Below are 144179 nucleotides of genomic sequence, written 5' to 3' on the forward strand. Positions count from 1 at the left end.
AACAAATGATTATTAATATGCTACCGCATGTAAACAGGAGACAAAGTAAATGCTTTGGATCTAAATAATTGTGAAATTGGTAAATACAAATTTTCTTTGCCTCATAAGGATGTGTATTTGAGCAAACATTGAGTAAGGGAAGATGGGCTAAGGAAGGTTAGCATATATTTGGGGGGAAAGATTGCTAAAACTTGAACATTAGGCCATCTGGGAATTTAGATTTATCTGTATCAGAGACCAGAAGATCTAAAACTTAAATTCCAGAAGATTGGGCATCATTCTCTGTGCACATCAGCATGTATGTGCAGACAATCACTCCAGGGAGAGGGAGCTTGAGCAGCTGGCTGGATTTACTGAGACATCTTGAACTATTTCTTGAATGTTTGGAGATTTGGCAAATAAATGCATTGTGCCTCAAGCACCTTTTCCCCTTCATTTAAAACCCATGTGTATTGGAGAGGAAATTTAATCCTTATGTTCCTGTTTCACTTACACTTAACCCATCAAAATCCAACTTGGTGGGAATTGTTAAATGCCCATGAACCTCTGAAACTTGTGTAATAAATAACTTGAATTCATCTTTTCTTTGAATCTCAGAAACCACAATGAGAAACTGTTCTCACTGGCTTTAATCAGGGGAGCAAGACAGGATTTCAATTTTGCCCCCAGATTTTGCCACAGGCAAGACATTCTAACTTTGATCAAACATATTGCCACGCCATGTATTTAGTTCTTGTCAATAACCACCATTTTGTGAAAAGTCAAGAAATATGGACTGAGATCCAACTCCAGTTATGTGTTGAGCACTGTGTGGGTCTCTGGTCCCAGTGTCCTCCCCAGTGGCCTCTCTCTCCTCTGGATCTCTGAGAGGCTCTCTTCCCCTCTGCTACAATCTAAATGTATAGGCGATACTGTTCATTTATAAAGACTATTGGAATAGGGTGAAAAAGAAAAAAATGTCAGGAAATAGAATCCTATATAGGCAAACAGAGCCTCATAACATGTACACTGATGGCATGGATCATGGGGATATTTGCAGAATATGACCAAAGTTCACACAGTCCATATGCTCACCCATAGTTGTGTCTTTATTCTACTTCAACCCTAATGTGGAAATTAAGATTGCTTTTGGCCAACTCAATTATTTACTTCAATAATCAGTAGATGAAAGAAGAGTCGCAACTAATATGAAAGCAATTATTATTCGAATAAATTTGACTTTTGATTTTTCTGTAACAATCATAGGCAAATTCAAACATCTAATCCCTTCTTTGCCTGGGCCTGAACCTCATCAACATATTGAAGACAGAGACGGAGAACATTGATTTATAGTCCACCTGCTCCTGGTTTCTTGCCCAAATGGATAAATGCTAAGAGAAAATGCTGTTGCCGAAACTGGTTTGGCTCAGTGGATACAGCGTCGGCCTGCGGACTGAAGGGTCCCAGGTTCGATTCCGGTCAAGGGCATGTACCTGGGTTGCGGGCACATCCCCAGTGGGAGGTGTGCAGGAGGCAGCTGATCGATGTTTCTCTCTCATCGATGTTTCTAACTCTCTATCTCTCTCCCTTCCTCTCTGTAAAAAATCAATAAAATATATTTAAAAAAAAAAAAAGAGAGAGAAGATGCTGGGTGATCCTGACCTGTTCACAGATACCCCATCCACAGGTAATCAGGCTGTAGCTGTTCCCTCTGCAGCTCCAGCCAGGCCTTAGAATTTCCTGACTCGTGCCGACCACCTTCCCAGCCTGGTGTTTCATTAAGATCAGAGTGCTCGTAAACATCATTCCTGGAGCTCATGTTTCCCCCACACTCCTCAAGGCACACTGTATCTTCCCCTTGAGTCCCACAACTCACAACATATGGAGGGGAAAAGAAGGGCATAAGGGTGTTCTTCCGCCTTTCCATTGAGATCACTGTGTAATTTGTGTCGCTTCATTTCATCCAGAACTCTACTCTGAGCTACTTAGCTATTAAACATTCACTAATTTCAAGACTCATGAAAGTATAATTTCTAGTAGAACAGTGGTTTTTATTGTTTCTCCCTGGTCTCTGAGCAACATATACCGTCAAAAGAAAAAGGCCTGAGGTTTCGCTTGTCAGTTCAGTCCCAAAATGGGGAAAATTAATAATAATTTGAAATCCAGAAAGAGAAATAAAAATTGATTAAAGAAGGGAATTCCTGGATTTGGAAGAGACCAAGTATCTGACTAGAATGAAAATGGGATGCAATGCGGCCAACGACGTGAAATCCCACCACATTGTCCTTGACATGAGTTGTTCCATCTGAATGGCCTCCAGCAGGGAAGCTGTCATACGCGGGGTACTTAAGGTTTTCAAATCAGACTGACCTGGGTTCAAACTGTAGCCCTGTGTTTTCACTACCTGTATCACTCATCTTTAAGAGCAACAAGGTTTTACCACCTACAAAATAGGAATAGCACCTTCTTTGTAGGGTTACCAGGAAGATTGAATGGACACTGTACTTACCGTATCTAGCGTAGAGTTGGTACAGAGTGGAAGGCAATAAAATGGTAGCTACAAAATATCTAGTCCACACACCTTGCTGGTTTTCCAGGAATCTCCACTAGTTGCTCTTTCAAGTTAAAGATTGAAAGTTACAGTTACGTCAAATGTTACCTAGAGGACATGACAGTAATCTCTTTCAGTGACTGTCTTCTTGATGTATATTTGTATGTCAGCCTTTCTTTCTAATATGATAGGGACTGAGATAGAGAGATTTTAATGTCTAGAAGGAAAGGGGGGGAGATGGGAACATGAAATGCTGCTGCTAAAAGACAAACTAAAGCATATTAAATTTTTTAGTGTATATTTGAAAAAAAATTTATTTGGTTTGGGTGATCATAGGTAGTTAAGAGTGCTGCGCCAACCGGAGCTAAAGGGAAAGACTTTATAGAGAAGAACCCAGCTTAGTTATAGCCTTGAAAATTAGCATCATGCATTCTGGAACCTGGCAGAGAAGAATAAAGCTAGAGCTCTTTCAAACACTCATTCCAAAAGAATAATAATTATTTGACTTGTCTCATAGTTCTCTAGTAGACCGCACTCAAAAAAAACACCAAAAAACCACCAACTTCATTTCACTCAGAAGTCTTTATTTTTCTCTGAGTGCCTGACCTTCTTTCTTTCCTTAGCCCTTCGGACGCTACTGAAGCAGTCCCTTCACTAGTCCCAGACCATCTCGGTGACTTGTTTCCTGGTAGGACCTGACTGGTATTGATAGTGAAGCCATATTTTTGAAGCTCCAATAAGATGGAATGAGCTCCTATAGAGGATGGATAGGACAAAAGGATTTTCAAGCATTGCTGATGTTTTCCAGTATCCTATTCTCATTCCATGGTATATCCTCTACTTTCTGGGGAAATTTCATCTCCCACGCTGGCTTCAGCTATCACCTCTGTACCTATAATTGCTCAGCTTGAAATTTCTGTCTCTAATTCAATTCCTGACTTTTAGAAAAACCTTTCTAATGGAATAATTAAAGTTCCCTTATGAATGTCTTACAGATATCGCAACACAGTATGCACACTTAGATATTTTAATGAATGGCACCAAAATGCATCCATTAATCCATACTTTAGAGAGAGATGTTTGGGAGGAGTGAACCTTCCATTTCTGTTTGTTTGTTTTAATATATTTTATTGATTTTTTTACAGAGAGGAAGAGAGAGGGATAGAGAGTTAGAAACATCGATGAGAGAGAAACATCGATCAGCTTCCCCTTGCACACCTCCCACTGGGGATGTGTCTGAAACTAAGGTGCATGCCCTTGGCCAGAATCAAACCTGGGACCCTTCAGTCTGCAGGCTGATGCTCTATCTACTGAGCCTAACCGGTTAGGGCTCCATTTCTGTTTTTATCATTGTATGTTCCTCCTTCTTTCTAAGTAACCTCCTATTACCAGTTTCTTCTTTGTAAGACTTTTTCTTATATATCCATAATATCATGATCACTCTCAAGAAATTTAACATTAATGCCATAAAATTATTTAATATACAATAAATATTCAAATTTTTCCAGTTAATTAATAAGGTCTTTAATGGTTAATTATTTTTAATGAAAGTTCAAATCTAATATCATAGATTACAGTTAGTTGTTGTGTCCCTTTATTCTTCATTAGCAATTCTGTCACTTTTTTTTTCTTTCACAAGAGTGAGATTCTACAATACCCTGGAAAGTTCTTCTGTAGCCAGTCACATAAATTTAGATTTTTCTGATTGTTTTTTCATGTTTAAATTGGTTTGATATATTGGTTTCCATATCAGGAAACATATAATTTCAGATTATCCCATTATGGGTAATGTGGTTTGATTATTGGTCAAGATGATGTCCAACTGATATCTTCCAAAGTACCTTTCTTTTGCAATTAGGAAATAATTAGTGAGGCTAAACTTTAAGACTGCACTTATACCTTGTTACTCAATAACCTTTCACCAAATGACTTTAGTATTCATTGTTGATACTTCCCTGAATCAATCATTATATCAATGGTGATAAAACGGTTATTTTCTAATTCTATCATTCCTTCTACATTCCATTAGCATTTTTCTGTAAAGAAGAGCTCATTTTGTTTTATTTCACTGTTTGTTTTTAAATATCATTATTTTTAATTAAATGCAATAAAAGACATTATAATTACTAGAGGCCCAGTGCATGAATTCATGCACAGGTAAGATCCGGCTAGCTGGCCTGCCCCGATTGGGGCCGATTGGGGGCTGGCCGATTGGCTGGCTGCAGGGAGGGGCCGTGGGAGGTTGGCCGGCCAGCCCTGCCTTCATCAGGCCCGTTGGCCAGCCACAGTGCACATCATAGCGACTAGTCGTTCCAGTTGTTCTGGTCATTCTGGTCATTCCAGTCACTTGCCATATATATAGTTTTGATGCTCAATTTTTTCCTAATCCAGCCAGTGGTAAGCTCTTCAAGCTGGTTCCTTCATTCATTTGGTATGTCTCCATTGAGTTTTGAACATATCTTTTTTGCTTTGGAGAACAATATACTAGTCATATACCAGATGCAACTTGTATTTTCTCATAGCTAATTGAACAGAGCTAAGAAGTATAAGTTTAAATCATGAGGTCATTCTGATACCTTAAAATCCAATGCAGAGTTCTTCATCTCCTCCCATTCCATGTCTGTAGGTCCCTTCTCTAATAATTTTTTTAAAAAAAAGCAACTGAGTCCTAACATCAGCCAATGTTGACTCATCTTCTCCTACAATTTGCACAAAGTAGTGTGGGAATTGCTACACCAATACCACAACCTATAACAAACCTACCAAGTAATGTCTACATTTTTGCAATTCTTTTTTGCCATTAGATTATATGCCACTAAGCATATGCAGCCAGAGTTCTGTGTTCACTTAGTTGGGTTAATTATTTTTTCTGTTATCAATTGCTTATACAATAAGATTCATTTGTTTCTCCTTTTGTTAAAATTAGAGGTTTTATTGCCGTTGTTTATTTAATCTTATTTTGAATATTCATAACTTTATCATAACTTAAAAGTCAAAACTATTTAAAAAGGTATTCTTACAAAAGTGTCACTGTTGCCGTAGGCTGTTTTGCTCAGTGGATAGAGTGTCAGCCTGTGAACCAAAGGATCCCGGGTTCGATTCCAGTCAAGGGCACATACCTTGGTTGCAGGCTCCTCCCCAGCCCAGGCCCTGGTCAGGGCGCATGCAGGAGGTAACAAATTGATGTGTTTCTCTATGGCTTTCCCTCTCTCTTCCACTCTCTCTAAAAATCAATGGGAAAATATCCTCAGGTAAGGATTTTTTTTAAAGTGTCACTGTTTCCTCATATCTATCCTTTTCTCACTCCCACACCACACCTGTTATGCAGGCAAACTTTTTATTAGCTTTTGGTTTATTCTTCCCTTGTTTCTTTTTCTCAAAAATAAATGTGTGCATGTGTCCTTCTTTCTTATTTCCGTTCTTTTATTACATAACAAGTAGCCTACTACATATATACTCTTTTTCGTTTTTTATTTTTATTTGAAACATCCTGAAAATAACTCTAAACAAGTAATAGAGATCTTCCTCAATTCTTTTTGAAATGTGCAGGTATACCATACCTTATTTAAGCAATATTTTATGTATTGGTATTTATGTTGTTTTCATTATTTTATTTTTACAAATTATAGTTTGATGAATAACCTTGTGCATATGTTTTTTATTTGTTTTTGAAGGCTAGCTTCAGGGTAAAGTTCTGGGGGTCAGATTGCTGGGTCAAAGGGTAAAAGCTGCACAGGTACTTTTGTTTATATTTCCATATTTCCCTTTAAATAAATTAGATCATTTAACTTTTATTAGCAATGTATGTGCCAATGCTATGGGCTGAATTTTATCCCCCAAAATTCCTATGTTGAAGTCCTGATTCCTGGTACCTCAGAATATGACTGTAGTTGGAGATAAGGCTTTTAAAGGGGTGGTAAAATTAAAATGAGGCTGTGAAGGTAAACTCTAATCCACTCTGACTGGTGTCTTAGAAAAAATGTGGATACTCGAATAGACATTAGGGATGTGTACGCATTGAGGAAAGACTCTACTGTGAGGAGGCAGCTATCTGCCAGTGAAGAATCAAACCTGCCAACAGCTTGATCTTGGACTCCCAGCTTACAGAATCATGAGAAAATAAATATCTGTTGCTAAGGCACCCAGTGTGTGGTGTTTTGTTATGGCAGCCCTAACAAGCTAACATGGCCTGTTTCTCCACAGCCTCACTAACAGTGTTGTTAAACTTGTGAATTTTTTCCAGTTCAAGCTATGAGAAAAGTACAGTTTTAATCTGCATTACTTTTATTATGAGTGCAGTTGAGCATCTTTTCATGTGTTTAAAGATTAATTTCCCATTATTTTGTGAGATTGGTGATTTGAAGTTTATTTCTTAATTTTTAAAAATACTTTACATAATATGGAGATAACCATTTACCTCTGAAACTTCATGTTGCATTTTGAAATTTTACTCACTTAGAGTTTGCATTTTTTTAAATTGTACCTTTTGTTGCAATTACAAATGAGTTTTTCCTCTTAGGTTGTCTTCCTCTTAATAAGGTGAATTACATTAATGGATTTCCTCAAGTTGAAACTCTCTGCATTCTTGAAATTTATTATCTAAGTTTTATTTTATTAATGTGGTTTTTGATTCTTTTCACTAGAATTTTACTTAAGATTTGCATCAATAGTTATAAAAGAAACTAGAGGCCCAGTACATGAAATTCATGCACGGGTAGGGTCCATAGGCCTGGCTGGTGATCAGGGCCAATCTGTGGGGTGACCAGCAGGGCAATTGAGGGCAGTCCTGGCCTGCTTGCTGGCCAGCCCTGTCCCCTGCCACTGCCACTGGTCGCCCCTCTGCAGGGACACCAGCAGGGAAATAAGGGGGCTCCCCAACTGGCACCCACCTTGGCTGGCCTGGGGCCTGCAGGCTTGGGTCAGCTCCTGCATTGAGCATCTGCCCCCTGGTGGTCAGTGCGCATCAGAGACTGGTCATTCCACCTGTCATTCTGTCATTCAGTCAATTTGCATATTAGTCTTTTATTATATAGGATTAGTCTGTAGTTTCTTATTCACTACAATATTATTATCATTGTTATTAGTAATTTATTAGATTTAGGCATCAACCTTACATTTATTCCTTAAAATTCTGGAAGATCACCTTCATTATTTTCTGGAACAATTTATGAAACATTGAGATTATTTGATTTTTAAAGGTTTGCAGAATTCCCCTGTGCTATCACCTGGGGCTAGTCATGTTTCTATATGGAATAATTTGTTGAAAAGTTTCTCCATCTTTTTCCACCCTGGAGAGTAATCTGTTTAAACTTTCTATATTAAATGCTATCTGTTTTGATAATTACATTTCATAGAGAATAAAATTTTTCAGAGTTTTTCAATGTTTTTACATAGACTTTTGCAAAGTAGTCCACTTATGATTTATTTTAAACTTTGCAATGGTAATTTCCATCCAGGCTTTCTTTATTTTGTATGTTTGTACTTTGCCTTTTTTTTAAACTAGGTAAGCTATTGGTATGTCTATTCTACTTTTTCTCTAGAACAAGCACATTTTGATTCATTTATTAGTTCTACTCCTTTTATTGTTTTCTACCACATTAATTTATTTTTTATATCTCTATTATTTCCTTTCCTGTGTTTCTTTTGGTTTATTTTATGAGTTTTTTTAAATATTTTTAAATGAGGAATTAAACATTTATTTTAATTATTTTTCATTAATTTGAGTATTTAAGACCATGAGTTATCCTCAAATTATTGCTTTAGTTATAACTCATAAAATCTGATGCTCATATTTTTCATTATAATTTATTTTTTGCCAACTCTGTAATTTCAGTTAATATATCTGCTTTTATCTAATAGTATTTCAACAGAAATTTGTTGTTGTTATTATTGTTTAATTTTTAGGTAGAAAGACTTTTTTAAATTTTTTTATTAATTTCTGTTTTACAGCACTTGCTAAGATTTTCTTTGTAACCCAGAACATTCTATTTGTGCTTTAAAAATAGGTTATATTCTTTATATGATCAAGGTTTCATAATTGATATACAGCCATAATACCTTCTTTATTGATTGTTGATTAGATCTTTATACCCTTATTTATTGTATTGTTTCAATTTTTCTGGAATATCTTTGTCAATCTCTTTATTTTTAGCCTTTCTGAACTGCTTTATTGCAAGTGTATCTCTTATGTATCTCATAGAATTTATCTTTTGCTGTGAGTCAATTTGAAAATATTTTTAATGAGAGAGTTATGCAATGTATCAATAAACTTATTAATACATTATAATAATATGAAAAATATATTTTATTAATGTGACTGATGTGTTTGCTCTCAACTCATATTTTGTGTGAAATTGTATGTACTGTTTTCTGTCCTCATTTTATATTTCTTTTGGTATTTAGAAAGGTTTGTATTTTCATTGTAGTACTTACCTTTGTACTAATACCTTTCCTAATGCCATTACTTTCTTTTTTCTTATTTTCCCTCTACTTATTGGTTTTTCTGCTTTAAATGATGTTGTTTACTCTCTCTACCTATGCAACAATGTTTTATTCCAGTATCCAGTATTGCCATGGCATACCACAGTTATGCTGTTCCTCCACTCTTGTCCCCATCCTTGTTTGAGGTATAGGTTTACACTGAAATATATTCAAAAGTCCATTTGCCAAAGTTTCCAGTCCTGGTCCTATCTAGTTGAATAATATTCACCCTCAAGTAGATCCCTCACAGAGGAATAGTGAATGTTCTTTGAATTTTTGCACACAGAAAACTGCTTCTTATAGTCTTGATCCATACAAATGAGCTATTCTACAATAAAAAATATTCAAATCACACTTCCTTTAGTTTCTCAAAAATGCAACTCCATTGTTTCCTTATTTTGTATAAGTCTGATGCTTACTTGATTTTCTTTCTTATGTAAGTGATTTTGTCTTTTTGTCTGGAGACCTAGAGAATTGTTTTCTTATTTATAAAGTTTAATATTTTCCTAACACATGTCTTGTACTTCATCATTGCAGGTTTATTTTGAAAACTGTGGGCCCTTTAAAGATTCAGATGCAAGTCTTCATTTTAGAATTTTTTTTAAATTATAGTTTGAAGTACTAATGTTTTTTATTTTAAAACTAGTCTTTTTCAGACTCCTCTGAACCTATCTTCTATCAATTATTTTCTCTCTGATCCTTTTTGCATTGTTCCTTACTTAAATTTCACCCTCTTGTCTCTTTTTCTGACTGTTCTCAATGTCTCTTATATTTTCAGTCAAATATATTATTCTATGAGTATCTTGTAATTTAGCTTTTATTTTTAAGATGATTTTGTCTTTTTCTTTCATTTTTTTCTTAAGTTCACTCAACTCTCATTTCACTCTTTTTTTTTCTATTTCTGTTCTAAACTTTGGAACTCCTGATGTAAATTTTTGTTTCATATTTTCAAATGCTTGTCTTGGGATTTTTGATTCAGTTTACGTGTTAAGATTCTCTTCTGTTTCATGTTTGATGTTGATAGGAGCATTTGCATCTGCTAAGATGTGTGGATTCTCATATTTTGTTTTTCTAGTGGCCTTGTACAAATATTGTCTGCCATTTTCTCTTCATTTTAAAGTGTTTATATATATACAGTTATATGTAGGCACAATTATGGCTGACAAAGGGTGGCTGACAATGTTTCTTAGTTCAAGAGCACCCTCTTCTGTTGGTATAAAAAAGTGTAGTTTCTTTCCTTGATGGCACTTTGGGGGGGAAAGATTGATATATCTTCTGATTTGAGGGATTCACTTTTGTTTTGCAGAACACTCTCACTTCCTTGTTTCCCTTCACTAACCAGCTTTCCAAAGCACCCTGCCCTGTGGTGTCCTCTCCTCCAGAGATGGAGCCGTTCCCACACTGCCAATCCCTGTTCCACACACTGTCAAGTGTCTAAGTGTTTCCCTCCACATCCCGCGTGGTTCAGGGTTCAGTATCTGGAAGCGGAGCCGCACACAAATGAAAGAGAAAAGACACGAGATAATTTGGGAATATTGGGGGACCAGGCGGGCAAGTCCAACTCAAGGAGAAGGACTTCCACTGTGCTCAGGCCTCACCAAGCTTTTTATAGTGAGAGGTAAACAAGGTAGTGGTTACCATAGTTACACAGTTCTTATGAGTTTCACTTGTTTTGACCATGGTTACACTTCCTGCACTTCCTCAGCCCTTTAGCTTCCCAGATAAGATCTAGGGAGTGTTATAAGGTCAAGCCTAGTTATGCTAAGAGGACTGTGCCCTCTAAGCTGGAACTTGTTTGTGGCTTTGCCAACAGGTCAGTCCGAGGCTTAACCCTATATCAGTTTCCCACAGTCAAGCCCTTCCATTCAATTGCCCAGAAACCAGTCTTTTCAGCTACCTCCTCTCAGAGTTGTTCTCATTATTTTTCACTCAAGTCTTAACTTCTCTTTCTAGGGTTATTTTCTCTGTGGTTCTGCCGTAGCAAGGCCCCCAGACCCCTCTCCTCTCTTCCATGTCTTCTACCTGATTCTTTGCTCCAGCATCATGTGATCTGGAGTTGACCCTGTTGGACCTGGCAGTTTACTCTTCTATTGTAATGTAATTTGAAGTTTGGAGTATTAGCTGTGTTATATATACGGTATATGTGAGCGTGTGTGTGTGTGTGTGTGTGTGTGTGTGTGTGTGTGTGTTTGTGTGTACGAGAAATAGACAAAGAGAGAGAAAGAAACTGGAAGTCTTTATTGACTAAAGGAATTCTTAAAACTGTTTTGACATAAAAAAAAAACACACTAACTTTTAGGATTAGTAAAGAAACTTTAGTAGAGTCAGTCCCTTGGCTTCCAGGCCAATTTTACCACTAACACCCTATGTGGCTTTAGACAAGTCATTTAACTTGTCTGGATGCCAGTTTTCTCTTATTGGAAAGATAAGAATGTCTTTAAGTAGCTTCCCATTGGCATTCAATAAGCTTTAGACTCCTCCATTTCTCTTACCATCTTTGACTCCCCTCTTCATTTTATGCACACAAATGACATTAACTTGCATCTTATAACTCAGGCCTCAGTATCACAAAGAAAACTAGTCCTATGTTAACTGAATCTTCCAAAAATGTCAATATAAATTTTCTAGTTTAAAGAGAATTGAGGTCTCTGTTATTCAATTTCCAGCCCTTTCAGGGTTGAGGGCTCAGTTGGGAGGTGCCACATGTATGTGTTGGGTTTCTTTATAAGGTCTGGATGTTCCCTTTCAAACACACACAGTCCAGGAAGAAGCCACTGCCATGACCTCCTTTCATCTTCTCCATTCTTTTCTGGGCTCAAGGTCCTATCTTGAACCCAACTCCCACTCTATGAAATATCTCCATTCCTATAGGAGGCCATAATTTTAAATAAACCAAAGTAGGGAAGGAACAAGGGAATTGCAAGAGTAAATATAAAAACATACAAGGTCACCATAATGATTTTTGCTCAATAATGTGAATTTATATAGTGTTCTCCGTTTTCATGTGGCTAAAATAATGATCTATACCCCACATTCATTGTGACTAAAGAGACAGTATCACAGATTATCCCAGAGGGACCATCCAGAGGTCACATTGGGTATGCCCTTAACCTCGCATTGAAATAGCCCTCACCCATTGTAAAGAGATGCAAACATTGAGTGGGTAGAGAGATCTTCCTATCCTTCAAGCTGTTGAGGTCAGGAAATGAATCAGCCCCCTCATCACCTGCTCATGGGTTCCAACCAGTCCGACATTCAGGAAGCCAAGTGGAGATAGACTTCCTTTATCTGTGTCTAATCTCCAGTCTTACCTATTCTAACTATATCCAACTGTCACTTGTCAGCTTTTTACCTCTCTGCATCTGTCTCCAGAACACTGGCTGCAGTGCTGACAACAATAGCAGGTCAACACAAACACATGTACAGGCACACATGCATGTACATCCATGCACACAAACCTATGTGTGCACACAATATACAGAAATGCACACACACAAAAACACACATACCACATGAGCACCAACATACTAGTACTTAGGCAGAATGTCAGAGAAAAGAGGAAGACATGTTGAACTGGAACAAATCCTTTGAGAAAGAATTGGGAATCCAGAGGCCAGAAAGAACAAACACATATAGCCCCCTGAGGACCCCAAAATATTGCTTCCTTATCTCCACTTATTGTCTCTACCTCTACCAATCCAGTTTCATTCCAGAGGTCAAGAAGGCTCTTTTAATCTCACTGTCCAACTCACACTGGCCAATCATTTTTCATAGAAAAACAGGATAAAATTTAAATACAAATCTAACCCTTTTGTCCTGCTTAGAATCATTCATTGGTTTCTCATTTCTAAGTTCAGCTAAACATAGCAATGTCAGTAAATAGCTACTTTGCCAAGTGGAATGGGCCAAGTGTGATAAGAAGTTAGAGAAGGAACTCATTGAAAGGGGAAATTTCTTCCAGTGAGAGATCCAGAAAACTTTCACAGAAAAGGTGATATTTAACAAAGCCTTAAAGGAGACATAGTGATATAAAGGCCTTTGAGAACAACTTTCTAGGAAACTTATCCAGCAAACAATGAGCGATTAAATTATTCTGTAACAAATCATGTATGTAGGGAATCAGCAGAAGATATTTGGCCTTTAGAGAGATGGGAGGGGCCCAGTCTGGGAGCATTTGAAATGTCAAGCTTCTGGTGACCATGAACCACCTTTTTGGCCTCAGCTCTTCATTAATGACTCTAGGTTTGGTATCCAGAGTAGTCATGGTATACCACAAACCTCGTAGTGTTTAACTCATCAAGATTCATAGCTTTTAGAACATGATTTTTTAATTAGAAGAAGATAAAAATAATAAAAATTATTCCATCTTTGGCAGTAGTATGGTTAATGTGCTTCATCTAACCTCAGGATCAGCAATTCTGATAGCTTCGTGTGGCCCGACAGTAATTCCTGCCCTAAAGAAATACTAATTGACTCAGTTGCAGATGGGTATGCTAACTTCCATGCAACATAGGAACAGTAGAAAAGTCCCTATGAAAATAATAATATAGGCAATGTAAAGTATTGAAAGCCAGTCTGAAAATGCCCACCTGGCAAAAGCACTTAAATCCATTCATTACTTTGACGCTAATTTGAACTAGAGCTACAGCTAGTTTAAATAGAGTATGCCACCTAGTATAACATAATGGTCAATATCATCAATTCAAGTACTAGGGAGAAATGCAGAGTTAAGACTCAAATCCAAATCTTCCTGTGCAAATATGACAGTTAAGTCACTTCTCCAAGTCTCTGTGCCCTTGTCTGTTAAATGGACATACAAAGAGTAGCTCTTCAAATTTACTTTGAGGATTACAAGTAAGAGCTCTTAGCATCATCCCTGGCACATAGATGGAGTTCAATAAATATTCAGTGATTTTTTTTAGCAATTGAATATTTAATAAATGTTGGTAAAGGAAAAGGAACTCCCATAAACAATAGTCAACTGATATTTGACATTAGAGCAAAGTCAGTAAAATGGAGCAACAATAGCCTCTTCAATAAATGGGTATCCATGCCCAAAAATCAAAAATCAAAAAACAGATTTTACACCCTTTACAAAAATTAACTCAAAATGGATCATAGACCTAAATGTAAAATACAAAACTATAAAACTAAAAGATAATATAATATACAGCCAAGATGACCTTGCGTATGGTGATAACACAACACCAAAGGCACAAACCATAAAAAATACCTGATAATATGGACTTCATTAAAATTAAAAACTCCTGCTCTGTGAAAGACAATATCAAGATAATTAGAAGACAAGCCACAGACTTGAAGGAAATATTTACAACAGACCCATCTGATAAAAGATTGTTAACCAAAATACACAAAGAACTCTTAAAACTAAAAATATGAAATCAATCAACTTGATTCTTAAAAATGGGCCAAAGACCTTAACAAATACCTCATCAGAGAACATACACATATGGCAAATAAGCATATGAAAAGATGTTCAACATCATATGTCACCAGGGAAATGCAAATCAAAACAACAGTGAGATACACATGTATAAGAAGGGCCAAAATCCAAAACACTGACAACACCAAATGTTGATGAGGATGTGGGACAACAAGGACTCTCACACATTACTGGTGGGAATGCAAAATGGTACTGCCACTTTGGAAGACAGTTTGGCAATATATACAAAAATAAACAGACTCTTGCCAGACATTTCAGCAATCACTCTCCTTGGTATTCAAGTTGAAAATATGTCCACACAAAAACCTGTAATATGTTATAGTTTGCTAGAAACAGGTGTTTATAACAGCTTTATTTATAATTGCCAAAGCTTTAAAGTAACCAAGAGGTCCTTCAGTAGGCAAGTGAGTAAATGAACTGTAATATATCCCAACAATGAAATATTATTCAGCACTAAAAAGAAATGTGCTATGGAGCCATGAAAAGACATGGAGGAAACTTAAATGCCTATTACTAAATGAAAAAACATAATCTGAAAAGGCTACATACTGTATGTATGTATGTCCAACATATATGGCATTCTAGAAAAAGCAAAACTATGGAAACAATAAAAATAACAGTCATTGCCAAGCATGGGAGTGGAGAGATGAATAGGCAGAACACAGAGAATTTTTTAAAGCAGTAAAAATACTCTTTATATTATGATAATAAACATATGCAAAAATACTTTTGTCCAAACCCACAGAACATACAACACCAAAAGTGAACCCTTAGGTAAACTATGGACTTTTGGTGATTATTGCAGGTTTAAAAAAAAAAAAGTGCCATTCCAGCGAGTAATGTTGATAATGGGAGAGGCTGTGCTTGAGACGGGGCAGGGAGTATGGAAAATCTCTACACCTATTAATTTTGTTGTAAATATAAAACTGCTCTGAAAAATTGTCTTAATGTTTTTAAAATGCTGGAAAGAAAGGAAAGGAATGGAAAGGAGAGAAGAATGGAGAGGTGAGGAAAGGGAAGGAAGGGAAGGGGAAGGGGAAGGGGAAGGGGAAGGGGAAGGGAAGGGGAAGGGGAAGGGGAAGGGGAAGGGGAAGGGAAGGGGAAGGGGAAGGGGAAGTGGAAGTGGAAGGGAAGGAAAGGGAAGGAAAGGAAGGAAAGGGAAGGAAAGGGAAGGGAAGGGAAGGAAGGAAAGGAAAGGAAAGGAAAGGAAAGGAAAGGAAAGGAAAGGAAAGGAAAGGAAAGGAAAGGAAAGGAAAGGAAAGGAAAGGAAAGGGAAGGAGGGCATATGAAGGATACTATTCTGCATGGCTCATTATCCCCTTCAGGGGTAAGAATAGCTGTTTAGAAGGGAAACCCACAAAAACTATTGAAAATCCCTCAGCAAACACAGGTTTGGTGGAACTGGAGAGCATGGTGGGATCCCACTAAAAATGGCTTGGAGCTAGGAGGGAAGACTTCTGTATCATGGTCCAGACTCGAAACTACAGTTTTAGGCAAATCACATCATTTCTCCAATACTCAGGCTATTTAACTTTAGAATTGCCACATGGAACTGATTGGCCTCTGAGCTCCTTTAGCCCTCTTTCTCTGAGGTTATGGAAGTTGACTATGACTAAAGACCCTTGAAACTCAATGTTGTGGCTCTTGAGAAAGTTTGGTTAAAGTTCTATAGCTGAAGCAGGAGACTGAGCTCAAGGACCTGATGGACATTCTTTCAGCCAAAGACTCCTAAAAATGGCTTTTTCTTCTTCCTTACATTTCCAAAGCTTCCCAGAGATGCCCAGAAAGCAGCTCAATGTTTTTTCATGGACTTAGAAAATACAGTCCTGCTCTTTTTTCCTGGGTCCCAGAAAGCTTCCCATTTGGAACTCTTATCTTTAAAACCTTGCAAGGGAGGGGAACTGGTGATTCACAATAGCGCTCAGTGTGATTTAGACTCATAAATCAAGAGATTGTCTGGAGTAAATTGCACAGCGCCTTAGGCCAGACGCAGCAGCCCCATGTTTAAACAATCTGCTCTAATCCCCTTGGCTAACAGGCTCTCCGGCTCCAGGGAATGGCAGGCGGGACTGCCTCATCTGCAAGTCCCAACACTATCCATGATTTCAGCCTGTTTTTAGTGGGGCTTTGGGAGACCATTCTCTCAACTAACTCTATTTCAAACCAATTTCCCTTCCCCAGTCTAAGAAGAAACAAAGCCAGCTCTGGCAAGTAAGACAATGTTCTCAAATATATAAAAATCAACTAAAGCAAATCTCCTGGGTCCCCTGCTCCCACCTAGGGCCTGCCATTCACAACTGAAGGATCCCTGTGGCCCCAACTAGATGGATCCCCAGTACTTTGACTCAGAATTACTCCTCAGACACAAGGCAGCAATTGGGGGCCTGTTTCTCAGGCATGAAGTTGACAAGACCTATTGAGCTGTATTAAGTCCGGTTTACCTATGGGAGCATAGGTGGTGAACCCAGCCCAACCTTCCTCAAGGAGAGTTTAGCATGCCCCTAGGAGAGCTATCTTATGGCGCCCGGACACTAACTGCTTAGCAAATGCTGGCTATTCGAGGAGTCATGTGGCTTCTCAGATCTCCAGGATCAAGCGTCCGTGTCTCATTTATACTTCCTGGAAAGTGTCAGGAGCTAATTTCAAACGGGCAGCTGGTGGGGAAAGAGAGATGCCAAGGGAGGACAATATGACCTCATTCTCCTAGCCTGGGCCCTTATGGGGTACCCAGAATGAGGGTGTCATTGCAGAAAAGCATGCTTGTGGGGTTTGGTTTCTTTCTAATTGGGTAGTTCATCTGCTATTTCTTCTGGACACAGGCCTCTCTGCGATGACTGTTGCAAAACCCCTGGAGGAGCAAACTTGGTAAGCAAGGCCTTTTAGGAGCCCCCTCTCCCCACCGTGCCAGCCCTAAACCTCTTTCTGCCCAGTTTCACACTGACTTAATGATGAACTTCCCCTTAAAATGAAATGCTATCATCACCAAACTGTCTGAGAAGAAAGGAAGGTTTATGTAGCTTGGTCTGCTAAGAAGGAATAAGCAGCCTTCAAAGGCTGAATTCAGAGCTGTCACAAGGTCCAAAAATCTGATCATGTGCTTGGCACTGGGGTATAGGAGCATGGCCAAGGAAGGTGTCTTAGTATATCTGGCTACTATAACAAAATACCACAGACTGGATGGCTTATAAACAACAGAAATCTATTTTTCACAGTTCTGGAGGCTGGAAGTCCTAGATCAGGGCACCAGCATGGTCAGATTTTGGTGAAGGTCTTTTTCTGGGTTGCAGACTGTCGACTTCTCATTGTTGCCTCACATGGTAGTTGGGGCAAGGGAGTTCTCTGGGGCCTCTTTTATAAGGTGCATTAATCTCATTTATGAGGACTCCATCCTCATGACATAATCACCTACCAAAGCCAGACCTCCTCATATTATCACATTGGGCATGAAGATTTCAACATAAGAAAATTAGTGGGACACAAACATTCATCATCGATTGGGGGAAATGGAAGATAGGGGATTTGGGTCCAATATAGGAAATACAGTTATCAAGCACACCAAAAGGCCAGACATTTGTACACAGATAAATTTAGTCCTTGTGATAAATCCGTGAAGCGGGGATTAGGACATATCAGGAAACGGGCTAAAATGAGTTAAGAGAGTTGCCCAAAGTCACACCTAATGAGTAACAGACACAAGCCCTAGGTCCAAGGCAGTTTGTCCCAAAAGGCATGTTCTTCTCATGACACCAATGAAGCTCCCTCCCAGGAAAACCGGAGTGAGAAGCTTAGTTCTCAGGCCTCTGCAGCATTCAGAGGGTATATGGTATAAAATGTAAAAGAACGTTCTAGATTGCATAGCAGAGTAAATCAGAGGGTCTCAACCAGGGGTCATTTTATTCCCTTCCATGGTTAAATATTTAGCAATGTTTGGGGCTACTTTCAATTGTCACAACTGGAGGATGCAACTGGCAGGTAGTAGAAATAAGCCAGAGATTCTGTTAAATATCCTACAATGCCCAGGAAAGCCCCTGCAATAAAGAATCATCTGGACCAAAATGTCAATACTGCTGAGGTTGAGAAACTCCAGACTAGGTGATCTTAAGGTCTCTTCCAACTCCAGAACTAAATGAGGAGCCTTAATCTTTCCCTCTAGTTGCATAGATGGGATTCAGTTCTATAATCCAATGTTTCTCAAGGTGGAGCCAGAAAGGGGACAAGGAGACCCACACCGATATCATTAGACCTTTTAAAATCCTGGGTTTCCAGCATACCAAAGGCCCCAAAGAAATTACCTGAATACTGCTCTACCTCCCAAAGACTTGCCATTAAGTGCTCTCATGATGAATCTGCACTCCTGAGAAACCCAGCTAGTTGGAAATTCATATGGGCCCCGGGGACCAGGTTGGATAGGGGATTCCAGAAAACTAAAGAAGAAAGGGTGGAAATTCATCAGTTCAGTGAAAATCATTTCAATGAATGCTCAATCAGTAAAAACTCATCCCCTGAAAGGCCAATTTGCTAAGAGTGAATTCCCAGGAAGCCAGTTCTTAGAAAGATCAATTTTCAAATGACCAATTTGGAAAATTTACCAAATTCACATGTTATGATATTTAATGGGAACATTTATCCACTGAAATTTCTGTTTGTCATAGGAAATTTTCAACATATTCTAACTTTTAACTGGGAATTTTTTTTCAGCTAATTGTTATTTCTTTTGGATGGCTTTGAAACTGGAATCAATTTTAAATTATGAATTAATGTCATCTAAAATTCTGTTTATTTTGAATACGGCTTTAAGTTCATTTATTTTCATTTAAAGTTAATTAAAATTGTATGTTGACTTGCCAGCTATTTGTAAAAGGTTCAAGGGGAAAAGGTACAGCCAGTGCGATGGAAAAGATGTGAGGGTGGCCAGAGAGACTTCCCACACTAGTCATGTATCAAGGACCAGACAAATAGTCAAGGAAGAATCAACTTGAATGCATCAGGAGCAGCCATTTTGAACTTTTAAATGTGGCTACTAATGACTGGAAGTAATAAGCCAAAGTAGATTGACTGTCTGAGAAATACTAAAGACCCAAGAAAGTGGGCAAAACCCAAAATTGACATTTAAAAACATATTTAGAGTTGCTTAGCTATTTTAGCAAAAAGAGACAATGTTGCGTTTGTCACAAGATATGGATTATTGCTGATAATAGCTACAAAATCCATAGATTTTAATTTCTCCTATTGAATGCTACATAGCAACATCATGTAGGTAATGGGACTTTTCCAGCCACTTCTTTTTTTTTTTAATTAAATCTTTATTGTTCAGATTATTACATTTGTTCCTCTTTTTCCCCCCCCCCACAACTCCCCTCCACCCAGTTCCCACCCCACCCTCCGCCCTTACTCCCCACCCACTGTCCTCATTCATAGGTGCTCGATTTTTGTCCAGTCTCCACACCTCTTTTCCCCCCAAGAATAGTCAGTCCGTTCCTTTTCTATGCCCCTGATTCTATTATAATCACCAGTTCATTCTGTTCATCAGATTATGTATGTATGATTTTTAGATTCACTTGTTGATAGATTTGTATTTGTTGTTCATAATTTGTATCTTTACCTTTTTCTTCTTCTTCCTCTTCTTAAAGGATACCTTTCAGCATTTCATATAATACTGGTTTGGTGGTGATGAACTCCTTTAGTTTTTTCTTATTTGTGAAGCTCTTTATCTGACCTTCAATTCTGAATGATAGCTTTGCTGGATAAAGTAATCTTGGTTGTAGGTTCTTGGCATTCATCACTTTGAATATTTCTTGCCACTCCCTTCTGGCCTGCAAAGTTTCTGTTGAGAAATCAGCTGACAGTCGTATGGGTACTCCCTTGTTGGTAACTGACTTTCTCTTGCTGCTTTTAAGAGTCTCTCTTTGTCTTTTGCTCTTGGCATTTTAATTATGTGTCTTGATGTGGTCCTCTTTGGATTCCTTTTGTTTGGGGTTCTCTGCGCTTCCTGGACTTGTAAGTCTATTTCTTTCACCAGGTAGGGGAAGTTTTCTGTCATTATTTCTTCAAATAGGTTTTCAATATCTTGCACTCTCTCTTCTTCTGGCAACCCTATAATTCTGATGTTGGTACGCTTAAAGCTGCCCCAGAGGCTCCTTACATTATCTTCGTATTTTTGGATTCTTTATTCATTTTGTTTTTCTGGTTGGGTGTTTTTTGCTTCTTCATATTTCAAATCTTTGACTTGATTCTTGCGATCCTCTGGTCTGCTGTTGGGAGTCTGTATAATATTCTTTATTTCAGTCAGTGTATGCTTAATTTCTAGTTGGTCCTTTATCACAACATCGAGGGTCTCACTAGATTTCTTGAGGATCTCACTACATTTATCGGCGGTCTCACCAGTGTTTTCGAGGGTCTTACTAAATTTATCGGCAGCTGCTAGACAGTTCTTGAGAGACCTTAAAAGTGTGGTTTTGAACTCTATATCCAGCAGTTTGCTTTCCTCCATTTCTTTCATTTGTGTCCTGTTTCTTTGTCTCCACATTTTTTATGCTTTCTTGGTGCACCCCCCTTGTGGTCTTTGTGCACAGTCTTATTGTAGTTAAGCCTTGATTGTTGTAGGTAACACTGGGGGGGATTTGACCTCCAGGCCAATTGGCTGTGAGAATCAGCTGTGTCTGCAGTGAGAGAACTTCTGTCCTGATCTCTAGGGAGGTGCTAATCTAGCCTCTGCCTGAGGCTATCCAGCAAATGCCTGGTGCAAGGCTTGGATGGGGCGGGTCCCAGGGGATCAACAAGCAGTTATGGCTGTTCTCAGTCCTGCCTTCAGAGGCTCTGCTTCTCAGTGTCCCAGCAATTGCTGCAAGTACCTCGGAGAGAAAGCTGCCCTCAAGTTCCGACCGATGCCAGACAGTCCCACTTCTCCCGTTTGAGTCTGGGTCCCCAGAGACTCGCCCAGAGCTGGAACTCAGAGCCTGAGACTCCCTCCTGATTGAAAAAGACAACTGCACCCTCAGCCACCAGCCCACTCCGCAAGCACCTCCGCACCTTAGTATTTTACTTCCACACTGCACCTCCTCTGAGTTCTCGGTATGCTTTTCTCTTTCCTTCTAGTTGTAGAATTTCCACGCAGCCAGCCTTCCTGTGGTTCTGGGTGATGTCCGTTCTGTCTTTTAGTTGTATTTTTGAAGTGGTTGTGTGCCGGGGTCCAACCCCAGCAGGTCCAGGGGTCCCCAAAGGTGTGGACGGAGTCGGCGAAGGAGGAATGACACGGAGACAGCGTTCAGTTGATCAGCAGCCTAGCCAGGATCTCTAGCCAGGATGTCCAGCCAAGTTTTGTGTCCATGTTCTCTTGCTAGGTTCCCCAGGTTCTCCAGCCAGGTTCTGTAGCCATGTTCCCTCGCTAGGTTCTTCAGCCAGGTTCTGTCCAGGTTCTACAGCCAGGTTTAGTCACTAGGTTCTAGTCAGGTTCTCTTGCCAATTTCTGTAGTCAGGTTCAGTCCAGGATCTTTTGCCATGTTCTCTCTCTAGGTTCTGTCTCTAAGTTCTGAGGCCAGTTTCTGTCCAGGATCTTTTGCCATGTTCTCTCCAGCAAAGTTCTTCTGTCTCTAGGTTCTGTGTAGGTTCTGTGCCTCTTGGTTCTGTCTTCTTCTGGTTCTGTATTCTAAGTTCTGTGTTCTAAGTTCTGTCTCTTTCTGTCTCGTTACATCTGTATTTATACCAGTTGATTCAATCCTATCAATCTCTATTACAAAGGTTAGGGCGTTTCTTATCTCCATTCCAGGGAGTAAAGATTATGTAGCTTAAGCATGATTGTTCATAGTTAAAGTGATTAATTACCCGCCTGGCACTTAGTTAAGAGGTTTTATTCCCTCCCTAACTTCAGGGGAAAATCCCTACCTGGGGAAACAACCTTTCTCAGAGACCTTGGTTAAAACACATAGTGCCAAGAAGGTGAGCAAACATATTAAGAACAGTATGCCATATATGCCAGGTCCTTTGAAACAGCAAGCATGGACTGGCTCCCGGCAGTTGTGTGAGGCAGCAATCTCCGGTGTTTACCTATGCCGCCATCTTGGTTTCTCTGGAACTTTAATTTGCATAGCCTCAGCCACTTCTGATTTCTATTGGGCTGCAATGTCATTTTGAATTTTAAATTAAATTTAAACTTAAACTAAATCTTCAATATAAAAAAATCAAAAGGTTACTTTTAAATTTGAAAACAAAGTGAATCAGTTTTAAGCTAAATCAAATTTAAGTTTATATTCTAGAGCATACAAAGAAAATCAAAAGTAGCCATCAATTAAAACAGTTCTACATAAATATTAGCATGAACTGAAAAATGTCCATGTGACATGCTGAAATAGCATTACTAATGATAAAATAGGTTTCTTTATGCATCATCATTAGTAACAAAAATGAGACAATGATATTGAGTTGAAAATATTTCTGTTAAAGCAGCTAGAAACTCTAGTCCAGAGGTCGGCAAACCGCGGCTCACAAGCCACATGCGGCTCTTTAGCCCCTTGAGTGTGGCTCTTCCACAAAATACCAACTTCTGCGCATGGGCCACGAAGTTTCAATCGCACTGTACGTGCGCGCCCGCATGTGGTATTTTGTGGAAGAGCCACACTCAAGGGGCCAAAGAGCCGCATGTGGCTCACGAGCAATGGTTTGCCGACCACGGCTCTAGTCAAATTGTAAAGTAGTCAGATATTATAAAGAACCAAATTTGATAAATTTGGCATGTTAGTTAATAGGTGAATTGATCTTTTGGCAAATTGGCTTTCTAATAATTGTTTTTCAGGGAACTGATTTTCAGTTCCAAGAATATTTGAAAATGGAGAAAGAGAATAAGATTCAGAGTGAGGGCTTTAGAAGAGCTGAGCACACCCTTGCTTTTCTTAACCCTTTGGAGGCTATAATCAGCCCTGGGGGGCAGAGACATGGAACTGAGTCACCCAGATAGCCAGTGCCCTCAGTGAACTGTAGTGCTGCTGGTTGTGTGGACATACGGAGGTTCAAGGCATATTCCTTTCTCTCAAGACAAGCCTCTGCCCTCTGCTATGTGAAGGAAACCAAATGCTTTAATTAATCGAAACGTAAACTATTCTGTATGGGGTTTTTGTTTGTTTGTTTTTAGGGTGCTAAATGATCAGTAGAGATTACAAATGCAGCAGAAGCTCAAAGGAGCTGCATACAGACCAATAATAGAGGGCCAGGCCATTGGATCTCCTAGGGAGAAGAACAGTTTAAGTCTCATTCCCCTTCTAGATTGAGTTTATAGATGCTTTGTGTATCTGGGAGCTAAGTAAAATGTCCACCCAACTGGTAAATTTCTGATGGTATTTTACTTGGGGCAACCAGATTTGTTGATTAATTATTTCAACCAGGAAAAGGAATGGTTCCAGATTTAGGAAGACCTGAGCTGCAATGATAACTGAAGTCCCACTACAGAGGTTGAGCTTGCCTCTGCTCCACAGTGAGAGTTGTTACTCCAAAGCCCCATGGAAGGAAGGGGGCAGGAGACAGCCATATACCGAGCCCCTCATGTACGTGGAGCCCCTCAGATGTATATTGTGCTTGGCTCTTTACAAATCTTGTCTTCTTTGCTCTCCAACAACTCATGAATTCTCTTCCTAGCTCCAGACACTTATCTCCAATGTTGGCAAATGTGCTTTCATGCTCAGTGTTGACAAATGTCCATGCCTATGCAAGGTCTCCTCCCCAGGAGGGGGGGCCTTCCTTAGCCCCCCAATTATAAGCACATGCAGAATCTGTTTCATACATTTTGTAAATGTTAATTTAGCACCTAGTAAATCATATAGACATTATTTGTCATTATGTTTCAAGCACCAGCACAGAATCTAATACAGGGGTGGGCAAACTTTTTGACTCGAGGGCCACAATGGGTTCTTAAACTGGACCGGAGGGCCGGAACAAAAGCATGGATGGAGTGTTTGTGTGAACTAATATAAATTCAAAGTAAACATCATTACATAAAAGGGTACGGTCTTTTTTTTTTTAGTTTTATTCATTTCAAACGGGCCGAATCCGGCCCGCGGGCCGTAGTTTGCCAACGGCTGATCTAATATGTAAAGAGAGAGCTCGATTAATGTTTGTTAAATGGCAAAATTAATGAATAATTAAACCTTATGACAAGTATTATGACCCCCATTTGAAAGATGATAAAACTGAGGCAAAGAGAGATTAAATAACAAGCCCATGTTTACATAGCTAGTAAGTGCTAGATCCAGGATTTGAACACCAGGTCCACCAACCCAGGGTGGTTCTACTGTAACAGTTTAATGTGAACTGAGCACCTACTGTGTCCAGGCACTGTACTGGTCACATCTTAACCTTTAACCCATTTAGATTCTCTTAACAGTCCTGTGAAAAAGTTACTGTTATTTGTAATTTAGAGATGAGAAAACAGAGGCTCAAAGTGGGCCCATGGGCAGAGCTAGAAAGTGCTGGAAATGGAGTTTAAAGCCAAATTTGTGTGACTCCAACGCTTTTTATCTTCACACCACTCTGTTATGTTATTATTATTATATAACCCACAGCTATACAGAATACAAATTATTTTATAATTTAACACACACCCACACCACAAAAACCCTCCCAGGAAGAGTTATCACATTTTTTTCCTGGTGGGAAGGCTCAGATTCTGAGATTAAATGACCTGTCCAAATCTATATAGCTCTTCGGTGGCAGATCTTAGGGATTATCTATCTATGTTGTTCATGATAGTTTTTTTTGTCAGACGTGGAAATTTAAATTAATTAAAATTAAATTAAAAGTCAGTTCCTCAGACTGTCTGGCAGCGGGCAGAACTCGGAACTCGAGGGTGGCTTTCTCTCAGAGGTGCTTGCAGCAATTAAATTACTGGGACATTGAGACGCGCAGCCCCTTAGGGCAGGGCTGAGGATCTGCCATAGCTGCTTGCTCCGCCCTGTTGATTCCTTGAGACCCTGCCCCACCCAGGCTGCGGCAGAGGCTTTTGCATATGAATGCCCTGGCCCTTTGCAACCTGAAAATTACCTAACAAATTGCAGCTGGGCCAGATAGACCCAGAACTTCCAGGAGAAGGCCCAAGGCCCCACAGCAGCTTGCATTGCTTCACAGCTGGGCGTCATCTGGGCACCTCCAAACTCCAAAAAAGGAAGGGGAATCTGCAGATCTTTTCATAGCTCCTGCTGGGTAACCTCAGGCAGAGACTAAATTAGCACCTCCTTAGATCCAAGAGCCAGTGTACCCAGTGGTCAGACTGGGACTATCCAGATTACAACTCCTCAGATCCATAAGGGACACACTCAGGGGGCAGACTCAGTGAGCACCAAAGCCCCACTGAAGCAAGTCTTGCCCCAGAAGGGTGTCTCCAGCACAGAAGTTCTCCCACTGCAGACACAGCTGATTCTCACTGCCAATTGCCCTGGAGGTCAATTCCTCCCAGTGAGACAACAATCAAGGCATAACTACAACAAGACTGTGCACAAAGCCCACAAGGGGGTGCACCAAGAGTGTCCACCTCAGGTAACTGGGGAGGCTGAGCCACTGGGCCCTATAGGACACCTAGCACACAAAACCACTCTACCAACACAGGGAAGCATAAAAAATGCAGAGACAAAGAAACAGGTCACAAATGACAGAAATGGAGGAAAGCAAATGACTCGATATAGAGTTCAAAACCACGTTTATAAGGTTTTTCAAGAATTTTATGGAAACCACCGATAAATTTAGTGAGACCCTGGAGGATATGAAAAAAGACCAATTAGAAATTAAGCATACACTGACTGAAATAAAGAATATTATACAGAGATCCAACAGCAGACAAGAGGATCCCAAGAATCAAGTCAAAGATTTGAAATATGAAGAAGCAAAAAACACCCAACCAAAGAAGCAAAAAGAAAAAAGAATCCAAAAATATGAAGATAGTGTAAGGAGTGTCTGGGACAACTTCAAGCGTACCAACATCAGGATTATAAGGGTGCCAGAAGAAGAGAGAGAGCAAGATATTGAAAACCTATTTGAAGAAATAATGACAGAAAACTTCCCCTACCTGGTGAAAGAAATAGACTTACAAGTCCAGGAAGCGCAGAGAACCCCAAACAAAAGGAGTCCAAAGAGGACCACATCAAGACACATCATAATTAAAATGCCAAGAGCAAAAGACAAAGAGAGAATCTTAAAAGCAGCAAGAGAAAAAAAGTCAGTTACCAACAAGGGAGTACCCATACGACTGTCAGCTGATTTCTCAACAGAAACTTTGCAGGCCAGAAGGGAGTGGCAAGAAATCAAGAAATATTCAAAGTGATGAATGCCAAGAACCTACAACCAAGATTACTTTATCCAGCAAAGCTATCATTCAGAATTGAAGGTCACATAAAGAGCTTCACAGATAAGAAAAAGCTAAAGGAGTTCATCACCACCAAACCAGCATTATATGAAATGCTGAAAGGTATTCTTTAAGAAGAGGAAGAAGAAAAAGGAACTCTTACCATTTGCGACAGCATGGATGGAACTGGAGAACATTATGCTAAGTGAAATAAGCCAGTCAGAGAAGGATAAATACCACATGATCTCACTCATTTGTGGAATATAATGAACAACATAAACTGATGAACAAGGACTGATCCAGAGACGGAGAGGCATTGATTGGACTGTCGGGCCATGGAGGAAAGGTAGGGGAGGGTGGAGGTAAGGGGGAAAGATCAACCAAAGGACTTATATGCAAGCATATAGGCCTAACCAATGGACATGGACAACGGGGGGGTGAGGGCATGAGCGGGGGGTGGGGGGGTTAGGGGGTAACGTGGGGATAAGGACACATGTAATATCTTAATCAATAAAAAATATATTAAAAAAAAAAAAGTCAGTTCCTCGGAGTCACTAGCCACATTTCAGTGCTCACTGTGGCTGTTTTCTACCATGTTGGAGAACTCAGATGTAGGACATTTCTATATCTGAGGCCAAAGAGGCCACAAGTCAATACTTCAAGGTGACAGCTGTCCCAGCCAAGGCTCCAGACTTGTGAGTGAAGAAACTATCTTGGAAGTGAATCCTGCAGCCCCAGGTATCCCAACATCCAGCCATTTGAGTCATGGAGCAGAGAAGAGCCAAATTTCTGACCCTCAAAATTTGAAAGCATGATAAGACAGTTGTCTTTGTATACCATGTTTGAGGATAGTTTGCTCTGCAGCAATAATAACAGAACAGATTGGAACTTTTGTGTGATGGGTAGAATTTCAAGAGGAGGGTCTCTCTAACAGCCAGGCCCAAAGCACAGGTCCTAGAGCTGAGATGCCCAGGTTTGCACCCAGCTCTGCTCCTCAGTGCTTCTTTGGGCTTATCTTGTTGCTTAACCTCTTTAGCTTCTTCTACCAAATGGGAGTCTGGTTGTGATTATGTGAGATAATGCTTATGGAGGCCCTTCGTTGAATGGGTCATAGTGAGAGGCAATGACTGTACATGTAGTCGGCTCTGCAGTTCTCAATATGTGGCCATAGACAAAGAGCACTTGTAAAAGTGTTTTTCTGGTGAGATAACCACTGAGCAGTATGCATTTGGAGATTGGAAATTATGTAAATTTAAGAGGTTAGAAAAGTATTTGAGCCAGTAGCTCTGCTCAGGAAATAGCCATATGTACATGAATTTGCCTCCATTGTCTGGGAGTTGAAACATTTCCCCTGTTTAGATGACAGTGATCAAAAAAGAAGGGCCACCAATTCCAGAATGTATTCTGCTTCAGACGATGCTTTCTGTGTCTGGAGTCCCAGCTGTCTATTGTCCTGTGCCTTATTTGATCTCACAATAGATTACCTGGTCCAGAAGCTATCTTCTGAGCACATCCCCTTCTGAGCTCTCTCCTGAACTGAGACCTCTATTATAAATGGACTTCTATTCTTCTTGCCACACTAACCCTAGCATCTGACACCTGGCACACCTCACGGGTTGAATGTTCTTCTGATGTCTGGCTTCAGTAGTATCTCTCTCTCTCTCTCTCTCTCTCTCTCTCTCTCTCTCTCTCTCTCTTTCTCTCTCTCTTCCACCCTTCTTTTATTCCTCCCTCCTTCTCTCTTTCACCTATTCACACATCACATCTCTCATCTTACTTAGTTCAATCTTCTTAGAAGCTAGAACAGAAATCATCAATTTCTTAGAATTAAAGTCACTTTCTCTCTAATCAGTACTACTAAATCCTCCTAGCCCCTATTTCTCTTATCACATTTCAGGTGGGAAAATGGCATGAGTGGCAGATATAGAGGGAGAGCCAAAGAGTAAGAGGTATTTTCCAGGACTAAGCATTATGAGTGTGGCTCCTGAGCTGCCCTGCAGAGAATGAGGAGGCCACTTCCTTGGCATCACCCTCTTGAAGGTCCTCCCCACTCCTTCCAAAAACTGAAATCATCAGCTGTCTTCATCATCAAGGAAGAGTCAATGGAGAGGAGGAGGAGGGAACTTTATCTCTGGAATTCCATATTCTCGGTGCTCCAGAGAACAGTAAGGTCAGGGCACTCTGTTTAACTTCCCAGGTGGGTCCCGGGTACCTGCCACAGCCTGGCAACCCATGTTTCTCCTCTGATTTTCCTGTCACCAGGAGCTTAGCAACTCCAGGAGCCAGAGAGAGGATATGGGTGGTGCAGTAGCAGGGAGTGTGTCTGGCTCTGGATTAGGGAGGTGAGCAGGCATTCGTCATAGCAGCAACTGGAGGGGTGGAATGAGGGTAAGGGATGTTGAGATCAGGAATGAAGGGTAAGATTGCAGAAAGTCAGCCCTACATTTTGCCATTTCTGATCTCTCAGGATGGATACAGCTTAAGAGTTAGAGTGAAAGAGGGGTAGAATAAGAAAAGAGGAAAGCGAGGACAAATCTGGCCTTATTCTCTTCCTGGCTTTGACATGCTCTAGCCCTTGTTTTTCTACCTAAGAGAAGATCTTGCAGACAGTGAAGAGCCCAGCTTCAGGGCCTCATTTACCTTGAGCATGTCGCTTAACTTCTCTGAGTCTCCCTTTCTCTATCTGCAAAATAAGTTGTACAACCTCTAAGAGTTGTGGTAAGCATTAAATAAAAAAAAAAAAAAAAAAAAAAAACACAGATGAAGTCCCTTAGCTAGGAATTAGACCAGTTCAGACATTCTCTAAATGTTAGTTTCTTCTCTCCCTTTCACTTTCTCACCATCCACCTTCATGAGAGAGAACAACCTCTAGGCCAAAATGTAACCAGAGAAAAAGCCACGGGCAGAGGAGCAGGTTGTTGCAATCCTGGTTCGAGGCATGTAATCACTGTGAAGTCAACCTTAATAGTTTATATTTATTTTGCACCTGTCCTTGAAGAGCTCTACCCCCTTTTGGCCATCAGAAGCACTCGGTCATCTGCATGAACAGCTGAGTGAGGTCAAGAGCAAAAGCATGTATCATGCCCAGCTCAAGTTGGAGAGCTCAACCTAGGACGTAAAAGGATTTGCCCAACGCTATTTAGTTAGAACAGAGATAGAACTGAGGTTGGTATATTATGGATGATTCTTCAGTAATAACCAAGGTTCTCACTTTGTTCTTCTGTCTCCCAAGCAAAAACTGGGTAATGTTCATTCTTTCTCACTCCCTGAGGCCATCCTGCCTGTGTGGACCCAGGATTCCACAGGCCTAACTCTCAAAGCTCCATATAGCTGGTGAGTCATTGAGTCTTGAGGAGAATTTGCCCCAAGGCAGAAGCTCTCCAGGGATGCAATTTTCATCTGCCCAAGAACTACTTCCCTACAGCCTAGATGTTAGACAACAACAGGCATGTGGAATGCCCACGTGCCTATAAAAGATTATTACTAAGTAAGAGTGGATGATGATGATTAATTATCTTCCCTTAAAGAGAAAATCCCTGGAGCAAACGCACCAAAGGCAATGTTTTACTGAGTTGGCAATTTCTTTGGCTCTGGAACAAGATGACTCCTTAGTCTGCATCTTTCTCTCACATTCTGACTTGAGCAATATGCATTCTGACTTTGGACAACTTCTTCTAATTCCCACCTTTATCCCTATCCTTGATCCAATAGTCTTCATTATTAAAACTTCACACCAGGTTCACAGAAATATTTTATAGCATCCCTTTGATGGATTAATTCATGGTTACTCTCCTCCTTTACTAAAATCGAAGTCAAAGAAAATGCACTATAGTGGAGAACAAAATATCCCTGCCAGGAAAGAGAGAAAACCATGGAAAATATACATCTAAAGAGATGGCACTATCTATCTCTTCCTCAACAGATACCTTACAAGAGGAGTAGTAGACAGAGAAGGAATGTGTGTCATCATCCAACAAGTGAAGGAACCTGGCCAGAATTTCTCCAAACCTTGTCCTATGTCAGAGACTCTATAAGATGCATATAGATGCATATCTTAGAAACAAGCACTTACTTCACAATTCTTAGGAAACATCTCCTGTCATATAGACCCAAATCAGCAGACTTATGACTAGTAGCAAAAGTCTCTGCTTACTGAGTAAAGTGGACCATGGAGAGAACATCCCAAAATCTCATGTGACTAATCTTGAAGGAATCTTGGAATGTCCATGTATAGTGACAAGAGTAGAGGTTAAGGAATCAGGGAGTGGAGAAGGCTCTTTACTTTCTAGCCTTGTGACCTGGAGGCTCTCTGGGAGTTAGTATTCTTATCTGTAAGAAGAATTCTTATCTACTGGGGTTCTTGAGAAGTTGGGAGGAGATCATTGATATATGTCAGCACCTTAGCTACTAGGTATGCCATTACCATGTTACATAATCACCATCTTGGGAAGATGGGAGCAGGGCCATGAAGCAGGCCACACATGCCATTGTATCCCAGCTCTAGAAGACTATCTGGCCCTTTGTACATATCCAGTAAGTATTTGTTGAATAAATCAGTGCAATCAGATCCATTTGTTGTGCCTAGTGAAGCCAGAGCATTGGTAGACTGTTACCTTTCAGTAAAAACTCTCTGGACATCAAGGAAGTGTTTTCCGATAATCAAGCTGCAGGGATCTCAACACGCAAAGATGTTCTTTTGAGATTGGTTAATTTTCAAGGTACACACACACACACACACAAACCCCTTCCAAAAACTTGTAGAGGCTTCATAGGATTAGACAGAGATAGACCTCTACCAATCAATTTTGGAGAAACACTTGCATGTTAGTAGACTTTATCTGGAAACAACCAGCCCATCACCATCTTGTTAGAATAATTATTGTTAGTGGTTGGCACAGGCAAACTCATAATCCCAGTGTTTTAGCCCAATAAAAGTTTGATTCTTACTCACTGAAAGTCCAAGGTGGCTTTCTATGGGGTTTTTCTCCAACTAATGACTCAAGTCTAGTTGTCTCCCCATCTCAGCAAATTCCTTTCTCCACCAGAGGAAAGAGAGATGGAGATGGTATAGTGGCTCTTCACTGCCTTGACCCTTTCCTGATCATAGCCATCAGCCACATCTACTCACATGACTCCAGTACAAATTCAAAGGGAACACATGCATAATAATAAGTGAGCACCAAATGTCTCCACCACCCCAGGGACCCAATGTATGGACATCCTGTTATCACCACTCTGACAGCCAGGAAGCTCTGGATACCCTCCCTTTACACTTCAATGCTTTAACTGCTAAAGAAGGCTTTTAAACAAGATAATCTTAGCCCTGAAAACTATTTTCTACTTTGCTGATCACTCACCTTTTCTCCTCTTATTCTGATAGAGACTGGATTTCAGAGGGGATTACATGGAGGCAATCTTCATGGTGTCTTTGTAGCTGGTTTCCTCCCCAGCAACTCAGCTGAGAGGCAAAGGTCACAGAAAACCTGGCACCCTTCTAACATCACTATCTCCTGGAGGACACAGGCCCTCCCTCTCTGGAATGCATGGAGATTGCCAGTTACATCATAATTCTCCTGCCAGCTTCAGTGTTGTCTGCCAGGAGTAGGGGCTACTCCCAAGAGGCTGACAACCTGAGAGGCCTTTATAACCATCAGAGGGGCCATAGTCTGCAGGTGAAAGTCCAGTTCCTCTTGACTAGCCCATGACTCTCCGAAAGAGAGAGAGTAAAGCTCACCTGAGACTTTCAGAGGAAGGAAACACATGCAATTTGAGGCCCTAAAGTCTAAAAAGGTAGGCCTATATTTCAGGCTGTAGCTTTGCCAAGTTTTTTCCATGAGCATGAGGCTGTGGAAATTCTGAACTGTCCAATCACTGGCTGTGGTCCAAGCCACACTTCCCTTTGCCTTCCCAATGCACCCCTTACCACACCAATTCCCTGACTGCCTCCAGCAGCCCCAGCATTTTCCTGCAGCAAACGCATTGAGAGTCCTAAAAATTGAATGCAAGAAGAATAAAAGGCGAGAGCAGGCTTATTATTAAACTCCCCTTCAACTGGCTGCCTGGATTCTTTTAAGTCTACAGTTGGATTTCTTTGAGGTCTCAGTACGTGCTGCTTTGCATGGCTGGCTTAGCGGATGGGGAAAGGAGGTAAGACAAGCTCTGCTCTGGATAAATAAAAACCTCTTTGTTAATTAAGAACCCACCGACGAGGCCATGGCCTATGTCAGGCAGCCTACACAGAAAGTTTGATTCTTCAGAAAATGAAAACAAGGAGAGAAACTCTCCCCACCACACTGCATAACTTTGTTCAAAGGCTGCTAAGTTATTCCCTGCTTCTACATCAGCTGTGAGAGAGGCCTCTGAAATGTGCTGTGGTTAAAATAAAACACAAGCCCCCAAGCATATGAAAAAAAGAATGTGTTAGGATATCTAAAACAGTTAATCTCCCATCTTCTCTAGAAAAAAGAACTTAAAACATTCATTTCCTATACAGCTTTTTATGCTTTCATGTCCTGTCCAAACAACAATCTGAGTGCATGATCTGAACAATTAACCCAGATGGCACTGGAAAAAGAAGGCAGGTAATTCACCCAAAAGTCCCCACAAGAACTTAAGAATGGCTAGCCCTTTGTAAGGATGATTCCTAGCTCTGCTTTGCAAAAGCTCTTTGTTTGCCAAAGATTATACCAATGACAAAAACATGGGGCCACACACCTCTCTCCATAGCCCTGTCCCTTGCTGCACCATTCTCACCTAAGCTTCTGAATCAGATAGTCTAGCGTCAGACTTCCAGGTCTGCCTCATCATAGATAGGTCATGTAAATTGTGTTCAATGCAAGAAGACCATGAGGGTTAGATGTGGTCATATGTAATATGCCTAATATATATGATGTAGTCAATAAATAACACATAAAAGATCAGCATCATAAAATTGCATTGTTATTATTAATACCTCCTCCCACTCTTTCTTCACTTCCCTTGAACAGAGTCAGTCTACCCCAAAGGGACTTCAGCCATTTCAAGGTAACTCAAGGGATAAACTGCGCTAATTAAACTTGTCAGAATAGGGCATAAAGGAATATAACAGCCTGAGGTCACTAAAAGCTCCAAGTGATGCTCCTACTTCCTATGAATTATCCCATCCTCCATCTCTTCACCTTTACTGAGCATTTACGTATGTCCAGCCCTATGCTACTCTTTGCTTCTATTGTCTTAGCTGAACATCCCAACAACTCTGATGTTTATAGGAGCCCTGGGATCCTAGCTGTCCCATTGTTTATAGTCTTTCCTCTCAGACTTGGCCACAACGCTGCTCTTAAAAACCTCTCAAAACATCCCCAACCCAAAATGGATCAAGAGCCTCTTAACTTTGTGTGTACACCATTCTTGCCATTTTGTAGCCTCACAGAAGTCAAGTCCACAGATTTCTGGGAAACAGAGAGTTACTAGTATATAATCCTTCTGGAGCTCCCTCCCACGGGACTCTGCTAGACCTAGCCCCAGGATTACTGCCTCTGGGTACAAGGGATCCTAGAGGAATCCTGACTAGAACCCAAAACTGTTTATAAAACCTATATACTATGGTTTCCCCTGCCTATAACTCCCCAATGGTTATCATAAAGTTAACCTGATAGTCCTCCCCTCCGCACATCTCACCAATAAGTAGATGAGACACAGACATACTGGCAGCTGGGGATTTTTGTGAGGATGAGAATAGTAAAGTTTAAGGTTCATGGATTTTTAGCAACCACTCAACAGTAAAATGTTATCACTTTGGTCTGCTCTTTCTGGTCCAGTAATCTACTCATCTTGCTAAAACTACAGAAAAGCATGCTGAGGCTGAGATGCCAGACACTCCAGTCTCCTGTGTTGAGAATTTGAATGTCTAAAACCACCAAGCGATATATATATAAATCTTCCCATTAGGTATTCTGCAAGATGACATCTCTCCCCTCCCACACCACCCTGACATTTCCTCCCCACCACTTGCCCAGAGAACTTGGCCTCTACATAAACCCAACACAGGTACAAGATTTTAAGTTTTCTATTTCTTTCCATTCTGACTGGTCCACCTCTACCAAATTGCTTTTAGGATTGAGGTCTACCAGCCCCTGGAAACTTTAGTCAGAATGATCAAGTGTGGCAGAGAGAAAGAAGAGGAGTTAGGAGTCACACAGACTGGATTTGAATCCTGATTCAATCACTCATTAGGGATTACTTGCCACTAATCCTTAACTACACAGTTTCCACAACTAGGTAATGAAAACAATGTCTTCTGCAAAAAGATGCTGTGGGTGTTAGAAGCCTGTTAAACACTGACTAACAGCAGAGAGCAGTAATTACTGCATTTATTCAGGGTCTGTTGTGTGTTCCACATCTAACCAATTCTCATCTTGCCTTTTATGGTCAAAACAACACTCTGAAGTTTATTATTCCCCATTTACTAATGTCAGGATCCAGAGAGATTATTTAATTTGCCCAATTCAAACCAGCCTGACTTCAAAGTCTGCTCTTTCTCCAACTCTTTCCTTGCCTTTCCTAATTGGTCCTGCTGCTCTAGCCCACCAACCAAGTGCTCTTGTTACCACAATCATTTCCTAAGAAAACACCTCGAACCCTCTCCTCTGGATATTCCATAGCTTCTCACCCATGTTCTAAAGAACAATAGTGTTCAGCCTTCTCCAAAAGGCAAAGAACAGAAGCCAAAAGGATGAAGTTTAATATCATAAATGTAAAGTTCTACATTTCTGTTAAAACCAAACATTATATAGAAAGGTTTTAGAGCAACTCTACTCAGGCTGGTTAAGGGAAGGGGGCTGTAAAGAAGATAGCACCTGCTATTTAGGCTCCATCTTGTGCTCAATATGAGGAGTGTGACACATGGCTTTACTATTTAGTGCCACACAATTCATGTGAGCAGCGAGATGAAGCTCCTTTAGAAGCAAATGTCTTAGGGCTTTAGCAATAGATGAAAAATAAACCTTGAAGGAGGTGCTAGTTTTGTTCAAAGGCCTGACCACTTAAGAGGGGTGCTTTCAATCCTTCAGCTGTTTTAAGAAGGCTATTGACAGTACCATATTGTTTGATTACTATAGCTTTGCAGTATAGGTTGAAATTAAAGAGTGTGATACCTCCAACTTTATTCTTCTTTATTGAGATTGATTTGGCAATTTGAGATATGTTTGTGGTTCCATATAAATTTTAGGATTATTTTTTCTAGTTCTGTGAGAAACACTATTGGTATTTTGATAGGGATTGCATTAAATCTGTAGATTGCTCTGGGTAGTATGGACATTTTAATCCTTCCAATCCATGAGCATGGTATATTCATTTATTTGTGTCATCTTCATTTTCTAAGAAGAGGGATCTGAAAGGTGTGGTCAGGATGATGAGAGAAAATGCTTCTATTTAAAAAATATTTATTGATGTTCTTACAAATCAAACAATGTTCTACAATGTTACAAAATCCTTCCCTCTCAGAGACTCTAAATGTCCTTTCTCATGTATGATTTCCAACAGCCTCCCAAGTTTGCACCTTGGTCTGGAAGGCCATACAGACCGGCCTCTGGCTTTCTCTTATCTGTCTCTTACCATTCGCCTATCTCTGACAATGCTCCTAAAACACTGCCTTCTTTGTCTTCCTTGCATACAACAAGACTTCAGGGCCTTTGCACTAGCAGTTGCCTTAGGTACCATCCAGTTGTAAGAGCCTGTTATTTCATTCCAAGATTTTTCAAAGATTATGCTGGCTGTCATTCCTTTATATTTTTTATTTTTCTAAGTTCTTTGAATGGATTTATATCTGTTTTTATTACTTAAAAATTCTTAAAAGCACTATGCTATAGACCTGAAACTAATACAAAATAGTGTTGAATGTAAACTGTAAAATGAAAATAAAATGGTGGAGTTGGGCAATGAGATAAAGGGGGGGGGGGTACACAGCTGTAATGTTCTCAATAATAAAGATAAAATTTTTTAAAGGGAAATGAAAGTGATGAGCCAGTGACAAAATAAAAATTCTTAAGTAATAGGAGTTGCAATTAATAACATTTGTTTGAGGGAATTTGATATTTACTTTAAGGGAATAGTAATTATAACGACTTCCTTTTTGCCATCACTGTAGCCTTGGTGCATATGGCATTGCGGGACTCAATTAATCACTATAAGATGATCAAATATTGAAAGTTACAAGAGCAAATATACAAAGTATAACTCCTACATCTTTTTTCATTCTCCTTACTGTGATTTCTTTACATATAAACCTATTTCCCTTTTATTTTAAATTAATTATTTCAGAGTAAACATAAATGATACAATATCTTGCCATTGGCCAATGTTTCTAACCACAATGATTGGAATAAAGCACTGCCTTGCTAAGAAAAAAAAAAAAAAAAAAAAAAACACACATGGGCTGCCTCTAGATGAGTTCTGCCTTTGAATTTTATGGTCCTGAAAATGCTTTGGTTCCAAGAAAGGTCATCTCCTATCTGATGGCTCTTCTCCAGTTTATGGATATTTTATTAAAAGCTGCATCCGGTAGACCTTCCAAAATGTCTAGCAAAAATTTCTTTCACTAAAGGTAAGGAAATGAATAACAGTATTCAAGTCTCAGAGGGGTTGTTAATATGCAGAGCAGAGGCCAGCTGTTCTCCATCTTTTCTGAACATATATCAAGAGGGGAAAAAAAAAACAAAAAACAGCACTGAAATCAGAGCAGGCAAGGTGTAAGTTGCACAGATAGAAAAGTGTGCTTAAGAAAAAGGACTGTGAAGTAGCAGAAGAAGAAACACTGAAGGATTTCTGCCTAGAGAATTTGCAGTCTGAGCTGATTTAGTCATGGGCCACTTGGAGAACAGAACATACACTAGAAAGTTACCTAACTCTCCCAAAGTAACTTTGGACACTGGAGAATTTCCATCAAATCATAAGTATCTCTTTGCATGTGAAGATGAATTTTGTCTTTTTTTCTATAATAAATTATACATTTTACTTTAAGAAGAAGAGTGAAGGATAGGTAGAGATTGACACTCAAAGGACAACTAGAATGTAACATTTAAATGTTCATTTCTCTGCCCAGCCGCGTGGCTCAGTGGTTCAGTGTTGACTTATGAATCAGGAGGTCAGGGTTCAATTCCTGGTCCGGGCACCTGCCTGGGTTGTAGGCTTGATCCCCAGTGTGAGGCATATAGGAGGCAGCTGATCAATGACTCTCTCATCATTGATGTTTCTATCTCTCTCCCTCCTCTCTATTCCTCTCTGAAATCAATAAAAATATATATTTTTAAAATAAATAAATTCATTTTTCTTATATTAATTGTACCTTTAAGCAAATCACAAAATAAATACTTAAATGAAAAGTCTTAGGCTTCTGTTAAAATTTCATTTCCCGAGTATTATAGATGTTTTACACCTGTTCTTATAAATGTGCAAATAGTTTAACAACCTAAATGAGTGCTGCTTGCAAAAGAGAGAGGATTTTAGAGAAATAATCCTTTTAGACACATTTGTAGCAATGGCAAATAGAGCCATAATGATGTGGGAAAACAAATATTGATCTTAGAGTTAAGCAACTGATGTTGACTCAGCATTGGCAAGTCACTTCACTTTTCTTTACCTGAATTTTTTTGCATTACACAAATAAATCCCTTGTCCTCTCTCAGTTTCTGCAAAATCTGGAGATTGCTATCTCCTTTAAATGTGTTGCAAGGATATATAAGATAACATAGTCAAAGACCTGATACATAGTAAGTTTTCAATATCATTATTATTTTCCCAAGGAAGCAGTCAAAATGAAGAAATCATTTTCCCTAATGAGTGTCAATCCATGTGAACTTCATTATGGGTAAAGATAATGAAAAAGGGACCAAGTGAAAGAAATAGAGGATCTTCAGAAGGGGAGATAAAAGCATCAATTCTATTTTTTTTAGCATTAATTCTTTATAGGATGTTTGTGAGTAGGTAATGAGTTTAATGTATTATACAAAGAACTAAATATAAGTGTTAGCTCTCTTTCCCCTCTCTTCCTTTACCCTTTCCATGAATACACTAGATTGTCAGTTCTAGTATATCCCCCACACTGAGAACATGGGGACTTTTGTGGAGATTGAACATCTATTGCACATGGACCAAGTCCCTTTGGTGAACACACAGTTATATTCCTGAGGGGGATAGGGCTTTTTTCTGTCTTGTTCATCCTTGCCATCCTGGAACTTTGACTAAATATGAGCAAAAAATTGGTGCTCAGTCAATGTATGATTCATAGTTGAATCCATGAATGAGTTCATGACAGTCACCCTATGGTCAAAATTTGGCTTCGTCAATGCCAATAGAAATATGATCAAGATGCTAAAAGTTAGGAAAGAGACTGTGCCTGACAAGTAAGGCTCCTCAAAATTTGCTGTGCATAAAGATTATCTAGCATCTTTATGTAGTTAAATTGAGGCCATAAGGCAACTACCATGAACTCATTCATAGATTCAACCATGTAACAATTTAGCTACCTGAATGAATGAGTGAATAATTAGGATTATCTGTGCATGATGTGTGCTTCTTCTCCCAATTTTGTTAATGCCAAAAAAAAGTTTAAATGAATATGTGCATAGAAAAAAAATTATATATATATATATATATATAGAGAGAGAGAGAGAGAGAGAAAGAGAGAGAGAGAGAGAGAGAGAGAGAGAGACTCATAATGGTTGCTTTAAACCCTCATAATGGTTGCTTTAGTGGGTCACTCATAAGCTCTAACTACCCCTCTGGTGTGAGTCAAAGAAAACTAAGAAATGTGTACACAAAGCTCACACATAAGTTGAAATTTATGAGCTGCTAGAGGTCAGAATAAAGAATTTGAACCTTACTTCAGATACAGTTAGCTGACTGGGAGAGGTCCAAAGGATATAAACTGTTCAGGTAAATTTCAGACTTTGAAATTCTGTTTCACCATATTCAGTTCCACAGTTTACCCAAGATCAACAGAATGGAACAGGAGGCTGAACAGCACTCTGGAGGCTGAAACTAGGTGGCTGCCCCAGGAACAGAAAAGGACTTTTTCTTTCCTGTTTGAGTCCAAACTCAGTCACTTGTAGGAAAAGGCAGCTGTTAAGGAAAGGCTGCTGGATGCATTAAAAAAACCCAACATATACATGTATATGGAGAAAGTGACTGTGCCTAAATAAACTTGGACTGAAAGTAACCCACCTGGCAGGAAGGCTGAAGTTGTGGAGTAGCAGGGAGGAAATGTAAAGAGCCTTAAGAAGGCTGTGGGGCAGGAAGTAATCTCTCCATGGAATGAATGGGATCATTCAGAAGCCCACATTGCTCCTGCTTCATAAATGTATGACTGCTAAGGACATCCAATAGGGTCTAGTTGATGCCAAAGCACTGTTCAATTCCAACAGGCTAGCAAAAAAAAATTGAATAACTCAATAAAGAATTCAGTGAAAGCCATTGTATGAATTCAGAAAGGCAATGCCACCACATGTAGGATTGCAGTTTTTACTTTCTCATGGAGTTTCAAAGACCTAAAACCCTTAGATGAAGAGAGATGTTCAGGCACTAGTTAACTCAGAGAACTTCATCCAGTAAAGAGAAAGCCCTGCAATGAAAATTCTTGATATGAAGTGGTGAGATAGAGAGATATCAAATGATAGAAAGTTTTATGTCAGGTTCAATCTTCCTTTCTTTTATTTCTTCTCTGAAGCCTGGACCAAGTTGAGAGAATAGGGACATCTGTAATTGTTCCAACAATAAAAATAGCTTGAAAAAATAAATAAATAATTTTTAAAAGAATGTATTTTTGGCATAAAGATAGATATATGAATCAGTAAAACAAAGAAAAGCTTAGAAATAGACCCATAGTATATTAACAACTGATTTTGACAAGGTGTAAGGCAATTTGGTGGAGAAAATATAATATTTTTAATAAATGGTGTTGAAACAATCAGATATTCATATGTAAAAAAAAATGGGCTTTAATTCATACCATATTCCATATACAGAAACTAACTTAAAGTAGGTCATAGACCTAAGGGTAAAATGTAGAATAATAAAATTTTTAGGATAAAATATAGGGACATTTTTGTGGCAAATATTTCTTAGATACAACACCAGAAGTATAATCCATGAAAGAAAAAGTTGATAAATTAGACTTCATCAAATGTAAAACTTCTACCCTTTGAAAGACACTGTTAAGAGAATGCAAAAATAAGGCATAAATTGGGAGAAAATACTCTCAAATCACATATCTTATAAAGAAACGATATTCAGACTACATAGAAAATTATCCAAACTCATTAATGAGAAATAAAATTTTAAATGGGCAAAATATTTGAAAGACACATTGCCAAAGAAGATAAAAATGGTTAATAGGTGCATAAAAAGATGCCCAATATTATTAGTCATTATGGAATAAAATTTGAAACCACAATGAGCTACTATTACACACCCATTAGAATGGCTAAAATTAAAGACTGACTATAGCAATTGTTGATGAGGATGTGGAGCAACTGGAACTCCCATACACTCCTAGTGGAAATGTAAAATGGTACAATCAGTTTGGAAAGCAGTTTTTCAGTTTCTTACCAAATTAAACATATGATTTAGTCATTCTATTTTTAGATATTTACCACAATTAAATTAAAGCATATATCTATATAAAGACTTATCTACAAATATTCATAGCAGCTTTATTAGTAATAAATCAAAACTGAAACAACCCAAATGTACATCAATAAACAAAGTCAAAGTCATGTTATATAAACAAAAGACTAGTATTCAGCAATAAAAAAGAATAAACTATTAATATACACATCATCATGAATGAATCTCCAAAAAAATATGCTGGTAAAAGAAGCCAGACAACAAAGAGTACATACTGTAAGATTCTATTTATAACAAATTCTAGAAAAATACAAACATCGATAGTGACAGAGAGGAGCTCAGTGGCTGCTTGAGGGTGAGATGACAGTGAGAGTCAAGGGAGAGAGTACAGAGGTATCAGAGGGAATTTCTGAGGGTAAAGGATGTGTTGCTATCTTTATTGTGGTGATGATTTCATGGATATATATATATATATATATATATATATATATATATATATATATATATCGATATGTAACAAATGTTGTTTGTATGTCAATTATACAATAATAAGAAGAAAAGAATGTACATAATAATCACCATGCCAATTCTCGTAGAGCTAAAAAAAGGATTTATTTATTCATAGTTCTAGGTAAAATAGCACTGTAGTACACTTTAAATAAGGTGATGGCATGGTGTTTCTAGAATTTCTCAGATGTTCTGCCTCTTATTTTAGGTTGTCCTTTTTGCTGAAAGAGTCATATCTGCTCTTTCATTTATATTTCCCTGACCTCTATTAGTCCCTGCCCTGCCCACAGTAGGCAGCAGTACACAGGTATCCACCTGATGCCTACCCTAATATGAAGTATCTCTAGTGAGATGGAAAATATTGAAGGTATGCTCCCCTGAGAATTAGGAATTGTCCATAGCAATAATGCTGTTAAGATGAAACACCAACTGCTAGCTGTCCACTGTAAATTAGTAGGAGGATTAACACTGTCACAGAAGTATGACCCTAAGAATGTACTAGAAAATAGCTGCTGGAACGTGTACTGAGCCCTTACCATGATAGGATCCAGCCAATACAGCAGAGCATCTGCTTTGGATAAACTTAGCACAACAGTGGCAGTACTTACTCATGTTGGTATTCTGGCCCATGGAAACATCCTAAGAATCTGGGCAGAGTTGTGTGTAGACTTAAACCCTGATGAACTGGAATGTGAGAGGAACAGAAGGACCCACATTCACTTATGATCTGCAGCCAGGAAGCCTTCCCAATTTATAGTGGCCTCCACATCTCTGACTCTGAGCATTTTTCAACCTATTCCACTATTCCACTGGTCAGACAATAATATATCAGATATTGTCTGGTGCCCAACATTGTTGTCTAATGCAATACCTTGTTTCTTGCAGTGAAATTCAACCTTTCATATTTATCTATTCATACAATAAATATCCATTAATTTTCTACCATAGCAGAGCACTTTATTATGTGCTGGAGTTACCAGGGTGACAAAGACAAGCACTGTCTTCATAGAGGTGAAGGTCAAGCAGGGGAGACAGACTTTAAATAACATTACATGGTAAGTAATCTCATTATGATTATGGCAGGAGCAAAAGATACAGTTGGCAGTGAGAGCTGATACTGAGGAGCCCAAGGGGTCAGAAAAATCACAGGACACTTTCTGGAGAAAGGGATATCAAAGCTGAGATCAGAGAAATGATAAGAGTAACCTGAGGAAATCAGAGGAGGAAATTCCAGGTGTGGGAGAGGAGAGGGGAGCATCACATGAAAATTGAGAGGAAACCTGTGGGGTTGGAACAAAGAGGGGAAAATAGGGGAGGCAGGCAGAAGCCAGGCAATGAGGATCTTGTGGGCTGTGTTAAGGATTCAGGGAGAAGAGAAAGCCATGGAGGGGTTTGTGTTTTACCATCTTTATTATATTGTAAACTCCCTAAAACACAGGGTTTATAACAAATTAGCACAGAATAGACTAACTACCAGAAAATTTCACCTGCAAGCAATAATAATAAACCTTTGTTCAGGGTCCTCTAGGATATTTAACTGAGGTTAACTACTTAAAAATCTTGGCTAAAATCCCTGAATCCACAATTTTGTTCAGCACAGTAGATCAAACATCAACAGATCTTCTTTGCTGATTAAGTAGCTTGCAGGGGAGACCCAAGTAACTTCCTGTCTAGAAATCAGAGTGAGAAAGTCATGAAGCTGGAGAAAAGAGGAGAGCCCATCCAGGCTCACACATCAGAAGAAGCTTGCCCAGGGTCATGCAGGGCAGAATCTGGGCACCTGAGGTTCTTACCCAAATTCTCATGACTCTAGGATGGCCTTAAAGGTTGTGATCTAATTTTGTTTTATTTTTACTTATGACTCTTTAAAGGCAAAAAAAAAAAAAATTACTACTAGGGAGTTCAAGTTTGTTGGATTCCACCTAATTTACACTCTTTTTAGAGGTGGATAAGGTGGAAGAGCTAAAGTGGAATTGGTAACAAGGAGGAGCATTAAGAGGTTAGGAACTAAAATTTGCTGAGCACCTGCTGGGGACCACACACAATTCCAGACACTTACCACCCGACTTGTTCCCCCTCAATATTCCCCAGTGAGATCAGTATGGTTAGTTGCACGTTACAAATGCGGAAACTGAGCCTTGTAGTAGCTTGTACAAGACAAAAAAGATGGGAAGTAATTTGAGTAATAAATCTAGGATTCCAATGCAGATCAGTGTGGCTCAAAAGCAATGCTTTCCCTGTTATTGTGTGTGACTCCAAAATTGTCCCTGTTGGGTCCCCACATACTGATAAGTTACCTTACATTTTGGGGAACTTACCTACTTGCTAGGGTTGCGCTAAAATGCAGGACCCTTAAAAGCTTGCCACATTTCCAATAGCTACTAATCTCCAAGGGCTCGTTGTGCACTTGGAGTGATATGGCCTGCAGTGTGTAAGGCCCAAAGTGAGATGGGACAAAGACATAGGAAACCAACCTTTCCCTCAAAGGAGGTAAGTTCTTAATTCATTGGAACCTCCTGACCTTGTTGGAAGCTTGTATCTGCCCTGCCCTCAGAACCAGTAAAAGTGAAGCCTGGGCAGCACTCAGCTGGCTTCCTGTGTCCTCAAGCAATCAGGTCTCTCTCAGCGCTGTCATCTTCAGCTTCCCTAAAAGGAGCACAGATCATGCTGCACAGCAGGACCCAGAGCTGAGATGTTGTTTCTTGAGGAGAAAGAGGGAGGGACCAGGCATGTGTCATCCCGAGATCAAATGAATCATGACTTTCCTGTTTACTTGGAAATCTCTATTTTATCCCCCCACCTCCCCATTCTTTCCAAGAGAAAGGGTTCCAGTTATGTTCCTGAATGTCTCAGAAAGGAACAAAATGTCTGTTTTCTCCTTTGTACAGAGAATATTTATGGGCATTTGTTCCATTCAAGCATTAGGCAGATAAGATTAACCCTACCAGGTGTTTAAAGCAGCACAGGACCCACCCCTGTAGAATCTTATATTGGAAATATTACTTAGCTTAGGAACTAAAGGCCAAATCTGACCAACTCAGTGATCAAAGCAAAACATGCCTGCTAGAGTCCTCGGACTTCTCCCATATTCTTCTACATTAGGACATACAAAGATTGGGATATAAGCAGAAGCTGAAAAGGACAAAGATAGAAGTTTGAGCAAAAAGCAATGATTAGAGATGAATTCCTGAGAAAAAAGAAAAGAGAAGTTATGTGGTCATACAAAAAACATTGGCTGGGGAACAGAGCATTATGGGATTTATTTGTAGTCTGGTCATCTACTATCTGAATGGCAGTAGGCAATGGCAGTAGGCATGACATGAGAGCATCTGACTTGACCTTTAAAGTAACACTGCTAATGACATTCTGCTATATCTGATGTCCTACAAGCTGGAGAAATTGGAAGGAGAGAGAAAGGAGTAGAAGGGAAAAGAGCATAGGAAGTCAGGTGAAGCTTCAGAATAAATAGAGAGTAACAAAAGACACAGGTTTGATAGAGAGTAAAAGGAAGAACACTTGAAAAAGAGAGGCCGGAAATTGCATCCCAAAAAAAAAAAATATTTTGGAACCAGAGAAATAGATTGTGTTGGTTGAACTTATAACTAGATAAGACCAAAGCCAACCTCTAAGGAAGCCCAGTACTGGCAGAAGAAGAGAGTAGAAAGAGAAGACAGAGCTACCTTCCTCTCCTCCCAACTCTCCCATCTCTCTTTAAAGGAGGCAGAGACACCCAGCAAGCATGGAGGAAATATCTGTCCAAGTTTTATGGTTCATTAAGAAGACAAGCTTTCATCTATAAATGTTAAGTACTGTGATTTGAGTGAGGAGGCATGAGCCCAGCCTGAGACTTCTGTACCGGGAACTAGAAAGAGCTTGCACTTGATGTAAATTTAGAATGACAAAGTAGGGTGAAGTAGTGGGTGGGGTGGGGTGGGGAGGGGGAGAGAGAGAGAGAATGAATATAAATTATCTCTGGAGGTAATAGTTGACTGTCTGTGGGAATGTTGTGACTCAAAGTTCAGAGGGCAGGAAGGACAAGGAGACTCCCAAAGGGTGCAGAGTAGCTCTGCCAATCGCCCTGGCTGGCCCATCAGTGACTCCTGCTCTGTGTCAGGCCTGGCTGGACTGGCCATGACTTGCTACTTGGGGAAGGCTTGGTGAGATTTATGAGATGAGCTAGTGGGATATTCTTGGCAAGCCAAAACTATAAATGTACAATACTTATTCTCCTACAGGGATGTTTTAAGAAAAAGAAAGACAGGAAATGTCTACAAAAAGTAGAATCCCAGCCACTGGTCGAGGAGAGTAGCCTCTCTCTGGAGCTACATCAAAGGCACAGCTCTGTCTGCTCCCTGTGGCCTCTGTGAATCCTGCCCTGGGAGTTCAGCAGTTTATTAAGAACCAAGGAGGGAAGGAAGCACACCCACTACCGGTGCTCTCCAGGGACTGTCAAAAGGAGGATGAGCTGGGACTGCTGGGGAAACTACCATTGCCCCTTCCCTAGCTTCTTTCCTGGACACTTCTTCACCATTCAGATAGGATGCAAGGGCTCCAATGGGACTGAAGCCTAAGGGACTCTCTAGTAGGAGCACTGGACTATAGTCTGCAACAGAAGAGCTACTGGGCCTGGAAAATGTCACTTCCCTCCTCCAGGTTATTTTTTTTTATAAAATGAGGGAGTCAAAGATGAATTAATAGCATTCTTAGTGGCCTTCTCCAGTGATCATAGAAAACTATAATTGGAATTTTAAATAAAATTCAGTGGGGTAACATTGGTTAATAACATTATATAAGTTTGAGGTGTACAGGTCTATAATACTTTGCATTGCGTGCTCATCAACCAAAGTCCAGTCTCCTTCTGTCACCATGTATTTGACCTCCGTTACCCTCTTCATTATCCCCCATCCCCCTTTCCCTCTGGTAACCATCATTCTGTTGTTTACATCTATGAGTTTGTTTTGTTTGTTCATTTTTTGTTTTCTGTTTTATATCCCACATATGAATGAATCACATGATCCTTGTCCTTTTACATCTGACTTATTTCATTTAGCATTACACTCTCAAGATCCACCCATGTTGTTGCAAATGGCATCCTTTTTATGGTAGTATTCCATTGTATATATGTACCACATCTTTATCCAATCATCCATCAAAGATACTTAAGTTGTTTCCATGTCTACTATATTACACAGCAATCCCTCTTCTGAATATCTACCCCCAAAATTTGAAAACATTGATTTGCAAACATATTTTAACCCTATGTTCATTGTAGCATTATTCATAATATAATTAGTTTTTAAACTTCAGGAAAAAAAATCTGTTGTGCAAGAGAATTCCATTTAGAATTAGATGCAAATCCCACCTCTTCTATAAGTCACCACTATCTGACCACACTGATAAATGGGATCAGCTGTGATCCATAAAAAACACAAACTTAATTCCTCAGGGCCAATTGAGGAAATTTATCTCACCCTCAATCCCATCTTCTTAGAATCTATAAGAAAAGACAATCTGTACTTAATTTTCTAGATGTTGCAACTTCATCCCAGACATTTTGTTCTTCTTTTCCCTCTCATCCTTGGAGACACTTCATTGAAAATAAAGCACCTAAAGCCAAAGCTGCTGGAGCCCATACAGAAACAGTGTAAATTAGAAAAAGACAATCCCATGCCAGGGCAAACAGCTTAAGGAGTGTTGTGCGAAATGGAATTTAGCTCTCATTTGACTTACTTAGCTGGATGCTCCCACACAAGCTTGTACAACCTGGACAATTGTAGCTAAAGTTCAAGGGCTACATGTCAATAATAATAATACATTACTATAGGTCATGGGTCAGGTTCCCCAAGAAGCATACTCAGAGCTAAAGATCTGCATTCTGGGAAATACTCTCAGGATCAACAACTATGGGGAAGGGAAGGAAACTGTACTGGGCAGTTGAACTGAGAAGTTGAACCACAATGCAAAGGTCTCCGCTTATCCTGTAGGGAGCTCTGTAGCTTTCTGAATTATCTAGAATTTGGGAAAGTTTTCTGGACTGTTATACACCTTGTATACATGTCATAGATATGGGCTGTCTTGGGGAGGGAGTATAAACATGAGGGAAAAGGACTGAAATGCAAGTGTAAGCCTTGGAGAGGGACTCAGCTGCAAGCAGTCAGCTGGCCACACTAGCAGCATCTGGGGAATGCAAGCTTCTGTGTGATGGTTCTGGATGGCACCGCACAGAAACCATTACTTTTGTTAAGTAGTTTATAGTTTAACAAGCATGTTCTGTGCCAGATAACTTCCATTTGCCTTTCCAGATTCACTCTCTGCCTTTCTCCACCTTGCTCCCTGCCCCAGGAGACTGACTTGTATGGATTACATCAGCAGGCTCCCATGCTCTCTGATTCCCACTTGGGTTCATCCAATAGAACCCTGGCAGAAGATCAGAGGAAGGAAGGAATGTGTGATCAAGGTCCTTGTTTCCCTGGCTCCATCTCTGTGAAGTCACCTTGGGTTGATTGCCTCCTCCAATTGAAGGTTAATGGCTCCTACTCAAGGTCCTCTCACAGATCATTCTCTTCTTCCAGATCCTGACAACACTCCCTTCCTCACCCCTACTCCTTCATGCTACTAATGCTGAAATGGCACTATATACTTGACTTCTCTAAACTCTGCCCACATCTTTGTAAAGAGTCCTTTCTTTAGTAAACTCTCCTCAAATTATCCTAATTTAAGTGTGCTTCCTCAAATGATCCTAATCTGGTTTTGTGTGGGACTCTACAAGATATTCTGAGAGATACATTATCACACCTTTCCTCTCTATCATCCTCTGAATCAAATATACTATCCCCATTATAGAGATAAGAAAGCCAAGACTCAGAAGACTTAATGACTCACCCAACCTCCCAGGTTAGTAAGATCGTCCTTGTTAGTTGACTCAGACCCACTCTCTATATCACTATAACACCCTAGGGGTTTCCTCAGATTATTCTTTTTTCCTACCACATCTCAGGAAAAAAGAAGAAGGAGGAATAGCTGTGGTATTCAAGACCTCAGAACACTCTAAAATTTATCATGAGGGGAACCAAGATGGCTGCATAGGCAAACACCTGTACTCGTTGCCTCCCACAATCACATCAAAATTACAACTAAAATACAGAACAACCATCATACAGAACTTCCAGAAATCTGGCTGAATGGAAGTCCTACAAATAGATAAGTGAAGAAGAAAGCACACTGAGACTGGTAGGAGGTGGTCTGGTAGGAGACTGGTTAACCAGGAGGGAAATCATCTCTGTGGAGGATGCCTGGAGGAGCAAGGGGTGCCAGTCCCACACCAGACCCCAAGCCCAGGGTCCCAGAGCTCAGAAAATAAGTCCCTACAAGCAGTAAGAACTACAGGCTGTAAAAACCAGTGCAAATTAGGTCTCAGTGACAGAGGCTGCTGGAGAACCAGCTGTTTCTCTTAAAAGGCCAGCACCACAAACTGAACTTACAAGGTCCTCTTTCCTCTAAGCTCGACCAGGGTGAGGCTCTGGGGAACACATACACATATAAGGAGGAACTGGATTGTCTGGCATCAGGGCAGGAACTCGGGGGCAGCTTTCTCCCAGACAGAGGTGTTACAGGGGTCATTGTTCCTATGCTGAGACCTCCCCAGGTCACAGGGCTGACTAGCAACCATTTCTGTTTTCTCCACCCTGGTGATTCCCTGAGACCCCAACTCATCAAATTTGCAGCCCCACCCAACCTGTGTAATGGATTTTGTATATGAATGGCCTGTTCTTGCTCAGGCTAAAATCTGTCAAACAAGCTGCAACTGGGTAAGGGAGCCCCAAACCTATCAATAAAAGGCCCAAGACCCAGCACCAGCACCAGCCTGCCCCGTTTCATAGCCGGGCCTCATCTGTGCACTTCCAAACCCAATACAAAGAGGAGGAATCTGAAAATCTCTCTGTAGCTCTTGCTGGGTAGCCCCAACCAGTGGCTGACTTTGCACCTCCCTGGAGACCCAAGATCCAGTGTACCCAGTGGTCAATGTCAGACCATACCACATTACAACTTTACACATCCATAAGCAACATATTCCAGGGGCAGACTCAGTGAGCACCAGAGCCCCATTGAAGCAAGCCGTGCTCCATAAGGATGTTTCCTGCACAGCAGCTCTCCCACTGTAGTTGCAGCTGGTTCTCACAGCCAATTGGCCTGGAGGTCAACTCCTCCCAGTGACACCAACAGCAATCAAGTCTCAACTACAAGACTGTGCACATAGCCACAAAGGGGAGCACCTAGAGTGCCACCTCATGTGACCGGGAAGGCTGAGCCACTGGGCCCTATCGGACACCTACTACACAAGGCCACTCTATCAACTCAAGGAGACATAGCATTTCTACCCAATATATAGAAACAAGCACAGGGAAGCAGCCAAAATGCAGAGACAAAGAAACATGTCACAAATGAAAGAAATGGAAGAAAGCAAATTACTGGATATAGAGTTCAAAAACACAGTTATAAGGTTACTCAAGACTCTTCTAGAAACCTCCAAGGGACTTAGTGAAACTTTCAAGGATATTAGTGAGAATGCCAAAAAAAAAAAAAATGGAAAAGGAGCAGTCAGAAATTAAGCATACACTGACTGAAATAAAAAAACCAAAAATATGAAGACAGTGTAAAGAGCTTCTGGGACAACTTCAAGCGTACCCACACCACATTGTGGGGGTTCCAGAAGAAGAGAGAGAATAAGATATTGAAAACCTATTTGAAGAACTAATGACAGAAAACTTCCCCTACCTGGTGAAAGAAATACTTACAAATCCAGGAAGCACAGAGAGTCCCAAACAAGAGGAACCCAAAGAGGCCCACACTAAAACACATCATAATTAAAATGCCAAGAACTAAAGACAAAGAGAGAAACTTAAAAGCAGCAAGAGAAAAGCAGTTAGTTACCTTCAAGGGAATGCCCATATGACTGTCAGCTGATTTCTCAACAGAAACTATGCAGGCCGTGGAAAGAAATATTCAAAGTGATGAATAACAAGGACCTACAACCAAGATTACTCTACCCAGCAAAGCTATCATTTAGAATTGAAGGTCAGATAAAGAACTTCACAGACAGGAAAAAGCTAAAGGAGTTCATCACCACCAAACCATTATATGAAATATTGATGGTCAAGAGGAAGAAGAAGAAAAAGAAAAAGATCAAAAATATGAACAACAAAATGGCAACAAATACATATCTATCAACAATTGAATATAAAAATAAATGAACAAGAAATCTAATGAAGCACCAAAAAAATTAAAATACCTAGGAATAAACTTAACTAAGGAGGTAAAAGACTTATATGCTGAAAACTACAGGACACTGAAAAAAGAGATAGAGGAAGACATAAACAGATGGAAGAATATACCGTGTTCATGGATTGGTAGAATCAACATCATCAAAATGTCCATACTACCCAAAGCAATTTATAGATTCAATGCAATCCCCATTAAATTACCAACAGCATATTTCACAGATCTAGAACGAACGTTCCAAAAATTCATCTGGAATAAAAAAAAGACCCCGAATAGCTGCAGCAATCCTGAGAAAGAACAAAGTAGGTGGGATCTCAATACCAGATATCAAACTGTATTACAAAGCCACTGTTCTTAAAACAGCTTGGTACTGGCACAAGAACAGACATATAGATCAATGGAATAGAATAGAGACCCCAGAAATTAACCCAAACCACTATGCCCAATTAATATTCGACAAAGGAGGCAAGAGCATACAATGGAGTCAAGACAGTCTTTTCAATAAATGGTGTTGGGAAAATTGGACAGATACATGCAAAAGGATGAAACTAGATCACCAACTCACACCATACACAAAAATAAACTCAAAATGGATAAAAGACTTAAACGTAAGACAGGAAACCATAAAAATACTAGAGGAATCCACAGGCAGCGAAATTGCAAACATATGCCGAAGAAATTTCTTCTCTGATAATGCTCCTAGGGCAATGGAAACTAAAGAGAAAATAAACAAATGGGACTACATCAAAATAAAAAGCTTTTGCACAGGAAAGGAAACCATCAACAAAACAACAAGAAGACCCACTACATGGGAGAACATATTTGCCAATGATACCACCGATAAGGGTTTAATTTCCAACATTTACAGGGATCTCATGAAACTTAACAAAAGGAAGATAAACAATCCAATAAAAAAATGGGCAACGGACCTAGATAGACACTTTTCGAAAGAGGACATACAGAAGGCCGAAAGACATATGAAAACCTGCTCAAAGTCACTAATTATACGAGAGATGCAAATCAAAACGACAATGCGTTATCATCTCACACCTGTCAGAATGGCTATCATCAACAAATCAACAAACAACAAGTGTTGGAGAGGATGTGGAGAAAAAGGAACCCTTCTGCACTGCTGGTGGGAATGCAGACTGGTGCAGCCACTGTGGAGAACAGTATGGAGCTACCTCAGAAGACTAAAAATGGAGCTCCCATTTGACCCAGTGATCCCACTACTAGGAATATATCCCAAGAAACCAGAAACGCCAGTCAGAAAGGATATATGCACCCCTATGTTCATAGCAGCACAATTCACCATAGCTAAGATTTGGAAACAGCCTAAGTGCCCATCAACAGATGAGTGGATTAGAAAACTGTGGTACATATACACAATGGAATACTATGCTGCGGTAAAAAAAAAGGAACTCTTGCCTTTTGCAACAGCATGGATGGAACTGGAGAGCATTATGCTAAGTGAAATAAGCCAGTCAGAGAAAGATAAATACCACATGATCTCACTCATTTGTGGATTATAGAGAACAACATAGACTGATGAAAAGGGACAGACCCAAAGACTGAGAAACAGCAATCAGGCTATCAATCCCCAGAAGGAAAGTAGGGGAGGGCGGGGGTAAGGGGAAGAGATCAACCGAAGGACTTGTATACATGTATATAAGCCATACCAATGGACATGGACAACAGGGGGATGGGAGCATGAGTTTGTGTGTGGGGGGGGAGGTTGGGGGTTAATGGGGGGAATGAGGACACATTTGTAATACCTTAACTAATAATAATAAAAAATAAATAAATAAATAAATAATAAAAAAAAGAAATCTAATGAAGAGAATAAACTGGTGAATAAAATAGAATCAGAGGCATGGAAATGGAACAGATTGACAATTTTCAGAGGCAAGAGGGATGGGAGGGCAGGAAGAGAGTAAACAATGATCTTATGTGAATTACTAGAGTTCCGGTACATGGATTCATGCACCGGTGGGGTCCCTCACCCTGGACTGTGGGGATCAGATCAAAACCAGCTTTCCAAAATCCCCCGAGGGGTCCCGGATTGTGAGAGGGTGGTTCTTGGGTGACACACCAAGGAATAGGGCTCCCTCCTCTCTGGTTCCAGGTGCGCCACCCAAGAACCCCAGCTGTCAAGTCACCGCAGCTCCTGCGTTGAACATCTGCCCCCTGGTGGTCAGTGCGCACCATAGCTACCAGTCAGATAGTCGGACAGTTGGACAGTCACTTAGGCTTTTATATATATAGATATGCATTACCTATGAACACAGACAATAGGGTGGCAAAGGCCTAGGGTCAGATGGGAACCAAGTGGAGAGGGGACTACGAGGGGAGAAGAAAGAGGGACATCTGTAATCATCTGAACAATAAAGACTAAATTTAAAAATTAAATAATTAATAAAATTTAGCATAAGGATGAAAGGGGGTACATAAGGGAGACACAGAGACATCTTTCATTTCAGTTCTGGTATTACGGAAGGGATAGAGTTCATTTTATGATTCTCACCCTATCAAGTATTCTGGAAAACTTAAGTCTCTTTACTAAATTACCTTTCTCAATTAGAAAATTAAGCTATTTCAGAATCCAGATTGCCCCAATCAGTTCCTTGACCCTGGTCAGGTCTCATGACCTTTGGGTCTTTGGTTTCTTCATCTGCATAAGTAAGATGGTTAACTATATGAATCCCAAGCTGCCTTCCCTTCTGTTTCTATGAGCTCCTTGTTCTCTTTGCGTCTCTTATCCTAGAAACAGACAATGGTCATGTGGATAAACATTCATACTGACAATTGTTAGTCTCATCCCTGGGAAAAGAAGAAGGAGCTTAGATGGTACTATGCACAAAGACTCACTTGTTAGCTCTAAAAGGCCTTTTGAAAAGTCCTGTCCAAGCTCTTGCTTTTAACCAGGATAGCAGTTAAGCCCAAATGAGAAAGTGAAGATATCATTTCATTCTGCATTGCTTTCGAAGTCCCTGTGTATGGAATATTCCTAGACTCTCACTCCATCCTGGGTGGTGTCTCTATTTTCCTAACCAAAAGCAGATGGACCCTCTCTGTACAAAATATGTTTGTCCTGTTTGGCCTGCATTGCCCTGTATTACTGACAAACCTTCCAATCCAGGGAACAGCTAAAAATGACAAGTTCCACTGTGATGCTACCACCACTGTGGAGAGCTTTCACTTACCAATCACAAAGCAGGAAGAAGAAAATTCCTATTCCTCCCTTACTATGCTACTCTTCCTAGATTTAGAGGTAGAAATTAGGGACCCTAGTTCTACTACTAATTCATGCACTAACTTTGAGGAAGTCACTTCCTTTTTTTAGAGCTCATTTCATTATCCATTAAAATAAATAAATGAATAGCATTTTCCTTTCTAGTTCTAACTTTCCATGAACTTGTAAGGATGTATGGGCTCTGGGTAGAATGATTTGGACAAATGGCTTAGGTTCCCCCAGAAAACAAGATCTGAGGAGAGACTCGGTGTTAATAGTTTATTGGAAGGTAAAATCCCAAGGCAGCAAGAGTAAGGCAAAAGGGACATAAGATATGGAAGAATGAGAAGCAAAGGTGATGTGCTATTATCTTAGTCTATTTGAGTTCCTATAACAAAACATCACCGGCTCAGTAGCTTGTAAACAACATAAACTTATTTCATGCACTTCTGGAAATTGGAAAGCCAAGATTAAAGTGTCAGCATGGTCACCTTCTAAGAGAGCCTCCTCTGTCATGGCCATTGCCTTTATCTGTGTTCTCCTACGGTGATAGGGGCTAAGAATCTCTCTGGAGGCTCTTTATAAAGACACTGATCCCATTCATGAGGTCCCGACCTCTTAATGTCATATTTAAGCACCTCCTAAAGGCCCTATATTTTAATGCCATCATTTTGGGGGATTTAAGATTTCAACATGTGAATTTTGGGGGGAGAGGAAAACATTTAGGTCATAGCAAATATCAATTAGCCACAGTTTTACAGTCTTCAGAGAAGCCCAAATGGTCACTCAATCACAGTGGACATCTGCACACATTGTACAGAAAAACATAAAGCCTTGGAGAGAGGGGGGAAAGACAGAGATCTATTTATAGACACCAGGTTATCTCTCCTTGCATTCTGGGTTACATCATCTGAACCCTTTGAAAGTCACTGGGGTAGCCTTCAAACTGAAGGGTGGCACTGTACCCAATCTGAAAGAGGTGGGAAGAGCCACGGAGTTCGGTATTCAGTTGACCTGCCTCCTACAATGAAATTGTGCAGGATCACCTGGAGCCTGTCACCCTGGCAGAAGCAGGCAGCTAAGGGTTTGGGAGATCATAAAGCTAAGGAGGCACAGAAGCCTATCTGGCACAGAAGGGTAGAAATAGATAGGATGGAAAGGTGTACTAGAAGAGAGATCAAGTACCTTTATTCAACAAATGTTTTCCAAGAAATTTGAATACAGAGAGGCAAAATCTTTCTCTGTTCTCAAGAAACACACATGCTACTGGGGAGGCAAACTTAGAAACAGGCAATTACAGGAAAGTAATAGATCACTGTAAATGGTTACACTTATGTCCTTCATTTTACTTACAGGAAAACAAAGCTTAGACTTGACAAAATTCACACAAAGTCATCTGTGACAGAATGAGGCCTAAAAAACCAGGCTGTTAATTTCCAAATCAATGCTTCATTTACTGCCCTTCTCTCACAGGCACAGAAGTGGTTTAGAGTGGACTATGTTTTGAAACAAGTAGATTTTAAAGATCCAGTGGCATTAGGACCTGGCTGAGCTGCATTGCTGACTCTGCACACATTCTGAGAATGACATATTAGGGACTGGATGAGGTAGAAGTGAAGGGGGAGGGAGTGTCAGGGAACTCTTGGTGAAGACAACCTATTTGCTTAAAGGAGCCAAAAGGGATCAGTTTAATTGAAGTTAAATATATTTTAAGGAAGGTAAGAGCCTAGCTGGGGTTCAGCCAAGAGGCTGCATTCTGCCTTTGAAAATGAGAAGAGTTGAACAGGATCAGTATGGATGAGCTGATAAAAAGTCCTTTGAAATGGACAGGGATCTTTTTATAGCCTCAGAATAACTTAGCCCCTGGTGAGGGAAGAGCTGTTCTCATTTATAAGCATGGAAGGTTGTGAGCTATCCCCTCCAATTGGATTTCGTCTAGCTTGGCCATGAAGACAGTGAGATTGGCCTGGTGTCCTTGTCTAGCTGAGGGAAGATAAGTCTGGCAGTCCTTCACACAACATAGCACAGATAAATGGCCCAGGAAAAGGTCCTAGAATGCTGGTTGAGAGAGATTAGAAGGAAAGGCACAGAACATAGAATCACAGCCTCCACAAACCACACCCAATTCACTTACACTAGATAGACCATGGGTTAATCCTTAAAAATAATTAAGAAATCAACAGCAATGCCCAGAAATAATAGCAATAAAAATTCTCGTTATGAATTGCTTACTGTGTGTCAGACGCCATACATGCAATATCTCATTTGTTCCTCTTAACCTATGAGGTAGGTATAATTTTTATTTCCATTCCATATTCAATAAAATTAAGTCTCATTTATGTATGAGCAAGTTTAAAAAACTTGTCCAAGCTTAGTACCTTGCAGGCCAGAACCTAGATAGATAAAATTGTTAGGTAAATGTTAAGGTAGCATGATGCTACCTTTAATTACAAACCTCATGGAAAAAAACTCCACTCCCATATTATCAGCACTCAATTGTCTTGACTGAACTACTGAACAAGTTGGTCTAATCTTCTACTCTCAAGTTGTTCAGAATTTTGGACATGAGAACATTTTGCCAAAGGCTTAAGATTCAGCTTTCCTTAGACTCTTGAGTCCTGTATTGCCTTACATTTGAAGAAAAAGAAGAAACTTGGAGAAAAGAAACCAAAGTAATAAATATGCTCCCAACAAAGAATTGCCTCAGTTGTAGTCTAACTGGTGTTAACTAAGTCTGCATTCCAATTGAAGACAGAAACAGGAATTGGGGACCCAAATTGCAATTGAATTTAACTTAATCTGGTATCTAAGTATTTTGCCAAAATCAAAAGCTTTATAACTCCTAAACCTGACCCATGCTCCTATAAAGACAATTAACTGTTGATAATTGAAGCTATGGAGTGGAAAAAGCAAAGAAGTCAGGAGAATTTGGGTTCAATCTCAGTTTCACCAAAACCCATCTTGTGACATTTTAAAGGGAATTTTTACCTTCTCTCTGGTTCTCTATTTTCCCATCTGTTAAATGAGAGAATTAGATACAGCTAATCTCTAAGGTGTCTTCTGTTACTCTCAGAGTCTTGGATGGTGATCCTTGCCTTACATACCTCATTGAGGTTGCAGTGAGAATCAAAATTGGTAAAGGGGACACACACACACACACACACACACACACAAGCTCTTAACAGCAAAATCAATAAGGTTTTGTATTATACAAGTGCAAAGGACAATGTGTCTTCAGTCAGCCACATATCCTTCCTACCATCCTTGAGACATCATAAAGACAAAAGAAACACTATGAAATTCCATGGTTAAAAAAAAAAAAACAACCCTCTTCCATCCTCTTTTCAGATGGAGCCTTGACTTTTAAGACCTACAAAGATGTCCTCCTGTCTGCTAGATGCGCAGGAGTTCAAAGTGCACTATACCTCCAAACTTCTAGCTGTCCCCACACTCTGATACTTCTCACTCAACCCCTTCCCTACCACAGACAGCAAGCAACTGACATTTAAAGTAAAGCCCTGGTAATGGAATCTCAGGACACATTTGGAGCTGAAAGAGACTAGAGATATTTTTTTTTTAAGTTCTGGGCATAGGGCATGTGCTAATTGGCCTGGCTCTTGCTATGAAATAAATTGCTATTATCATTATTTTATTCTCTGAAGGAGACAACCTCAGGTTAGTATTTCAAAGAAGAATGAGTCACTGGAAAGGTTTAAAAGAACCCACTAATTATTTCTTTAAAGAAAAACCCTAATTCTGGGAGAAAGGACATAGAGGAGGCATCAACTGCCCATTAAGATGAAAGGGCCGAGTTACCTGGGCTGCTCCAGGAGGCCCAGAAATAACAAGAGCGCCCCTTGTGTTTGTAGAATGGGTTCCCCTGCAGAGGCCCCTTCACAGACATTATCTCACTGACCCAGAATTCCTGGGAGAAGAGGAGCTTCTCTGCAAGTTTCAGTATCCCTTTCTTTCTGCCCCACCATGATGCTAGGAAGCCAAGGGGACACAGGGCAGTATTAAGAAGGGATTGGAGTCTTTCCATTGTTTGTGGACTCAGCATGAACAGCTGCTCAAAATCCTAAACCACCCAAGCTGGGAGATATCTGGCTACCTTCTCCACATATGCTTGGATTTTATTCTAATACAATTCTCTGAAGAATCCCAATAGTTAAAACAGAAGATCAATTCTAGAATAAGTTCAGATTTTTAACATTTACTAAGTATCAAGTTCATCATTGAGAATAATGAAGTTCATTTGATGACAACAACAATTTGCAACCAGTCATCTGGAGCCCAGTGATCACAAACATGAGGCATATTATGGTCTACACTCTAATTTTTTTAAAACTGCCAGCATCCCTTTGGGCCAATGCTTTCTAGGATCATGAGTGGGGAAAATGGGACTCACTGGTTCAAAAACTTAGGTTAGTTAGTTAAGTTATGATCTAGGTCAATTGAAACATTTCCAAACTAAGAGGAGAAGGAGATGAAGGCTCCAAGGAGAGGATGTCCAAAGAAAGAGGACAGCAGCCCAATTATAGACAGAAAATAATTGTATTCTCCATAACTGGGAGCATGAGGAAGGGACAAGTTCCAGGAGAGCATGAGCCTGTCTTTACTCAAAGGGTGTATCCCAAGTGAATCTCTGATAAAGGTTCCATGTGGTTGGCCAGTGATTAAGTATCAGATATTGAGACTCTGGGAGCTGGGACAAGGTCCATTGGTGCCTAGAAAATTAAATTTTAATTGGCCATGCAGTCCTTTCCAGTGGGCATCTTCAGAATAAGTCCTGAAGCATTGCTATCTAGAGGCCTTTTTATTATTTCTGGACATAACATAAAAGAAAATGCCTAAAAAGGGGGAGGAGGACCAAAAAATCTATTTTTTACCCACCCTGGAAGTTGGATTTAGGCATGGATTTTGTTGGACTTAAAATAATTCTATTATAAGAATAAATTTATTACAGTAACAAAGGCTATTCTCATTTTCTGTGGTCTGAATGTTTGTATTCCTCCCAAATTCATGTGTTGAAAACCTAATGTCCAGGGTAATAACATTAGCAGGAGGGGCCTTTAGAAATGCTTAGGTCATGAGGGTAGAGTCCTCATGAATATGATTGGTGTCCTTATAAAAGAGACATGGAGAGATTCCTCACCCCTTCTACCATGTGTATATAAATAAGAAGGCTGTGACCCAGAACAGGGCCCTCACCCAATCATTCTGATACCCTGATCTCAGATTTCCAGCCTCTTTGATGTGCAAAATAAACTTCTGTTGTTTATAAGCTATTTTCTGTTGTTTATAAGGTATTTTTTTGTAGCTGCCTGAACTAAGCCATTATTTCATACCTCAAGTGTGGTAGAGCAATTAATAATCATTGTACCAGCATTGGATATCTCTAACAACCCCTCCTCTCCTAGTCCAGTCCCTTTTGGGGGACCCAGTCTTCCTACCAGCATGCATCTGCTTATTCTCTCCTAGGTCTCACTTTGTCCAAAAGATTTTGCTTCCTGACAAAAGACATCACTGGACAGAGAGGTGGTTCATCAATGGTGTAGTCATCTTCAGTGCTGAATAACATTGAGGCCAGTAGATTATTTGCAGGGGGGCCTTGTCCTTTAAAGGCTTAGCCACCATCATAGGGGCACATTTTAATGACAACAGTCTTCTTAGCTGATTGCTAAGTCTGGTTCCTGTACTTCAGCCACTTTTATTTCCATGATTCCAATCTCCTCAACGAAACCATGATTTCTCCCAAAGTGGGGGCTATATTTTCTGTTTGATTTGCCCATTCCAGGAGCTTAGGTAGGTGATGCTCACTGATCCACATGACAATGACCAAGGATAAGTGACCAGAACCCAAGAAAGGAGCAATTTTCCTCCCAGCCTCTCTTCCTCCCAGAAGCTTCCGTATATAATGACCACATGGGTTATCAGCAGATCTATGGGAGTCCTAGATCTCTAGATGGGAACCATTGGTCTCAATTTTCTGTGAAAGGGCTAACATGTCAGGAGCTCCATCCCAGATTTGGCTTTCTTATACTTACTTCCTATCATTTCATCCTTGCTTGGTTACACCCCTGAGAAAAAACACCATGCCAGCGTCAGAATGCATGAGTTCTAGCTCTGCCAGTTGATTGGATATGTGGCCTGAGCAGACCTTTTCACCAGCCATGGCCTACATTTCCTCACCTATAAACTAAAGAAACTGGACTCAAGCTCCTACATATCATCTACCTCCTCTATGATCTTTAATTCCCTTGCCCATGTGCAATGAGAACTAACACAGCATCAGTATTAGCACAGCCATCCCCAGGCCATGGAGGAAGGAAGAGAAGAAGCCAAAGGAAACAAGTGGGACAATCAACTGAGTTTCAAATAGGAAGATGCTGTCAGTTCACCCAGTTGAGGATGAAAAGCATTCCAGAGAGTTGAGGCAGTGCTGGTACAGGGTCCATGCCTCTAAGGGCCTCAAGCAGTGGGGAAGGGACATGAAGAAGACAGAGAACCCCCCATTCAGGTCTGGCTTCAAAACCTGGCCCAGTAGGAGATGGGAAGATGAAGTTCCTCCCACTCAGGGAAACTGATCAAGAGAGCAAGCTACTCAAACCTCCAACAGTAGAGGGGATGAATGATGGAATGAGTCCTGAGATGTCTAGAAGCTGAGACCACCACTTGTAAGCCTAGCAAAGCCTAAGAGTGATCAAGGTCTAGATAACAATATTAAGCAACCCTCTTTTCTCTCTCTCTCTCTCTCTCTCTCTCTCTCTCTCTCTCTCTCTCTTTCTTCTTCTTCTTCTTCTTCTTCTTCTTCTTCTTCTTCTTCTTCTTCTTCTTCTTCTTCTTCTTCTTCTTCTTCTTCTTCCTCCTTCTCTCTCTTTACCACCACCAACAACAACTCTACAAATCTTTAAACTCTCTCTTGCCTGCAAACTCACCTATGACATTTCAATGTATAAAGCAAGAAAACAGAACTGGCATACAAGCTGAGTTTCTTATGAGTAAATAGATTCCATGTGGTAAGATAAAGGTCAAAGAGAAACTGACTTTTATGAGGACTAAAAAGAAGGGAATAAGTATGGAGAATCTTTCATCTTATTAGAGGTGAAAGCCATCCCAATATGTGGTATGCTGTGTCTGAACTGGACCTCTGTGCCTGGGCCTGATGGGACAAAATTCTCATTTCATGGCTATAAACCCATAGCTCTGCACATGGAGCAAACAGCCCAAATCCTAGTCCTTCCAGGTGATCCCATCACACTGTGGGACTTTGAGTCTGAGTCTGAGCGTTTTCTTCTGTATTATGGATATAAGAATCCTTTGGCCCAGCTCACCTTAGTGGAGATAAAATTCAGGAAATAACAGGTGATAGCTGTGAGGGTAAATTGAGTATCTGGGGAGCCAGGAATTATCTTTGAACCAGGGTCAGAGGTGTGGGAGCCCTCAACATGGGGAAACAAACTCGAGCTGCAGAAGTAGACAGAGGATAGTGACTTCAAGAACACCAATGGTTCAGTAGTGGGTAGAAAAAAAGGGGGCAGAAACAAAGACCAAGGAATAAAAACTGAGAAGTAGCAGAGTTTTACAAAGCTGAACAAAGATAATCTGAGAAAATAATCATTTGTGTCAATCAGATATCTTAAGACATTAGGTTTTGTTCTATTATATATCCCCAGAAGCACAATGGGGGACAGGCAGAGCAGAGAAAATGAACATTAGAAGAAAGAATACATGTAATCTGGAAACAGTCAGGACATTAGTTGTAAGCCTGGAGAGAATAGTAGGGCTGGTCTATTCCTCCCTAATGATTTGCTGTGTGACACTGGACATTTTACACAACTTCTCTGTGCTGGCTATTAGTAAATATTTATTCAAGTCCTTAGTGTCTTGGGTTCAGAGGGTGTGGGCTGTGGATCCAGTTACTACTAGGCAACTGACTGCAAAAGGAAATGTGAGCCTGAAGTGGGGGTGTCACATACTATAGTCACATAAAGTTAGCATCTCCTCTCCCCAAAACCTGACCTGCCTTAGAATAGGATGAGAATCTCACAATTCTTTTCAAAGGAACCATACCTTCCCCTTAAAATATTTTCATCTAACAACATCCAAAATAAATCCCTTTCAATGACAAATACTTGTAGAAAATATCTCTATGCAAACCACTGAGCTAGACCCTGGGGCGGGGGTGGGGTGGGCAGGCAGAAGGAAGACAGGAACTCAAAGATGACTAAGGCACTGAAACATGGGGCTGTGCACTCCACCTAGTAAGGACAATGGACTTTTTACATAGTGACCACTAGCCAGACTGTGCTATATGTCATCACACAATTATAAACAAAATTCAATATAAACCCATGCAGAAGCCATGAATTCTGTACCTCAGGGATCAGAGAAAGCTTTACACAGGACATGACATCTGAATTGGGTCCTAACACTAAAAAGGTTTTTTATATTGAGAAAGGGGGAAAATGTACTCCAAGTTGAGTGAACATCATGAGCAAAGCTTTGGCAACAGGAAAGTGGCATTATGTTCAAGGAATAAGTTGATGGTTTGAGACTTCAGTCCGTATTCAATGTAGTCAAGAAATGTTTTGAGCAAGGGTGTGGTAGGATTAGTTTGTTCTTAGACTTTCTGGCCTGGGTAAACAACAAGGATGGAAGGGTGGAGGGACTGAGGGAGGAGACTTCTTGGAAAGCTATTATCAAGATAAATCACCAGTATCCTAAATAGTAAAGAAGCATTGAGATTGAAAGATCATATTGTTTCCAGAATGTTCCAATAAATAACAGAAAGAACAGGACTGGGAGAGTGAAATGGAGATAAAATTATTTTTAGGTAAGTTGAATCTTTATAGTTAGATATAGAGGTCTGGAGCCCAGGAGAAAACTCACAAGATTCAGGAATCTGTATTGGAGATCACTGCAATGCAACTTATATAGATGTTAGGTTCTAAAGGCAGCACTTAAGGTCAATGTTGAGTAAAAGCAAAATGACCCTTGCAAGTTCCTTAGGGAGATACCATATTAGAAACTGAGATCAAGTTGTGCATTAAATCTAGCAGGGCCAGTGATTCTCCCAGAAATGGATGGGTCATCTAAACATAGTAGGCTTGTGTTTGAGGGTCTGTTATAGGAGAAACACTAGAAACCCATTTTCCATTACCTATTCACTGAATAGAATGGTTGCCAGAAACACCTGTATGAACTAAGTGTTCCCTGTTCAACATGCGGTTGATGCTATGTAGAGTTGGACATCATGGACCCATCTGTGCAGTGAACTGATCAAGCACTAGGTATGAAATGCCCATGGAGAGAGATGGATCAAGAAGAGCTAGATCATCTGAGAGAGGCAAATCAAATGACAATGAGGTACCATATCACACCTGTCACAATATCTATCATCAACAAATAAACAAATGACAACTGCTGGTGAGGATGTAGAGAAAAGGAACCCTGGTACACTACTGGTGGAAATGCAGACTTGTGCAGCCACTGTGGAAAACAGTATGGAGTTTCCTCAAAAAATTAAAAATGGAACTCCCATTTGACACAGTAATCCCACTTCTAGGAATACAGAAACACCAATCAGAAAGAGTATATGCACCCCTATATTCATAACAGCACAATTTACAATAGCTAAGATTTGGAGACAGCCTAAGTGCCCATCAGCAGATGAGTGGATTAAAAAACTGGTATATCTGTACAATGGACTACTATACTGCTATAAAAAAAGAAAGAAGTCTTACCATTTGCAACAGCATGGGTGGACCTGGAGAGCATTATGCTAAGTGAAATAAGCCAGTCAGAAAAAGATAAGTATCACATGATCTCACTCAATTGTTGAATATAATGAACAACATAAACTGATGAACAAAAATAGGTCCAGAGACATAGAAGCATCTAACAGACTATCAAATCTCAGAGGGGAGGCAGTGAAGGTAGAAAGAGGAGAGGGGGGAGTAAGAGATCAACCAAAGGACGTATATATAAGCATAACCAATGGACACAGACAATAGGGGGTTAGGGCCTGTGCTGGGGGCAGAAGTGGGCTGGGGGGCAGAAGTGGGCTGGGAGAGGTAAATGGGGGAGAAAGAAGACATATGTAATACTTTCAACCATAAAGAATTTAAAGAAGCAGAAGACGAAGATGAAGGTGAAGAAGAAGGAGAAGGAGAAGGAGAAGGAGAAGGAGAAGGAGAAGGAGAAGGAGAAGGAGAAGGAGAAGGAGAAGGAGAAGGAGAAGGAGAAGGAGAAGGAGAAGGAGAAGGAGAAGGAGAAGGAGAAGGAGAAGGAGAAGGAGAAGAACTAGATCAATGGCTTGAGACAGCACCCTGGGAATGCCAATAGCTAACTGAAATAACTTGGTCAAAAAAGGAGGAGCCAAAGAAGAATTTGAGAGAGCCAGGGATATGTAAACTAAGAGTTAAGTCAAGGAATTACAAGGAAGAAGAGAACTTCAAAAGAAGGCTTTCAACAATGCCAATTCTATAAAGAGAAAGAGGCTTCAAAGTCATCTGATGAATTTGAGAGTGGAGTGTTATCAAATGTGTTAAAATATGAAGCCTCCATGAATGATGAAAATGGAAGCCAAGATAAAAGGGTGAGAATTTGAGGTATAAGAAATTGGACACATTGAAATACACTCTTCCATAAACTTGACCAAGGAGGGAAAGAGAAAGCTTGAAAAATCAACCATTTTTAAGAGCAAGAGCTTGTTTGTAAAGTATTAGTAATAAAATGTCCCAGTTATTCAGTAATAATAGCTAACACTTATTGAGCATGTACTGTGTGTAATGTAGTCAAGCTTAGTTAACCCCTTAGATAAATAATACTATCATCTATCAAAAGAAACTGAGAGGATGTTGGTAGAGAGGTCATACAAACATCCCCAAATCCCACAGTTGTATAGTAGCAGAGATAAGTTTGGAAATAATCAATGTGACTATGGAGCCCCACTCAGTGTCCTGTGTAAATGAAGTTTCAGATGTCGTATCTCAGAGAAGAGGAAAAGCACTGCTCTTGGTTCAGAGCCTTCCTTCATTCTATTCCATTCATTGCCAGAATTTGATTGCTTCCACTCATTCCTAGAATTTCACATATTGCTTGGATGTAAAATTATAGTGATAATCTATGTGAATGATTCCTAGATTAATATCCTCTGGTCTTTCTGCTCAGGCACCACTGAGAGTCTTCTAGATGCCTGAGCCACTAGGTCCTGACTTCTCCCTACCACACTAAATACCAGAAATTGAATAGAGGGTCAACTTCAAGGCACCTGAATACAGACCAAGAAGGAAAAGGAGGAGAGAGGTGAAGACAACTCTTGTAAATATGCTAAGGTAAGCGGAAAGGCCAGAGGAAACAAGGGGGCAGTTAGGGGTAGAACTTAGCCTATGTCATGGTGTTAAATTACCAATGAGAACTGAGAAATAGAGGTGGAACTGAATAAAGAACCTGTGCCAAAGACTGTGGAAGAGGTCATAGCACTATAGCTTATGGCATTGCAACACAATCAACACATTTTTATTGAGCAATTGCTGTAGGTTCTGCACTCTGCTAGACAGACAGCTGGACCATCCAGTTCTGTTGGAGAGAGAGTGCTAAGACATGTAAACAACATAAAACAACAGTGTGGTGTGAGGGCTACACTTCAGAGGAGAGGGACACATTGAGGGTTGAAATGGTCATGGTTATGGTCAGGTGGAACATGGACTCTGAAACGAGTTTTTCTGAGGGAAAGCTGAGGGGCCAAGGCATTCTGTGGGCTAGAGCAAGGGCAGAGCAGGAACATACAAATGGAGTTGATAAGAAGACAGCTTCAGCCATGGCTGTGTATCTCAGTTGGTTAGAGCATCATCCAGATACACCAAGGTTTCAGGTTCAATCCCTGATCATGACACATACAAGAAACAACCAATAAATGCAAAAATAAGTGGAACAACAGATCTCTATCTATCTATCTATCTATCTATCTATCTATCTATCTATCTCTCTCTCTCTCTCTCTCTCTCTCTCTCTCTCTCTCTCTCTCTCTCTCTCTCTCACACACACACACACACACACACACACACACACACACACACACACACACACACAAATAAAAACACAGCTTCACCAGTGTGGCATATGAATGGATTTTGGGGAGAAGTAACTAGTAAGGTGTAATTAAGAAGTATATAAAGAGAGGAGCATAGCCCTAGCCGGTTTGGCTCAGTGGATAAAGCGTCAGCGTGTGGACTGAAGGGTACTGGGTTCAATTCTGATCAAGGGCACATGCCCGGGTTGCAGGCTCGATCCCCAGTAGGGGGCATGCAGGACACAGCTCTCTCTGTCTCTCTCTAATTCTAAAGATAGTAGAAGGGGAGGAGTGTGAAGGTGTTTTGTGCCACTAGCAGTGAATAAGAACGACTATTCAGAGTAATTGCATAGGATAAGGAAAGATCAGGGGCAAACACAGAGGACATCAGAGAAAGTGGAGGGATACTGTCTACTATCTAATCTAGTCTGGCCAGTAATACATTGACTTCATGATCACAATTTACAAAATACTTTCATAGTAAGTTTCTTATTTGATTTATGCATCAATCTTTTTAAGTCCTTTTTTTTTTTTTTTCAAAGAAAGAGAACATCAAAAAGGTTGCATGACTTTCCCAAGACCTTTGAACCAATGGGTGGCTAACCTGTCTTCTGACTGACCCCAAGTCCTATAGTGGCTGGATTGAACTTTGAGAGGTGAGAATACACCAGTTTACCCCCGAGTGGCAGCTGTTTAGATTATAGTCTTTTTGTTTTTACCTGCCCTACGCAAACACATGAAGTAGCATATAATTCATCAGTTTGTATGCAAAAATGAAGTCCTATTACTTCATATTGTGTAGTTGAAAATGATTAGGAGAGGACCTGAACTTGCCTGGGTCTTCAGGTGCTTCTTCTTGTGGACATAAGCTCTCACCCAAGGGACTGGATTGGTGCAGAGTTTCAAGGTTCCCCAGCACCTAGTGACTGTACCCTCCCCTGGGTGACTCAAACATGAGACTGGGTCTAGCCTAAGTATCTAATTACAAAGGCCAAGTTGGGCTTTGGAGTCCAAAGCCCCACTCACTGCCAGGCTACTGCCTTCCAAGGTGTCAGAGAAGACAGCCAAAGGCAAGGGGCTGGAGACACATGTTGCAACCTCCTTCAGCAGTCCTTGGTCCAAGGCAAGCATGCTCTACATGCTGGGAAATGTAATAAAGGGTTTAATGGAGGTTTTATTATGAGCTAGGAGATGACACTTGCTTATCCAATTGGCAAACTGCTCTGAGAAACAAGTAACTTTCTTTCATGTGTCAATTCTGATATGCTTAGATCATGCCGAAGTTTGGGGAGACAAAGCTCTAAATTTTTTGCAACTCAGCACAGCCTTTGAGGAAGGTTCCCAGGCAGCTCAGAGCTGGAGCTGTCAAGCCAGGCCTGCAAGGAGGGCTGGACTGGTCATGAGGAGAAGGAGGAAGGCTTGATTGAGGTCCTCATCCAGACTGTGGAGAAGGCCATGCCTCTCCTCATCACCCAGAGGAGACAACTGGCACTACTGTCAGGTCTCGGAGGACCCCTCCATCTGACATGATGCTGGAAATACATCTGAAGATTCTAGATCCCTGGATCTCTCAGTTGCTTTATTTTATCTTAAAAGAAAAAAAATGTATTAGTACAGTGGCTGCCAGTCACCTGGGGAACTTGTTAAAAATACAGATTCTTGGTTCACACTACAAAGACCTTGATTTTGATAATCATCCAGGTTTGGAAATGAATTCATTGGAATATATGGAAAAAAAGTAAAACAATATTTTTTATATTGTGATAAAATATACATAGCATAAAATTCAGCATTTTAACCATTTCTAGGTATATAGTTCAGTGACATTAAGTATATACCATTGAGAAAATATATTTAAGAAAGAACCATTAGCTGTCTAGCATTGGGTGGAATAATTCTTTTGGAAAGTCTGTTGGCATTAAAATACATATAAGAGAACAATACCCAAGCACTATCCTATTCTCCAGTTGGTAGAGTTGTTTCTCGCGGTAGTACAAGATAACAATTCTGAAAATGCTGTAAATGAGTTCCAGGATTGAACAAATAAGTAAATGGATATTATTTAGTGGGAGCCAGGTTTCTCACTGTTGGAATAGAGTTACATTAAGGTAGAGGGTAAGGCTATCCTAAATCACGTGGTACTGGATTAGTCACAGATATCAGTATGAACTTATGTTTAGCTTAATGTAGATACTAATAGATATCCTATCTAATAAAGAGGTAATATGCAAATTGCCATCACTCCAACACACAAGATGGCCACCACAAGATGGCCGGCAGGGGAGGGCAGTTGTGGGCAATCAGGCCGGCAGGGGAGGGCAGTTGGGAGGGACCAGGCCTAAAAGGGAGGGCAGTTAGGGGTCACCAAGCCTGCAGTGGGGGGCAATTGGGGGAAACCAGGCCTTCAGGGGAGGGCAGTTGGGGGTGACCAGGCCTACAGGGGAGGGCAGTTGGGGGGACCAGGCCTGAAAGGGAGGTCAGTTGGGGGTGATCAGGCCTGCAGGGGAGAGCAGTTAGGGGTGACCAGGCCTGCAGGGGAGGGTAGTTGGGGTGACCAGGCCTGCAGGGGAGGACAGTTAGGGATGACCAGGCCTACAGGGGAGGGCAGTTAGGGGCAACCAGGCCGGCAGGGGTGGGCAATTAGGGGTGACCAGACTGGCAGGGGAGGGCAGTTAGGGGCAATCGGGCTGGCAGAGGAGCAGTTAAGCATCGATCAGGCTGGTAAGGGAGTGGTTAGGGATGATCAGGCTGGAAGGCAGAAGCAGTTAGGGGCAATCAGGCAGGCAGGCAGGCAGACAAGCAGTTGGGGGCCAGCAGTCCTGGGTTGTGAGAGGGATGTCCGACTGCCTGTTTAAGCGGGGTCCCAGATTAGAGAGGGTGCAGGCTGGGCTGAGGGGCACACCCCCCATGCACGAATTTCATGCACCGGGCCTCTAGTCCTATATAATAAAAGGGTAATATGAAAATTGACCCTGATGGCGGAACGACCAGAACAACAACTTGATCAGTCACTATGAGGCACACTGACCACTTCTTGGTCCCTTTCCCTGGCTGGCAGGCTCCAATTGCCCAATGGCGAATGGGGAGCAAGGGGTGGGTGGCAGGGGACACAGGTGGTGCCAGGTCAAGGCCTCTACCCCACCGCTTGCCCCACACACAGAGGATGACCCGCGGTGGGGGCGGGGCTGGCAAGTGGGCAGGAACCGCAGACCTCTAGGTTCCTTCCCCCAGCTAGCAGGCTCTGATCGCCTGATGGTGAATGTGGAACCGGGGATGGGTGGTGTCAGGGGGCGTGGCCGGCTGTGGGCAGCTGGGGAAGATAGCCCTGATTGCAGGCCAAACCTAGAGACCATACCTGCACACGAATTTCGTGCACCGGGCCTCTAGTATTTGAAAATAATTACAAATATGTATGTATACATGGGTTAGTATATACATATACATTTCCTTGCTCTGACTGCTAATAGGGCCTAGAAGCAATGACTCTCTTGTAGCAGCAAGTGCACCCGACACCCAGATCTTGGTTTCTAATGCCATTATACAACAAAAGGAACCAGAACCAGAGCTCTTTGGAGAGTGGCTGATTCTATGGATAGGGCAGGGAAAATTCAAGGTGAGCCTGAAGCATCTTATACAGCCAGAAAATGAGGGAATGCTGAAAAAAACAAAACAAAACGTAGGAGCCAATGAAAAGGACTTCCAATGGCCTAAGCAAAACAAAATAAATAACAGAGTATTTAACTATAAAAGTGAGGAATAAATATTCATTTATTTATATATATAAATATCTATATTGACATAAATAAGTGATTGAATAAATCAATAAATGGGAGAGAGAAGATAAATTTCCCATGCAGAAGAATGTCAAATAATTTATGTAGCTACTACCCTCTTAAGAAATAGAATATGACTCTCTACCTCTTAAGTATAGAGTGTGCTTAGTAACTTGCTTATAGCATGGAAAGGAGGGAAATTAAAAAGTAACTTTACAGTGGAAAAACCTACCTAACCAAGTGATCAAGGTCAGCATCATCAGTGATAGGTCAAGTTAATAACATATACTATTGATAAGATGTGTTTATAATGGCACTTCACCTCTGTAGTCTTCCTCTCAAAAATCCATAACCCCAGTGCATGACAAAATAACAAAAATATAAGACAAACTCAAATGAAGGAGCATTCTATGAAATATCTGATGACCAGTATTCCTCAACATCGTCAAAGTTGTCAAAAACAAGGAAAATCTGAGAAAATGTCACAACCAAGAAGAGCCTAAGGAGACCTAATACCTAAATGTTATGTGGTGCCTTGAATGGGATCCTGGAACAGAAAAATGACATCGGGGAAAACTAATAAAATCTGAATAAAGTGTGGAGTTTAGTTAATAATAATGTATCAGAATTGATTCATTCGTTGTAACATATGTACCATAGCAATGCATGATGTCAAAAGCAGGGGAAACTGTGGGGTATATGGGAACTCTCTGTACTAGCTTGGCTACTTTTCTGTACTTATAAAACTATACTTAAAATTAAAAGTTTATTTAAAAATATATATAACACATACATGCATTAATGGATTTTATTTCTTAGGCATCTAACATGAGCTGGAGACCATTCCTCATGGACACTCCAGTAGGAAAAACAAGATGTCTCAAAAGAGTAGCATTCCAGGCAAATGAAGATCAATAAATAGGAGAGATACAAAGCAAGTGCTCTGCTAGTTTGAGCAGCCTGTTGAAAAAGGATAAGTACCAAGTTTACTACCCCTGTGAGTCCCTATACTCCAACTTCTACAGCTAATCCCTTCATTATCTCTGTCACTGGGTCCATGTTAGAATGAATTAGATGTTGTCTGTATGGCATATGGTGGCATCAATAGTCCCTTACCCCAGATTCTGGATCAACATAGGTGATTCCATGCAAGACCATGAAACAGTGGGGGATTTCTGAAGGGTCCCTGTTTCTTACACTTGTCATAGCTACATACAGGTGCATGGGGCCATCTTTGAGTATGGTACTCTATTTTGGTCAGTGCAGTAGATGAGGGTCCAGAGACCTTGATGCCACATTTAAAGATCCTATCCCTTGGGTGAGCCTCTTAGTTTCCGTCCAGTCCTATAACATTGAGTTTATTTCTTTGGAAGGCAGACCCTGCAAGGATGCAGACTATCCCTTCTACATCCTGCATATAGCACTTTGGAATATGATAAAGAAAGGAATTTTGTCTGTCTTTTCCCCATTAGCTATGTGCAGTGTCTACGGTATAGCAAAAATTTAATCAATATGAATAAAGTAGTTATTTCTTTGAAAGATGCTTTCCCTATGGTATTATTTGGCTATCTACTTTTATTTCACAAATACTTTCATGGTGCTTGCCATGTTCTCTACACTATTTTGTGTCCTTACATATATTAACTCATTTATTTTCATGATAATCCTGTGAGGCAAGTATTATTATCATCTCCACTTTACAGATGAACACACTGAAGCACAGAAGGTAAGTAACTTGCTGAAGGTCACTCACTAAGTGACAGAGCTGGAATTTTAACCCAGGAGATCTATGTTTAGAGTTTGTGCTCCACACCCTATGCTGTGATGCCCCTGTATTGGTCCACTCTCTTCCTGGCCATAGGGGTGGACTTTGGCTTGGACAGGGTCGGTCATGTGATCACATCTCCCTGCCCAAAGTGACAGTTCCAGATGTGAATACATGACTCAAGCCAGGTCAGTAAGAATCCCTGCATCGGGCTTTGTCATTTGCTGGAGGAACAGGCCTTTACTTTGGGAGGAATGGAATAGAAGGGATGTGAATCCTGGAATAATTGAAGGAGGAGAAATCTCTCATGGAGGTGAGAATAAAGGTCACTGTGGTATTAAGAAGTGAGCAGAAATAAAGAGAGAGATGGCCCCTTGCTTGAATCCCTGGATTTACATGTGATTGAAACCCCTCCCATCCATAGACTTTCTGTCCCAACTCCCAATATGTTCCCCACATTTAAAAAATGTAAGCTAGTTAAGTTAGGTTTATGATTCTTTCAAATAAAACCACCATTCATTTGTTGGGGGGTGGAAAAACTAATAAAATATAAATGAATGAAGAGCCTTGATTAATACAACTCATTCATTCCTTAAATAAATACCACTGTGCCATATGCTGTTGGTATGGAACAAGCATAGCAGCTATAGCAATGGACACAAAAGACCCTATCCCAGTGGGGAAGACAGGCATTTAAATAACGAGTTACAATGGACCGGCAGGGTCTATCCAGACCTGAAACAAGTTCAGAGGAGCTGAAGTGCATGTTGTGGAGTATGCAGTGCTCAATGCCCTAAGATGAGGTGAAGGCGAGAAGCAGGGACAGAGTACAGAAGGCCACACTAGAAATTTAGGTTTTACCCTGAGGCCAATGGCAGGGGTGAAGGTTAGGGAGAGGTGTAGGCATTGAAAGGTTTTTAAGTGGAGTAACATGTTCAGATTTGTGATTTCAACAATTGCAGCAGGAAGAATTTAAGGTCTCAGGAGTCCAGTAAAAAAAATATAGTGACCTAGCCTAAGGGAATAGCAGAGGAGTCTAGAAATATTTAGGTGGTCCAGTTTAAGTCACAGCATCCTAGAGGACTACTGTTTGTGAGTGCAAAATTACCTCAAAATAAAAAGTTAGACAAAATTCTATCCACAACCAGCTTCAGTGTGTAGACCTAATTGGGACCCTGATTAAACAAGAAAGATGCGCTTGTGAAACAATTGAAAATTTGAACACTGAGTGTATATTTGATGATATTACGGTCTTCATTTTAATTTTTTATGTAATAATGATATTGGGAGTTCTTTAAGAGTCCTTGTCTACTTTTGATACATACCAAATATATAGGTCTGAAGTGATATATCTGATATTGCTTCAAATAAAGTGAGGAGGGAGGCAAAGTGATTCAGAAGAAATCAGAATTGCCATGAATTAGTAATTGTTGGAGATATATGTATGGAGGTCCTTTGTCTACTTCTTTCTGATTTTGTATATATTTCTAAAATTCTAGAGTAAAGAATTTAAAAACAATAAAACATCAATCTAAAAAATACATATACAGAGAGCTCCACTTGGCAACTCTTATCAGCTGTCCCCCTTGTTTCTTATTAGTAGGTTCCTGACATGGAATTTAGTACACACATCAGTCTATATCCCTATACACATTTTGGAAAATCCAGCAACTTCTCCACAATTCAGAAAGAAATTGTCCTAAATAAGACTGCATAAAGCAAATAAAATTTTGAAATAGAGATTTTTTGGGGGGGTCAGGGGGGGACAGGGTGTTGGAGCTGCAAAAGCCACCGCTATCACTCTTCCTCCCTAGCATCGGTGAATTCATTGTGATTTTCTCTAGCAGATTTTTTTTTCATCAGTCTTTCCAGTCATTTTTATTACTTTTCATTTTAGTCTTGACCTCTAATTCCCTGTTTTGAAAAGAAAAAGAAAATTAGAATTGAGTGTGAATTTGTTCCAAGAAGCTTGCTTATTTCCTTCCTTGTATTTTCCCATGTTCATCTCCCTAGAGAAGTCCTGACACAGGGCCTGATTACCACATATCTTATTTTATAAACATTGGTTAAGGACCCTCTGTTGCCATTTTCTCATCTATCCTTAACAACCACCCAGTGTGATAATAACATTGGCCCCACTTTCCAGATGAACAATTTGAAACTGATTTCCACTGAAGACTGCAAAGCTTATACTGGATAAAGTGAAAGAGCAACTTCTTGTTAAAGAATAAGCCAACTGGGAACTTATTTTTCTTCATTTGACCACTCGAAAATTCACTTAAGAAACCATCATTTAAGAAACCCGTGGGATTTCTTACAGATGGGCCGTCGGTATCTCCTCTCCATGTATACCCATCTTCTCTTGTAGAAAGTTGCAAGAGTAAATGAAGTTCCACTCGCTCTTAAATCACACTAGCCCAACTCACCAATCCCCAGCACATAATCTCCATTCTAGAGTCCTAAATCATTCCCATGGGATTGTTACAAAGGAGGTTTTCCAAACTAAACTAATGTTAAAAGAGTTAAAACATTTTGCAATTTTCTAAATATTCAAAAATCAAAAGAGGGATGGTTGTTTCCATGAGTATCATGTTGACAGCCAAACTTCCTACACAGGACCCCAAAATTCTCAGTTAGTAGACATGATCTCCATGATCCACTTTCCCTTACCAGAATACTACCTATTTGTGTTTTTTTATGAGGTAGGAGAAGTCTTGGAGTATGTTCCATTCCATCAAGGTAGGAGACGTCTTGGAGTGTGTTCCATTCCATCTTTGCTTTTTCTGCCCTGTCTGCTTTCCTGTTGTCCCTTCTGTCTTTCCCCCTACAACCAAGAGTGCAAACCTGACAGACCACTAAGACTCCCTGCCTTCCATGACCATTCCAGCCTGCTGGGCACCACACGGAGAGGAAGGGGGCTGCCTGAGGTTTGCAGAATGAGCTGGCACTCCCAGGGTGAGCTCTGGAGTAAGAGGATTCCTGGGGACCTGCCAGGGTGACTCTCTAAAAAGCCGAGAGCCAGCTGCCACGGGAGTCGCTCCTTAATCTGCAACACCACCTTTGAGAAGTCGCATTCAGAGGGAATGTCAGGCAAGATCTTGGTTGGGAATTGGAGCCACTAGCTCTGCGGGTGGATGGGGATTTCTGCAAGGCATCCCTTCCATGCTTCTGGTCTATTATCTCTAAAATCTCATTAAAAGCTCTTGTCCTCGTGATCAAGCTTATCTAAATTTAAGGATAAATCCCAAGCTATCTCTTGAACTAAACTGAATGATATTCTTCTCAAAGAGCTTTGTGTAGGAAAGCAATCTGGGCAGAAGAACAGCTATGTCTAATTCTAAAGTGAAGAGATGAAAATTGAGGGAAGATACAAAATGGCATAACAGAATGTAATGCTACAACTCAGTGTACATAGTCAAATGGGTCAGGAACCCAGTTCTATTGACCATAGAAATGGTCACTTCATCTTTGCAAACCAGGCTACTCAGTCTCCTGCCCAGACTGTACATTGAAACACTGAAGAGGATTTGCTTTCAGTTTGATCTGGTTTAACTCAATGCCTCTGAGCTAGAAGTTACTTGTTCTTTCTCTTCAAACCGATAGCCATTTTTCCTCCTGTTCTCAGGGCAAGACAGTCTCTGCCCCACCCTCAGATCCATTCTCTGCCCTTTGTTCTGCTCTGTGCCCTAGGAGGCCAGATCTTAAAGACAGCATCCAGGTGGTGTATTGTTGGATTCAGCCAGTGGATGGCACTGGTAGGAAATCAGAGGCCAGAAGGGGAAAAGATCAGAGATATTCTTCCCCACCACCTCCTTGATTTAGCCTAGTTCTGGGGTTCTGACAGCTCCCACCAGGAAGCCCTCCTTCCTGACTCATCTCCCATAGGGTCAAGGTAGGAGTTATGTTTCCTCTTCCAGAAGGAAATGGTAACAATTATTGAGTACTTCTGTGTGTAAGCATTATACTAGCTATGTTCACACATTATTTAATTTGTCCTCATCACAACCAGAAAAGCAGCATTATTTGTACCATTTGCAGTTGAGAAAGCTGAGTCTTAGAAAGATTAAGACCCTTCTCAGGTTCCCAGAACTACTGAGGGGTTAGTTAGACCCAATTTGAATCTTGTTCCTTTATTCTTCCCATACATTATACTGCCCCTTGAAGGGAGTTATTTATGTTTGGTTACTCTTTGTATCACCTAGGAGGACTCCCAAAATGATTTTTTTAATTTAATAATCAGCATCGGCCTGTATCTTATTGAGCCCCCCCCCCAAAACACACACACACACACACACACACACACACACACACACACACACACACACTTGTTTTCCTGTCTATTTCCATTTTGTTTTCCTTGCTCTCCACTCTGTCCTCCAAAGTGACTCAGAAATTCTCAGTGCTCTGGCAGCCAACATCTGGTCATTCAGAAACATTGGAATGATTGACTAGATTTCTGAGTTTCTTTCTGGATGCTGAGCATAGTGGTGATACTGCAAGCCTCTCTATTGCTTCCTCTGTGCCACCCCACCACAGCCAGTGCTGGGCTCTGTACACAGCCAGCCTCCATAAATACTGCCAGGTGTCCAGTCCTTGGCCAACCTTCTTCTTCCTGTTTCCCTGTTCCTGGGCACCTGCTCTTTTATCCTACTTTCCCCACATCACTGAAGAAACCATAGCCCACTCTCTAAGTTTCTGTAAAAAAGATTCTTGAATCTGATGAGTGATTGCATGATGTAACCTTTGAGATTATTTCAAATGCTAACATTCTGTGCAATTCCAGAAAGGCAATACCAGCTGATGAACGATGGAATTATTACAAAATTCCTGCTCTGTGCTCTAGGGAACACCAGGTGATATACCTTCATTAACCTATGAGGCATCTGGTCTTACTAAGAAATCCTAGAAGTAGCTCTCAAACTATAATATGACAAGAATTATTTGGGGTGCTTAACAAAATGCTGATTCTGTAGCCTAGCTAACAGATTCTGAATCAGTGTTGTGCTAGGGCACAGGATTCTTTGTTTTTTAACAAGTCTCCCCAGGTAATTCTGATGCAGGTGGACCATAACACAATTTAAGAAACCTTGGGCTAGCCCTAACCAGTTTGGCTCAGTGGATAGAGCATCAGCCTATGGACTGAAGGGTCCCAGGTTCAATTCCGGTCAAGGGCATGTACCTTGGTTGCGGGCACATCCCCAGTAGGGGGTGTGCAGGAGGCAGCTGATTGATGTTTCTCTCTCATGATGTTTCTCTTTCATCGATGGTTCTAACTCTCTATCCCTCTCCCTTCCTCTCTGTAAAAAAATCAATAAAATATTTTTTTTAAAAAAAAAAAGAAAGAAAGAAAGAAAGAAACCTTGGGCTAAAAGAGCTGTATTAGCAGGTTACCTTATTTTGCATAACATTTAGCTCAACAAGCATTTAGTATAAATGGGCTGATGGTACTAATCCTGGACATCAATTTTTTTGCCTGAATTAAGAAACAGACTGTTTGTAGTAATAATAGCAACAATAGCTATGACTTGCTGGGGGCTTATTCTGAGCCACTGACAGCTCTGGGTATGCATACACATTATCCACTTAATCCTCAAAACTCGCCTGGACAGGTGTTACTCTCCAAACTTTAAAGAGGACAAAGTCAAACCTTGGGAGTTAAGGCTGGCCCTAGCTAGTACATGGCTAAGCCTGGATTTGAACACAGGCATGTGTGATTCCAAAGACAGTGTTTATTCTACACCACCACACTTCCTCCCTTCCTAGTAATTACCCTGGGAGGAAAGGAAGAATGATTATTATGTATGAGCTCTGCCTGGTATTAGCCTATCTCCCTGAAAATTAGAAAGAAATATGGTTGGTCATAAAGAAATAGCCCTGACAATGAGCCCAGGGGAAACTGTGGATTCTTCCACTAAATGGAGCATGAAGGACTCAGTTATTTAGCTTAATTCTTCCTCAGGCAGAGAAATAAAAAAGATGACCCTCCAAATCTTTTTCAGGCCAAGACTTCATTAAATGTTACCCTCAACTAAATACCTGTCTCCGTTCTGAGGGACTTGCTGCAGTCAGTTCCGCCAGCCTGTAGGTGCAAACATCTGGAAAGCAGGTGTTTGATTTTGTAGGTGCCAGAGGACACACAGCTGAGCTGCACAGCTGAGGGGACAAGGGAGGAAATATCTTACATTGATGTAGCACCTTTCGACTCTCCCCAAGCTCCCTTCAATGGGGAAGTGATGGAGGGCAGGAGGTGACTGGAGGGCCACCAGCTGTGGAACAGCTGCACAGGGGATCATTTAAGACGATGACAGGAAGTGAAATACAGAAGGGTAGTTGGTCTTGGGGAGGGGTCTGAGGGAAGTGGGGAGGAATGGGGCTAAATCTTCCTGCCTGAGGCTGCTCTGGGGAGGCCTGGTTACACTCAGAGGCCAGGGACTCTGCTCCTAGTTCTGCTGGGGGAGGTGAAAGAAGGAAGGGAAAGAGCATTTTCCTTCATAAAAGCAAGAGTCACACAGGCAACATTTGTGTGCTCCTCCATTCCATGCCCCCTACCTGAAACTGGCTATGGAGTTCAAAGAGCCCACTTATCATATGCAAGGGGCCTCGGTAGTCATTTTCTTCAAATCTGTTTATACTTTATTCCAAGTCCCTAACACAGCTTCCATTCTCATAAGAGGTTTCTCCTCAGGATGGTGCCAACATTAGAGAGGTCCCTCTGATCATGGTAATGGATCCACCTGGTGCCTGCTAGGATGTACCTTATGCCAGCCTGAGCTGTCCCTTCCAGTCCAGCGTCCACTGTGCCCCAAGTCCAGCCTTCCTAAGCCCCACACCACCTTTCCCTCCCAGACCAGCCTCCTCTCCAGGGCACCACAGGACACCCCAACACACCCTAGGAATGTCTACACTCTGCCTTGCCATTTTCTACATTCACCTCCCCCTATTTCCCTCTCACTCTAAGACACTGAGATAATCTCCTGGTGGCTTCAGGCATTCACAAAAGACAGAGCCTTCGACTTTAATGTAGCTTCCGCAAGCCATCCTGCAAGGAAATGAATTAATAAATGCAACACTTATATAGCCTTTTATGTGCTAATCACTATTCTAAGTATTTTATATGTGTTGGGTTATTTAATTCTCACAGAAACGTTACAAGGTAGGCCCTATTGTTATCTCATTTTACAGAGTAGGAGAGTGAGGCACAAAGAGACTAAGTAACATGTCTGAAGTCATACAGCTGGGCAGTGACAGAATTGGGATTTGAACCCTAGCAGTCTGTCTGTAGAGTCACAAGTTACTATTTTCTGAAACTAAATGAGGGAGAAACAATTAACATTTCAAAATTTGTGTGCCCACACTAGGAGATCAGCGAATAAGTTTCCTAGTTATCCTCTGATACTCTCCCAGTACCACCAGGATATGAGAGAAGTTGTCTCTGCTCTGCCACCAGCAAAAAAAGGACAAGAAGAGATTCCCAAAAATTGAAAAATTAGTTCTGCTTCAAAAAGATTAACCCGGAATGGACAAAATTTTAAACCAGGAGTAACTGATTTACTTTGAGGAGCAGGGTTTAAAGTTTAAACCATCAATAAAAATGGTGGCTGAGTTCAATTTAAAAAAATAATAAATTGCACTTCTAAAAATCTGACTTGAATGATGTTTTTGCCTGTGCATATGTCCTCAATCAGCTAGTAAAGTACAAATGTGTTCTTAAAAATAGATAGGTAGATAGCTAGAAGATATATAGATGATAGGTGATAGATGATAGATATATGATGATAGATGATAGATAGGTAGATAGATAGATAGATAGATAGATAGATAGATAGATAGATAGATAGATAGATAGATAGATAGATAAAGAACTTGTCCAATTAGGAGTAGTGTGGGGGTCCACAAAAATTTCAAGTAAAACCATCAGATAGCAATGTATTTTCCATAATAAGAAGTGAATTCTGTTTCTTTCTCACCATCCCTAATCTCCCTCCTGTGCTCCCTGCTCAGATTTCTTGGCCCTTTGAAAGCAACATGGCACAATCCAACTGCTTTATTCTTCCCCAGTGACCCTCTCTCCTATATTCTCTACCATATTGTCATCTTTTCCATCTTCCACGTCTGAAACCCAAAAGTCAGCCTGTATTTTTCTCTCCATAAGTCTCTACTATCAAATTGGTCTCCAAGAACTATTGACCCTTTTTTCTAAATACCTCCCAATTTCATTTCTTCTCCATCTTCCATTCCACTTTAATAAGTTCAGGTGCTCATTATTCTTCCCTGGGTTTTTTCCACAGCCTACAGCTGGTCTCCTGGGCCCTCTTCTTCCTCTAATCTCAACTCTTTCCCACTGTCACCAATCATCTTATGACTATGATGTCCCTCCTGTGGTTCCCCCAATACTGAAAGAATAAACTCAAGTGCCCTCATTAGCTTTCAAGGTTGACACATTTGTCCCCAAGCCCAACTTATCAATTTCACTTCTCGCCCCCTGAACATCACAGTCCCTGTGCTACACACACAGTCCCTGAACGCCACAGTCCCTGGATTACAACCCACCAGACAGCCACAGGTTTTTTTCCTGGTTTAATTTTTACATGTGTCATTTCCTTTCCCTGGAATTCACTTCTCCCTTTTCTCTGAACACAAGAATCAGCCGCAGTATCACTTCTGTGATGACACCTTGCTACTTACGTAAGCAAGTTGAGCATCTTGTATAAAAACCCCAAATCTGCATTTAAATATAAAGAAATAAATATAGTTGAGTTAGATGTCTTTAGACTCCAGATTATGAGGTCCGATATCAATGATGGCGAACCTATGACACGCGTGTCAGAGGTGACACGCGAACTCATTTTTTTGGTTGATTTTTCTTTGTTAAATGGCATTTAAATATATAAAATAAATATCAAAAATATACATCTTTGTTTTACTATGGTTGCAAATATAAAAAAATTTCTATATGTGACACGGCACCAGAGTTAAGTTAGGGTTTTTCAAAATGCTGACACGCCGAGCTCAAAAGGTTCACCATCACTGTCCTATATAGTCCCAATAACTATAAGAGAGCCTAAACACAGGAGACAACTCAGAATTTCTTCTATGAATAAAGTAGATATAACAGTACAAAACAGTTTATCAAATGTAGCCTCATTTTATCCCATGAAAAGTCAGCATAGTGTAAATTTGGGAGGGCAGAATGCCTGGGGTTGAATCCTGGTTCCACTTGCCAGCTTTCTTATCTCAAGCAATTTACTTAACCTCTCTATGCCTCAGTTTTCTCATCTGCAAAATGAGATACTATTAGTACAGACTTCCAAGGGTTGTTTGAACATTAAATGAGTTCTATGCATGGAAGGCACTTCAAGAATGTCAAGCAAATACTAGTAGCACACACTCAATAAACTATGGTTACTATTATCAGCTTTATAAAAATTACAATATTTTATTACTAAGACCCCTTTCACATACATCCCTTTCTTCCAAATGTTTTGGAGTATAAAACCAAGCAATACCAAGCCAGCTTTCTAACTCATATTATATTCCATTATCAGTGTTTTAAAACAGGGATGGGCAGTATTTCTTCACCAAACCTTTCTTGCTAGCTGGTCCAGGAGAGCAGATACCATGTTTATACCCTGCCTGTTTCCTCATTTTTCTTTTCCACTCAATGATTTTTCTAGAGCAGAATTTCTCCTTGGACCTAAGAACCTCCTGGGGAAATGTGCTGAACTGTAGAGCCCAGGGCACACTCAGATTCTGATTCAGGAGATATGGAGTGGAGCCCCAGAATCGGTATTTTTACAGCTCCCAAACTGACACTGTTATACATGCTGCACACTCTTCTTATTGCCTTAATCCCTCCAAGACCTAAGGGGGGGAAGGAGAAGTCTTTCAGAATCTTCCAGAACAAAGGGAGGAGGTGGCTATAGTCACAACAGCTGGAAGGCATGTATCGCATCTCTTTATCTGCTGTGTTGCCAAGCCCTCTGTCAGCACTCCATAAATAATAATCACCATGATAATAATAGCTGGAATAAGTGCACTGAAATTAAACACAGGAAAAGTGGAGCCACAGCTGAAATGTGCAGCAGCATAATGATGTGGGGGAGGAGAGCCCCACAGCAACCCATCGCCTGTCTCCCTAACCACAGGGCAAAGAGCAAGCAGTCCTCTTTCAGTAATGCGGATGCAAGATATTCCATAGAGAATCTTCACATGATGTTTGTGACCCTTCAGGTGGCCTCACTGAGCCCAGACAGGACTGGTGTTCCTGGGGACCACTTCAAACCACACTCCTTCACACAGGCATCAAAGACCATGCCCAACCCCAGAAGTCAGCCAAAGTCTCCCATCCAACACCTGGAGATACTCTCCCGAGCTCTGTTGCTATGCTTACATCATGAGGGATGCCATGCTCCTGGTGACCCCACTCAATCTAGGCAACTCTGACAATGAAACATCATGGTTATGATGTACATTTTTACTTTCACCACCTGATTCTCTTTCTGCACTGTGAAACTATGTACAACAAATCACATATTTTTTTCACGGAGAATCCTTCAAATACTGATGGGTCCCCACGGAACATTCACATCTCTGGTCCCCTCTTAACTTGACCCTACTACTTGGTTATTATCCTTCTTAAAGTATATCTGTATCTCTTAAAACTGGCCACACTGTTTCTAGAATCATGCCCCTCCTTTTTACAGATCTGGAAAGTTAGATCCAAAGAAGTTAAGCAAGACTTCCTGAAAGTCATGAGTATAGGCACATGGCACATGTCATCTGCTTGTGGCCACAGCTTGGACTGAGGGTGGCCATGGAGTCCTCCTGGGGCCCTACCTTGTCTCCTCTACCCCACCAGCAACCTCCACACCTCATCTGCCTCCTCTTTGTGGATGCCATGGGGGTGCTGGTGGGCCTGAGAGATGTTTTGTGGGCCCCTGGGAGGAATAGCCTCAGTGGGCGGCAGGAAAATTCTATTTACAGCCACCTCATTTGCACAAGCGGAGGATCTGGGCAGCAGGCTGGACTCGTCCAGGATGTGAAGCTCTCAGATATGCCAGATTGTTATCACTGTCAGATACAATTTCCTTTGCCCCTCCGCCAGGCCCATGGTGTCCATCTGTTTATGGAAACGGTGTGGTCCTGGCTGGGTATTTTTAGACAGAACCTTTGTTGGGCAGGAGTGACTTCCCACCAGAGCTCCACCTGTCAGCGCCATCCAGCTTCTCTTCTTCAGTTATTTGTTGTAAAATTCTAATAAATAAAAACACAAAACAGAGGGCTGAAGTTCCTCAGAATGCAGTGGGTGCTGAACTTTCACCCCACCTATTCCTCCAAGGGTAGATTTTCCTGTTTTGATTTGCTTCCATTTTTGTTTTTGTGGGGGGTTTTTTTGTAGTTATTTTTTCTTCTGTCATTATCTAGAAAAAGAATAATATGCAGCTCCTCCCACATCCATTAAAAAATAAGCTTTATTTGAGGACTTCCTGGAGAGTGGGAAATTGCTCTGTGCGCTTGTGACAGCTAAGTCTAAGGAGGAGGAGAGGAAATAAAATGAGAGGCAAGGGAAAGAAACAATATTTCAGTGTTAACACTATTGGGTCATTTTTTTTTTTTTAATTTTTTTTTAAAATTTTTTTTTTTTATTGCTTAAAGTATTACAAAGGGTATTACATATGTGTCCATTTTATCCCCCCGCCCTAGACAGTCCCCTAGCCTCCCCTATCCCCCAATGTCTTATGTCCACTGGTTATGCTTCTATGCATGCATACAAGTCCTTTAGTTGATCTCTTACCCCCCTACCTCCTGCCCCGTAACCCTCCCCGGCCTTCCTGCTGCAGTTTGACAATCTGTTTGAGGCAGCTCTGCCTCTGTATCTATTATTGTTCAAAAGTTTATAATGGTCTGTATTATCCATGAATGAGTGAGATCATATGGTATTTTTCCTTCATTGACTGGCTTATTTCACTTAGCATAATGCTCTCCAGTTCCATCCATGACGTTGCAAATGGTAAGAGTTCCTTCCTTTTTAGAGCAGCATAGTATTCCATCGTGTAGATGTACCACAGTTTTCTAATCCATTCATCTACTGATGGGCACTTAGGCTGTTTCCAGATCTTAGCTATGGTGAATTGTGCTGCTATGAACATAGGGGTGCATATATCCTTTCTGATGGGTGTTTCTGGTTTCTTGGGATATATTCCTAGAAGTGGGATCACAGGGTCAAATGGGAGTTCCATTTTCAGTTTTTTAAGGAAACTCCATACTGTCTTCCATAGTGGCTGCACCAGTCTGCATTCCCACCAGCAGTGCACAAGTGTTCCTTTTTCTCCACATCCTCTCCAGCACTTGTCGTTTGTTGATTTGTTGATGATAGCCAGTCTGACAGGTGTGAGATGGTACCTCATTGTTGTTTTGATTTGCATCTCTCGGATGATTAGTGACTTTGAGCATGTTTTCATATGTCTCTTGGCTTTCTGAATGTCCTCTTTTGAAAGGTGTCTATTTAGGTCCTTTGCCCATTTTTTGATTGGATTGTTTATCTTCCTTTTGTTAAGTTGTATGAGTTCCCTATAAATTTTGGAGATTAGGCCCTTATCGGATATGACATTGGCAAATATGTTTTCCCACACAGTGGGTTTTCTCATTGTTTTGTTGATGGTTTCTTTTGCTGTGCAGAAGCTTTTTATTTTGATGTAGTCCCATTTGTTCATTTTCTCTTTAGTTTCAAGTGCCCTAGGAGCTGTATCAGTGAAGAAATTGCTTCGGCATATGTCTGAGATTTTGTTGCCTTTGGATTCTTCTAGAATTTTTATAGTTTCCTGTCGTACATTTAAGTCCTTTATCCATTTTGAGTTTATTTTTGTGTATGGTGTAAGTTGGTGGTCTAGTTTCATTTTCTTGCATATATCTGTCCAATTTTCCCAGCACCATTTATTGAAGAGACTATCTTGGCTCCATTGTATGTTCTTGCCTCCTTTGTCAAATATTAATTGAGCATATTGGTTTGGGCCGATTTCTGGGCTCTCTATTCTATTCCATTGATCTATATGCCTATTCTTGTGCCAGTACCAGGCAGTTTTGAGAACAGTGGCTTTGTAATACATCTTGATATCTGGTATTGAGATCCCACCTACTTTGGTCTTTTTCAGGATTGCTGCAGCTATTCGAGGTCTTTTTTTATTCCAGATGAATTTTTGGAGAGTTCGTTCTAGATCTCTGAAGTATGCCGTTGGTATTTTAATGGGAAGTGCGTTGAATTTATAGATTGCTTTGGGTAGTATGGACATTTTAATGATGTTGATTCTACCAATCCATGAACACGGTATGTTCTTCCATCTGTTTATGTCTTCCTCTATATCTTTTTTCAACGTCCTGTAGTTTTCTGAGTAGAGGTCTTTTACCTCTTTAGTTAAGTTTATTCCTAGGTAGCTTAATTTTTTTGGTGCGATGGTAAACGGGATTGTTTTTATAATCTCTCTTTCTGAAAGTTCACTATTGGTGTATAGAAATGCCTCGGATTTCTTGGGGTTAATTTTGTATCCTGCTACATTGCCAAATTCATGTATTAAGTCCAGTAGCTTTTTGATGGAGTCTCTAGGGTTTTGTATGTATAATATCATGTCGTCTGCAAATAAGGACAGTTTTACTTCCTCTTTTCCAATTTGGATGCCTTTTATTTCTTCTTCTTGCCGAATTGCAATGGCTAACACTTCCAGTACTATGTTGAACAGGAGTGGTGAGAGGGGGCATCCCTGTCTTGTTCCTGTTCTTAGGGGAAATGGTGTTAGTTTTTGTCCATTGAGTATGATGTTGGCTGTGGGCCTGTCATATATGGCTTTTATTATGTTGAGGTATGATCCTTCTACTCCCACCTTGCTGAGAGCTTTTATCAAAAATGGGTGTTGAATTTTGTCAAATGCTTTTTCTGCATCAATTGATATGACCATGTGGTTTTTTTCTTTCAATTTGTTTATGTGATGTATCACGTTTATTGATTTGCGGATATTGTACCATCCTTGCATCCCTGGGATAAATCCTACTTGGTCATGGTGTATGATCTTTCTGATGTACTGCTGGATCCGATTTGCTAAGATTTTGTTGAGGATTTTGGCATCTATGTTCATAAGCGATATTGGCCTGTAATTCTCTTTCATTGTGTTGTCTTTACCGGGTTTTGGTATTAGGGTGATGCTGGCTTCATAGAATGAGCTTGGAAGTGTTCCTTCCTCTTGAATTTTTTGTAGTAGTCTGAGGAGAACAGGTTTTAGTTCTTCCTTGAATGTTTGGTAAAACTCCCCTGTGAAGCCGTCTGGTCCTGGGCTTTTGTTTGCTGGAAGCTTTTTGATGACTGCTTCAATTTCTTCCATAGTTATTGGCCTGTTGAGATTTTTAGATTCTTCCTGATTGAGTTTTGGAATGTTGTATTTTTCTAGGAATTTGTCCATTTCCTCCAGGTTGTCTAGTTTGTTGGAGTAGAGCTGTCCATAGTATTTTTTAACAATCATTTGTATTTCTGTGGGGTCTGTTGTTATTTCGCCTCTATCGTTTCTGATTTTGTTTATTTGGGTCCTCTCTCTTTGCTTCTTGGTGAGTCTGGCTAGAGGTTTGTCAATCTTGTTTATCCTTTCAAAGAACCAGCTCTTGGTTTCATTGATTTTCTGTATTGTTTTTTTGGTCTCTATGTCATTTATTTCTGCTCTAATCTTTATTATCTCCTTCCTTCTGCTCACTCTGGGGTTTTCTTGTTGCTCTCTTTCTAATTCTTTGAGTTGTAGAGTTAGATGATTTACTACCATTTTTTCTTGTTTGTTGAGATAGGCCTGTAGAGCTATAAACTTCCCTCTCAGGACTGCTTTCATTGTGTCCCATAGGTTTTGGATTGTTGTGTTTTCATTGTCATTAGTTTCCAGGATGTTTCGAATTTCTTCTTTGATTTCATTGGTAACCCAATCAATATTTAATAGCATGCTATTCAGCTTCCAGGTGTTTGAGTATTTTGGGTTGTTTTTATTGTAGTTTATTTCTAATATTATGCCATCGTGGTCTGCGAAGACGCTTTTTATGATTTCAATTTTCTTGAATTTGGGGATACTTTGCTTGTGACCCAATATATGGTCTATTTTTGAATATGTCCTATGAGCATTTGAGTAGAATGTATATTCCCTGGCTTTCGGGTGAAGTGTTCTGAAGATGTCTATTAAGTCCATCTGATCTAGTGAGTCATTTAGGATTGCTGTATCTTTGCTGATTATTTGTCTAGAGGACTTATCCAGTGGTGTCAGTGGTGTATTAAAGTCCCCAACTATGATTGTATTGTTGTCGATGTCTCCTTTGATATCTTCCAGGAGTTTTTTTATGAATTTGGGTGCTCCTGCATTGGGTGCATATATGTTTACCAGGATTATATCTTCTTGTTGTATTGATCCCTTTAGTATTATGAAGTGGCCTTCCTTATCTCTTGTTATGGCCTTCACTTTGAGGTCTATTTTGTCCGATATAAGTATTGCTACCCCAGCTTTCTTTTCCTTTCCATTTGCCTGAAAGATATTTTTCCAACCTTTCACTTTCAGTCTGTGTGAGTCCCTTCTAATGAGGTGGGTTTCTTGTAGACAGCAGATGTATGGGTCATGTTTTTTTATCCATTCAGCCACTCGATGTCTTTTGTTTGGAGCATTTAGTCCGTTTACGTTTAAAGTTATTATTGAAAGGTACTTGTTTGTAGGCATTTCTGTTTTTGTGTGGCTGTTTTCTTTCTGAGCTTTTTATTTCTTATTTTTATACCAGTCCCTTTAGCATTCCTTGCATTGCTGGCTTGGTGGTGATAAACTCCCTTAGCCTTTTTTTGTCTGTGAAGCTTCTTATTTCCCCTTCAAGTTTGAATGATAGCCTTGCTGGATAGAGTATTCTTGGATTCAGTCCTTTGCTTTGCATCACTTTGTAAATTTCCGTCCATTCTTTTCTGGCCTGATGTGTTTCTGTTGAGAAATCATTTGACAATCTAATGGGAGATCCCTTGTATGTAACTTTCCGTCTCTCTCTTGCAGCCTGTAAGATTCTCTCTTTGTCCTGAACATTTGCCATGGTAATTATGATGTGTCTTGGTGTGGGTCTTTTTGGGTTCACCTTGTTTGGGACTCTCTGGGCTTGTGTGACTTTTTTCTTCCCCACCTCAGGGAAGTTTTCTGATATTATTTCTTCTAATAGGTTTTCTAATCCTTGTTCATCCTTCTGTTGTTCTGGTACCCCTATTATTCGTATGTTGTTTCGTTTCATGTTGTCCCAAAGCTCCCTTAGGCTCTCCTCCTGTCTTTTCATTTTTTTCTCCAATTGCAGTACATTTTGGGTGTGTTTTGCTTCCTTGTCTTCTAAATCACTAATTCGGTCCTCCGCTTCTCCTAGTCTACTGTTGATACTTTCAATGGAGTTTTTCATTGCAGCTATATCACTCTTCATATCTTCTTGGGTCTTACTTAAGTTGTTGATTTTTTCATCTGTTTCTTCTAGCTTCTTCCATATGTTATCGATTTTTTCATCTGTTTCTTCTAGCTTCTTCCATATGTTATCGATTTTTTCATCTGTTTCTTCTTGCTTCTTGCTGAGGTTGTCGATTTTTTCCTCCATCCGGTTTATGCACTCTAGGACCCTTATTCTGAATTCTTTTTCTGTCATGTTGCATGCCTCTGTATTACTTAGCTGCTTTTCTGGAGAGTCCTCCTTCTCTTTCCTTTGGGGGTTTCTTTGTCTACCCATGTTTGATCTCACTGACATATCTAGACGTTGAGTCATTCAGTGGCTGCTCCCTTGGTGGCAGTGACTCCTTGGTCTGCGGTTCCTCTTCGGGCGGTTGCGGTAGCAGCTGCTCTTCAGTTGGCAGCAACTCCTCTGGTGGGTGCTGTTCACAGCTGTGGTGGCTCTTCTGGCTGGTGGGGCGAGGTTTCACGTACAGCTGCTGTTCCTCAGCAGAGGGTGTGGTGCTCAGGAGGTTGCTGTTGCTTGGATCTGCTGTGTTGATTTAAAGGCACAAAATACAACACAACAAGGCACCACGTACCAGGCACTATACACAAATATATTCACGATATTAATAACCCCAAATAAAGGTGACCACCTGAATTAAGAGAATTAGGGGATAAGGAAGAAGGAAGAGAAAAAGAGAAAAGAGAAAAAAGAAAAGAAAATTAGGGACCAAAAAAAGGAGTGCAAAAATGAAAGTGGGAAAAAGGAGGGGGGAAAGTAAAAGCGAGAAAAGAAAGGAAAAGAAAAAAAAAGAGCGAATAGAGAGAATGAAGTGGAAGAGGGGAAGAGACTTTTTATATGAGGAAAATACTCCTATAGAACAGCCATTAATCCCAACAAATTCCAGCAATAGCTCCCTGGAGATAAATGCAAACTAGAAACAACCAATAATATAACGATGAAAATAGAATGGAGAACACTAATCCCAAAATAAAATAAAGAGAAAATAAAATGGCACTTTAAAAAAAATGGTAAAATGGTAGCAGTAATAATACTGGTTAAAAATAAGAAGGTAGTAATTAAAAGGGTAAAATCAGGTGATGGAAAAAAGAAGAAGAAAAAAAAAGAAGAAGAAGAGGAAAAGAGAAAAAAAAAAAGAAAAAAAAATTGGTTTCTTAGTTAAAAGGTGAAAAAAGAAAAAAAAAAATATTGCAGTAGTGAAGGTCATTCGGTTCTTCTATTCTTCAGTGTGGCTCGCCTTAGACCTGCCAGGTATTCAGGAGAGTGTTGAGTTTCCCTGCGATACACTGTTCCTCTGTGTTGTAAACCACAGTCCTTATTTTAAAGCAAGCCGCATTTGTTTCCCAGACTGCCTTATTTTGTGTTTAGCAAAGAGTCAGTTTGTGGGTCAGCCTCTGGGTGGCAGTGTTCTGGGGTTGGCTTCTGAGGCTACAGGGCCTCTCTGTCCAGTGGAAGTTCACTGCCCAGAGCTGGCTGCGTAAGAGTTACCAGTGCTGTGTTGTTGCTGGGATTGAAAATCCCTCTATAGGCCAGACCCTGTTAACTCCCAGGGACTGATCAGGTTATTTTAATCCTTGATCTCCTACAGGGTGGAATCTGGGTGTGGCTGTGCTCCTTGCCTGGGGGCTGGGGGGAGGAGTCTCACTCTCCGGAGAGAATGGCTGCCTCAGACGTGGGCTCAGGGGTGTCTCAGCACTCAATTCGCTGCCACCTCTCCCGGCCCCCCTTCTCTCCTCAGTCTCTCCCCAGATTCCACTCCTCCGCACACTCTCCCTCTCTTCAGCACAGGTGAGTGTCTGTATCCGAAATGTCCCATGAACAGGGTTCAGTGAAAACAAACAAACAAACGCCGGCCGCGGAAACGGGGAGGGCTTGGTTTCTGTAAGCTTCTTCTCTTACCGGGACTGCATGGTCTGATCAGCTCTTCAGGCTGCCCCTTTAGGCTCAGTCCTCTGTGATCACAGACCGAGCTCTCAATTCCCCCGGCAGCGCCAGGAATCCCGCGGTTCTCCTTTCCCTCGTCAGGGGCTGTGCCTGTCCCAAGGGACGCGGCTGTCTGCCACGCGGTCTCCCTCCGACTCTCTGGGCTCAGAGGTCTGGCAAACTTTCCTGCCCAAATCCCTGGTTTTTTTACCTTTCCAGGGGAGTTCTGCTCTTCCCGGCTGTAAACCGTCTCGCCAGCTGAGGAATTTCGCCAATTCGGGGTGGATGTTACTAGTTTCAGCTGCTCACTCCATTTGCTCAGGGACACGACCTGGGACGCGTCTGCCTATACCGCCGCCATCTTTGAAATCCACTATTGGGTCATTAATAGGCTGTTAGTGACCAACCAATCCAAATATCATTTTAGAGATGAAGAAACTGAGGCACAACAAAGGGAAGGTGGATCATAGCTCAGAAAGCAATTCCAGAGCAAAAAGCACCAAAAATTAAACATAAAATAACTAAGATATTATTATTCCCAGCTCTGTGCCATTTGGAGCATAGGATGAAGCTATAGGAATATTGGGGTCCTGATATGGACCTGAGACTGAAGGTTCTGGGGAAAGGAGATGACTTCAGGACAAATGGAGCTATAAGTGGCAGGCCAGTAGCCAATGTTTCAGAATGTGAGTGTCATTGTGTGAGGAAGGAAGGATAGTGGCAAATTAAAACAGCCTCTTATGGCCCTGGCCAGTTTGGCTCAGTGGATGGAGGGTTGGCCTGCCGACTGAAGGGTCCCAGGTTCGATTCCGGTCAAGGGCATGTACCTTGGTTGCGGGCACATCTCCAGTAGGGGGTGTGCAGGAGGCACCCATTCGATGTTTCTCTCTCATCAATGTTTCTGATTCTCTATCCCTCTCCCTTCCTTTCTGTAAAAAAAATAAAATTAAAAAAATCAATAAAATATATTTAAAATAAATAAATAAATAAATAAAACAGCCTCTTTTGGGAGAAGAGCCTTAGAAAGAAGAGGTGATAGAAGGGAGAAGAAAAGGCTGGTAACACTTAAAGATAACTTATCTTAATGCTTTAGAAATTAACTGTGTCCATTTTCATGGTGGTTTCAATTGAATCCCATTCCATTCTGAACTGTGATATTAACCAAAGCTTTGGGAAATTAACTTTAAATTTTCTCTTGAAACTTTTTCTTGATGTATGCTTGCCTCCAAACTTCAACTATTTGTATAGAATTTAAACAATATAAATTATTAAAGACTTGACTTGGGATGTCCTAGTTCAGTGGTCGGCAAACTCATTAGTCAACTGAGCCAAATATCAACAGTACAACGATTGAAATTTCTTTTGAGAGCCAAAAGTTTTAAAATTAAACTATATAGGTAGGTATATAGGTATTGTTATTAACTTAATTAGGGTACTCCTAAGGCTTAGGAAGAGCCACACTCAAGAGGCCAAAGAGCCGCATGTGGCTCACGAGCCACAGTTTGCAGACCACTGTCCTAGTTGATATTACCCCTGCTGAATATTGAGGATATTTGGACTGGGGATGCAAATTCTCAGAGTTCTTCACTGGCCAGGCCCAGCATGCACCCCTGAACATCTTCAGGAAGAGTTGGCAGGCCTGCTGGTCCAAGATGAGCAGATGGACATGGGGCATGAGGGAAGCATGCATCTGCAAGCTTAAAGAAAAGAGGAGAGAACCAAGATGGTGGCATAGGAAAACACCTAAATTTGCTGCCGCGCACAACAACATTAAAACTACAACTAAAAGACAAAACGAATACCATTTAGAACCACAGGAAGGCTGGCTGAGAGGAAATTCTACAACTAGAAGAAAAGAGAAAAGCGCACTGAGTCCGGTAGGAGGTCCAGAGGTGCAGAAGAGCAGAGGTACGAGGCACAGGGGTGAGTGAAAGGGGCTGGCAGCTGGGTACGCTGTTGTCTTTTTCAATCGGGAGGGAGAAACAAGCTCCCGACTGCTCTGAACTCCAGTTCTGGGTGAGAATTTGGGGACCCAGACTCATACAGAGAGAAACTGGACTGTCTGGCATCGGGCCAGAATCTGAGGGCGGCTTTCTCGAAGAGGTTCTTGCAGTGGTCATTGTTCCTGCATGGGGGCCGCAGGACACAGACACCTGGACCTTTCGGAGGCAGAGCAGACTGGTAGCCATTGCTCTTTGCTCTGCCCTTGTGATTCTCTGAGACCCCGCCCCACCCAATTTACAACCCCACCCAAGCTGTGCACAGAGGCTTTTGCGTATAAATGGCCTGGCCTTTCTCTGCCTAAAAATCTGGGCAGACTCAGTGAGCGCCAAAGCCCCACTGAAGCAAGTTCTGCCCCATAAGGGTGTCTCCAGCACAGAAGTTCTCCCACCGTAAACACAGCTGATTCTCACAGCCAATTGGCCTGGAGGTCAATTCCACCCAGTGATACCAACAGCAATCAGGCTTAACTACAATAAGACTGTGCACACAGCCCACAAAGGAGTGCACCAAGAGTGTCCACCTCACATAATTAGGGAGGCTGAGCCATTGTGCCCTATAGGACACCTAGCACACACAAAGCACAGGAAAGTAGACAAAATGCAGAGACAAAGAAACAGGTCACAAATGAAAGAAATGGAGGAAAGCAAACTACTGGATATAGAGTTCAAAACCACCATGGTTATAAGGTTACTCAAGAATCTTCTAGAAACCTCTGAGAAATAGAGTGAGAACTTCAAGGATATGAAAAAGGACCAATTAGAAATTAAGCATACACTGACTGAAATAAAGAATAATATACAGAGATCCAACAGCAGACTAGAGCAGTGATGGCGAACCTTTTGAGCTTGGCGTGTCAGCATTTTGAAAAACCCTAACTTAACTCTGGTGCCGTGTCACATATAGAATTTTTTTGATATTTGCAACCATAGTAAAACAAAGATGTATATTTTTGATATTTATTTTATATATTTAAATGTCATTGAACAAAGAAAAATCAACCAAAAAAATGAGTTCGTGTGTCACCTCTGACACGCGTGTCATAGGTTCGCCATCACTGGACTAGAGCATCCCAAGAATCAAGTCAAAGATTTGAAATACGAGGAAGCAAAAAGCACCCAAATGGAAAAGCAAAATGAAAAAAGAATACAAAAATATGAAGATAGTGCAAGGAGCCTCTGGGACAACTTCAAGCAAACCAACATCTGAATTATAGGGGTGCCAGAAGAAGAGAGAGCAAGATATTGAAAACCTATTTGAAGAAATAATGACAGAAAACTTCCCCTACCTGGTGAAAGAAATAGACTTACAAGTCCAGAAAGCGCAGAGAACCCCAAACAAAAGGAATCCAAAGAGGACCACACCAAGACGCATCATAATTAAAATGCCAAGGGCAAAAGACAAAGAGAGAATATTAAAAGAAGCAAGAGAAAAACAGTTAGTTACCTACAAGGGAGTACCCATATGACTGTCAGCTGATTTCTCAACAGAAACTATGCAGGCCAGAAGAGAGTAGCAAGAAATATTCAAAGTGATGAATAGCAAGAACCTACAACCAAGATTACTATTCTCGGGGGCAAGGGTGTTTGAGGGGTGCAGGAAGAGACTGAACAAAAATCTTACACCTATGGACGAGGACAGTGGGGGGTAAGGGCAGGGGGTGGGGTGGGAACTGGGTGGAGGGGAGCTATGGGGGGGAAAGAGGAACATCTGTAATAATCTGAACAATAAAGATTTATTTTTAAGAAAGAAAGAAAAGTAAGAAGGAGGCCTGACTTGGGAATCAGAAGACCTGGCTCCACATCTGGCTCTGGAACTATTAGTCACATGCCCACAAACTATCACTTCTATTCTCAAGCAAAAAGTTATTCATATGCCAAGGAGGGGAAAGGGGTGGAAAAAGACCCTGAGGTTTCTACCAACTAATAGAGTACATCTCAGGGACAGGGTCAAGTAGTGGGTAAGTTTGCCCACCTTTCTCAGAGGATTTACAGGTGCATTTCTGAGCAGGCCAATGAAGCTTTACCACATGAAGAAAGTGCATGAGCCACCTTAGATCTCCAAATTCCCTTCTACTTTGATCCAGGTGCTTGTCCTATGACTAAAGCTAGAGAGGGGTCACCTGGGCATTTTCTAGAAACCAGTAGAGCCACTGCCCAATGGCTGACCACCCTGTCTATAAGTTCTCAAATAGTAGTAGTGCTTACTAAAATGCAGATCCTTGGGCTGACTTTGAACTTACAAAATCAGAATTTCCAATGGAAAGACCTGGTAATCTGTATTTTAATAACTTCCCTTAGGTAATTCTGATATAGAGTCCTATTTAAGAACTCTAGCTCCAAAGAATACAAAAGTATATTGCAAACCTTCTCTCATCTGGAAAGTACAGACAGCTGGTTGACTGTGGGTTGGCCATCTATTACCTAGCTTGAGAGCCTCCTGCAGCAAGGCCCCTTAAATGTGCTGCGGCCCAAGCAGAAACCAATATGGTCCACCATAGGGAGATGCAGTGGTTAGAGAACAGATGAGAGAGTGGGGGAGACAAACCCTCAGACAAATCATTAAAATCCAACTCAATGTTAGGTATAATGAGAAAAGGTGAAATATGGCCATTAGGGAAAGCAGTATAGTAAGGAGCAAGAGGAAAGAGTGTGGCCTTCAGAAACATAGCCTGGGTTTGAATCCCACTCCATCACTTACCAACTGTGGATTCCTGTGGGCCTCAGTTTTCTATTTTTGTAAAGTGGATTGAATACTCAGAAATTCATGAAAATCAAATAAATTACTGGCACAGAATAGATACTTGGTGACTTCCAGCCCATTCCTTCTTGCCCTTAAATATTACTAATGACACACTGTCCTCCAGGATGACACAGAGATAAAAATGATATCTTATCAGGAGCTCTTGGTAAGTCCAGTTCTCACGGATAATAACATATTTATCTAGGTGTCTGAGAAAAGAGAATTTCATGTTATTTCTCATTGTTAGGCTGAAAATAAGACTCCCATCCTCTGGGGATCTTTGGGGCTGTTTTTTGTTTTTGTTTTGTTTTTGGCTCTTCAAGGAGATATGGACCCCTGAGAGTGGCATGTCCTAGAAACAGAATGCTTGATTTTCCAAATAAAATGGGAGTGGGGTCCTTGAGGCTTCTCCTCCCGACAGAGGGGTCCAGCATGGTCTGGGATAGAGGCCAGCATCTCTTCTCTGAGGACATGTCAGCCTAAGATGCCAGGACAACTGACGGTTGTTTGTTTCTTCTCTGTCAGCTGTGTCTAAGCACCATTTACAAAGTGCTTTCCCAAGCAGGACCAACAGCATGATGATGTCAACACAATGGTGGCAATGACCTCTGAAAGACCTCCCACACCTCCTCCAAATCTTTGCTCAACTATTACCTTCTCAGTGAGACCTACCCTGACCACCCCATGAAAACTGTAATCTGTCCACATTCCAGCACTCCCCATCTTCCTTATCCTGCTCCATGTTTTCAAATATTCTTTCTCATATGCAGCAGCCATGAAAACACATGCTACAGATCTCCATCTCCAGGCCACATTGTTTTCCAAGGGCCTAAGCTACAATGATTTTAAATCCATCACTGAGTTAGGCTGTTCCCAGCCAGTGACTGAGTACATCAAAGACTCCTGATGTCTAGCTTTGGCCAAACCAGGATGTCTCCACCCAACCTTCTCTCCCTCTCTCTCTTCACTAAGGGTCAGACTTGCATGGTGGTCTATGGCTCCTCCAAGCCTTCTCTGGCAGCCTTTCTACTTTCTTTCACACAGGCATTTCCTCTACGGAACTCCTCGCATGTTGACCTGACTTGGTGTTTGCTTCTCAGAAGAACCAGGCTAACATCATATACCATTTATCTATGAACATGCTAAATTCTTTGCTTATTATATTTTATTTTCCATCTCTATCCATACACAAGAAGGCAGGATTTTTTTTAACTATTCTGTTTATTGGTATATCCCAGGTACCTAGAAATTACATAATGAATAGTAATTTAAAAAATAATGCCCATTTTATAGATGGGAAAATAAAGCTCAGAGAGGTTAAGTGACTTCCTCAAGTGGCTCAGCCTGTAAGTGGTAAAACTATATTCAGAATCCTGGCTTTCTGATTCCAAAGCTCTGATCTTTCTTCTCTCTTTGCTCATTATCACTTGTCCTCTTTTCTTCTCCTCTCACCCATCTCTCTTTGTTCTCCATTTCTCTTTGTTTCTCTACTTATTGGTCTTTATCTTTGTTCTTCTTTTTCTCATGATGTTATTTACTTCTCATGTGTTCAGTCTTCATGGTTGTATGTGTGTGTGTGTGTGTGTGTGTGTGTGTGTGTGTGTGTGTGTGTGTATGGTGTGTGTGGTGTATGTATGTGTGTAATGTGAGGAGTATGTATGGGGGTAATGTGTGTGTATATGAGGTGTGTGTGTTTACACTGTGACTGAGATGGACTGGTGCATCAATATTACTCAGGGATGTTGGATTCAAAAAGGGGAGGAGTTGGAACTAAAGGCAGCCATGAAGGTATAGAACTGAAAGACTTCATAAGAAGGTGAGAAAAGAGAGTCTGTAGAGCAAAAGCCACAGATGGGGGTTAAATGACTAGAACCCAACCCTACTAGTCACTGACTTTTTGACTCTGACCCAGTCCCTTAACCCCCTTCGCTGTCATAATCTCCACTTTAGGAATTCCAGCTCAATGTTCTCCTCAGCAACAAAGACCAAACAAATGGTGAGTGGGAAAGCACTCTATAAGTAGGAACAACTGTGAGCACCCTTAAGGAAGGACAAGCAGACACAGGTCATGAGACCCATGGCCAGGTTTGGAATTTCTCTCCCATTCTCCTTTGGCCACTGGGTGCTGCTGCCCATCTGAGTGGTTAGAAAGAGGAACTGCCTTCAGCCTATGATATTTGGGCAGCAACAAAGAATTTCCGGACAGTGAGTGTGGGAGAGGTGATGGAACAGGTGCCCAGGAAAGGCTGGGGAGTCACCTTCCTGGTGTGTGGGATCAATCTCCCTGTGTCTAGGGTGATTTTCATAAGGTCTTTAGTACACACCTAGGAGGAGAGACTCATTAGGCTCAGAAAGACAGCAGATGGTGGATGGAGCCCAGGAGAGGGGGACAGTGGGCTCAGTGTTGCCTGCAGGAAGAGGCATCAACTGTTCCAGACACTGTGCCAAAGCCATGAGGGGCTGAAGGAGAGTTGGCACAGCCCTGCTCAAAGCCCTCCCAGCTTTGAGACTCTGGCTCTTGAGACTTAAGGAGGGACAAATGGGGAGAATGTGGAGATCTGGTATCCTGACTTCCTTTTTCCAATCATATAGGATGATAAAAGGCAAAATGGGGTAACAGTTTTACTTTGTGCATTCTGTCCTTCCTTGGGCAACATCTGTCAAAGGTCACAGCACACATTCTAAAGGGCTTACAGCTGTGTGGTAGCAGAAAGCTTCTGATGCAGTAGAAAATGTTCCTTTTGGGCCTTGATAACAGCTCTAAGAAGTCTCCACTGATTTTTGTCACTGAAGTGCTCCACTAGCTCCAAGACTGGAGTGCTGGAAGTCAGGGAGACTAATTGAAAACTCTGCCAATGACTTGATAAATGACAGGGAAGATGGGCAAATGAACATGTTCTCTCCAAAAAGAGGCATGAGAAAGGGGCACCAGGAGGGCAATGATGCCCAGGCCACTGTGGAGGTGCTCAACATGCCTACCAGGTGTGTAGTCATACCCATTGTCCTCAAAACCTGTGCACAGGTGGAATTCTCTATGATCAGAACCCTTCATTACTGCTGTAGGAGTCCTCACTTACTTGCAGGGCTGGGATGAAGATAGAATGAGATAGAGTTTGTGAAAACACTTTGAAAGTACTTTTGAAAGGTTCTGTGCAAGGTGAGTTGTCTTTAGCATTATAAAGTCTGGTGCCATGGGGCTCTGAAGGAAGTTGTCTTCCAAGTTGGCATAGGAGAAACAACCCAGGTGGGCCAGGTGATCCCAGCCTGCCTTTAATGCTAATTTAATGAACACTGTATTTCTTTGAATCTCAATTTCTTCACCTGTACAATGGATGGAGAGACAGATAATTTGGATTATCTCTTGAAGCTCAGACATTTTGGGATTCTGATCACACAACCCCAGATGCAAGGGGCTCAATTCCACACATTCTCTTACCTAGTAGCCTCATGCCTTCTCCTATTCTTATCTTCACTCTAGATTGGGGATGAAATATCCAGACACACAACAAGCCCAGTCAGAACCTGCATGCCCCCTCCCTGCTCACTCTCCTATACTCCCTGCCCAGTTTATTCCAATGGAATAGATAACAGAAGATAGAAGAAAAATTTCTTTCTCCAGCTTTACCACTCTCAAGCATGCTTTCTTAGGGACCTCGGGATATCTAAGCCTCTTCCTCCTCATATGTGTCTCCTCTGAGGGTGAAAATAAAATCAATAGCTCTGTGGATTTGGGGGAGTGGGAAGTTGGGAAGTGGCACAATGCACTCAGTTCAGGAGAACATGGGAATTCTCACAGCCCTGGAGATTAATTCAAGCAGCTGTTGATGAGGATCTGAGAGGAAGTCCCAGCAGGTTCACCCACTCTGCCTGGCCTGGCCCAGTGCTCACACTTCCTGGATGTCAGCCAGGCCATCCAGGCCAGACCAGGACCAGAGAAAGGACAGCAATGGGGCCAAATATATGTTGAGCCTGGAAGGATTTCATTCCACTGAGTCATAAACTCATGGAATTCCATGAGTCCTTAGAGTTCGGTCTTGCTCAGGAATTTCCTCCACAGTTTCCCTGTCTGCTCATCCTTCTGCTATTGCTTGACCAGTTTCATTGACAAGGTGTTCACTATCTCACAAAACAGCCTGTTCCATGTAGGGACAGCTCTGGATGATAAACATCCCTGCATGGACTGAACCAAAATTGCCTCCAAGGAGCCTGATAAGTGTCCTCTGGGGTTTTATAGAATTACATGTCTACTTGACCACTATCTCCCTCCTGTCTCCTTTGGCTCTATGGCTGGGGCATAACTTGTGACTGGGACACCACTTCTCTATACACTTGGCAGCTCTCCAGGGAAAATGTACAAAAAGAAATAACAATAGAGAACCCTAAAGGGTCCTGTGGCTTAGGCATTCTAACTCCCTAAATGATAAAGAAACATTAAGTGGCAAACTTCTTAAACCTAAAAATTGGTCACAGCACCCAGCCCCATGCTCTTCTTGTCTTTCTGTCCTTATCTGGGTTTTGCCCTTGCACTTCACTCAGAGGAAGCCATCAAGGAGGTGAAGAAAGATAGGAACCAAGTTCTGAGTCATGGTCACCTCAGTCTGTCAAAAATAACAAATGAAGGAAATAGCCATGTGACCTTCATAAAGTTGGTGTTCCCCTTCTGTTACTCTTTGACTGCTGTCCAGTGTCCATCCATGGGTTTTGACCAGTCAGGATCACAGTGTCTGATAGATCCTCTTACCATCTCATTGGGAGGACATGAGAGTCACTGAGTTCCTCTCTGAAAATTATGAGTCATCCCATCTCTTCCACCCCAACTACATAAAGCCTTGGAGTTAAGGTGGTCTCAGATCTCTGTGAGAAGGTCTCCATGTGATCAGAGAGAAAATCAGGTCTTGGGTGACATTCCAAGGTCCCTGCACTGTGAAACTGATAGCAAAGGGGACATGCGGCATGTTACTGGGAGGGCTCAGAAGGAGGACAGCCTCTATAGGTATCTTGGAGACCCGCTGGGTGCATTATCAGCCAGCATGGATCAACATATGCCATTGTAAAGCAGACAGCAGGGATTGGCAAATCCAAAGCCCAATAGTGACCTGGAGGCCAGCATGACCACAGCACCGTGCTCTCTCGTCAAAATGTCGAGAGGGCATGGTTCACCGGATAGCGGCTTGATTTGCAGATCCTGGCTCCTGCTGGGACTCCTCCACCTTCCTGAGCTGCAAGTGCAAAAATGACTCAGGCCAAAAAGAGTGTTTCCATGTAAGCAGCCCAAGCTAGATTCCACACAAATATCATCACCCAGCTCAATTCCCCAGGCTTTCCAGCCATTCCTAACCTACCTCACCACATATACTGAGGGACACCCATCTTCTCTGAGGCCCCACCTTAGAAGGTGCTTATGATCCATTTTGCCACCATGAAGAGGAGCCTCCCAAAAGATGAAGCCAGTGCTGAAGAGAGCAAAGTGAGAGAGACAGATTCTCAATGTCGTTTGAGTGCTTGATGCAATTATAGCTTAAGTAGCTCTCCCTCTGATCTTTAGGTCTCTGGGCTAGAAGGAAAAAGGGTTGATACCAATCCAAACATACTTCCTGGAACCTCTGTATCCCTTTGTTAAGTGTGAAAAAAGCAATCCCTCTCAATAGGAAATCATTAAATAATCTGAGTCACCAACATCAGTCCCAGCAGACTAGAGAAAAAAAAACCTCCTAAAAAGTAAAGACTGTGGGAGGGCATAGTGCATTTTGGAGTATGTTATTATGTGTATTGGGAGAGGAGGTTTTTGTTTAATAATACAGGTAATTTATAAATACACCATTCTAAAAAAATTTTAATGTAATACAAAAAAAGTATTGAATCCTAAAAATCCCCTTTAGTTCTGTCTTATCTTACCTTGTCAATCCCACTGCTTTCCTTAGAGGTCACTTTACTGCATACCCTTCCACACTTTTTTCTTTCTATTTGTGTAAATGCATATTCACATATACACCGAAAGTTTATTTTCCTTCTCACATAAATAATGTAGCAAAAATCATGTCAAAATATGTATTCACCACATTATGACTTAATCCTAAGCATGTAGCAAGAAAATATTTCCCAGCTTTCCTTGCAATTAGGTTGGGAACATGTAGCTAAGTTGTAGTCAATAGGAATGTGAGTAGAAGTCACATGTCACTTCTGGTCCAAGAGTTATGACTGAGAATGCTTTCAGTCTGATTCATCCCATGGCTAAATGGAATTATAAAATGAAGGCAGCATGGGTTCCAGGTCGCCACTTGGAAGAAAGCCACACCAAAGAGCCAACTGACCCACACTGGACCATGATGTGAGCAAGAAATAAATCTGAGTCATGTTAAGTTTCTGAGATTTGCTGTTACTAAAGAATAGCCTAGACAAGTGGTTGGCAAACTCATTAGTCCACAGAGCCAAATATCAACAGTACAACGATTGACATTTCTTTTGAGAGCCAAATTTTTTAAACTTAAACTATATAGGTAGGTACATTGTTACTAACGTAATTAGGGTATTCCTAAGGCTTAGGAAGAGCCACACTCAAGGGGCCGAAGAGCCGCATGCGGCTCTTCGGCCCCTTGAGTGTGGCTCTTCCACAAAATACCACGTGCAGGCATGCACATACAGTGTGATTGAAACTTCATGGCCCATGGGCAGAAGTCGGTTTTCGGCCTGGGCGAGTCTATTTTGAAGAAGTGGCGTTAGAAGAAGTGGGAGGTGTAGGTGGGTTGGGCAACGGGAGACGCAGCACAGGAAGGCCGCAGGATATGCAGCGCGGGGGAGGTGCCAAATATCAACAGTACTTAAACTATATAGGTAGGTTAATAACAATGTACCTACCTATATAGTTTAAGTTTAAAAAATTTGGCTTTCAAAAGAAATTTCAATAGTTGTACTGTTGATATTTGGCTCTGTTGACTAATGAGTTTGCCGACCACTGGCCTAGACTATTCTGACTACTACAAATAAAATTTTACTCTACCTATTGTTCTGTGTTTTTTTCTTCTTAAGGGTATGTATATACAAGTCATTTATCTTCTCCTCAGCAGGATAACATAAAGTCATTGTGAGGGAATTAAGTGAGAACACTGAACATAAATTTTCCGAAACTCTAGAAACCCTTTTTCTTCCTCTCTTGCATGCCTTTCTTATAGCATCAACTCATGTTCCAAAGGAGGCCTGAAACTTTGGGGTTTTATTATCCCTCTTGGAAACAGAATAGATTCTATGCTTTGTGGTACGCTAAAAAGACTTCTTTGTCCCTGTAATGCAGCGGTTCTCAACCTGTGGGTCGTGACCCCTTTGGCGGTCAAATGACCCTTTCACAGGAGTCGCCTAAGACCATCCTGCATATCATATATTTACATTATGATTCATAACAGTAGCAACATTACAGTTATGAAGTAGCAACGAAAATAATTTTATGGTTGGGTCACAACATGAGGCACTGTATTTAAAGGGCCAGAAGGTTGAGAACCACTGCAGTGTAATGTATCTTATGCTGGACCATCACAGGACAAAAAAAAAAAAAAAAAATGCTACCATTAGCTATATACAGTCATCTCTCAGTATTTGCATGGGATAGATTCCAGGACCCCTACAGATACCAAAATCTACAGATGCTCAAGTCTATGCCTTTTTGTTTAGACTAGAGGATAATGATAAGAAAAGAAGTCTAAACATGTTCAGTACAGATGCAACCATCATATGCCTAACTACATAGTACACATCAACAACAATGCAACAATTTTTTTCTGAATATTTCCAATCCACAGTTGGTTGAATCCGCAGGTACAAAACCTAGAGATATGGAGGGCCAACTGTATTTCTTTGGGTCTGGAGGCTTTAAGATTTCCTACAAGTACTCCAGGAAACATAACACTCTAAATCTCAACTAGTTAAGTGAGGATTAGTGATTCAAGCTGAGATCTTTATGGTAACAGGGTGTGGGATGGTGAAAAAGAACACCAAGATAAGAAGGGAGGTGAAAGAAGAATACAAATTTATTTGAGTCTTCACAGTTCTATTTCATTTATTTAAAAGCACATTTTCCCAGTATAGTGTCTGTTAAGTCTGTTGTTTCTAATTCTTGGAAAAGTGGTCACCCACATGGGGAATCCCTGACAACACTCCATTAACCAGAGTGTCCAAGCAGCCAGAGGCCCCAGCGATGTTCAGTTGGGAAGCATAATGATGATGAATCCTGTCCATATTGTTTATGAGTTAACAACTGGTTTATTATGTAGGATGTTCTGGGTTACTCCTGGGAAACTATTTAAACAAATAATCAGCAGTTAAATGACCTAATAGAAAAAGTGTTGTCAGGTTCTTGGAAGAGAACCATGATTTAAAGCTATTCATAGATTCTTAGAATTGGAATGTACTTTCATTATCTTCTAATAAGATTCCTTCATTATAATAGTGAGTAAACTGGAGCCTAAAGAAGTTAAGGAACTTGCCCAGGGTTAAAATTTGCATTGTTTACACATACCTTTACCACCAAAGGGCTGATGTCATTTTCACCGCACTGACATCTCCCCAGGGTTATGGAGAGAGCACTGGAATATGAGCCACAAGACCTGTTTCTAGTATAGGATCTGACACTCTAACCTTGTCCAAGGCATTTAACCTTTCTATAAAGGTCACTGTAAAGCTCTTAGGAGCCTGTCAGTTTTATTGCTCCTTTATAAGGAAATAGCTTCATGCAGTCATTTCCTGCAAAAATTGCTATAACTTATGCTTCAAGTTGGTAGAGCCTACCAACCCTGCCACCTCATCACAACTTCTCTTGCCAGGGAGAGAGGATAAGTAGTTTTCATACTATTCCATCTCTTAGGTCATTGATCTTTCCCTCAGATAGCAGCAGCTCTCTTTTGGGATGCTTAAGTGCTAATCAAAATGGGCTCGCTTGGGTATCTACTCAGTATCTCTCATCCCTCTCTCCTTCCTAGGAAACTAGTTTTGTTTGGGTCTCTGCCCTCCCTCACTTGTGCCTCCCTATCAATGTGCCTTCAGATGTGGGTTCTGAACTCACTGACCCAATCACGGCAATCTCGTCTCCCTGACCAGTTCAAGATCTCTGATTTAAGCCAATCACCACCTGGCATTCCCTTAACAACAGCTATTTGTCCAGAAATTGGCAAATGACTTAAGGTGGCTAATCAGGTAAAAAGGAAAAACTTACATTTTGTGCTAGGGAAGGATTTTTATTCCATGCTTTTCCTATCTGCCTGTGTGTGAAAGAAGAAAATGTATTGGCTCAGCTGTTGATGGCAACCATGTTGAAACCATGAGAGAAGACTCCTGAAACAAGATTAACCCTTAGAGGAGAAGGAAGCTGAGCAAATCACAAAGAAATGGATCCAGATGAGAATATCTTACCTAGAGTCCATCCTGCCTCTAGACTTTCTCTATGTGAGATTTTTTTTAATTCATCTTTATTGTTGAAAGTATTACAGGCATTCCTTTTTTTTTTCTCCATTGACCCTCTGCACTCCACACCCGTACCCCAAAGCCTTCACTGTACCATTGTATGTGTCCATGGATAATGCATATAAGCATATTAGTTATTTGATTCATCTCTTCCCCCACCCCCCTTCCTCTGAGATTCGTCAGTATGTTTCACACTTTTATGTATCTGGATTCATTGTGTTCATCAGTTTATTTTGTTCATTAGATTCCACATATGAATGAGATCATGTAATACTTGTCTGTCTTTGACTGGCTTATTTCACTTAGCATAATACTCTCCAGGTCCCTCCCTGCTGCCTCAAAGGATAAGAGATCCTTCCTTGCTCTTTGCTGCATCTACTGTGAGGATAAAGACCATTCTCAGCAAACAGACTGTGGACATCCCAGAAAATGTGAACATCACTCTGAAGGGATGCACAGTTATTGTGAAGGGCCCCAGAGGCACCCTGAGGAGGGACTTCAACCACATCAATGTAGAGCTCAGTCTCCTTGGAAAGAAAAAGAAGAGGCTCCCGGTTGACAAATGGCGGGGAAATAGAAAGGAACTGGCCACAGTTCACACTATCTGCTGTCATGTACAGAACATGATCAAGTATGTTACACTGGGCTTCCATTACAAGATGAGGTCTGTGTACGCTCACTTCCCCATCAACATCGTTATTCAGGAGAATGGTTCTCTTGGTGAAATTAGAAATTTCTTGAGCGAAAAATACATCCACAGAGTTCGGATGAGGTCAGGCATTGCTTATTCAGTATCTCGAGCCCAGAAAGATGAGTTGATTCTTGAAGGAAATGACCTTGAACTTGTATCAAATTCAGCTGCTTTGATTCAGCAAGCCACAACAGTTAAAAACAAGGATATCAGGAAATTTTTGGATGGTATCTATGTTTCTGAAAAAGGGACAGTTAAGCAGGCTGATGAATAAGATCTAAGTTGTCCAGCTATAGAAACACCAAGATGCTGAATGATTTGTCACACCTGTCTATGAAACTATAAATATGTACAATAAAAGCCTTAATATTTTATTGATTTTTTTTACAGAGAGGAAGGGAGAAGGATAGAGAGTTAGAAACATCAATGAGAGAGAAACATTGATCAGCGGCCTCCTGCACACTCCCTAGTGGGTATGTGCCCACAACCAAGGTACATGCCCTTGACCGGAATCGAACCTGGGACCCTTGAGTCCACAGGCCAACGCTCTATCCACTGAGCCAAACCGGTTAGGGTGAGATCCTTCCTTTTTTTAAGAAAAACATATTTTCATTTATTTCAGAGAGGAAGGGAGAGGGGAGAGAGAGAGACAGAAACATCAATGATGAGAGGTAATCATTGATCGGCTGCCTTCTGCACACCCCCTACTGGGGATGGAGCCCACAACCCGGGCATGTGGCCTTGATCGGAATTGACCCTGGGACCCTTCAGTCTGCAGGCCAATGCTCTATCCACTGAGCCAAACAAGCTAGGGCAAGAGATCCTTCTTTTTAACAGCTGCATAGTATTCCATTGTATAAATGTTCTATGAAAGATTTTAAATGTCTGTCACTTAAATAAGTGTGAGTCTCTTCCTGTTTCTTGCTGTTAGAAACACCCTAGCCCATAGACAAGGTCAATTAAAATACACAGAGAAGAAGACAAGTACCTGAAATGATAGTGTGTCCTAACTGAGGTTGATAGATTACTCTAGTGTCATCCCTCTTTGTCCTGGAACCTCAGGGTCCCATGTGCCATGCTGCTGGAAAGACCACATTCCATGCTGTCCACATTCTTTTGGATCTATAAAACTAACCCCAGGAACTGAAATTTGACTTACTATGTCTCCTCTTAGAACCTTTGAGGAACTTGGTCAACATATTCTCTAGTCCTAGGTTTCCATCTGTAAAACAAGATTGATGACACTTGTCGAGATAACTTTCATAGCCCACCTAATAAATCCATTGGCCCTTTTCAAAACCTCATCCATTTCTCTCTACTCATCCTCTCTCTAGTCCCCTGACCCCCTCAACCAAGAGCAGGAAGAGGTGGGATTTCAAGTAGTGGTGCTAAAAACACCACCTGAACAGGTGCAGTTTCGCTCTATGGATAACTAGAGTCTCTGTGACAAAAGAAAATCCATTAAGGTAGATGTGCATAACCCCTCTGCCTTCAGCCCACTGCTTGGCAACACCTTGCAGAATGGGCTAAAGGTGCCAGTCCTTACTTTGTGCCATTCCTTTGGACCTTTGCAACATTATAAATTCCATTCCAAGGCCCTAGATGGTGCTGGAATGCAGAAAGTCACTTCTGCTTCTTCCCTAAGAACATCTGCCAGGTACAGACTAGGCCAGGTTTAGAGAATGGGGCTCCTTGGGTGGGAGGGACACACCAAATGGCACTGTATTGGGCACTTGCTTTCCTCCTCCATCACTAAACATTTCAGACAGTGGTCCCTGGGTAACAGTAAACACTGAAGGCAATATTGTAGGAAATAAGAGATCCTACAAAATGTCATAATGGAACCTGAGAGCCCTTACAAGCCTTCTCCTCTTCGCCAAGGATGTGGGAGGTAGTCACTTTGCTTTGACTCCCAAGACTCCATCTCCCAAGTAGTTTTCCATTCCCTGGGACAAGGTATGACAGTATTCAGATACTTTATCTGAAAAACAGAGAGGTTGGAACAGAGAATCATTGCAGTCACTTCAGAATGCATATTATTGGTTATAGCATTTCCTAGAAAGGAATTCATGAGACTCCTGGAATTTAAGACTTGAGCCAAGTAGCCTCTCTCTGGCCTCAGTGTCCTCAACTGTTCTATAGTCTCTATGTGTTTCTCAGGGTCTACCAAAATCAGATTAGAGAGATGAAGGAATGTGAGAAATGCAGCATAATCACTTGTCTCATTTTCATATTTGGATAGTATGGAAATATTTCCTTCTTTCTATCTCTATCTCTATCTCTATCTCTATCTCTATCTCTACCTCTCTGCCTCAGGAGGCATGAGAAGGTAGTGACTTCCCACCCTGGTCTTCCTTCCATGTTTTATTCCAGTCTCAGCCTTTTCAGTGACTTGTGGGGCCTCCTTCCACAGGTCTCCCCAGTTGGAAAGATAGCTGAGGCCTTCAGACATTATCCCTGCCTGCAAAGTCTCCACTGGTGCTCTGGGGGTTGTCTTTCACATGTGCTTTCCTCCCACCAGGTCTCCCAACCCTGAAGCAGTTGTGTGGGTCTTAAGACTGGACCTCAGCAGTTGCTGCACACACCCTGTGGGCGTGTAGGTTCCCACCAGACCTTCCTGCTCCCATTAGGGATCAGGGTGGACATCAGCCTGCTCCACCTGGCTGCTGATCTACCCTGGAATGCATGGGCAAGGGGGGAACGATGGTTCATGGGGCTAAGAAAAATGTCTGCTCCTCTTCCCATTCTGCACCTTTCTCTCTTTTCAGCTTAGAAGACTAAAGTTCAAATCAAGGTCAGGGGAAGAGGGCTGCTAATAGGGTTCAGATTTCAGACACAGAAGGAGCTGGGAGGCAATTTCTGGGCCTCTGTTTAGAGACATCTTACAGGACATTTTCTCATCCCCCAGCAATCAGATCCTGAGTACCTACTATGTGCCAAGCTCTGTGTCAAGGGCCAGGGGATACCAGGATGAGCCCTACAAAGCCCAGAGAAAGGGGATAGACATACCAACGATGACAAATGTGCTAACAGTGATGCATGGCACATGCAAAGGACTGAGAACTCTGAAAAAAGTGACAGCAGCTATGAAACATTTTAGAGATGTGTGCTATTCTAAGACAGAATAATTAGGAAGGAATATTCTCAACCATCTGGAAACAGAACCAACTTATGTATCAGACACAATTTCTAAAAGTCCTACACCTTGCCCAGTCTATGGTCAAGCTTCACATCTTATCTCTGTGAATGAAGTCCCTGGGACAGTACAGGATGTGTGGCCTGAGTGACCCAACACAGCAGCCCTGCCTGATGCAAACTGGCCCAGAGCAATAATTGTCTTCACTCTTTTATTTAGTCATCATTAATAAACATTGCTTAAATGCCTACTATGTACTGGGTTTGGCGATAACATATTTTATTTATTTGATTGTAGCACCATCGGACTGCAATTTCATGAGGGCAAGAGATCAGATCTGACTCACTCATTCTTTTTTTTTTCCAAGTGAATTTTATTTATTTACTTTTAAAACAACTATATAAATTTCAAATGTACAATATAATTCAATATCTGTGTACTGTATTGCATGCTCACCACCAAAAGTCATTTCCTTCCATTGCCATATTTTTTTATAAGTCTTTATTGTTCAGATTATTAAAGATGTTTCTCTTTTTTTCCCCCCATAGCTCCCCTCCACCCGGTTCCCACCCCACCCCATGCCCTTACCCCCCGCCACTGTCCTCATCCATAGGTATAAGATTTTTGTCCAATCTCTTCCCACACCCTTCACACCCCCTTCCCCCTGATAATTGTCAGTCTACTCCCTTTCTATGCCCCTGCTTCTATTATATTCACCAGTTTATTCTGTTCATCAGATTTTTTTTATTGACTTGATTTTTAGATTCACTTGTTGTTAAATATGTATTTGTTGTCACTTTGTTGTTCATATTTTTTATCTTTACCTTTTTCTTCTTCTTCCTCTTCGTAAAGAATACCCTTCAGCATTTCATATAACACTGGTTTGGCGGTGATGAACTCCTTTAGCTTTTTCTTGTCTGTGAAGCTCTTTATCTGACCTTCAATTCTAAATGATAACTTTGCTGGGTAGAGTAATCTTGGTTGTAGGTTCTTGCTATTCATCACTTTGAATACTTCTTGCCACTCCCTTCTGGTCTGCATAGTTTCTGTTGAGAAATCAGCTGACAGTCATATGGGTACTCCCTTGTATGTAACTGACTTTCTCTTGCTGCTTTTAAGAGTCTCTCTTTGTCTTTTGCCCTTGGCATTTTCATTATGATGTGTCTTGGTGTGGTCCTCTTTGGATTCCTTTTGTTTGGGCCTCTCTGCGCTTCCTGGACTTGTAGGTCTATTTCTTTCACTGGGTAGGGGAAGTTTTCTGTCATTATTTCTTCAAATAGGTTTTCAATATCTTGCTCTCTCTCTTCTTCTGGCATCCCCATAATTCGGATGTTGGTATGCTTAAAGTTGTCCCAGAGGCTCCTTGCACTATCTTCATATTTTTGTATTCTTTTTTCTTTTTGCTTTTCCATTTGGGTGTTTTTTGCTTCCTCGTATTTCAAATCTTTGATTTGATTTTTGGGATCCTCTAGTCTGCTGTTGAATTTCTGTATATTATTCTTTATTTCAGACAGTGTATGCTTAATTTCTGACTGGTCCTTTTCCATTTTTTTTGGCATTCTCATTAAGATCTTTGAAGGTGTCACTAAGTTCCTCGGAGGTCTCACTAAATTCCTTGGAGGTTTCTAGAAGATTCTTGAGTAACCTTATAACTGTGGTTTTAAACTCTATATCCAGTAGTTTGCTTTCCTCCTTTTCTTTCATTCATGACATGTTTCTTTGTCTCTGCATTTTGGCTGCTTCCCTGTGTTGATAGAGTGGCTTTGTGTGGTAGGTGTCCTATAGGGCCCAGTGGCTCAGCCTCCCCAATCACCTGAGGTGGACACTCTTGGTGCACCCCTTTGTGGGCTGGGTGCACAGTCTTGTTGTAGTTAAGCCTTGATTGCTGTTGGTATCACTGTGAGGAATTGACCTCCAGGCCAATTGGCTGTGAGGACCCGCTATGTCTATAGTGGAAGAACTGCTGTGCTGGAGACACCCTTATGGGGCAGGACTTGCTTTAGTGGGGCTTTGATGCTCACTGAGTCTGCCTCTTGAGTGTGTCACTTATGGATGTGAGGAGTTGAAATCTGGTATCTGACCACTGGGTACACTGGCTTCTGGATCTCCAAGGAGGTGCAAAGTCAGCCACTGCCTGAGGCCATCCAGCAGGAGCTATAGTGAGATCTGCAGATTTCTCCTCTTTGTTTGGGGTTTGGAAATTTTGGAGCTTTCTGACCCAGCTGCAGTTTGTTAGGTTAGGCTGAGAAAGGACAGGCCATTCATATGCAAAAGCCGTTGTGCACAGCTGTAAATTGGGTGGGGCAGGGTCTCAGGGAATCACCAGGGCAGAGCAAACAGTGATGGCTGCCAGTCAGCCATCTCTGCGTCTCCGCTTCCCCACGTCCCGTGCCCCCATGCAGTAACAATGATCCCTGCGAGCACCTCTGCAAGAAAGCCACCCTCGCTTTCTGACCTGATGCCAGAAAGTCCAGTTTCTCCCCGTAGGAGTCTGGGTCCCCAGAGTCTTGCTGGAAACTGGAGTTCAGAGCAGTCGGGAGCCTGTATCTCCCTTCCAATTGAAAAATAAAACAGTGCACCCAGTTGCCAGCTCATTTCACGCACCTCTGTACCTCTGCTCTTTCATGCCTCCGCACCTCCTACCCAGTCTCAATGCACTTTTTTCTTTCCTTCTAGTTGTAGAACTTCCACTCAGCCAGCTTTCCCATGGTTCTGGATGATAGCCGTTTTGTCTTTTAGTTGTAGTTTTGGTATGGTTGTGAGAGGCAGCACGTATAGGTGTATACCTTATGCCACCATCTTGGTTCTCCCTGACTCACTCATTCTTATGTCCCCACCTCAGACCAGTGCTCAGCACACACAGGTTCTCAGTCAATATTTGTAGAATGAATAAAAGAAATTATGTAACAGCTATGGAGACTTACAGTTGTACTAGTAAAATTATAATTATAGGCAGTAGTTGTCTCTGATTTTCTTCTACTTTCCCTAACTATAAAATACCCAAACACAAATCCAGATATGTAGTGGACATGGGTAGGTAAAATGGGATAGAATATATTTAATTGGAAAGTACCTAAGGAAAAAGAAACCTAATACCTACAATCATAGTACATATGACTCTTCTTTGTTCTTCCCGGTTTCCCCTCCTACACTATGCCTTGCTTAGCCCAAGGCCCATTTTCACCAGTCCTTGCCTACTTATAAAATTCTGGTGATGCTGGTACAGGTAAGAATTTAAGGACAATCTCATTACAGAGTGTTTGCCTCTTAGTAGAGGGTGATGAAATTTAATTTAACAATTCAGCCAAAATTTAGTGGAGATATAGTTGATAGAGGTACCATACCAGGTATCAGGAAATCAAATATTAATAAGACCTCTTTCCAAGGAAAAAATAAATTACACAAATATAAAGCCAAGTATTCAAAGTCTAAGAAACCTCCAGAGGAATGTTGGAGATTTAGGAAAAGGAAAGTTGGGAGAATCCAGGACATTTTCATGGGGCAAGTGGCATTGAGATATATCTCCCTGTTGTTTGGGCCTGGCATAGACTGAGGTGAGCAAGGCATTCTAAGTGAAGGAAAGATAACAACAAAGATGCAAAAATGCTGGTGACATTTTTCCTTTCTGCTAGAGCTCAGCATGCACATAGGGACCAGAACAAGATGTTAATAGCAGTAACAACAGTGACTAATATTTATTGAGCTCTTACTACATGGCAGGTACTCTTCATTTAATCCTCATGATTGAGCAAATTAGTAATGTTACTTCTCCCATTTACAAATGGAAGAAACTGAGGCATGGAGAAGTTAGGTAACTTGCCCAAGCTCACATCTCATTTAAGTGGTGAAGCTGGGATTTAAATTCATATCATGTGGACTGCCATGTCATATTGCATATTGACTACAATTTTAGACTGTGTTTCTCAAACTATGTTCCTAAGAATACTGGTCTTATGAAATGCCCAACCCACAAAAAAATTCTGTACTGGTCAAATAAGTTTAGGAAACCCTCTATAGTACACTGTCTACCCTCTTGGGAGAATTACCACACATTATTATATAGTAAAAGTTCTGGTAACACCCATAGTATAAAAACATGTTTTAACTTCCTAACGCAGTGTTTTCCAAATGCATCTAACCAGAAACTCTGCATTCATCTAGCACTTATTGACAACCTAATACACAGAAATCTACAGAAAACTCTTGGGAAATACTGCCTTAGGATATTATTCCTCTCACTCTTCCTCTGCTGAGGAGGTACTCTCTAGAATGAATAATAATAGCTTCTATTCATTTAACACTAGGATTTTTCCAAGTGCTTTAACAAATATCATCTCATCTTATCATATTTTAAGCTTTCAAACTTTTTTTCAAATTCCTTCTCTTTCCTTCTTTGAAGCAGTATCCTAAGTGATTGCAGTTCTAAAGGTGTATCTCAGAAAGTTAACACCCATGTCTATCTTTTTTACAAATCAAAATGGTGAAATATTCTACTACTTAAAAAAAGAGAGAGAGAGAAATCCTTTTCTTCTAACAGCTTTTATCAGTTTCTAGGAATTACTTAAAATGTGCCTATGAGAGTAAATGTCAAAGATTAACACTTCCCAACTCCTTTAAGAGGTCCCCTCCCAGACATTTATTCTGATAAAATTACTTTCTGTTAAGGATTACTTTACGAGGAACACAATTTAAACTAAAACATTTTAAGAGAAAATGAGGGTGTGTTTATTTTTTAATAGAGCATTTTAATAGCCACATGACTTCCCCTCCCAGAAATATTTGCTTCCAAAAACAGAGTTTTGCTTAACTCAAAGGAATGACTTGGTAATGTTGGGTTGCAGGCTGCAAGGGGACTATCTGGAGAAGTGAAGGATGTTATTTTTATCCCTCACATCACCTCCTGAAGGCAATTGCCCTTTCCATCTACCAACAAACCTGGTAGATGGAAAGGGCAATTGCCTTCAGTTTATTCTGATTATTCCTACCCATTCTGTCTCCTTCTGAATTCCTGGAATGTGTGGACATTGAAATTCCAACTGGCGTGAATCCTGGCTCCATCACTAACTCATTGGGTAATGTTTATTAAACTACATTTATCTCATGTTCTTTATCACTAATTATAAAATAACACTGTTTAATGACGTTGTTGATGTGAGGATAAAACTGGAACAAATGCAAAGCTTCTAGCAGCCCTCCTAACACACGGACACACCGTAGGCGCCCAGTGAGTGGAAGGATGCAGATCTCCATTTGCCTCACAAACTGCTGGCAAGAGAGGCAGCCAGGAGCTAAATGTTGCCTCAGTGGCTCTAAGATCATACCTTTGAGATGCTTTCTTAACATGGAAAAGTGGGTAAAAGCTTGTCTTCTCCCCATAAAAACCCAAGAGGTGACTCAAGAAGACCACTGGCTCACCACCCGCCACCATTTCTCTAACACTTAATCCCATTCATTCCCCAGTGGCTGCTCTGGGCCACATTCTAGGGCACCTGGACCTTGCCTTGGGAGGCACAGGGAGCACACATTACTTCTCCTTGGCAGCTTGTGGCTACAAAACCATGCAGGTGAGTGGGGCGCTAGAAAAGTTTTGTGGCTTGGGATGGAGGCAGGGGGCCAGGAAGCGAGCATATTCTCAGCCCAAATGCCAAGTTCAGTAGCTTCAATAAAACCACCCTAACCTACAAAGTCCAGAGGTCACCATTTGGAAATGGAAAATCACCACCAATCAATTATCATGGGCCACAGTATTGCTGGATTTCAAAAGGAGCTAGACAGCATGAGGTCAGGCCTGATTTCTCCCTTTAGCTGCCCCCATTTCTATTCCTTAAATGGATAAAAGGCTATGGGTCTCAATTTGTGACTAAATGTACCAGAAGGAGGAAATGGGTTGTTGTGGCAAGTGTGATATTGCCCCAACACCCCTCTTCAATAGCTTCATCCTAAACCCGGGTCCAAAGCCCACCAATGCTGCTTTGTTCCCCTGGGCTTCCCAGAGGCTGGCAGCTTTGTGGGCAAGGCTGACAGACCAGTGAATGCCTGCATCCACCCCACCTCCCAACCTCTACCCTGCATCCCCCAGTCTAAGACAGCAGCCCTCCTCTCCTCTTTACACTCCTCTAGGAATCTTCCACGGGTGGTCTCAGGTGTCACCTGCAACCAGAGCTTCTGTCTGGCTTTCAGGGCTTTGCACAGTCCCTGAGCCCGGTCACCCCATGCTCCAACCAGCAAGCTGAAAGGCCTGGAATTGCAGACATGAGGACAATGGGTCTGCTGGGCTGAAAGCATTCCAGTCTCCCACATTCAGTAGGAAGGGGTGTGTGGTGGAGAAGAAAGGTCATTCATGCGGATGGCTTATGTTTTCCCAAGCCAGCATTCCTCACAAACAGCTGTGTTTATACAAAACTGGAGGACAGAAAGAGAAGGAGAAAAAAGACAGTGTCCTAGGGATGACATCATTCCGTCTTGTCTGCTCCACCTCCCCCACTGTCGACAGGAGGGTGGCGGGGAAAGTTACAGAGGCTGGTGGATGTGCTTGGTACAAGTGCATGCAGTATTCATGCGTGCATGTGTTTATTAGATATACAATCTCCCTGCTCTCCACTCTGCCCTCGCCCCCGTATCCAGAGCATCCTAATACATTTGGCTGAACACTATTTTCCCTGGAACAGCACCCTCTGAGGAACGCTACATTTGGGAGCTCATATTCCTCATTCAAATCTCTTTAACAAACCCCCCTCACTGAAGAAAAGCCTGACAGGAGGCAGAGTCATTAAAGTGAATGAAAATGCCTCCAAGGAGAGATTAGCCCCAAAGCCATTCTCATATCAGACAAAGACCCCTTTCATGCAGACTCCAGCCACTGGGAGTCCTGTAAGCAGAGATTAGGGAACAAATTCTCAGAACCTAGAAGCTCTGGCTCTTCGGGAGACACGCCAAAGCAGCCTCCTCTGGCTAGATCTTAAGAACTCAGCTTCTGCTTAAGCTGCCCTTGGCTTCTTAAGACTCAGACTTTAAGAAAGGGGGCTCCACAGGGGCAAATATATCCCCTCTTCTCTGAGCCAGACCTGTCCCTAACATAACACAGATGCACAAGGCCCTCACCTGTTCTTTCCCTTTGCCAGAGAATGTAATGTGATCATCCCCCAGCCTCTTGCTTCATTGTCTCAGGTAGGAAGTCCTTCCACCAGCAGTCTAGCATAGCCCCTTCTGAGCCTCAGCAACTCATCTGCAACTCTCTTATTGAGCATCTATTTTGTGTCAGGCTGAGCATTACATGATGTGGGTGCAAAGAGATGGTCAGAATAAGACCTCTGCTGTCAAGGCAACTACTGTTTGCTTCAGAAAGACAGATATGCTAATAATGAGTACAATTCAATATAATGTGGGTCTATTGAAGGATGTCTGTAAAAATGTAGGAATGACATCAAAGTTAGTCTATTCTATATCTGGAAGGCTCAGGAAAATTTCATGGGAAAGGTAATACCTGAGCCACGTCTTGAAAGAGGAGTACATGTTTACCAGGTAAACTTGGACTGTGGATGGAAGCGTAGGGAGGAGAGAGAACATTCCAGCCACAGCGTGAAGCATGGACAAAGGCATCGAGCATGAGAGAGCATGTTGCCCTGAGTAGCCTCTAAGGGTCCTCCCCTAGAGGAGCAGAGCATCTGGGGAACAGTGTTGAGAGAGATGAAATAAGAGGTAGATGGGGTCAAATTATAAAGGGCCTTGTATGCCAATCTGAGGAGTTAGAGGAAATCTAGTCTTCAAATTTCAGAGCTGCTGAGGGTTTTTATAAGCAAGGGACATTCCATAGTCAGACATGCATTTTAGAGAGATAGCTCTGGAAGGTGTCCAAGGTTGGAGGTAGGGAGAGCAGTTAAAATATTATTTCAAGAACCTAGAGAAGAAATGGTGAGGATTTGATAGACAGTGATGACAACATTGGGGTTGGAGAGAAGGAATACATATATGAGACAACTGAAAGAGGAGAAAATGGAAGTAACTGGAAGATTTTGGATTTTCCAGTCTCCATAATGGCATGAACCAATTCCCTAAAATAAATCTCTTTCTGTGTAAATACACTTCCTATTGATTCTATTTCTCTGGATAACCTGACTAAATCAACACATAAGTCACAATCCCAGGCTCTGCATTCTGGATAACTCAGCCTAAGAAAGGTTATGATGTCAACTTTGAGATTACTATAGGATAAGGAAGTGAATATGGATATCCAACTGGGGGTGCCCACAAAAGGAATATGGATCTAGAAATCACCCACATGAAAAATAGTACTTGAAGCTGAACAGAGGGAAAAGAGAGACATAGATCATTCAAAACTCAAAATATCATTACGTGAGATTCCTTGTCTTTACCCAAAATAAATAAATTCAGCTGCTCTGTCCAAACTTATTCAAATGTTTTGAGGGGGGCGGGCGGTAAAATAAAGTATCATTGTACTCATAAAACATGGGTACATATAGAGATCTCATCAGGGTCACAATTCAACTTGAGATGTTTACAAGAAATTGTACTCTTTCAGGCAGTCTTTCCCCTGACAGCACGCTATCTGCAACACTGGCTCAGTGGTCACATTGGGCTGTGTTGTAGTCCCCATACCTTTTCTAATTAGTCATATCATTCTGGCTTTAAACGAGTGGAAGGTATGGCATTGTCTCCAGGAATATCACTTTTTTATTTTAAACTAACTGTTATGCCAAGGCCTCACTTCTGGCCGCAACCAGTTCTGGGCAGCTTCTTTTCTTTTTTAGAATATTATTCGTTGGAATAAATGAGCAAATTCAGCCTTGGAACTATAACATTTGTTTTCCCTTTAGCAAGAACACAACTAATTCAATCAATTTTTTGAAAAGAAACTTTGCTGCTTTCCCATTTTCACTGATTCTACAGTGTTTTTAACAGTTTAGAATTATGTATAAAAATCTAAACATTAAGCCATGTTTTATGAAAAAGAAGTTTATGTTAGAAACAAAGCTTATAACAAATAACACATTTTAGGGAACAAATAATTTTAGGCAATGACAATTATTTTAAATAATGAACATTGATGGTGGTGTACCCCAATAGAGCTATCGCCCTCTCTTCCCTTCCAGTCTCTACTCTGATTCTTAGGGCAGTGTCCTCACGTTCCTCTACAGTGTCCTGGCCCAGAACTGGGGTGAGGATGGCAACACTGACTGAGGTCCTAGTCATGACTCCAATCACTCTTGTGTCATGCAATCCTGAACATATTGCTTCTCTTTCTTGGCCTCGTCTTCTCACATAGGAAATAGTAAGGTGGAGCCAGTCACTCTCTAAGGTCCCTGTTACAATCCACATCCATGTGCTCATCTAAGATGCTGAATGCTTGCTTCAACCTGTTATTCCCCTCAGAGAGGCTTCAGTTAACACCATTATGCTCTCCTCCTCAGCTTTGCCTATCAGGTTCTTTGATCATCTGGTCAGCATGTGTTTAACTCCACACACAGACTACACACACCACACTCACACCACACATGTGCATTCCACATGCATGCACACCACAGTCACACAACACACAACCCACATACACTCCACACATACACACACACACACACACACACACACGCCACAATGTATATACATATATGTTTACTCCATGGTCTGTGTCCACTTTAGTACCCACCCCTACATGTCTTGCCTCTTCTGTCTTTGTTTTCACCTGCATAGGAAAGTTCTGGATCAGGTTGCAGATGTAAAAACTCAGAGAGAAAGGAAAGGCAACAAGTATGCCAATGAATACCTAATAAAAAAATATTCCCTAACCTACCCCTTTAAAATAATGGGAAAGCTATTTGTTTTTCATATTTTACTTAGCTACTTCATTAGCCATCAGGGAAACCCTTTCTTATTTCGTTTTTTGAGGAATCTGGACTCAGTTTCATCTTTTAATTATTTGTACTTATTTTAACATCTGTGCACATTCTGTAGCCTTTGACAGTTTTATGTTGCTTATGCTGTACAAAACACCCAGAACCTATATTCCCAGGCCAAGAATCTCACCGGTAACACCAGAGGGGAAGGAAGCCATTACTTCTAAGATCTTGACTCATTGACATGGCCAAGCCTGGAATGTGTCCAGGTTCAGACCAAGGAGCCCATTGATTCCTGATCTCTGAGTTTTTCTCTTGTGTGTTTCCTTCATAGCAACTATTTGCAAATATATACATTTCCACTCTATTATCTGGCTCCTCTGCTAGACTGCAAGACTCTTACGGAAAGGTAACTGTGGAACACCAGCATTGTCAGCACCCAGCATAATCTGTGACATAGATGCTTAGTAAATGCTTCTTGAATGTTGATTCATGAAACAGCTGGACCAGAAATGCAAGACATTAAATCTTAAAGGCAAAATTAACAACCCTCAAGTTTCAGCTGTTTTCTCACTTGCAGACGAAGAATATGAAAATGGGCTGAAAAAAACATTCAAGTTAAGAAAGCCATGAGTCCCTGGAACAAGTTGAAACAGAAGAAAAGGCATTGGACTCAGAGCCAGAAAGTCTGATTTAAAATACCAGCTGTTTCTTCATCAATGTGTGACCTTGGGCAAGTATTATTCTCTCTGAGTCTCTATGTCCTGTCAAATGAAGAAACAGCACCTGATCAGTATTTTTTTTTTACAGTTTTTTAGCAGTAGAACTTCATATTTTATAGAGCAGATAAAAGCAGCATTTCACTAGCATGCAGTATTTCCTATGTTTAAATATGTAACATTTCATATTTATACAACAATGAGTCTAAAGAAGCTTCTGATTAATACAAAAATATCAGATTCAGAGTTATGAATAAGAGCTGATGCCTTCTGTTAAATTTAATTACATACTCTCAAAATTCAGATTCACACAGATAAATGGTTTGAAAATGATTTATCCTCAGATAAACAGGTCTGATTTCCTAGTATGTGTTTAAAAGAATAGTCTAGTAAAGCCGAGACTGGGTAACTGGTAGACTACATTTCCCAGAGTCCCTCAGTTACATGTGGCCACATGACAGATTTCTAGTCCATAGCATGTGGTGGTGTGCATAGCCCCCAAAGAACCTTTGACACACAATCTTCCATGTTCTTTGACCTTCTGCTGGCTCAATGCAGAGGGACACAGAAAACTTGAGAGTCCTGAGTGAAAGATGATGAAGCCACAGTTGGAAGGAGCCTGGACCCCACATCTCTGCTTGAAGGAGAGCTGCCCGGTATTCAGAAACACCAATTTTAGGCTTTATTCTACTAATAAACCGCATCCATTGAGTAACTTTTTACAGCAACCAGCATTACTCTAACAACCTGGCAATGCAAGTTAACTTTTTGAAGTTCTCAAATGCCTTGAAATGTGGTACATATGTGTTGTTTCTATTAAAGCTTCTAAAATAGTTCATATATTTTTCATAGTGAAATGTGAATAAAATAAATGCTTGTGGTATCCCTGAAACTTCTTCATGAGGTTCCAGGTATTCGTGAAACATATTTGAAAATAAGTGTTTTCATTATGTCTGGACTAGATGTTCAAAAGATCTTTTCCAGCATCAACATTCTATTATTGAATATTTTTCCAATTTTCCAAAGGGAAGTCATACCGATCTTTATAAAGAGAGAGGGACCCCTCTACTTCTGCAATAAAACAGCACCTAAGAATCACCACAGGTCATAATATTTCTAGCTTAATTATTGCATATTTAGAGGGTGAAGGCCTTCTTTAGAAACTTTAGTTCTAGGATCTTTTTTTTCTTTTAGACATAATAACAATCATGCTAAAAATGACCTGAGCTGTCTATCAAGCAATGATATGAGTTTTCTGGAAGGTCCTTCAAAGCAAAGTCAAAATTATAGCAATTCTTTCATGTGTTCTACTTATATCCAAACACATTAATAAATGACACTTTGCTAAATCTCACAATTACTAACCAGAACAAAAACAAGCAAGACCATTTCTCCTGCTGTGGCTTTTCTTCAAGAGCCATCATGCTCAGAAGCTGGGAATGGCCACAATGACCTCTGAGTGCACAGTCACAGTAGTAAATTGTACCAGGCATAAGCACAGCTCAGAAACTCCATAAACCACAAGGAAATCCAGCCCTAACCTAAGGCAGGACTACCCCCAAAACTTTTCTAGGCTCATAGGAGGACCAGTGGTTGAGGAGAACAAGGGGAGGATAGCAATGTGGAAAACCTTGACAATTCCTAGATTCTAAATTTATCTAAACTTAGTAATGTTCATTCTGGGGACAGTACTACTAGTAAGCTATCAATCTGCAGGGAATTTAAGACCTCAAAGAACCTCTTTCATCACTGTCTGCCAAGCTTGAGAGCCTTAAAGAGAGGCATTAGCCTATAAGGTAAGGGAAATTCAAACGAACTTTGGTTTTAGGCATTTTTGAGTTTGAATCCAATGCTTTGCATGCTGCTCTGTAACCTTTGGCAAGTTACATAACTATCCTGGGCCAAAGAGCAGCTTACAATGTGAATGGCAACCTGAAAGGAGCTTAGGGTCCAACTCAGTCCAACCCTGAGACCTTATACCCAGCCACAGGCCTCTGAGCCCCAGCCAGCTTCATTTTGCCCCATGTTTCAAGCATCCACTCAATGCTGAACCTGTCAGAAGGACAGTTGCTCTGTCCCTGCAGGCCAGAAACTCGGCAGCCACTGAGTCCTTGCCCAAGTTATGTGGTAGAAGGGGAGCAGTTGTTTTCTTTTTTTCTTTTCCTTTTTTTTTTTTGTTTTTCTTTCACAAAACACTTGAGAAGCATGGAGAAAGCAATCTTTGTGAGGCCTGTGAAGATGTAACTTTATATACCCTCCCAGCTGGGCCAGGCCTGCCAAGTGTCAGGCTGGAAACCACAAAGTGAAGGAGGGTTTCTACACAAAGGAAGCATGGATCTTTGGAGAAGATGATCCAAGGTTGAACCAAAATAAACTTGTCATAGTCTGAATGCTAGGACAGGCAAAACTAATTCCCAGTACCTAAATCTCCCATCTTCTGGTCCAGACTGGAGATGGCTCCCAGATGGAGAAAGGTGTTTAGGGAGTGAGTATAAAATGACTCATGTCCACTCTCCATTGAAAGGAAGTGGCCTCTGCCAAATGCCAGAGGATGATGTGGGGTGCAGATTGGCTTTCTGACTGTTTGGCCTGTCATGTCCATCCTTGTATTATCATGTTTAAGTCCCAAGGTCTGACATTGGGAAGAAGTAACTTACTGAATTCTTCTTCCACAGGATTATACCCATTTTTATTTCTCAAGATTGTCCTTGCACTAGACTTAGTTTATTTTCTCTCCAGATTTGATTGGCCTCACCTGTCCCCGGATCTCAGTTCCTGGCTGAGACAGCTACATTCATCTTCTAAAACTGTCAGCCACCTTGGCCTCCCACAGGGCAGGAGCTGGGTTTCAGCATGGCCTCCAGCATGCTTATTGTGGTGGTTATGCAGCCTCAGCAACTCCAGCACCCAGATCCAACCCAGCTGGATTCATGGAGGTTCTGTCTTTCCCAGCAGCCGCCTAAAGAGGTAAACTCTGAATAATAAGAGGCAAATGATAGAAAGGATCCAGCCAACAAATCCTTCCTTTCTCTCCACTCTCCACAGTAGAGTATCCAAAGGACTGTGCCAAGACATTTCAAGATCATACCTTAGGTCCTTAGAAAACTTTCCAAAGATTTCCCATGCACCCCAATAACTCACATTATGTCTCTTGTTAGGATGAAGCCAACTCCGTAGTGCAGCACTTTGGGTCTTCATACCCTCTTTTCCGTCCCTGTCTTTATCCTTTACTTTTGCTGCCTTTTGAATTGCACTCTCCAAAATAAATGTTAGCATGTTTGCTTTGGGTTCTATGTTCTAAAGATCTAGCCTAAAACAGCCCTTATTATAGTTTCTCTCTTTCCAGGTGGAGGATTAAATTTAGGCAAACTGTCCTCACCTCCACCCACTAGCTGTTCTATTTCCTCCTTCTTCACAGTGTGTACCTCCTCAGTGGAAGTGGAGTAGTGTACCTCTTCAGCTATTACACCAATGAATTATATTCACTTTTCTTTCATTTCATTTGTTTTTGTTTTATACCTTGAACTTGGAGTTTTAGGATACCCTTAGTCAACTTTTCAAAATTAAGGTATAAGTCCATGTACTGCCTTTACCAGGATCTCGAAAGAAAGAAAATCCCATTCACATAGACCCTGAGCAAGGTCTGCATCTGTGCAGCAAAGAAGACCCAGACCAATAGTTAACACTAGCAGTTCATCCTGGGAGATCATTTCCCAAAGTCAGATGCATCAAACACAGGTTATGTGAGATATTGAAAATCAAATGGTTTCATTCTCAAATATACTCGGGTGCCTGAAGATTAAACAAAATTAAATAGTTCCTCTTGCCCAGGATGATCTTTGAAATTTTACTGTAGTATCCTATAATGTTATTCTCCAAGAGAGTACTGGCAGCATTTTCAGAATTTTCTGGGACGCACTGTTTTATCCTAAGCATCTCACAAGATTGATGCCACACCAAATAACCACTTCCTATGTGCTGATGAAGCAGAAATTCTAGAACCATCTCCTGGGAAGAAGTCTCTTTACTCTTCAGACTTCAAGTTACAGAATCTTTGGGTCCCTGTTGAAAACACCACAGCTACATAGAGGCAACCTTACCTCCAAGCCCTTTGAGAAAATATTAGCGGTCAACTATCTAGAAGCCCATAGGACTAACAAAGGCTGAGGTTAACCACCAGGAACTAATTCTAGACAAAACCTACTTCCTTCTTCCTTTTCTCCTCCATCCACAGAATGATTTTTATTCATGATTCTCCCACTTCCTTTCCACATAATGCTACAGCTGCTCCCCCAGTAACCACTGTCAACCTGACAATACAAATCCCAGCAGAAAGAAGAAACTGAGACACAACTCACCTCCCAGCCTACATGCCCCGACGCGTGTCTCTGCCTCTACCCAGCTCATTAGAGAGCAGCAGTTACTGAAGGGTCAAGGCATTCTGTTCACTTCCCCACCAACCAGTGCTCCCTAAAGTCACTTTTCGGTTCCAGGATTAATAAAGTGAAACCAGAAATTTTGCTGCTGTTAGTCCTAGGGGTTAAAGCTGCCATCACTACATAAAACCTCAGGAGTGAAGGCTTCAGTAAGCAAGGCAGACTAATGACCCCTGTCCCTGTGGTAATAAGCAGCGGAAATGAGCTGCTGAGGAAAGCCAGTGCCCCACATAAATCCACGTGTCCGCAGGCCTGCCTGTGGAATAGCAGCAGCATGCAGGGAGAAGGCTGAGAGGTGGGACCAAGACAGCGCAAGGAGCTGGGAATGTCAGGAAGGGAAAGGTCTATAGAAACCACCTAAACCAGCTCTTTCATTTTGCACAGGAAGAGACAGAGGTCCAGAGAAGTAAACTTGCTGACCCAAGGCCACAGCATGTAATAGTAGTTGAGCTAGAAGAACCCTGGGTTAATCTTCCCAGAGCAAAAATCCAGAATGGCTCAACCAAGCTATTTTAAACAAAAAAATCTCTTTGGGTCTCTTAGACATTAATGTGTGCCACCAAGTCTGGGGGTCCAGTGATATCAGCACTGGGGTGAAAATTGGAGAGTGGAGTTTTGGGGTTTTGTTTTGTTTTGTTTTTTAATGCCTGGGACTGTTTCCCTCTCTCTGAATGCAGAGAGTGTACAGTACTTGCAAAGGAAAAATTATGTTAACATTCTTAGGAGGAAATTTGAAAGACAATCTGTGTTCTAGATTCTCCCATCACAGCGAGATAACTAAACCTGATTTAACAGTTTAATTACAGGGAACACATGTTGGAATATAGAGCAAAGGGGAGGAGAGAAGTAAGAGGAACTTTGAACTAAATTCCTCTTGTCTAACTAAGCAGAACACCCCTCCTTTCAACATTCCCTTGGAAACCAGGCCAGTTCCCCTCTTTGGTACCAAAGACTCTAACCCAAAGAGAGGGAAGGGCATCTATTTTGTGGTCTTTGCATTTTATTGTAAGTTCTCCCTTAGCCAGGCAGGACCAAAGGAAGACAATCTGTACCATGACCATGAGTATAACCCAATTCCCAGCTACTGGGAAAGTTCTGCAGGGTCCTCAGGAGTCCCTTGGATCCCAGTAATCTGGAAACCCTGCCCTGTCTTCCGACAACTTTCCAAGCCCAGATACACGGACTCGGCATACGGTGTTCTGTAAGCAAGCCGAGCATGGAGGGAGCTCCGAGCCAGGGTAAGTGATAGCTCACAGCCAAAGTGTTCCAGAAAGTCATTTTTGACATCGGTTGTTACTTCATGTCCTCCTGCAGAACCGGCATTCGGATGATCTTCTCATCTCTGGATTTTAGAAAAATACAGCTAGAAAAAAATCTTCCTGCCAATGAGGCATCCTCTCAGTATAGCCCAGGATTGTGTGGACCTGACAGTGACACAGTGACACTGTGAGGAAGCCCAACCACTCAGTCTCATGCACCCCACATGTTTGACTGAGGACTGAGGTCATCTCTAGCTAGCATGCCTTCTAGCTCTACAATTTGAGAGCTCTATAACCTATGATTTGATGGCAAACAAGACAGGACAGACCAACTTCTCCCAAAGTATTTAATCAACCACAAACTATGCATGCTCTCAAACATATCAGGCCCAAATCCTTATCTCAGGGTGTGCTCCTGTGAATAACCAAGCTAAGGCAAGCCCCATGGTCCAGTGTGTGTCTAACTGGCAAGGCTAGTGCATTATGGCCACACATATCCTACAGCCCTAAATTCTAAGGGGCGCCATTCACATAGACTATGATGAGAATGATCTCCTCAGTGGCATGCATGGGAGACCCTATTGATAGCTGGCATCTGGCTCGGCCCTCTGTCAGATTGATCTAGAATGAAATTCTCTTTGCCCCACCTCCCACCACATGGGAAAGAAGAGGCACACATTACCAGAGGAAAAGTCTTCCCATAAAGACAGAGCAGGTTTAATCCTCCCCCTCCCTTCTCCTCCTCGTCCCAGCCCTGCCCTGCCCTTTCCCAGATGTTCCCATTTAGTTATGGTGGGAGCTGAGCTGCAGATGAACAGCATGACTGTGCCTGACCACCCTTCACAATTGATTGGGCTGTGGCAGCTGGGTTTGTCCCCAGATGGGAAGAGCTCTGTGCAGACGGCGTTTATGCATGGGAAACCAGAGAGCCTTGGGGACTGGACAACTATGGCCTGTGCCTCTGCAATTCCCACTCAACTTCAATTAACAGCCCTGAACATGAGGAAGGCTCTCTGCGATCTGACAAGCCTCCCACAGACACTAGTTTGGCCTCACCTGGAGAGACAGCCCGCCTCGAGGGATGGAAAGCTACTCTAACAGTGGACATCTGGACAACCCTAATGAGGCCAGCCCAGGATGGGAGCTCAGCTAATTGCTCAAGTCGGCCGTGATGTCTGGATTCCAGCTGCCATGTCTGGCAGCACTGTTTGGATGTCTTGAGTTTACTGTGAGGTTGGGACTAAAAGACCCTTAGGAACTGAGAATGTCAGCTAGGGTTCATGCTGAAACAATTAAAGTGACATTTGTGGTAGGTAAAGAATAGGGGGATAGTAAAATAAAAATATCACAGCTTGCTAACATCTTACCAGGAAATCCATACTCCGCTGGCAAAATGGGCCATTCCATGAATAGTGAGCATGTGGTGTATGATTGCAGAGGAAGGGCAGAGAGTCTAGAAAATGTGCAGGGTCCTGAATTGGGAGCCTGGGTTCTCAAGATGCAAATTCACCAAATTACTGCCCTTCTTCACATTTTCTCATCTTACTCTGCCTGAAAAATGAAGGACTTAACTTGCCCACCCTACACCCAGACCAGATTTCCCCTGAAACTAATGAAGTTGAAGCTTCTGGGCCCCTCACTTGCACAGGCCAGTTTTAAATCCCTGGAAAGAGTCCTAGAGATGTTTTATATGATGGACTTGTTTGGGGGCTTTTTTGCCAAATTTGCAAAAGAAGGATACTTTAACCATGATCAGTTAAGACCAGTGTCTCTTTCCATTCTGACTTCTTCTAGTCACACATCTTCTAAGATCAGGTCCTATTGGTATTTGGGGGATTTAGCTAAAAGTGAGTTGAATTTAGGGTACATTTAATTTTGGTTTAGTAGGCTATATTAATGTGGTTCAGTTTCTCCTATAGTTTCAGCTGCCCCATTGTATGAATGGATTCCAAAAATATTCCTACTACTCACTCACCCAGTGTCATGGCATAAAAGTGCCAGGCAAGACAGCCTATGTGACGTAAGTGTATCTTATGTCACCAGAACTGGAAGTATCTGCACGACATAGAAGAATTAAGGTTTGAAACATAAGCAGCAAGAAGGGAATTTATAGAAAATTTTTTCATCATCAGAAGCATAGAAATTGTAAGTGGAGGATTCAATTCTCATCAGTCCTTAGGAAAATGGAAGTGTTCTCTTACCAGGAGTGCAATTGATAACTCAACATGTATTTATGAGAATACTATACAATGAAATTACTTTTCATAGATTTCTATATAATATCTAGGAATTATTCTAAAATCAACAAGTGAATTACAACAAAATATTTTGATATCCCAAAATAGTAATTCATTAAAAGATATAATAACATTTTAAGTAGGAGTAATGAATAAAATCTTGCACTGTTAGAGTGTTCAATTTTAAAAGAGAAGGAAACTATATAAATACATTGGGGAAAGAAGTTTAATTTCTTGCTAATTGCATTGACACTAAAAAATAACAAAACTCACAATATGCCATGAACAACACCATGAAAGGCAAATTGATTAATGAGTGCAATCAATTCAAGAGACATTTAAACTTACCCACTGCTCAAAGAAACTTGATCAACAACAACAACAAAATTATTTGAAAAATGAGCGATGGACTTAAATAGACATTTCTCTAAAAATGATAATACAGAAGGCCAACAGCACAGGAAAAGATGCTCAATATCACCTATCATTAGGGAAATAGATATCAAAACCACAATGAAATACCACCTCCCACCCATTAGGCTGGTTACTATCAAAACCAAAACAAAACGAAAACAGAATTACAAGTATTGGCAAGGATGTGGAGAAATCGGAACCCTTGTATACTGTTGGTGGGAATGCAAAATGGTGCAGCTGCTATGAAAACAGTATAAGGTTCCTTAAAAAAAACTGAATTATTTAGCAATTCCATTCTGGATATAGCAGGGTCTCAAAAAGATGCATAGCATAATAGCCAAAAGGTGGAGGCAACTCAACTGTCCATTGATGGATGAATAGGTAAACAAAATGTGGTACATCGATACAATGGAACATTATTGAGGAAAGTCTGACACATGCTACAACATAGGTGAATCTTGAAGACATGCTAAGTGAAATAAACCAGTCACAGAAAGACAGGTACTGTGTGAGTTCATGTGTATAGGGTACCTAGAGTTCAGTCAAATTCATAAAGACCAAAGTAGAATGGTGGTTACCAGGGTCTGGGGAAAGGAAGATTAGGGGGAGTTATTTAATGAATACAGAGTTTCAGTTTTGCAAACTCTCCAGAAAACAGTTCTGGAGATTGATTGCCCAATAATGTGAATGCACTTAACACTACTGAATTGGGCACTTAAAAATAGTTAAGATGGTAAATTTTATGTTGTGTATATTTACCATAATTTAAAATTTTTTAATCTCAAAAGTAAGAAAATTTAAAATGCCTTAAATCAGTGGTTCTCAACCTTCCTAATTCCGCGACCCTTTAATACAGTTCCTCATGTTGTGGTGACCCCCAATTTCATTGTTACAAATTGAACATAATTAAAGCAGAGTGATTAATCACAAAAACAATATGTAATTATATATGTGTTTTCCGATGGTCTTAGGCGACCCCTATGAAAGGGTCGTTCGACCCCCAAAGGGGTCGCGACCCACAGGTTGAGAACCGCTGCCTTAAATCTTACAGCTCATACGTGAAAGAAAAGCGATTGAGGTGTTCCCAAATGTAGAATTTAAAAACACTAAAAATTACAAAACATCACCAATAACAAGTTATAAAACTAACAGAAATGTACTATGATCTACAATAAGAAAGGAAATTATAATCAATGTAGAAAAAAGGCTAAATTATCCTTGTATTCTCAACATAGAAAATATTACCAAATCATTGACATATAATCTATATATGTATAAAAGGCTAAGTGACCAACTTCACGTCCGTCCAACCGTCCGACAGACCCGCCAGTACATATGACATACACTGAACACCAGGGGGCAGACGCTCAACGCAGGAGCTGCCCCCTGGTCAGTGCGCTCCCATAGGGGGAGCACCACTCATCCAGAAGCCCTGAGCCAGGCTCACAGCTGGCGAGCGCAGCGGTAGTGGCTGGAGCCTCTCCTGCCTCCCTGGCAGCACTAAGGATGTCTGACTGATGGCTTAGGGAAGCGGGCCTAAGCCATCAGTCAGACATCCCCCGAGGGCTCCCAGACTGCGAGAGGGTGCAGGCCAGGCTGAGGAACCCTCCCCTCCCGCCGAGTGCACAAATTTCGTGCACCAGGCCTTTAGTTTAAAAATAAATGGTGACTTGTACATGCACGATACATATAAAGCTCTTGCTGGTGCCAAGAAGATTTTGATGCACGTAATTATCATCATTGGGAGATTCCACATTAAGTGTTTAATAATTCTTCATGGAGAAAACTCCAAAATGGCAGGAATAAAGTACTAAGTAGACTGTTCACTGTGAGCTTTAGAGAACCAGGACGATATTACCATAGACTTTTGCTTCTACATGTAAAAGGTGTGATAAGTTTTGCTGATCTGCAAACTGTAGGAGGTGTAATTTATGATACTTTTCATGAAGCTGCTAAACATCGAGGATTATTAATCGACAACATTATCAGGAAAGATATGATTGATGACGCAATCATCCTTAATATGCCCAAACAACTACGGCAACTTTTTGTATATATATGTATGTTTAGATGTCCTTCTGATGCAGACAAATTATGGGATGAGAATAAATCTCATTTTATTGAAGATTTTTGTTAGAAATTACACCAAAGTGAAGGTGCCTATGTGAACTGTGAAGTGCATGCCCTTAGCAAAATTCAGGAAGTATTCACATTGCATGGAATGAAATGTTCAGATTTCAAACTTCCAGACTATCCTTTATTAAGGAATACAAATACATGTGATGTATTGTATGAGCAACAACAGGCAGAGGTTTTTGATCAATTCTTCGAACGATGAACAGTTTATAGCCTTTCAGACTATAACTTCAGCCATTGAAGATCAAACTGTACACCCCAAGTGCTTTTTCTTGGATGGTCCAGGTGGTAGTGGAAAAACATATCTTTATAAAATTTTAATACACTATATTAGAGGTCATGTTGGTACTGTTTTACCCACAGCATCTATAGGAATTGCTGCAAATTTACTTCTTGGTGGAAGAACCTTTCATTCCCTATATAAATTACCAATTCCATTAAATGAAACTTCAATTTCTAGACTCAATATAAAGAGTGAAGTTGCTAAAACCATTAAAAAGGCCCAACTTCTCATTATTGATGAATGCACCATGGCACCCAGTCATGCTATAAATACCATAGATTACTAAAAGAAATTATAAATTTGAATGTTGCATTTGGAGAGGATTTTTGACAATGTCTCAGTGTTGTGCCGCATGCTATACGATCAGTCACAGTACAAATGAGTGTTAAGTACTGTAATGTTTGGGGATGTTTCAGACAGTTGTCTCTTAAAACAAATATGAGATCAGAGGACTCTGCTTATAGTGAATGGTTAATAAAACTTGGAGATGGCAAACTTGATAGCAGTTTTCATTTAAGAATGGATATTATTGAAATCCCCCGTGAAATGATTTGTAACAGATTTATTATTGAAGCTACCTTTGGAAATATGTATCTATCGATAATGTTAAAAATATATCTAAACATACGATTCTTTGTCCTAAAATGAGCATGTTCATAAATTAAATGAAGGAATTTTGGATATACTCAATGGAGATTTTCACACCTATGTGAGTGATGCTTCTATCAATTCAACAGATGAGTCTGAAAAGGAAAATTTTCTCCTAAAATTTCTTAATAGTATTATACTCCTTCGGGAATGCTGTGTCATAAATTAAAATTGAAAGTAGGTGCAATCATCATGCTACTGAGAAATCTTAATGGTAAATGGGGTCTTTGTAATGGTACTACATTTATTACCAAAAGATTGTGACCTAACATAATTGAAGCTGAAGTATTAACAGGATCTGGGGAAGAGGTTGTTCTGATTCCAAGAATTGATTTGTCCCCATCTGACACTGGCCTCCCATTTAAATTAATTCAAATATAGTTTCCCGTGATGCCAGCATTTGTGATGACTATTAATAAATCACAAGGAAAAACTCTAAACAGAGTAGGAATATTCCTACCTGAACTCATTTTTAGAGATGGTCAGTTATATGTTGTTTTCTCTTGAGTTTAAAGAGTGTGTGACATTAAAGTTGTAAATACTTCATCAGAAGGGAAATTAGTCAAGCACTCTGAAAGTGTTTTTACTCTTAATGTGGTGTACAGGGAGATTTTAGAATAAGTTTAATCAATTTCTCAGTCATTGTTTTTATCAATGTTTTTATATCATGTTTTTGTGGTTTTTATATCATGTCTTTGTTGTTATTGCTTATTTATCAATTGATATATTATTTTCATATACATTTTACTAATTTTCTTTCATCTCTGACACTTCTATTTTAGAGAAAGGGCAAATAGTGATATTAAAATATTTCTTCTAATTAATTTCCTTTCAATGTGCAAGAATCCATGCACTGGGTCACTAGTAAAGCAATAAAAAAGTGTGCAGTCAACAATGTAGAAAAAAGTATTATAGAAATGATCTGTTAATTAATAAAATATAAATGTTATTTTCTAGATTCTGTGATGCTCATGGTATCTTGTAAGCATTTTTGAATTGGTTATTTGTTGTGATTCTTTTCTTATTTTAATTAAAGGTTCACCTATGTATAGAATTGTGTGTTCTTTTTCTTAAAGATGGCCCCTAAATTTTATAAGCATAATGACCTAGGGACTTGGATATGTCCTTCTTTATTCCAATCCCTCAACACAGCAATGTTCTTGGGGAAACTTGAACTTTGATCTATATTTCTACCTACTAGAAATGGAGCCAAAGGAATGACTTGGCTGTCACTACCTATATAGGACCTCTATATGAGTTTGTCCAGTCACAACCTTAGCCTCAGTTTCTCTATCTTAAAAATGGGGGGAAATTCCTTGGAATTCTCTACTTCCCATAGATAAGACTGGGATACAGAGGAATCACTATGAAATTGAAAGCACCCTAGAAACCCAAATCATAAAGGAAATAAATCACTAACCAAAATTTCTTGAAGCATTTACCTCATTCATCTGAATTTCCCAACATTTCTTGTTCCCTTGGACCTCCCATCTACTTTTGTGAACGGAGGTTGGCATGGAATGGCAAACTCCATAGGACAATGACGAAATACAAGGGAAATGTGAAGGGAGTTCGAGCTAACTCAGGTCCATTGAACAAGGACCCTCAGGATAAAAGGAAAAAGTAGAGTGAAATTATTCATTCAATATTGATGGGTTAGATATGGGAGATAAGTACAAAAATTATTCTTAGATTTCAAGTTCAGGCAACTAGAGTAAAGGAAATGCTATTTATAGAGATAAGGAAGGTTGAGGAAGAAACAGGGTATTGGGGACATCAAGTTCCTTTTTGCACAAATTAAAGTTGAAAAACTTGTGAGACATCCAGATAGATTATATAAGTCCATAGCTCAAAGAAGAGGTCTGGTTTCAAATTATAAATTTGGGACTCATCAGAAAAATGGTGATATTTAAATGAGAATGTGTCCAATCATCTAGGGAGAGGGGAAAGGAATGGAGGAAAGGGAAGGAAAGAGAAACTGAGACTTCTGGTAAAGGACCCAAGCTTTTAGATAACAAGCAAAGAAGCCAGCAAAGCTGAAGTGGCCAAAGAGGAAAGAGGAGAACCAGGAGAGGGTGTCTTCTTGGAATCTAGAAGATAATGATGAAAAAAAGAAGAAAGTGATCCACTATATCAAAGGCTACTGAAGTATAAATCTAATTTATTGCCTTTGTGTTATCAGATGACCTATGTAAATAAGTATTCAACACACACTGGTCAGGGTCAAGGGGAGTTGCCCCAGTGTCAGCAGGTAAGTTGGTCAGGAAGATTGTTCTGACTCCAACTGAATAGGAGGTTGCAAAGCTGTCCAAAGACTGGACAGGCACTGATGCCTCTATCCTCAGTTAGGCAAGTGGCCATTCGAGTTGCAGCAAAGGACAAATCTGCCCAAGAAACTTCATCAAAGAATCTGACATCCACTATGGTCTCAGGCAGAGAAATTCCATTCAGATCACTGATTAGAGAAGTGAGCAAGCATTCAATGCCCTGGGAATTTCCTTTCACATTCTATTCCTGCTTTATTATGGAGTTCAACACTGGTCGCATTTATTGGCTTTGTTCAGTTCCCCATTCTCAATAAGAAGAGGGCAACTGCATGAAAATACCACAAGAGCAGCAATTCCTAAGTGGAGTGGCAGCTCACAGAAAGCTGACTGTGTTCATCTCATCCCAACTCCATGTTTAGTGACTTTGTGTTAATAGCTTGAAATCAGCCATAGTAGGAGTATTTACATCATGGAAATCAGCATGCATTACTGACTAGGGCTTTCTCTCCACTCAAGAGAATCAGTTGTTAAATATTTCCAGCTCACCACTGAATAAAGTCCCGCAAGATGTCACATGGCATGCCAAAGGGGAAAATAAAGTTAAGGTCAAATATATTGGGGGAACCACAACTTACCTCTCTGGGAGATTCTCAATGTACAGTAATATATTAAGGTCCTAGAAAAGTCTTTCTATAAAGGAATCTAACTTTTTTCTATAACGAAGAGTTTTCCAAACTTATTTAACTATAGAATCCTTTTTTTGTAGACCATCTATTACTGTCATCTGAAGTTCATGTTGTTTGAACTTTTCTTTTAAATAAAACTATGTGGTTAACATTGACATAGAGATTGAAATTGGCCATAATCATTCTGTTGTTCATTTCCCTGGTTATTTCGAGAGGTGTGCAGATGATGAATGTTTGCAGCCATTCTTGTGACTGCTGAAAGACACTTATTATTTATGACCTGAGTTCTGGGTGGTGATAACTGTCATTAATAATGATAGTTTAGCCGCAGGGCTGGGGAGACAGCAGATCTGGAGTGTCTCTGCTTAGCCTGACATTCCTGTGATACAGGAGTTGAGCCTGTAAAGCCCAAAGCACTTAGACCAGCACCGGGAGTGCTAGATTTCAAATTCTTTCCTCAGTCAAGAGCAGGCACTTGGGGGCCCAGGCCAGGGGTCTCAGTCTAAATGTGGAAACCACTGCTGGCTAATAGATTGAAGCGGGGAGCTCCTGGGGACCTGGTGGAACAGAACAACTGTGTTCATTAAGAGAGCCAGGAAGTGGCCATGGGGGTCTTGTCCATCGACAACTTGGCAGGACACAAAGTATTTTACCAAAAGGAATCTCACAGCTGGAGGGAGCAGGTGCGGGCAGAGCAGAGCCAGTGCGAACGCTGGAGAGAGATTAAGGCAGGAAGGAAATTGGATTTTCCCAAGTTCCAAAGGGGAGGAGAAAAGTGGGGAGAGAGAGAGAGAGAGAGAGAGAGAGAGAGAGAGAGAGAGAGAGAGAGAGAGAGAGGCCGAAATTGATTCAGGAATGGAAATAAATATTCTTCACCAGCAAATAGGTAGTCATTTTGCATTTTAATAATTTAGCAGGCAAAAAGCCTGAGCATGAACTGAACCCATGCTTTCATCAGGAGGGGAGATTATCAGTTGCTGAATCGGAAAACTAAAACTAAACAGAAAACGTTCACATCCTTCATTTCCTCAGGAGCAGGACTGGTGCCAGGAAAAATGCTTCTCTCTCCTGACCCTCCACCCCTCCCCTGCTCCCCTACGTTCAGACAATGGGATGTGTTCTCAGCCCTGGTCCTGGTGGTGACCTCATCCTGCAGCTCTGGATTGATGATCGGCAAGTAGCAGGTTCTCCCCAGGGCAAAGAAGAAGACCAGTACCAGAAACCACAAGCAGCGAGGCTCTCCATTCAGACAAGGGTAAAGTGGAAGGTGGCCACCACATTTCTAAGAAGCTATGGAGTTCTGCCCCTAATCTCATTAAGTTCAACTTGGGGCCATGTTTCTTCCCCCACTTCCTCTAACTCCAACCATTTGGAAATAATCTTTTATGTTTCTGTATTTGATTCACAGAACAAAACAAAACAAAAAACAGGCACACACAAAAAATCATGAAAAGTTCAACTAGAGATAATAGCACAACAAATTATATTTTTAAATTTTATATTTAATTTATACTTTAAATTCTATTTTTATCTTCATGGCCAATACAGAGTCATGAATTAAAAAATAAGACCTGTGCCCATTCTCAAAAAAGGAAGGGTATTTTATCCATATATTCTAATCACCCTGTGGCTCAGAACACATCCTTCCTTATAAATACTGAGGGGTCTAGGTTGTCTCTTCTCTCCTGGACATTAGCCATTCCAGATGTATTATCACACACGATTTTGAATGGGCATTAATGTGCTTGTATCCAAAGACAATGGAAATTACTTTGGAAAAATTCTTGTTATTATTCATATTTTCACTGATTGACATTCTTTAGGTCATTCTCACAAATGTTATTGTATTTAGTCTGCAAAATAAGCCCATGAGTCAGGTGATAGTTTGATCCTTATTTTCCAGTTGAAGAAACTGAGGCCCAGAGAGCTTGCAGCAAGGAGGGCCCATGTCACACAACTGGTAAGCAGATCTATGTGACTCTAAATCTCTTCCCTCATCCCTTGCCTTAATCCTCTGCAAGGCAGGGGTCAGGGATCAGTGGTGTACTCTACAGGGCCCCCAATACAGAGACCTATGCAGGCAACAGTTTAATGAAAGATGGAGGAGGAGAGTCTCTTTTCCCACTGCCCCTAAGTTAATTATTGGTGCTTATTCCCTTATCTGCTCTGTGGCCTTATCTCTTCCTATACAATGTACCCTCCTCAATTCACTGAATTTGCTGAAGTGGCTAGAAATGTGCAAAAATATATAGTCCCAATACCCAGCCTCAGCCCTTTCCTCTCTAACACTCGTGCCAGAAAGCACAAGGCCCATTGGCTGGAAGGTGGATGAAAAATGACAGGGGAAATTAAGGAGATATTTATTGAACTGGTTTTTCTCCAGACACGTACACTGACCACATCACATCAGATATCTTGATATGTTGGGCTCTAGCCAGTTCTTACATCCTTCTCAGTTTTGTCTGAGCCCTTTTCAGTCACAACCAGAACCTAGCTCAGTATACCAACCAGAAAAGAAGTGCATTCAAACTCACCTGTGAGACATATGAAAGGACCACATCTAGCCTTTGCCCTTAGATCTATCTTTATGCTGCCTCACTCTCCTTGAATCACTTCCTGCATCTAGCCACTCCCTCACCCAGACATCTTCAGTTGTCTTTACTGACTCTAGCATTAACTCCAAATTTCTCAGCAAAGCAATATATTTCTAATATAGGCATTAGATGGATGGGTGGGTGGATGGGTGGATGAATAGATGGACAAATGAATGGTTGGATAAAGAGACAAATTGATCTAATACTCAATTTCCTATATATACATTTCCTCTGTGCCCATGAGGGAGCAGCAGTCTTCCATCTGCCTCTGAGGAAAATGAAAGACTTTATCCCCTTTCCCTGTATATCCCCTTTCCGCACACACACACTTCTACTACCATTGACATATCGGTCTCTATCATTTCTATGGTTCATAATCTAACACCTCAGTTTAAAGGGGCCTGGGGAAGGGTCACACCCTAAAATGTGAACTATCTTGGAGTCTCAGGCTCTAAGACTTCTGGAATTAATGAACAATATTGACTCAAGTTACTTCCTTCTTAAGCCTCCATTTCCTGAATTGTAAAATTGAGGCCTTCAAAAGTGGAGCTCCCGAGTTGGGAGCGAAAAACCCCTCTTTGCTTAGGAATAAGCGATATTCCCCAGGTTTTTAGACATTGGCCATCGAGAGAATACAACTGCTGAAAGATATTTGGGAAATCCCTCAAAGTATTTACAAATCAGTATAGCCCTGAGTGTAGCCAGTGGATCACAACCCCTGCCTAAAGCTGTGCGAGAAGCTGGGGAAGCCAAACTGGGCAGGTACTGAAAAGGGCCCAGCATGTCCAGGTAGATGGTGAAGATCAAGCTCATTCCTGCTACCTACTGTTGCTCCCACAGCTGGGGTCAGATAGGGAGGGGATCTGAGCAACCTGAGAGACTTTCATCACTCTCCTTTGCACTCCCGGACCTTTGGAATCTCCAACCATAGTGCACATTCTCTTCCATGCTCAAATTAACCTAACGTCTCTCTTTTATCACTCTTAATCTTTCTAGTCATCCTAATGAAGAGCCCTGGGGCCTATTTACTGCTCCCCTGTGAGCAGAAGTTGGATTTTTATTTCTTGTGAATTATGAACAACAGCTCTATTTTCAATTACTTTTTATGAGCCTACACTTCTTCCCTGATGATGATTGCTTAATGGGCCAGGGTTAAGGAATAAGTGATTTTACAGATGCTCCTTTGCTTGCACCTCAGACTTCTCCTCATTCACCCTCTATCCTATGATGCTTTCATCTGTAAAATAAGAAGGACCCTTACATGACCTCTAAACTATCTCAAGTTCCAAGGCAGTCTGTTCCCAGGCCTGGCGCAGTGCTGCTCTAGTGGACACGTAAGCATTGACTTAAAACAACACATTTCATCCCGGATCTAATGGAAGCTGGCCCAAAGACTTCATGTGGCCAAGGGTAAAACACAGGAGTTAGGAAACATAGGGTGTTTGATTAGAGCTTGTTCCCTGATTCCGTGTGGTCTCAGACAAGTCTCTTTCCCTCACGAGGCCTGTTTTCCTTTGGTAAAAGAGGAAGAACAACTTATTTCTAATATCAATGACAATTATAAAGCATCTCTGAAAAGCCTAATACCAGGAAATGTCAAAGAACATTATGAATAAAAGAATACATAAAGACCTGATTAAATGAAAAAATATTGTGTTCATTCAAAACTATTGATTGTTCCAGACTAATCTGTAAATTTAATACAATCACAATTTTCAGGAAAGTCAACAAGATGATTCTAATATTGATATGTAAAAAACAAGAATAATTAAGAAAATATTGGGTAAATGAAAATAAGGAAGAGCACAAAAGGAAATCCATCCACCAGATAAAATAATTATAACACTCGAGAAAAAAATTTAATGTGGTATTGGCTCAGGAATAAATGAATAGATAAATGCAATAGAATAGAAAAACTACAAATCAACTAATGTGTGGTAGGCAGAATAATGGCCTCCCAAAGAAGCCTCCTCGCTCATGTCTTAATCCCTGGAGTCTGTAAATATGTTATGTTGCATGGTATATTCATTTCTAGGGCTGCCACAATAAAACACAACAGACTAGGTGACTTAAACAACAAAAATTTATTTCTCACAGTTTTGGAGACTGAAAGTTCAAGATCAAAGTACCAACAGAGCTGTTTTTCTCTGAGACACCTCTCTCCTTGGCTTGCAAATGGCCACCCTATAACTACCTCTTCATATTCTCTTTTCCTCTGTGCACATGCATCCCCAGTGTCTCTTTGTACATCCAAATTTCCTCTTCTTATAAAGACACTGGTCAGATTAGATTAGGGCCCACCTATATGACCTCATGCAACATTATTTACCTCACTAAAGGTCCTTTCTCCAGATACAGTTACATTCTAAGGTACTAGGGGGTCAAGGCTGCAGCAAGTAATTATGGGAGACACAGCTCAGTCATCACAGGGCAGCAGGGAATTAAGGTTACAGATGGAATTAATTAGCTGACCTTGAATGAGATGAAGAGATTTTCCTGTATTATCCAGGTAAGCCCAATGTAACAACAAGCTAAAGAGGGGGTCATGAAAGTCAGCTTCAGAGTAATGCAGCCAGAGAAAGACTTCACTGGTCAATGCTGACTTTAAAATATAGCGGGGGGCCAAGAGCCAAGGAATGTGGACCACTGGGGGAAAAAAAACAAAAACAAGGAAACAAATTCTTCCATTGAGGCTCCAGAAGGAATACAGAGTTGCCCACACCTTGATTTTAACCCCATGAAACCACTGCAGACTCTGATCTCCAGGAGATTGTAAAATAAGTTTGTGTTGTTTTAAGACACTAAGTTTGTGTCATTTGTTAAAACAGCAATAGGAATCTAATACGCCATGAATATGAAGAAATTATGATTAAATTGTCATTTCAAATAACTGGAAAAGGATAGACAATTAGCTAGTTATCCGGTTAAAAAAAAATAAATGAAATCAGATTTCTATGCCATATTATTCACAAAAAGAAAACCCAGATGGCCCTGGCCGGTTTGGCTCAGTGGATGGAGCATTGGCCTGCGAACTGAAAGGTCCCAGGTTTGATTCCGGTCAAGGGCACATGCCCGGGTTGTGGGCTCCATCCCCAGTGGGGAACTTGAGGGAGGCAGCCGATCCATGATTCTCTCTCATCATGGATGTTTCTAGTTCTCTCTCCTTCTTCCTTCCTCTCTGAGGTCAATAAAAATATATTTAAAAAAAAAAGAAAGAAAACGCAGATGGATTAAAAACCTTGGTAACATACACATGAAAGTATTGGAAGAAAATATGGAAGAATGTGTTTATGACTCTTCAGTAGGAAAGGGTAAATAAATCACAAAAAATAATAAAGTTTACAATATTAAAATATAAAAAATTTGTTGCAAAAGACATAATAAACAAAGTCAAGAGACAAGCAAAAAAATGGGTGAAACATATTTGCAACATACATACTCTGAATGTTGTTGTCTTTTTTTCTTGTCACTGAGCATGAATTACTTCACTAATTGAAAGCAAAAAAGAAAAAAAAAGGTGGAAAGAATCTTCTCTACCATCCTCTTTTCTTCCCAGGAATGGGATTGGAATAAATGAGGACACTCTTTGAAAACAAAATCACCATGGGAACACAAGGCTGTTTTATTGAAGTAAAAGGAAAATTATGGTTTCTTAAGGCATTTCCTCCCTCCACCTTTCCCACCTTCTATGACTCCTCTTCCTTGCACATACCTGTGGACTGAGCTAAGAGCAACCAGTGTTCACAGGAAAAGACTGCTAAAAGGCTAACCTATTTAGGACTTGCTGAATATGTGACTGAAACTGACTATTTATTTCCTCTTTTTCTCTTCTTTCTGGCCAGCTGATATTCCCCAGGCGGCTCCCTTGCAGTTAGATGTGTTCACCTATGTTCCAACCAATAGAATGGGGGCACAAGTGTCACTTCTAGGCCTAATGCATGAAAACTTTACATTCTTCATGGTTCACCTTCTTCTACTGGCTTGATACAAATGAGTGTGCAAACCTGGAAACCATGTGCTGAAGTTTCAGAGCCATAAAATGCAAGAAACTTAGGTCCCTAAATTATTGCCTAGAAGAGAGTCACCCAGTAATTAGAAACACTCAAATTGGGCTTATGAGAGCTAGAAAAAAATATTGTATTTGAGCTATAATACATTTTTGAGTTTGTGTTTATAGCTGGTATTGCAGCAATTAATTCAGAGGACAAACTGACATCTTCTTCTATCATCTCAATGGTACCATTAACACAGAATGAACAAAAGAGATGACCTTTGTCTTCCTCTACCCAGCACTCTTGCCTTAGCTATCTCTTTCCATACTCAGACAGGAGGTAAACAGTAAACATGTCCCAGGTCCAGCTGCTATTCAGTAGACCTCACCCAAGGCTGCAAACTGGAGATATGAGGACCCAGCAGAACATGTTTTGCCCCCTCTGTCCATGATGTCATTGCTTAGATAGCCACATATCATTGCTTGGTCCTCCACCCCAAGAAAGGGCAAGTGCCCACAGAATTGAATTTCCTACTGCTACCCTGTAACACCCTTTCAAGTGGTCACCCTATTCACATGCATTCTCTGATCCAGCTTCTACACCAGAACCAGAGACACACAACCTGGAAAGAGGGGCTCCTGGTCCTTAAAGACCAGGCTTTGTTTATCTGTGTAAACCTCACCCTGAGGCACAGAAGTCTAAGGGTACAAATATGAACTTGCTTCTGAAGAGCTCCTTAGAGAATGCATGGTTGTGTCCATTTTCTTTGCCTTATAAGTGGCAGACATTCAGTAAGTCTACATGGACTGTACTGGGATGAAATTGGATTGGAGGCAAGCTGACAGCTGAAAAGTTGGCTCTTCTGAGAAGCCCTCTCCTACCCCCCAGGGGATGCTGCTTTTCTTCCCTCCTCTTTGCTTTCACAGCTCTTACTCGGTGCTCCTATTTAGTCATCGCCATGCAAAGTTGCAATTGACCTGTTTCCATGTCTGCCCTTTCAATATACTGTGCAGTCCCTGAATACAAAGTCACTATATGTTTTTAATTTTGTATGTCCAGGCCCAGTGCATAGTAGGTCTTCAAAGGACAAGTAAATAAATCAGTAAACAAACCCTGGCTTAATGGAGCAACCTTTCCACCAGAAGGAATTATAGCTCTAAGTCTGTTAACTGTAGAGACAAGTGGGAAAATAAGAAACAGAGTGTCTGCGCCTTCTCAAGGAGTCTGAAAGGGCATCAAGCCCACCCTCCAAAGGATTCCAGACTTGTATCTTTGGTTTAAATACGCCCTGTAACTGGAAGCTCAGTGTTTTAATTAAATAGTCCTTCCCACTATTGGACAGCTTCTGTTGTTAAACAGTTCTCCTAGTCAGCCAACACCTTGTTACTCAGGACCTCTTTGTGGGCTCTAGTTGTGCCCTTCGGAGAAGATATCTCTGAAATACTCCTACTTGGTGGCAGAGATTCTAGAAGATGCCACGGTCCTGTGCCCTGGGCCATTTTAGAAGGTCACCTCTGGTAAGTATCATGCACAACTGGGAGATCATTTCCCTGCCTCCAGCTAGGATTCTCAACCATAGTCTTATTCCTTTCTGAAGAATGTCCACAGGAAAGAAATGTAGCCCATTTGTCTCTGTTTGGTCCTGGTGCTGAAATATCCTCCTGCTCATTCCTAACTTAAATTCTTTTATTACCATGTCTGTCCCTTCCTTCAGTAAAGAAGGACTATTGGCCCCTGTCATTACATAAAGAGTAACCAATTCCTCTCTTTTCCTCCTCTCCCACACATGACCTTGGCAACCCGGCCTTCTCTTTTATGAGCTGATTCATAGGTTCTGAAGGAACAAAGGCCTTCCTTAAGCACCCTCTCCTACCACGTGTGGGAAAGCCTGCAGCATCCAATGACCACTGCAGCCAGGAAGTCGTGGCTTTGTGCACTGTGCCAGCATGGTCCAGGACATATCCTGAGGCCCCTGTGTCCCACAGTGTCAACACTTGGACAGTCACATGTGGGAATACAACCTCCATTAGGATGGAAGGACGTGAGAAAAAGCAGGTCCCTCCTGGCAGACCTATTGTGGACTCCAACCCTCCCCGCTGGCCAGCCCTGAGAAGCACTGGCCCTCATGCCGTGAGCTTAATTACTTTGCAAGAGGACATTTGTCATTGGACTTCCTCTTTGTTCTCAGAGAAAGCTGGGAGTGGGCAACAGAACAAAGACATGTCTTTGCAGAACATGCTGCGAATCTGGGTCTGGGCCCATGAGAGGAGGGAGTTGAGCACATGGGGGCTTGGGAAGCCTGAGGATGAGGCTCAGAGGGAACTAAATCCCCACCTGAGTGCTCTGAGCTGCCATCTCAATGGACCACATTAGACCTGTCATGTCTGAGCTGATTTATGAAACCTTAGAGGAAAAAATGCCTTGAGGACTTCTCTCTCCCGTCTCTCTGATCCAGGAAGGCCATTCTCTTTAAAAAAAATAATAAATAAAATAGGTCTTCTTTTTTATTTTTGGCGGATACATTCAATTGCAGTGAGTGTGAAATTTTTGTGACTCACCTGATCTAGGGCTTTGACTCTCATTCTTAGAATATTCTTCTGATGTCTAGCCCTCCAGCTACTTGGTGATCTGAGTCTATGGAAACTCATAAAAGGTTGTTGGGGCATCTTTTAATGCATAGATGGGTATTGATGGTCCCTCACTCCCTTGATTCCCAACCCCTTACCTGTCTGGAAAGAGATTTCTTTAGCATAATAATTCTCTACACTAGTGTTAGCAAGGGAAAGGTTTTTGTGTGATCAGTGCTCCACTCAAAAAAACCTGAACTGCACAGCCTGTGTTCATGAAGGTCAGAAGGTGCCCACTGCCTCACAGAAGCCAAGAGGGGTGGGCAGAGAGGCACAGAGAGGTCTCAGGAGGGGCTAAGAGAAGAGAAAAGGAGACAAATATAAGAAGAGACTCTAAGGTGCCCATCCAAGACTGGTCATCTACAGGCTGAAAGACAACTCCACAGAAAAGGTTCTTTTCTCCCATCCCAAACTCTGTGTTTGTGGTTACCTAAAATTATTTTCCTCCTGTGATGTACTTAGCTTCTCTCTTTTTTCTTCAGGGCATAATGTGCATAACTGTGAGTCACCTTCCTCGGCCTTTCTTTCTCCAGAATGGGTCTCTCTCTCCTTTCACTTTCCTTCCATAAATTTAAAAGGAAGAGGAAAGGAAACTCATGAATTGAATATCTAACTTGAACTAGGACATGAAAGAAATACTTTGCATAGATGTTTTTATTTCATCTTCCTAGCTGTCCCCAAAGGTGGGTGCAATTTTAGCATCAAAGGGGGCTAAACATTTTTCAGATGAGGAAACTGAGGCTGGGGAGATTAAATGAATAGCCCTGAGTCACAGAGCTGGTTAATGGTAGCTGCCAGGTTGAGCCCTGGATCTGTCAGACTCCAAGAACAAGGCCTTACTGGTTCCTCCATCAGCTCTGAATCTCTCCTTCCAGTCTTGACCCGCTCCCATGTTCCCCATATTCTTTTAGCTCTACCACTGATCAGAGTACTTGGCTTAGATCAGAGCATAAAGAGAAAATAGCATCATGTATCCAACTTAGAAGTTTCAAGATAACCTTTAGCTCTGGGACAGGGTCATGCATGAGACTGTGGAAGTGGGAGCTCCCAGGAGAAAATGAAGTGTCTGGATGGAAACATTAGCCACAACACATGATGTTCAAGGGCCAGGAAATGGCCCCATCTCATTAATAATCAAGCTTCTCCAGAAATCACAGTGTGCAGTGCCTGGGCCAGCTTCCATAATTACAAAAATGGTGTCAGGAAGGTCATTTCCCAAATGTAATGGATTTTCAAATCTTGTTTTCCTCTTTAAAACATGACTGTGAGTCCAAGAGAGATCTCTGAGGACATGAAACACTATGGAGGCAACAACCAGGCCACAGAATCTCAGTGCTCATCTAGCCAGACCCCTTATTACAGCTCTGGGAAATTAGCAACCCAGAAAGGAAATGTCTCCCCCAAATGGAACTATGGCAGAAGGCAAACTCCACCCTGGGAGCCGTGAGCTGCCATCCAGCACTCCTTCTACTCTACCAGGTAACCCAGATCAGATGTTTAGGTCTCTCACCTCCGAATGCCATGCGGGCAGTAGAAGTGGCTTTTAGAGGAAACCACAAGAAAGGTCAAGCACTCACCCCTATCTAGAAAA

At 41.1% G+C, this 144179-nt stretch overlaps 1 protein-coding gene across 1 annotated transcript; it reads left to right on the forward strand.

The window, feature by feature from the left end:
- Positions 1 to 39063: 39063 nt before the first annotated feature.
- On the forward strand, positions 39064 to 105612 carry LOC118661484 (60S ribosomal protein L9-like). Its single transcript, XM_036319583.1, has 2 exons — positions 39064 to 39170; positions 104959 to 105612. Exons 1-2 carry the CDS (start codon positions 39064 to 39066, stop codon positions 105578 to 105580), a joined length of 729 nt encoding a protein of 242 aa, XP_036175476.1. The 3' UTR covers positions 105581 to 105612.
- Positions 105613 to 144179: the final 38567 nt, after the last annotated feature.

Source organism: Myotis myotis, unplaced genomic scaffold, assembly GCF_014108235.1.
Source record: "Myotis myotis isolate mMyoMyo1 unplaced genomic scaffold, mMyoMyo1.p scaffold_m19_p_8, whole genome shotgun sequence".
Lineage (NCBI taxonomy): Eukaryota > Metazoa > Chordata > Mammalia > Chiroptera > Vespertilionidae > Myotis > Myotis myotis.

Excerpts from the sequence above, each read along its gene's own strand:
- LOC118661484 (XM_036319583.1), top strand. The coding sequence starts at position 39,064 with ATGAATGAGTTCATGACAGTCACCCTATGGTCAAAATTTGGCTTCGTC. Across the intron at positions 39,171-104,958 it reads AAAGAGACTGTGCCTGACAA|GATAAGAGATCCTTCCTTGC; the intron begins GTAAGGCTCCTC and ends GCTGCCTCAAAG.